Here is a 125078-nt window from a genome sequence, read left to right as displayed (position 1 = left end):
TCTCGATCTCCTGACCTCGTGATCCGCCCGCCTCAGCCTCCCAAAGTGCTGGGATTACAGGCATGAGCCACCGCACCCGGCCCTGAATAGCCATAATCTATTTAAGAAATCGAATTTGTAATTTAAAATCTTCCCCTAGAGAAAATCTCAGTGTCAATACCTGCTGTACATAATCCTCAAGTCTATTTACCCTGGTCGATGGTAACAGCACCCAAACCACCTCCATTTGACATTAAAAAACACTTGAACTCCTGAGATAACTTAAAAATGTATGTTGTTATAAGAAAAGCTAAAAATAACATGCTACAAATTAAGAAAGTGTGCGAGCTAATTATGTTGGCACTGGAGAATTTGCTAAAAGTGAACTCCAGGAATATTTTCAAAAGTGGGTCATCAGACTGACTGGACCCTTAACATGTGGAAACTGGATCTGAAGAGCTGACAAAGTTGCCTAGAAAAGAAAATACAGAATGATTGCATTTGTTGGGATGAAATAAAGAAATGTTAGCTGGACCTGGTAGCATTCAGCTATAGTCCTAGAGGTACTTGGGAGTCTGTGGTGGGAGGATTGCTTGAGCCCAGGAGTTGGAGGCAGCAGTGGGCTATGATTGTGTCACTGCACTCCAGCCAGGGTAACAAAGCAAGACCCTTTCTCTAAAAAAAAAGCAAAAAAAAAAAAAGGCAGAGGGGTGTTATGACACAGAGTTTCGCTCTTGTTGCCCAGGCTGGAGTGCAATGGCATGATCTTGGCTCACCGCAACTTCTGCGGTCCGGGTTCAAGCGATTCTCCTGCCTCGGCCTCCTGAGTAGCTGCGATTATAGGCATGTGCCACCACGCCCGGCTAATTTTGTATTTTTAGTAGAGATGGGGTTTCACCATGTTCGTCAGGCTGGTCTTGAACTCCCGACCTCAGGTGATCTACCTACCTCCGCCTCCCAAAGGGCTGTGATTACAGGCGTGAGCCACCGCGCCTGGCGTAAAAGTGGTGTTTTTTGGGGTGTTTTGTCTTGATTTGTTTTGCCACCCAGGCTGGAGCACAGTGGCACGATCTAGGCTAATTTTTGTATTTATAGTAGAGACGGGGTTTTATCATGTTGGCTAGGCTGGTCTCGAACTCCTGGCTTCAAGTGATCCACCCGTTTCGGCCTCCCAAAGTGCTGTGATTAGAGGCGTGAGCCACCTCGGGCTCCCAAAGTGCTACGATTACAGACGTGAGCCACCTCACCTGGTGGTTTATACAAACAAATCGTTTTCCTCTTTGGAATAAAATACATCTTTTGCTTAAGAAACAGACACTTGGCCGGGCGCGGTGGCTCAAGCCTGTAATCCCAGCACTTTGGGAGGCCGAGACGGGCGGATCACGAGGTCAGGAGATCGAGACCATCCTGGCTAATACGGTGAAACCCCGTCTCTACTAAAAAAATACAAAAAACTAGCCGGGCGCGTTGGCGGGTGCCTGTGGTCCCAGCTACTTGGGAGGCTGAGGCAGGAGAATGGCGGGAACCCGGGAGGCAGAGCTTGCAGTGAGCTGAGATCCGGCCACTGCACTCCAGCCTGGGCGACAGAGCGAGACTCTGTCTCAAAAAAAAAAAGAAAAGAAAAGAAACAGACACTTTTGTGACCTTGTCAAGAACCTTAGCTTTGTCCAGCCTCAGCTGCCTTACTTGTAAACTACGTGTTGAAAAGTTGCCTAAAGGCCAATATTATACCAGAGAAGTACTTGTGCCGGCCTGTCAACTCCACGGGCCATAATTCTATGAAACTTGTAATGCTAATGCTAAATCAGGGGTTGTGAAAACACTGCCATCTTTATACAAAACCCAACCTCCAGCCCGGTGCGGTGGCTCACACCTGAAATCCCAGCACTTCGGGAGGCTGAGGCAGGCGGGTCATCTGAGGTCGGGAGTTCGACACCAGCCTGACCAACATGGAGAAACTCTGTCTCTACTAAAAATACAAAATTAGCTGGGCGTGGTGGCACATGCCTGTAATCCCAGCTACTCAGGAAGGCTGAGGCAGGAGAATCACTTGAACCTGGGAGGCGGAGGTTGTGGTGAACCAAGGACACTGCACTCCAGCCTGGGCAACAACAGTGAAACTCGGTCTCAAAAAACAAACAAACAAACAAAAAACCCAACCTCCAAGTTCCTCCACTTGACATTTTAAAACTCTAGAAAGGAGGGTGGGTCAGCTGGGCACAGTGGCTCATGCCTGTAATCCTAGCATTTTGGGAGGCTGAGGCGGGCAGATCACGAGATCAGAACCATGCTGGCTAACACGGTGAAACCCCATCTCTACTAAAAATGCAAAAAAGTAGACGGGCATGGTGGCACGTGCCTGTAGTCCCAGCTACTTGGGAGGCTGAGGCAAGAGACTCGCTTGAACCCAGGAGGCGGAAGTTGTAGTGAGCCAAGATCGCGCCACTGCACTCCAGCCTGGGCGACAGAGCGAGACTCCTTAAAAAAAAGAAAAGAAAGGAGGGTGGATCAATCAGGCATCACAGCTCTGTGCCTCATATTCACACCTACTTTTAATTACACGTAGATTAAGGAGTGGTTTATGCAGAAATTTCTAGGGAATTGGTAGTAACTTTTGGGTCATCGGGTCATTACCATGGGAAAGGGTGGTAACTCCTAGGTGTTGTTGCCATGGCAGTGGTAAACTGACATGGCACACTTGGGGGTGTGTGTCTTATGGAAAGCGGCTTCTGCCCCATTCCTGTTTTAGCTAATCTTCAATTTGGTCCAGTGCCCAAGCCCTGCCTCTGGAATTGAGTCCCGCTTCCTACCTCAATGCTAAATCTAGGTGGGGAAAGCTGAACTGGGCAGGGTTATTTGCATGATCTCAAAGCGTCTCCCTACAGATTATTTACAAATTGTTACAAGTTTGCAAGTTACAAAATAGTAACTATATATCATGGAGAAACCAGACAACATCATTAGCAAGTTTGACCTTGATTAAATTAACATCACCAGTAAGGAGCAAGCAGACATTGTAGGATTTGGGTTGGGCTTCCCCTTAAAAGAACACAACACAATTTATGTCGTATTTCAGGTCAGATGCATAACTTAAACCCGGTCATGAGCAAACATCAGGAAAACACAAATTGATGAACATTCTATACAATAGCTGGCCCGTATTTTTTTTTTTAATGTCAGTGTCATTAATGACAAAGAAAGGCCAAGGAACTATTTTAGATCAAAGGAGACAAACAGCAATGACAACAAAATGCAATCCACGCTGGGGAACTGGGCCTTGTGCTGGAGGGGAAGTGCTACCAAGGGACAGTTGACAATGGTGGAATATGAACTTTATAATGTCAATGTTAAATTTCCTGTATTTGATCATTGTACCATAATATATATTTTGTTAATTTTAGAGACAGGGTCTTGCTCTGTCGCCCAGGATGGAGTGCAGTGGCTCAGTCATAGCTCACTGCAGCTTCAAACTCCTAGGCTCAAGCAATCCTCCCACCTCAGCCTCCCAAGTAGCTGGGACTATAGGAGCATGCCACCATGCTGGGCTAACTTATTTTTTATGTTTTTATGGAAATAGGGTCTTGCTGTGTTGTCCAGGCTGATTTTGAACTCCTGGAGTCAAGGGATACTCCTACCTCAGCCTCTCAAAGTGCTGGGATTCCAAGTGTGAGCCACCTTGCCTAGCCTGTACCACGATTTTTTTTTTTTTTTTTGAGACAGAGTCTCACTCTGTCACCCAGGCTGGAGTGCAGTGGCATGATCTCGGCTCACTGCAACCTCCACCTCCAGGGTTTAAGGGATTCTCCTCCCTCAGCCTCCCAAGTACCTGGGATTACAGGCATATGCCACCACATCCGGCTAAACCTGTACCATGATTATTTAAGAGAATATTCTTGCTATTGAGAAATAGGCATTATAGTATTAAGAGATAAAGGGTCATAATATACGCACTGACTCTCAAATGATTCAGAAAAAAATGAGTATAATGCATTTAGAGAGAGAATGACAACGCAAATTTGTCAAAATGTGAGAAATGGATAAATCTGGGTAAAGAGTATATGGGAGGTATCTGTAACTAAGAATAATTACAAGAATGCAACTTTTCTATAAGTTTGAAATTATTTAGCCGGGCGCGGTGGCTCAAGCCTGTAATCCCAGCACTTTGGGAGGCCGAGACAGGAGGATCACGAAGTCAGGAGATCGAGACCATCCTGGCCAACCCAGTGAAACCCCGTCTCTACTAAAAAATACAAAAAACTAGCCAGGCGAGGTGGCAGGCACCTGTAGTCCCAGCTACTCGGGAGGCTGAGGCAGGAGAATGGCGTAAACCCGGGAGGCAGAGCTTGCTGTGAGCTGAGATCCAGCCACTGCACTCCAGCCTGGGCGATAGAGCGAGACTCCGTCTCAAAAAAAAAAAAAAAAAAAAAATTATTTCAAAATAAAAAGATGTTGACTATAGTCCTCTGCTGTATCAGCTGAGCTATTGAAGGATGCTATAAAAAAGGTTTTTAAAAGGCACATAAACAGAAGAGAAACAGCCAAATGAGGACTAGGGTATATAAGGACAGTTCCAAGTGCCCAGTCAAATCATGACTTTAGCTTGCTCTCTTTTATCTACTTTTTTTTTTTTTTTTTTTTTTGACAGAGTTTCACACTTGTTACCCAGACTGGGTTGCAATGGTGCGATCTTGGTTCACCACAACCTCCACCTCCCGGGTTCAAGTGATTCTCCTACCTCAGCCTCCTGAGTAGCTGGGATTTATCTACTTTCTTAAAAGGGCTCTTACTCTCAACCTCAGAGAGCTGCTATGACATCATAGGTACCCTAACAAGCTTCTTACCTTCCCAGGTCCTGGCCTTCCACCCTGTGAAGGGCACCATCTTCCTTCCCCAGGCAAGGGGAGGCTGGTCCCTAGGTGCTAGAGACTAGGATACTTTGATTCCTTTGCTCTTACCGAAACCAAAATCAAAACCAAACGACAACAAAAAATCATTCTAACACTGCAACCCACTCAGCCCACTCAGGCATTTCCAATGCCTTTATTTTCCTATTTGAGGGAAACATCATTTCCCCAGGCCAAGGGCAAGATGGGTGACTAAACCTGGGAATGGCCTCGACCTTCCTGCAAGCAGTAGATCCACAGCACATGGTTAATAATTTATGCTATTAAGGTTAGGCTACTAAGGCTATTAAGGTGTACAGTCCTAACGGACACACCTATGAATTAGATACACCTGTCAACAGAAGCCGGTCAGATCCATAGTTAAGAACCAGAGTAAGATGGTCTGAGCTTAGTTTCTGATTCCACCACTTACAAGTTGTGTGAACGGTTGGGTGCAGCGGCTCTGCCAGGAATCCTGGCCCTTGGAAGGTTGAGGTTGGAGGGTTGCTTTGAGCCCAGGAGTTTGAGACCAGCCTGGGCAACATAGCCAGACCCTGTCTCTATTTTATTTTTTAAAAAGTTGTATGACTGAGAGCAAACCAGCTAGTTTCCAGAGCTCATGAACCATTCACTCAACAAAGTAACCACCTCGTAAGCACCAGGCACTATTTTGGGAGGTAGCAAAATGTAACCTCTCTGCTCTCAGAGCTTACATTCCAGTTAGATGAGACAGAAACTTCAAAAATAAATAATTAAAATATAGAGTATACCTTTATTGAATTCAGAGATTCTGAGGCTGAATTTTGGGAAAGGAGGAAAAGAAACATCAGTTTATAAAGTTGAAAGAAAAAAAAAAACTGGTGATTAACTGATTTTATGTTCTGTTCTTCTGGCCTTCTCTTTAAAATATTTCTCAAATGGAGATGATTCAAGGAATTTGAAGATTTTATTTTTGTTTTTGCTTTCTGGCCTTGCTTTGAGTCGAAAATAAGACTTTTTTTTCTATATTTGAGACATTTTGCAGATACACAGAATCCTTTAAGAGTAGAGTTTGGAGTTTACATTGAAGGTGTCAAAAATTCTATTATTAGAGGAAATTAAAATACCATTCATAATGAGAATAACAACTTTATAGGGGAATTACTAGCAATTTATGAAAGGCGTTTTTTTCTCCAAATGGTCAAAAGAATTGCGTCGGAGATTTGGATGTTCTTTTGCTAGGTTCGTACAGTCTGTATTTGCTCTTCAAATAACTTTGGATGACTTTTACATGGCCACATTACTGTTTCCATAAATGATATTTTTAGGAATTGGAAATAACAAAAAGTTCTGGTAGACTTGCCACTTGTCCTTAATAACTTGTGTAGCTAAATGTCTCTTTCCCAAAAAGTGATTGAGAAACAATACCAGCTAGGATTTTAAATGTTAAATGGATAGGCTGGGCGCAATGGCTCACGCCTGTAATCCCAGCACTTTGGGAGGCCGAGGCAGATGGATCACTTGAGGTCATGAGTTCGAGACTAGCCTGGCCAACATGGTGAAACCCCATTTCTACTAAAAATACAAAAAATTAGCCAGGCATGGTAGCATGCACCTGTAATCCCAGCTGCTCGGTAGACTGAGGCAGGAGAATCGCTTGAACCTGGGAGGCAGAGGTTGCAGTGAGCGGAGATCATGCCATTGCACTCCAGCTTGGGCAACAAGAGTGAAACTCCGTCTCAAAAAAAAAAAAAGTTGGCTGGGCGCAGTGGCTCACGCCTGTAATCCCAGCACTTTGGGAGGCCGAGGCGGGCGGATCATGAGGTCAGGAGATTGAGACCATCTGGCTAACACGGTGAAACCCCATCTCTACTAAAAACACAAAAAATTAGCCACACGTGGCAGGCACCTGTAGTCCCAGCTACTTGGGAGGCGGAGGCAGGAGAATGGCGTGAACCTGGGAGGTGGAGCTTGTAGTGAGCCGAGATTGCGCCACTGCACTCCAGCCTGGGTGACAGAGTGAGACTCTGTCCCCCACCCAAAAAAAAACGTTAAATGGATGTTTTTATGTAAGACAGTAACAAAACCACAGGACTTGCAGTGGTTTGGTTGCCGGTTAGTTGTCATTATCGTTTTCTGTTGTTTAAATTTCAGAAGAAAAATCTTTGTGTGCATGTTAAGATTTTTCAAGATTGATAATTACATAAGGCTCTGGTTTCAAGATCCAATCCGTGTCCATTTTGTTTCAATGTCACCAAAGTAAAACTGATTATAGGGTGATTCTGCTTTTTCTCTCCCATTAAAGGTTTTCGGGGGAAAAAAAAAATTGTTCCTCTCTTACACATCTTTTTATTTCACTTTTTTGAGACAAATTCTCACGCTGTTACTCAGGCTGGAGTGCTGATGCAATCACAGCTCACTGCAGCCTCAACCTCCTGGGCCCAAGCAATTTTATCACCTCCTCTGAAACAGCTGAGACCACAGGTGTGCAACATCATGTCTGGCTAATTTAAAAAAAAAAAATTTTTTTTTAGAGATGGGTCTTGCTATGTTGCCCAGGCTGGTCTTGAACTCCCGGGCTCAAGCGATTCTCCCACCTCAGCCTCACAAAGTGCTATGATTATAGGCCTGAGCCACCATACCCGGCCATATCTTGTTTAAAAAATAATAATAAAGTTCTCCATTATTTGATTGAATGTTTTGTTTTGCTTCGTTTTTTGAGACAGTCTTGCTCTGTCGCCCAGGCTATGGTGCAATGGCGTGATCTCAGCTCACTGTAACTTCCACTTCCTGGGTTCAAGCGATTCTCCCACCTCAGCCTTCCAAGTAGCTGGGATTACAGGCACCCGCCATCATGCCTGGCTAATTTCTGTATTTTTAGTAGAGACGGGGTTTCATGCCTCAGCTTCCCAAAGTGCTGGGATTACAGACGTGAGCCACCGTGCTTGGCTGGTTGAATGTTCATAAATTTCAAAAACATATCAAAAGAATGCACTTAAAATTTTAACTTTATTATTTTCCCATTACAAAAGTAATACATATTCATTACATAATAAAAGGGAGGGAGCTCAAAACATATAAAGGAGTCTATGCTTTTTTCTTTTGTTTTTTTAAAGGAATCTGTTTTAAAATTGCCTATTATCCTATTCCAGGGAAAACTATTAACATTTTGCCATATTTCATTTTATCAGTCTTTTCCTATGTATTTTTGAACATAGCTCAAATATTATTGTATATAAAGTCTTATATTCAGTTTTTTCAACATAAATTACATTAAAGTTATTTTTATGTCAATAAAAATTATCTTTGTAAACATAATTTTAATGGCAAAATGACATTCCATCATATAGACATACTATAATTTATTTAAACACTCTCCTAAAATTAAATATTTAGTTAGGAGAAAGAGTTAATAGGTCAAAGCATATAAACATTGTGCAGATCACTGTGGCCTAGAAAGGCTGTTCTTTTTTTTTTTTTCTTTTGAGACGGAGTCTCGTTCTGTTGCCCAGCCTGGAGTGCAGGGGTGCGATCTCGGCTCACTGCAACCTCTGCCTCCTGGGTTCAAGCAATTCTGCCTCAGCCTCCCGAGTAGCTGGGATGACAGGCGCGTACCACCATGCTCGGCTAATTTTTGTATATTTAGTAGAGACAGGGTTTCACCTTATTGGCCAGGCTGGTCTCGAACTCCTGACCTCAAGTGATCCACCCGCCTCGGCCTCCCAAAATGCTGGGATTACAGGCATGAGCCACCGTGCCCGGCCTCAAAGGCTTTTCTTGCGAGCACAGGGAGGAAATGCAGCGACTCTGCGGGTGAGGGGTGGTATCAAGGCTGGCAGCAAGGAGAAGGCTCACAGGTCCTGGCCTAGTCGCTCCAGCTCGTTGAGGAGGAAGTCCATATCAGCACAGGTCAGCGCAGGGTTGGCCACAACCACACGGAAGAAGTTACCCCGGGTCCCGTGGGGCTGGTAGCCAATCATCATGGAGCCCTCCTTCACCATGCGCTCCTTGAGCACGGGGGCCACCTGTGGGAGGGTGGAGAGAGATTCCAGTTGCAGCCTGGGGTCGGCTGACAGGTAGGCTGGCTTCTTGTCCTACCAGGCTTCCAGAGGTGCTTTTCCCTCCCACCCAGCCACCTTCTAGGGGTAGCATACATTGCTCAGAGCTTGACCTTGGCCTCAGTTTACCTTTTCTGTCATCTCTAACCTGCTTGGCCTTCTCTATCTTCTGCTTTTCTCCCCATTTCTCCCATCTCCAAGAAATCTGTCATGTGGGCCATTTTCTGCCAAATCTTGACTTTCTCTTGATTCCTAACACTGCTTTAGTCTAACTTCAAGCCTTGGTCATCTAAGGCTTAGTCAACACCTTCTTTTCCCCTCTCTTAATTCCTGTAATATTTTTGATAATATTAATCTGTGCCCTGTGATCTAGCAAGTAATTTACAAAATTGCCTTGAACACATTGCTTCCAAATAGTAACTCTTCTTTTATAATAACAACTCCAACAGGGCAAGAACACTTGTCCTTTCAGATCATCTGCAGCACCTAGTACCACTCTACCTTTTTTTTTTTTTTTTTTTGAGACGGAGTCTGGCTCTGTCACCCAGGCTGGAGCACAGTGGCGCAATCTCGGCTCATTGCAAGCTCCGCCTCCCGAGTTCACGCCATTCTCCTGCCTCAGCATCCCAAGTAGCTGGGACTACAGGCGCCCGCCACCATGCCCAGCTAATTTTTCTATTTTTAGTAGAGACGGGGTTTCACCGTGTTAGCCAGGATGATCTCGATCTCCTGACCTTGTGATCCGCCCGCCTCGGCCTCCCAAAGTGCTGGGATTACAGGCGTGAGTACCACTCTATCTTTAGTGACCAGGATATAACACAGCTCCTCGCCTCCAGGTGGCACTTCTAGACTGGCCTTCCCGGGTTGCTCTGTCCCCAGCACAGGTGATAAAGCTCTTCCATGATCTTTCTGCCTCGTATCTGTCCTGGGCCTGAGTTCCCAGCCCAACTGCCAGCACAGGGCTCTGTGTACTGCACACTGGTAACTTCTCTGACTTCTCCTGTAACACCCCTCGCTTCTTCTTACTTAGCAGAAACATACCTTCCTCCCCATCCCCACCCCTACCCCTACCCAAAAGACAGCGTCCGTGCCTCAGAGCAAGACACCAGCAAGGGGACCTGCCATGCCACTCCCAGCCAGCAGGGGGCAGAAGCGCATCAGTTCCCTAAGGGGAAAGCAGAGCGGCAGAGCACGCCTACCTTGGACAGCCTTTCGTGGTAATCTGGCCTCTCCTGCTTCCCTCGCAGGCTGGGAGGTACGAACCAGAAACACACATTGAGGAACTCAGGCTGAGAGGAATGAGAAAGAGGAAGGTGTGAGCTGAGGAAGGGGGACCGTTTTCCCTCTCCCTGCCCTTTTTCCTCCACTAGGGCTTTAGTGGGGGTTAGGGGGCTGCAAAAGAGCTGGGCGGGGGCAGATGCCACAAAAGAGAAGGGGGTCCTACCTCCATGACTAGCTCCAACCCTTCCCGCTTCTTTATTTCCTCCACCAGGTACCTGTGAACAGTGAGAAACCACAGGCGGGGAGGAAAAGCAGAGATCCAGAGACAAAAGAGGCCCACTTAGAATGAGCTACAGAGAACAAAAGAAAAGTAATCCCTGGGAGCAGGAAAGGGGGAGGGGCAGGGACCCAGGAGAGGAGAACAGGGATGACCCCCCACACACCCCCACTCCACCCGCCTACCGGGCAAGGGCAAAGGCCTGGTCGATGCGCCGTTCCAGCCCTTGATCGCCCTGTGCCTTCCACATGAGCCACAGCTTCAGACAGTCCACACGGCGGCCACACTGCACTACCTTGTCTCCCGTGTCCAGAGCCACATCGTAGAACTTGTCCTGCTGGAAAAGGTAGCTGGCCTGGGACCCATGGCAGCGCTTGAGCAGGTTCTATGTGGGGGTGAGGAGACTGTCAGACCCTACCCTCTCCACCGAGGCTTTCCTCCAGGGCTGCACTGTGGGGGTCTTAGCATAGGATACCCTTTTCTTTCCCTGGAACCAGGCGGCACTGCCGGGATGGCTGCCTGCTGGCTCCAACTTTCTTTGGGTTTCCTCTCAATACCCAAGGTTCTTCCTAAACTCTGTTGGCAACTTCAAGCTAGAAACTCCAGGATACCTCTGACTCCAATTCAAAACTGGAAACTTTTCCCTTTGAAAACAGGACCCTGGGGGGAGTGAAGGAGCCTAATACAGGATAGGGTGGTAGCAGAGATGCAGCTTCAGAAGGGATGGTAAGGAGAACAGAGAAAGGCCTGAACTTTATCTAAGGTGGGATAGAGAAGGCAGAGCTCCAGAGAGAGGTGGGGCTGGTGCAGGGGCAGGGGCAGACCCACCGAGGTATCCTGGAGAAGAAGTGCAGAGCATTGCAGGCCTGCCGCCAGGAGCTTGTGGGGATTCCAGGCCACAGAGTCAGCCCTGGATGGGGTGGAGCAAAGGCAGGTCAGTGGCTCCTCTTCCAGCTGCCCAACCAGAGCCCCTCCTCCTTTTCCAGGCCCCCAGTAAAGGTGCTTTGGTCTCACCCTCACCCCAGCATCAGGAAGAATTGCCATGTCTGACCTCCCAGCTCCAATCAATCCTCTCCAGTTCCCCTCCCCTCAGCCTCCTTCCCCAGCCATGTTAAACTCCCTAGGCCATGATGATTCTCTGAACCAATGGTTTGAAGGGTGGGATTTGGGAAGAAGGGGACTGTATGCACCTCTGGATCCCATCCAGGAGATGCCTGTGTGTCTGTGACAGCAGGACGCTCCCACCCCAGGCAGCCTGTGGAGCAGGAGGAACAACGTGGGCCTTGGCCTTGGCTCAGCCCACCCCACCGCACCCCCAAGCCCAAGTCCCACTCACATCCACATGCAGCCAGAGCCCATGACGCTGGCACACATCAGCAATTGCCTCCAGGGGGTCAAAGGCCCCTAGCACAGTGGTGCCAGAGGTGGCACTGACCAGGAACGGCACAGCACCCTGTTGCCAAAATGTAGAGGGAGAAAGATGTAAAGTCATCTCAAAAGCAACTCAGAGCCTGGTGCTGGGCCCAGCTCTAAGCTCTTTGCATGCCTAAAATGGCCCATTTCAACCTCACAACAATGTGTTACTGTCCTTTTTAATGTGCAGTCAGGAACACTGAGATTCAAAGATCCAAGCAGAAGCTCCAGAGATGGACTTTGAACCTAGATTTTTATTTCCAAAGCTCATACTCTCAAAAAACTTGAATGTTTTACTGGCAGATCCAATGCTACTGAAAAAGGCATAGTGGCTCAGACCTATAATCTCGACACTTTGGGAGGCCAAGGCAGGATTGCCTGAGGCCAGAAGTTCAAGACCAGCCTAGGCAACACAGCAAGACCCTACCTCTAAAAAAATTTTTTTTTAAAATTGGTCAAGTATAGTGGTGCATACCTGTAGTCCCAGCTACTCAGGAGGCTGAGACGGCAGGATTGCTTGAGCCCAGAAGTTTGAGGTTACAGTGAGCTATGATTGTGCCACTGCACTCCAGCCTGGGCAACAGAATGAAACTGTCTCAAAAAATATAAACAAACAGGCCAGGCACAGTAGCTCAGGCCTGTAATCCCAGCACTTTGGGAGGCCAAGGCAGGCAGACCACTTGAGGACAGGAGTTCAAGACCAGTCTGGCCAACATGGCAAAACCCCGTCTCTACTAAAAAATACAAAAATTAGCTGGGTGTGGTGGTGCACGCCTGTAATCTCGGCTACTTGGGAGGTGGAAGCCAAGGCAGAGGCATGAGAATCGCTTGAACCCAGGAGGCAGAGGTTGCACTGAGCCAAGATCGTGCCATTGTGCTCTAGCTTGGGCAAAAGATCACGATTCTGTCTCAAAAATAAATAAAAAGGCTGGGCACGGTGGCTCACACCTGTAATCCCAGCACTTTGGGAGGCTGAGGCAGGTGGATCATGAGGTCAGGAATTTAAGACCAGCCTGGCCAACATGGTGAAACCCCATCTCTACTAAAACTACAAAAATTAGCTAGGCGCAGTGGCAGGCACCTGTAATCCCAGCTACTCAGGAGGCTGAGGCAGAAGAATCACTTGAACCCGGGCAGCAGAGGTTGCAGTGAGCCGAGATTGTGCCATTGCACTCCAGCCTGGGTGACAAAGTGAGACTCTGTCTCTAAACAAATAAACAAACAAACAAATAAATAAATAAATAAATTTGAATAGTACAAAAGTTTATGCAGAAATTGAATTAGTAATTTTTAAGACTACCACAGCTGGATGTGGTAGCTCATGCCTACAATCCCAGCACTTTGGGAGGCCAAGGCAGGAGAATCGCTTGAGCCCAGGAATTCAAGACCAGCCTGGGCAACCTAGTGAGACCTCACCTCTACAAAAGAAAAAAAAAAAAAGTCTGGGCGTGGTGGCTCACGCCTGTAATCCCAGCACTTTGGGAGGCTGAGGCAGGCGGATCACCTGAGGTCCAGAGTTCAAGACCAGCCTGACCAACATGGAAAAACCCTGTCTCTACTAAAAATACAAAATTAGCTGGGCGTGGTGGCACATGCCTGTAATCCTAGCTACTTGGGAGGCTGAGGCAGGAGAATCACTTGAACCCAGGAGGCGGAGGTTGCTGTGAGCTGAGATTGTGCCACTCCAGCCTGAGCAACAAGAGCGAAACTCCATCTCAAAAAAAAAAAAAAGAAAAAAATAGGTGTATAGTGGTGCACTCCTATAGTCCCAGCTACCTGGGAGGCTGAGGTGGGAGGATCACTTAAGCCCAGGTGGTCAAGGCTGCAGTGAGCCCTGATCGTGCCACGGCACTCCAGTCTCAGCTACAGAGCAAGACCCTGTCTCAATTTTTTTTTAAGTTAAAAAGAAAAGAAACGCCCAGGTCCAGATGGCTTTGCTGATAAATTCTATCAAACATTTAACAAAAATTGGTAACAGATCACAAACTCTTCCAAAAGACAGAATATACAAAAATCAATTGTATCTCTATACACATTAGCAATGAACAATCTAAAAATGAAATTAAGAAAACGATTTCATTTACAAAAACACCAAAAAGAATAAAATACTTAAGAATCGATTTAACAATAGAAGTATAAAGCATATACTCTGAAAACTACAAAACACTGTGGAAAGAAATTAAAGACCTAAATAAATGGAAAGATGTTTCATGTTGATGAATGAACACAATTCCTATCAAAATCCCAGTTGCCCTCTTTGCAGAAATGGACAAGATGATCTTAAATTCATATGGAAATTCAAGAAACCCAGACTAGCCAAAAACAATCTTGAAAAAAAAGCAAAGTTGGAGGACTCACACTTCCTGATTTCAAAACATACTACAAAGCTACAGTTGAATCAAGACAATGTAGTCTACAGGATAGACATGTAGATCAGTGGAACAGAACTGAGAACCCAGAAATAAATCCTCACATTTACAGTCAACCGATTTACAACAAGGATGCCAAGACAACTTATTGAAGAAAGAATTGTCTTTTTAACAAATGATGCTGGAACAACTGGCTATGCACCGGCAAACAATGCAGTTTGAATGCCTTTCTCACATCACACCCTCAAATTAACTCATATTGGATCACAGGCCTAAATCTCAGGGCTCAAACTATAAAACTCTTAGAAGAAAATATAGGAGTAAATCTTTGTGAGCTTGGGTTAGGTTAGATATAACACCAAAAGCAGAAGCAACCAAAGAAAAATAGATAAATTGGACTTCAAAATTTAAAACTTTTGTACTTCAAAGGACACTATCAAAAAAGTGAAAAGTCCAATAGCAAAGACATGGAATCAACCTAGGTGCCCACCAACAGTGGATTAGATTTTTTAAAATGTGGCATATACAAACCATAAAGTATTATGGAGCCATAAAAAAAGAATGAAATCATCTCCATTGCAGCAACGTGGATGCAGCTGGAGGCCAGTATCCTAAGTGAGCTAACACAGAAACAGAAAACCAAATACCACATGTTCTCGTAAGTGGGAGCTAAATACTGAGTCCACATGGACAGAAAGATGGCAATAAAAGCCACTGGGGACTATAAGAAGCGGGAGAGAGGGGAGAAAAAGTTCAAAACATACCTGTTGGGTACTATGCTCACTACCTGGGTGATGGGTTCAATCGTGCCTCAAACCTCAGAATCACACAATATACCCTTAGAACAAACCTGCACATGTCCTTACTGAATCTAAAATAAAAGTTTCAGAAAAGTGAAAAGTCAACCTAGAGAGTGGGAAGAACATATCTGAATATCATATATCTGATAAGGAACTTACATCTAGAATATATGAAGAACTCAGCAACAAAAAGACAACGTAGCAACAAAAAGACAACGTAATTTTTTTAATGGGCAAAGGATCTGACTAGACATTTTTTCAATAAAGATATATAAATGGCTAATAAGCACATGAAAAGATGCTCAGCATCACTAATCATTAGGGAAATGCAAATCAAAACTACAATGAGTAACCACCTCATACCCATTTAGGATAACTACTATCAAAGTAACAGAAAACGGCAGGATGCAGTGGCTCATGCCTGTAATCCTAGTACTGTAAGAGGCTGAGGTGGGAGGATGGCTTGAGCCTAGGAGTTTGAGACCAGCCTGGGTGACACAGCGAAAAGGAATTCTGGTAGAGATGTGTCTCTACCAAAAATAATTTTTAAAATTGGCCAAATGTCGCAGCGTGCACCTGTGGTCCCAGCTCCTTGGGAGGCTGAGGTGGGAGAATAACTTGAGCCCAGGAGGTTGAGGCTGCAGTGAACCATGATCGCACCACTGCACTCCAGCCTGGGTGACAGAGCAAGATCCTGTCTCAAAAAAACAAAACAAAGCAGAAAATAGCAAGCATTGGCTGGGCGCGGTGGCTCACACCTGTAATCCCAGCACTCTGGGAGGCAGGCGGATCACGAGGTCGGGAGATAAAGACCATCCTGGCTAACACCCCGTCTCTACAAAAGACGTGACACCCCATCTCCACCAAAAATACAAAACAAAATTAGCCAGGCCTGGTGGCAGGCACCTGTAGTCCCACCTACTCGGGAGGCTGAGGCAGGAGAATGGTGTGAACCCAGGAGGCGGAGCTTGCAGTGAGCCGAGATCGCACCACTGCACTCCAGCCTGGGCGACAGAGCAAGACTTCATCTCAAAAAAAAAAAAAAAAGAAGAAGAAGAAAATAACAAGCGTTGACAAGGATGTGAAGAAATTAGAACCCTTGTGCATTGTGGGAATGTAAACTGGTTCAGCCACTATAGAAAACAGTATGGCAGTTCCTCAAAACAATTCAATAGAATTACCATATGCTCCAACAATTCCACTTCTGAGTATACACCCAAAATATTGAAAGCAGGGTCTTAAAGAGATTCCAAACAACAACTCAAAAAGATAAATGGATAAGCAAAATATGGCATATATGTACAATGAAATATTATTCAGCCTTAAAAAGGAAGAAAATTCTTCTCACATGCTACAACGTGGATGAACTTTGAGGACATTCTGCTAAGTGAAATAAGCCAATTGAAAAAGACAAATACCACCAGGCATGGTGGCTCATGCCTGTAATCTCAGCACTTTGGGAGGCCGAGGCAGGCAGATCACAAGGTCGGGAGTTCGAGGCCAAAACATGGTGAAATCCCATCTCTGCTAAAAATACAAAAAATTAGCTGGGCGTAGTGGTGCGCACCTGTAACCCCACCTACTTGGGAGGCTGAGGCAGGAGAACTGCTTGAACCCAAGAGGCGGAGGTTGCAGTGAGCCGAAATCATGCCATTGCACTCCAGCCTGAGCTACAAAAGCGAAACTCCGTCTCAAGAAAAAAGAAAAGCAAAGAAAAAGACAAACACCGTATGATTCCACTTATATAAGTACTTAGAGTAGTCAAAGTCATGGAGACAGAATGGTGGCTGCCAGGGGCTGGAAGAGGGGGTAATGAGTTGTTGTTTGATGAGTATGGAGTTTCAGTTTTACAAAATGAAGAGTTCTGCTGGGTGCGGTGGTTCATGACTGTAATCCCAGCACTTTGAGAGACCAAGGTGGGCGGATCACTTGAGGCCAGGAGTTCGAGACCAGTCTGGCCAACATGGCAAAATCCCGTCTCTACTAAAAATACAAAAACTAGCCAGGTTTGTTGGCAGGGGGCCTGTAATCCCAGCTACTCGGGAGGCTGAGGCACAAGAATCGCTTGAACCCAGGAGGCAGAGGCTGCAGTGAGCTGAGATTGTGCCACTGCACTCTAGCCTGGGGGACACAGTGATACTCTGTCTCAAACAAAACAAAACAAAACAAAAAAACAAGATGAAAAGAGTTCTGGAGACTGGTTGCACAACAATGTGAATGTATTTAACACTACTGAACTGTACATGTAAAAATGGTTAAGATGGTAAATTTTATGTTACACACACAAAACAACAAGTAGAACTGGCAGCAGATTCTCAACAGAGACCCTTCTGGCATGTTGGGTGAGTCAGTTCTTGTTCATATAGAGCTATCTCTGTACACTGCAAAAATGTTTAGGATCCCTGTTTCCCTCTCAATAAACACAGTAATGCCCTCTGACTAGTGTCACAACACAAAGCAAAATAAAACAGTTCTACACACTTCCAAATGCCCACTTGATGACTAGGAGAGTGGGGGTGGATGGCAGCACCAGCCCCAAGCAAGTACCTATGGATGAGGAAGGCTATAGGTGGGTTGGAAACAGTCCAGGCAAAAGGGGGAAGCTGCTCCAGCCCCATATCTTCAATTACAGAAATATCCCATGGCCTCTGCACACACACAGAATCTTCTTGTGTACCCAAAGGGGTACAAAAGGGGTACCACCTAGTTCATTTCCTTTCTCCCTTCCAGTCTCAGCTCAACCATCCCTTCTGAGGGAAGCCTTCCCTGACTCCTTAACCTCCTGATTAGGTCAATTCTCTGGTATTCTATGCTCAAAGAGCACAATGTACCTCACCTTCATAGCATATATATATATATATTTTTTTTTTTTTTTAACATATATTTATGAATGTCAGTCTTCCTTACTGGAATAAAAGTTCTATGAAAAACAAAATGGGTGAAGGATCTGAATAGACATTTTTCCAAAGAAGATATACAAATGGCCAATAAGTACATGACAAGATGCTCAATATCATTAGTCATCAGGGAAAATCAAATCAAAACACAATGAGATCCCACTTCACACCCACTAAATGGTATAATAAAAAAAGATATGACAAGTGCTGGTGAGTATATAGAGCAATTGGAACCCTCATATACTGCTAGTGGGATTGCAAACTGGTGCAGCCACTTTGGAAAACAGTCTGGCAGTTTCTCAAAAGGTTAGATACAGAGTTACCATATGACCCAGCAGTTTCACTCCTAGGTATATAACCAAGATAAATGAAAACATATTTTCACACAAAAATCTGTACACAAATGTTCATAACAGCATTATTCATAAGAGTCCCAAAGTGGAAACAACTCAAATGTCCATCAACTGATGAATGGATAAATAAATGTGGTATATCCATTTAATGGAATATGATTTGGCCATAAAAGAAGGGAAGTGCCGATACACGCTACAGCTTGAAGCGTATTGCTATGTAAAAAAAGCTCATCACAAAAGGCATGTATAATATGATTCCAGAATTCAGAACTGGCAAATATAGAGACACTAACTAGGTTACTGGTTGTCTAGAACTGGGAGTTCTGGGAGAATTAGAGACCGATGGCTAAAGGGTATGGGGTTTCTTTTGGGGGAGATAAATGTTCTAATACTGACTGTGATGATGTTTGCACAACTCTGCAAATATGCTAAACCACTAAATAGTACCCTTTAAGTGGGTGAATTACGTTAGGTGAATTATATGTTACGTGAATTATATATCAATAAAACTATTACCAAAAAAGTTTCTATAATAAAAAGAGAAACATCACTACTCTAATTGCGGCCTTTACTGCCACTCAGAGGTAACATCCACATATCAATAAATACATACTGTTCTAAATAACAAAAATGGGGTCATAATGTCCATTCTTTTTTTTTTTTTTTTTTTTTTTGAGACGGAGTCTCGCTCTGTCACCCAGGCTGGAGTGCAGTGGTGCGATCTCGGCTCACTGCAAGATCCACCTCCCAGGTTCACACCATTCTCCTGCCTCAGCCTCTGGAGTAGCTGGGACTACAGGTGCCTGCTACCACGCCTGGCTAATTTTTTGTATTTTTAGTAGAGACGGGGTTTCACCGTGTTAGCCAAGGTGGTCTCGATCTCCTGACCTTGTGATCTGCCTGCCTCAGCCTCCCAAAGTGCTGGGATTACAGACGTGAGCCACCGCGCCCGGCTCATAATGTCCATTCTATACTGCAATTTGCAATATATATTTACTATATACAGTGGAGATACTTTCATGTTAGTATATATAGTCTCATCTATTCTTTTAAATGGCTACCCAGTACTCTAATAATAGTAATAAATAATAATAACAATACCAGTAGCTTGTATTTATACAGTGCATCTATGTGCCAGGCAATATTCTAAGTGCTTTACATATACTAATTCATTCAATCCTTACAATAACCCTACGTGGCAAGTTCTATATTCTGTCCATTTTACAGGGGAAGGAACTAAGACACACAGATATACCATAATTTATTTTGTCTATTAATGGACATTTAAATGTTTTTTTTAAACATTTGTGGCCAGGCATGGTGGCTCACGCCTGTAATCCCAGCACTTTGGGAGGCTGAGGCAGGTGGATCGTTTGAGGTCAGGAGTTCAAGGCCAGCCTGGCATTGAACCCCGTCTCTACTAAAAATATAAAAATTAGCCAGACATATTGATGCACGCTTATAATCCCAGCTACTCGGGAGGCTAAGGCATGAGAATCACTCGAACCCAGGAGGTAAAAGTTGCAGTGAGCCGAGATTGTGCCATTGCACTCCAGCCAGGGTGACACAGTGAGACTCTATCTCAAAAAAGAAAAAAAAAATGGCCGGATACAGTGGCTCACACCTGTAATCCCAACACTTTGGTAGGCTGAGGCAGGCAGATCACCTGAGGTCAGGAGTTTGAGACCAGCCTGACCAACATGGAGAAACCCCATCTCTACTAAAAATACAAAATTAGTCAGGACTGGTAGCACATGCCTGTAATCCCAGCTACTTGGGAGGCTGAGGCAGGAGAATCGCTTGAACCCGGGAGGTGGAGGTTGTGGTGTGCTGAGATCGCACCATTGCACTCCTGCCTGGGCAACAGGAGTGAAACTCCATCTCAAAAAAAAAAAAATTTACATTTATATTTATTTATTTATTATTTTTGAAATCACACCACTGCACTCCAGCCTGGGTGACTGAGTGAGACTCTGTCTCAAAAACTATTAAAAAATAAAAATAAATAAAATTGTACAGATGGTGCCAAAATGCCCTCCAAGGTGGCTGTAGCAGTTACATACCCCTCAAAGTGGAGGAGTGTGCTAATGTCCCCTCATCCCCACTACTCACAGCCTTCACCAGTGCCTCTCCCCTCCTCAGCCTCTCCCTGCACAGACCCTTGCAGCCCACAGGAACCTTCCACACTACAGGGCAGGCCCCCAGCACCCTCCCTGTGGTGCTGCCCGGGACTCACTCTCACTCAGTCCTGCCTCTCAGAATCCAACCTGGCATAGGTGTCTGGGCAGAGCCCCAGAAAGCAACGTAGTATCCTCACCCCCAGGTTCTCCACAGTCACTTCAGCCCACAGGGGAGATGGGCATGGAGATGAGAGGGATGAAGGGTGCCTTGAGCAGGGAGAGCCCCAATAACCCTCCAAGAAGTTTGGAGGCTCCATCACCCCAGCGAGCCTCACTTACTCACCTCAGCCTCGGCCATACCAATCTGCCTCTCCAGATCCTCGGGGACCATTTTCCCTCTGAAAAAAAAAATGCAGAGGGTACAGCAGGGACAGGTTCTCTGTTGAAGGCAGGGTAAGGTGGGGTTAGCAATGCAGAGATGACAGTGCTAGTTTTTCCCTCAGGGGTTGAAACAGATCTCAGGGCAGAGGTGGGAGATGCTGGCAGGCTCTGGTAGACCGGAACAGCAATTCTACTGAATAGTGAGGGGAGAGAGGTCCACCAGCGGTAAAGGGCCTGATGCCAGAGCATTCTGGCAGCAGGAAGGTACTCTGTGCCAAGCTGGGTCACAGCCATGTGGGCAGAAGGACCTTCACCTCTCATCAGCCTTGACTACTCGGACACTGTCAGTGCCAAGTCCCAGAAACGCAGCTCCCTTCTGGATGGAGTAGTGACACTGCGGGAGAAGGCAGAGGGCAGGTTAGCACAACTTGATGGGGGAGGGGAGAGAATGTAAAAGTCAAGTGTGAGCTCCAACAGATGGGATCCTGTAGGGCAGGGCTTCTCAAATGTTAGCGTGCATACGAATCGCCTGGATGTCTGGTTAAAATGCAAGTTCAGGTCCACTAGGTCTGAGGTCTGGGGTGAGGCCCGAGATTCTGCATTTCTTTCTTTTTTTTTTTTCAGACAGAGTTTCCCTCTGTTGCCCAGGCTGGAGTGCAGTCGTGCCATCTCAGCTCACTGCAACCTCCACCTCCCAGGCTCAAGAAATTCCCATGCCTCAGCCTCCTAAGCAGCTGGGAATACAGGTGCCCACCACTATGCCTAGCTAATTTTTTATATTTTAGTAGAGAAGGGGTTTCACCATGTTTCCCAGGGTGGTATCAAACTCCTGAGCTCAGGCAATCCGCCCACCTCAGCCTCTCAAGTGCTGGGACTATAGGCGTGAGTCACCGCGCCCAGTCAGATTCTGCATTTCTAACAAGCCCCAGGTCATACCAATGCTGCTGGTCCACAGACCACACTCTTCAGCAGGAAGAGTATGGACTGTGTCCACTGTACTCACGGCCCCTCCTCTGCCCCTAAACAGAAGGCAATGTGAACAGGTGCAGTTACGGGCCTCCCTGACTGGAAGGAAGCGCATCTGGCTGGGGGCAGGCTGGCCTTGGAGGATGTGGGGAGGGCAGGGAGAAGACCTGGAAGGTCTCTACTTAGCTGGCTGGAGATCAGAATCAGGAGCCCAGGGTTGGGCCCGTGCCTCTTCCCCACCTCCTTCGATGTGAATAGCGCCAGGGACGGCAATGTGCGGAGGCCCCTCTGCTTGCAATCCGGGTAGCGCTGATAGCGGGCCAGATTTACAGCATACATGTTGGAGATGGAGCCACCTGTCACAGGGAGGGGGTGGTGACAAGAGGAAGGAGCACTGGGTCAAGACTGGAGCTTGCCTCCCCTTCCCTTTCCACCAGAAGAGCTCATCAAAGCAGCAGGTATGACTGGCTCCAAGGCCCACAATTCCCAGGATCATGCCATCCCAGAATGGATCCAGGATCAGATCCTCTTGACCACACACCTCCACACCTGCGGCTGCCCCCAAGAGACAGCCCCCATCCAGAGACAGCACGAACTAGAACAGTGATCCCAGGGAATGGTGACAAACATGAGCATGAAGGGACCAGACAGGCTCCTCCCTGGTCTGGCCTGGGTCCAGCTGGAGAGGAATCAAAGAGGAATCATCCCTCCCTGCCAGATGCTTAGGGCAAGAGAACGGTGCAGGAGGAGGAACCCATAAAAAGGGCAAAGAAAGGTCCCCCTCATTCTCACAAACCAGGGCAGAAGATTCCGTCCCCAGAGCTCCAGCCCACCAGGGCCCGGAGTTTCCTCAGCACCTCCTCTTCCATGAGCACAAACACGGGGGCGATTTCATATGTGTACCTGCCAGGAGAGAGAAGGACAAGAAAGGAGAGATGGGGAGGGACCGCCCAGACAGGCCCTTAAACTGCACAGGAGTCAGAAAAAGGAGGCAATGAACAGTGAGCGAAGGAAGAGTCCAAGGAGAAGAACAAGTTGGTAACAGAACCAGGGAAGCAAGAAAGAGAAAACAGAGGTCAGGAGGCCTGAGAAAGTTTGGAGAAAGGAGGTCCAAAGGATACAAGGAAAAACTCTCTGCCGATAGGGATTCCCAGAAGCAGTAGAGAGAGGGCAGAATCATTCTCCTCCGCTACCCCTCAGGCACCTCTCCAGCAAACCTAAATCCTTTGTGGGATGGTAGAGGGGCCGTGGGATGCTCACTGGCTGGTGTTGAGGCTCTCAGTGATAATGCGCCCGGCCAGAGCATGGGGATCCAACCCTGAGAAGAGCTGGTTGAAGAACCGAGGGTGACCTGGAGAAGGAGAGTACGCCAGGGAGCTCAGAGTAGAGCTCAGGGCAAACTCCCAAGACTCCTTCCCAAAGAAGCCAGGGCCCACCAGTCTTGACACTGTAGCGAATCACAGCCCGACACCGCTCCAGGATCTGCTCCTGCGACTCGCCCTGGCTCCGCAGCTCCAAATCCAGCAGCTGCTTCAGCTCCTCAGGCTCCTTCCACTCACAGACCTAGGAAGAGAGCCAGGGATGCTGGGGGCCTGGGATGCCTGTGGACTGACTGTCAAAACACACCTCCACAGACAGGAGACACGGCCAACCTGCACTAAAAACAACTTTGGGATATTTCCAAAGTAAAACTCTGAAAATGAGCAAGAGTAGTGAACACAGTAAGACTCAGAATGTAAATCCCTGAGGTACCCGGGGGGACAGGGATGAATTCTGGGGAGAAACCTTATCAAAGGAGGAAAGCTCTGAGCCAGATTTGGAAAGAGAAAGAGAAGGCTTGGGCCAGGCGTGGTGGCTTATGCCTGTAACCTCAGCACTTTGGGAGGCCGAGGCAGGCAGATTACCTGAGGTCAGGAGTTCAAGACCAGCCTGGCTAACATGGTGAAACCCCATCTCTACTAAAAATACAAAAATTAGCTGGGCGTGGTGGCACATGCCTGTAATCCCAGCTACTCGGGAGGCTGAGGCAGGAGAACTGCTTGAGCCCAGGAGACAGAGGTTGCAGCGACCCGAGATCGTGCCACTGCACTCCAGCCTGGCCGACAGAGTGAGACTCTGTCAAAAAAAAAAAAAAAAAAAAAAAAAAGACAGGACGGACGGACGGACAGACGGAAGGAAGAAGGAAGGAAGGAAGGAAGGAAGGAAGGAAGGAAGAAGGCTGGCTTGATGCGAAGGAGGAGGGGGAAAGGACTCACCTTCTGGGAGGCACTGGTTCCTTTCTGAATGGCCTCATCCACAACAACCCCAAACACGGCCTGGAGTAAGGCTGCCACAGCCACTGGGTCCCCAGCAAGGGAGGGGAGTGCTTCTGAGTCAGCCATCAGGATCTGTGGCAGAAGAGAGTCATTCCCTACTCAGCCTGTGAACCCTACCTGGACCTACCCAGCAGGAGCCTCATCTTCCAAACGGGCCTGAGGCCCAAGTCCTGCAGCTCAGTCTCAGCCCCCAGTGCACAGACAAGGGCAAGTGAGAGTGCCCAGGGAGAAAGCCAGTGGGAACAGGTGGGAAAGAAAAGGCAGACAGTGCTGAGCAGGTGGACTCTAGTGGCCATTTCCACCTAAGGCAGAGACAAGCTTACTTCTCTGCTCAGGAGAGCCAGAGGAAGGGTACAAAGGTAGCTCCTCAGAACAGTGGAACCAAGACGGCAGAGGGAGTGGGGTGAAAACAGCATTCACATGGCCATAATTCTCATGACCTTTGCCCTAAAGAGAACTTTGACAGATTTGGGATAGGGACAGCAGGGTGAGGCGAAGCTCCCTGAATAATCATTAGCTGACAGAAGGAGATGGGAAATGAGATGAAAGGCAAAACCCATGCTGCATTAACCCCAAGGTGGCGAGAACCAGAAGGCCAGCGCAGAAGAGGGGACCCGCACTGTGCATCCCAGGGCCCAGCATGGGGGGTGTCTTGAGGGCAGACAAGGACCTGAGAAACTGCCACAGGTGACCCTGGAGACAGGTGGAGGGCGCCTGAGAGGCAGGGACGTAAAATCCCCCCACCTTTTTATTTTTTTGAGATGGAGTCTTGCTCTGTTACCCAGGCTGGAGTGCAGTGGCACAGTCCTGGCGCACTGCAACCTCTGCCCCCTAGGTTCAAGAGATTCTCCTGCCTCAGCCTCCCAAGTACCTGGGACTACAGGCGTGCACTACCACACCCGACTAATTTTAGTATTTTTAGTAGAGACAAGGTTTAGCTATGTTGGTCAGGCTGGTCTCGAACTCCTGACCTCAGGTGATCCACCCGCCTCAGCCTCCCAAAGTGCTGGGATTACAGGCGTGAGCCACCATGCAGGCCGACATAAAATCCTTTAAGCAAGCCTCAGAGGCCAACCTCTTTTGCATCCCAACCCCCAGAGTCTTTTCAGAACTGCCCTGCTTTCTAAAGCCCTCTCCTAGAGCAGGAAGGAAAGGGGTTATATTGAGGAAGCATTTGCTAAACAAGTCCGATCCTGTGCCTTCCGGGCTGGGAGTCCTGTTTGTAGTGAGCACCAACTGTGTTCGCCACATGGTGCTGAGGACTGAGAATGCCTCCTCACCCCACTGGGAGGACACAGACACATGTGCAACAGTTACAGACCAGGGCATGGCTGGATGCCGACCCTAGGTCTCCTCAGAATTCAGGAAAGAAGGAGATGGATGGAGGCTGAAGGCTGAGAAAGACCTGCAGTGGGATTGCAGATGAATCCTAAGAGAGGGCAGGAGAAATGGGGTAGGTGACTGGAAGGAAGAGAGGCATTCAGGGGTAAGAGGAGGAAAGCCATGAGCTTACAGCAGAAATGAACAGGACTTGTCCTGAGGTCAGTGGCAACACAGGGCTGGTGGGAACATGGGAGTGAAGGCAGGGTGGGCAGAGTTTTGTGAGCACATGAGGAGTCATGAGTGCCAGCCAGGCCAAGGAATCGACATTTTATCCTACAGAAAATGGGAAGTCACTTAAAGATTGTGTGACAAGGAATAATGTAGTACAATGGATGCTCTCAGAAGACCAATTTATAGCAGTAGGATACAGAAGAATTAACAGGCTCTTGCAGTAAATAAGGCAAGAGGCGATCCACACTTGAATAAGAGTGATGCTGGTAGGAAATGACAGAGAGAACAATCTGCAGGCGTGCTCATTCTCTGGATTGTGCTGAATTCAACACTTAGGGGAGCTACGTTGCAGGAGAAGGAAGACTCAAAGATGACCCTGGGATTTCAAGCCTGGGAGACTGGAAAAATAATAGCACCCCTCAAAGAAACAGGGATGCAGAAAGGGGAAACTAGATCGAAATAAAGTGGTATTGCTTGGAAATACTCATCTGAGTGGAGGTCTTCTGGGACTACAGATGGCAAACTGTTTTCCATACATCCTATGGGAGGGGGTCAGGCCCACAGCTCTGATGAGATGCTAGAATGGAAAGCAGGTTTGAGAGTCAGGGTATAGCTGAAGCTTTGTGATGGGCTCCATTCCCTAAAGGAGAGAGAATTCAGAGAGATGGATGGGAGGAGGGAGCAAACACCAAGGCCTGGGGGACCCTCTAAATGACAGGGCAAGAAGATCAAGAAAATCTGGAAAGGGAGCAACCATCCTCAAAATGGGATGGTCTAATATAATCCACTACCCACAGTCACTAGACCTCACACATGATGTGTGGTGCACACATCATGCACCACGTAACGACGTTTCAGTCAACAAGGCTGCAGTGAGCTGAGATCCCACCACTGCACTCCAGCCTGGGTGACAGAGTGAGACTCTGTCTCAAAAATAAGTCAATATTAAAAAATAAAGTGGACAACTACGTGGTTTTTCATAAATTCACAAAGTTGTTGCAACCATCATCACTATCTAATGCCAGAACATTTTCATCACCCAAAAAAAACCCTCAGTAGCGGTCATTTCCCATTCTCCCCTTCCTCGACCCCCGGCAACTACTAATCTACTTTGTTTCTATAGATTTGTCTAGTCTGGCCATTTCATATAAAAGGGGTCATATAATATGTGGTCTTTTGTGACTAGCTTCTTGTGCTTAGCATAATGCCTTTAAGGTTCATCCAAGTTGCAGCAAGTACCAGTATTTCTTTGTATGGCCAAATAGTATCTCATTATATGGATACACCACATTTTATCTATTCATTTATCAGTTGATAGACATTTGAGTTGTTTCCACTTTTTGGCTATTATGAATAATGCTGCTGTGAACATCTGTGTATAAGTTTTTGTGTGAACATATGTTTTTAATTCTCTTGGGTGTACACCTGGTAGTGCTGGAATTGCTGTGTCACAGGGTAACTCTATATATAACCCTTTGAGGAAATGCCAAACTGTTTTCCAAGGTGACTGGACCATTTTACACTCCCATCAGCAGTGTATAAGGGTTCCAGTTTCTCCACAACCTTGACAACACTTATTATTGTCTTTGTTATCACAGACATCTGCGTTTTTAATTTTTATAGGGATTGCCTACATCCATAAAGGTTGTATCAATGTATGAAAGTCCCTGCATCTTCAGCCTTAGCAACAGAATATGCTATCAAACTTTTGAAACTGGGGACTAAAAAATGGTATCTCAGGGTTTTAATTTAGTTGAATGCCTGCATTAGTCAGTTTTGCCGTATCAACAAATGCCTTCAGAATCCCACAGAGGTTTATTTCTCTTTCATGGCTTACATTGGTAGTGGTGTTGGCTACAGTTCTGATTCATGTGCCTTTATTACAAGATCCAGTCTGAAGTAACTGCTCTCATTTGGGACACACTGTTTTAACATCAGGGCAAAAGAACAAAAGGCAGAGAAAACCACACACTCACTCTTAAAGCTGCTGCTCAGACCTGGCATATGGCATATCTGCTCATACTCACTTGACCAAGACCACACAGCCAAGTACTAGGGCAGGGGGTTGAGGACGTATATTCCTCCCACAGAGGGCACTGCAAAGGGCATGGGGGAAATGGGGGAAAATATAAACTTCTCTTACAAGATCACTGGGCACGAGCCCATAGTAGGATTTTTCGTTGTTGTTGAGACGGAGTCTCACTCTGTCACCTGGGCTGGAGTGCAATGGCACGATCTTGGCTCATTGCAACCTCCAACTCGTGGGTTCAAGCAATTCTTCTGCCTCAGCCTCCTGAGTAGATGGGATTACAGGCGCATGCCACCATGCCCAGCCAATTTTTGTAGTTTTAGTAGAGATGGGGTTTCACCGTGTTGGCCAGGCTGGTCTTGAACTCCTGAGCTCAGGTGATCTGCCCACCTCGGCCTCCCAAAGGGCTGGGATTACAGGTGTGAGTCACGGTGCCCAGCCCCATAGTAGGGTTTTGCATTGTCTCACCTCAGCCTGTACCACCCTCCTCCCTCATTTACAGATTTCTGAGTATGAACCACTGATACAAAAGCTTCCTCTCCTTCTCCCTCAGAGATGCCCTCTTGATTATCCCTTCTCATTTGTTCAAATCTGCATCCTACCTCTTTCTCACAGCATTTTACATTGTTCAAACCTCACAATATACCCGCCTCCAGCGACCTCCTCTTCACAGCCAATCTTCTTCAAAGGGTTATCTCCAAGTAGCTTCCACCTTCAAGGTCACCAAGAATTTCCCTGCCTCCAAACCCAATGGTCACATCTCATCTTTATCCTGTTTGACCCCTCTGGAGCCATCCAACATAGTTTGCCACTACATCTTGAAACATATTCTTTAACTGGCTTCCATATTACTACCCTAGTTTGTCCCCTCTCTCTGGCCATTCCTAGCTTCCCATGAATTTTCACCTTCCTCTGGCCCTCCTTTAAATGCTGGAGTTCCTCAAGGTTCTGTCCCAGGGCCTCTTTCCTCTGCATCTGTACCTATTCCTGGGCAATCTCATCCATGCCCAGGGCTATCTGCTGGTGACCCCCGCCCTCTCAGACCTCTCCTGAGCTCCAAATCCCTGATGCCACCTGCCTGACCTGCAATTCCCACAGGCACTTCACACTCCACAAATGAGCTCCTTATCAGCTCTCTGAAATCTGCTCTTCTTCTTGGGTTCCCCAGCTTGGTGAATCGCACAATCTTCTCTACTGGTTACTCAAACCAGGGACTTTAACTGATACTAAACTGATTTTCCCCTTTTTATTTAATTTAATTTAAAAAAAAAAAAAAAAAAAAAGAGACAAGATCTTTCTCACTCTGTCGTCCAGGCTGAAGTGTGGTGGCATGATCTTGGATCACTGCAACCTCAAACTCCTGGCCTCAAGCAATTCTCCTCAGCCTCCCTCCTGGGATTATAGGCATGAGCCACCATGCCGGGTCTTTTTATTTAACCTTTTTATTTAATCTTCAAAGGTTGTTACATTTTCTCTCTCTCTTCTCCAACACAACACCGAAACCTATCTATCAACACAACACCAACACCTGGATAGCTTCACTTTTTTCCTCTGGGGTATGTTCTAATTTTTTTCCTTAAAAATATAGTACTTTAGAGCTGGGTGCAGTGGCTTATGCCTGTAATCCCAAGACTTTCAGAGGCCAAAGCAGGCAGATCATGAGGGCAGGAGTTCGAGACCAGCCTGGCCAATATGGTGAAACCCCATCTCTACTAAAAATATAAAAAGTTAGCCAGGTGCAATGGCACGTGCCTGTTGTCCCAGTTACTCAGGAGGCTGAAGCAGGAGAATTGCTTGAACCCGGGAGGCAGAGGATGCAGTGAGCCAAGATCACGCCACTGCACTCCAACCTGGGGGACAGAGCAAGACTCCATCTCAAAAAAAAAAAAAAGAAAAGAAAAATACAAAAATTAGCTGAGCGTAGTGGTACTCACCTGTGGTTCCAGCTACTCCAGGGGCTGAGGCAGGAAGATCACTTCAGCCTCGAAAAACAGGAGGCAGAGGTTGCAGTGAGCTGAGATCTCACACCACTGCATTCAGCCTGGGTGACAGAGTCAGACCATGCCTCAAAACAAAACAAAACAAAACAAAACCAGCACTTTCCTTTAAAGGAAAAGTGGTAGCTTTACAGTGAGAAAACCTGGTGGACACCACCTTGCCCAAGTAATCATCACCAATAAGGCAACAGGCCGACATCATGAGCCTCCTGATATGAAATGCTCAACATCACTTATATAGTATTTCTGCCAAAAATGCAGGACCCAAATCTAATTGTGACACAAAATATATATCTAAATTGAGGGTCATTCTATAAAACATCTACTCTGCACTCTTCAAAAATTTCAATGTCATGAAAATTAAAGGGAATATGAGGAACTGCTCCAAACTGAAGGAGACTAGAGGTATTACGACCAAAAGGAATATGTAATCTTAGACTGGCTACTGGATAAGGAAGAAAAATTCCTGCTATAAAGAACATTACCAGGGCCAGGTGCAGCGGCTCACGCCTGTAATCCCAGCACTTTCAGAGGCTGAGACAGGCGGATCACATGAGGTCAGGAGTTCGAGACCAGCATGGCCAACATGGTGAAACCCCATCTCTACTAAAAATACAAAAATTACCTGGGCATGGTGGCATGCATCTGTAATCCCAGCTACTCGGGAGGCTGAGGCAGGAGAATCTCTTGAACCTGGGAAGCATAGGCTGCAGTGAGCCAAGATCACAACACTGCACTCTAGCCCGGGCGTCACAGCGAGACTCCGTCTCAAGAAAAAAAAAAAAAAAAAATTATTGGAACAACTGGTGGAATCTGACTATGGATGGTATTATAAATATTAGTATTCTACCAGTGTTAAATTTCTTGAATCTGATAACTGTATTGTGGTTATGTAAGAGAATGTTCTTATTCTTAGAAAACATGCTAAAAGAGCATAATGTCTGCAACTTTCAGATAGTTCAGAAAAAGACAATCTTATTTGTATACATGCATAGGCATTTATTTGTAATACGTTTATTGACATATGATTCACATACCATGAAGTTCACCCTTTAAAAGTAATTCAGTAGTTTTTAGTATAAAACTATGCACTGATCATGACTATTTCATTTCAGAACACTTTCATCACCCCAAAAAGAAACTCCATACCTATTAGCAGTCACTCTCCATGCATTTTTGAAAATACTGAAAAAGAAGGAAAAAGACTTCAAAATATTCATTTGTGGCTATTTCTGGGTGTTATTATTATGGATGATTTTTAAGTTTCTTATTTATACACATCTATATTTTTATAACTTTATACAATCATTTCACATTGCTTATGGAATTAAAATAAAGGTTATTTTTAAACAATATAAAAATTGGCCGGGTACGGTGGCTCATGCCTATAATTCCAGCACTTTGGGAGGCTGAGGTGGGTGGATCATCTGAGGTCAGGAGTTTGAGACCAGCCTGGCCAACATGGCAAAGCCCCATTTCTACTAAAAACACAAAAATTAGCTGGGAGTGGTGGCAGGTGCCTGTAATCCCAGCTACTCAGGAGGCTGAGATAGGATCCACTTGAACCTGTGAGGTGGGGGTTGCAGTGAGCCAAGATGGCACCACTGCACTCCAGCCTCGGCGACAGAGTGGGACTCCATTTCAAAAATATATATATATATGGAGGAATTAAGGGGGTACAAGAATTCTAAAATATACAAATCATCAGGCTCAAGGAATGTCCCTTGCACATTATGTGATTTCCCAACTCCTCAATCCACTGTTATCAAAGGTCTAATGGAAGGCAAAGGGAGCCACACACTGCTCATCTCTATTACACAACCCCTCAACCCATGCTGGCTCTCAGGGAAGGGAATGGGTTCAGTTTGTTCAGCAAACATTGACTGAGTATCCTCTACTTCTGAGTGCCTGGCTGGCATTACCCTAGGTGCTGCATCTGCCCTGTGGGCTCCAGCTAACAGGCTGGCAAGAGAGACCTGCATGTAAAATAAAGGGAAATTGCCATAAGAGGGAGTTGAGAGGTCACCATGGAAAGGCAGGAAAGTTCAACTGGCCCAGGGCAGGCTTCAAGGAGAAAACACTAAGGCTCTCCTTAAGGCAATAGAGAGCTAGTGCAGAAAAAGACTCAGCAGTAATCATTACAATGCTATTTGAATAAGTGATGGAGTGGGCCTGAGGGAAGAGGGAGTTAGGTAAGGTCACACAGCAGGAGGCCTGCCTGGGGACAAAGGGATCTAGGCAGTTGTCTCCTGAAGCGCTCTCAGCCAGGTTTATGGTTAGAAAGTTAAAGTACTCTGTGCTATCTCCCAATCAACAAACCCCACTGGCTCCACGCCCACATTAAGAGAGGTACAAACTCCAAACCCTCCTATGTATATAATCTTTTCTCTGCTTCTAGACTGTACTTTCCTGGGTGGAGAGAAGTAAGTCTTCTCCTTCATTAAGTAAACTAATAGAAAACAGGGACCCCTCAAATGTCAGTTTCCATCTTCTTGATTGTCCTCTCCCCTCCCCCAGAGACTTGCACATTACATAAACATTTGTTGAATCAATGATTTACAGGTCCTGGAAAAAATGCTGCATTCTACTTTTATTTGACTTGCATCAACCAAGAATCTGTAGTAACGATAACAGATTTGGAAAGGGGGCTTTTTCTTCTCATTTATTATCTCATTTGACCTTCACAGTAGTACTAGAAATTAGCCTAAAGAGGTATTTATTCATTCTTGTTTTCAAGATGAGGATTCAGGCCGGGCGCGGTGGCTCAAGCCTGTAATCCCAGCACTTTGGGAGGCCGAGACGGGTGGATCACGAGGTCAGGAGATTGAGACCATCCTGGCTAACACGGTGAAACCCCGTCTCTACTAAAAATACAAAAAACTAGCCGGGCGTGGTGGCGGGCGCCTGTAGTCCCAGCTACTTGGGAGGCTGAGCCGGGAGAATGGCAGGAACCCAGGAGGCGGAGCTTGCAGTGAGCTGAGATCCGGCCACTGCACTCCAGCCTGGGCAACAGAGCGAGATTCCGTCTCAAAAAAAAAAAAAAAAAAAAAAAAAAAGATGAGGATTCTTAGCTGAAAGAAGGTCAACTAATTTGTCCAAAATTACAAAGGTGATATGGGAACAAGCCTAAATCGCTGACTTTCTGACTTTAGGCTACCTCTTCCACTGCATCACTGGTCCGTGTGGCATTTCTCACTATTTCTCACCTCTGACAAAAATTAACTGCAACTAAGATAAAGACAGAAACTGAAAATATACAACCATAAGAATACCAGAAGGGGGTGGGGTGGGCACAGTGGCTCACACCTATAATCCCAGCACTTGGGAGGCTGAGGCGGGTGGATCACCTGACGTCACCTGAAGTCAGGAGTTCGAGACCAGCCTGACAAACATGGTGAAACCCCGTCTCTACTAAAAATACAAAAATTAGCCGGGTGTGGTGGCACATGCCTGTAATACCAGTTACTTGGGAGGCTGAGGCAGGAGAATCACTTGAACCCAGGAGGCGGAGGTTGCAGTGAGCCAAGATTGCACCATTGCATTCCAGCCTGGGCAGCAAGAGTGAAATTCCATCTCAAAAAAAAAAAAAAAAAGAATACCAGAAGCGGCTGGGCGCGGTGGCTCACGCCTATAATGCCAGTACTTTGGGAGGCGGACGGGTCAGGAGATAAGACCATCCTGGCCAACATGGTGAAACTAAAAGTAAAAAAATTAGCTGGGCGTGGTGGTGCGTGCCTGTAATCCCAGCTACTCCGGAGACTAAGGCAGAAGAATCTCTTGAACCAAAGAGTCGGAGGTTGCAGTGAGCTGAGATCATGCCACTGTACTCCAGCCTGGCGATAGAGCAAGACTCTGTCTCAGGAAAAAGAAAAAAAAGAAAAAAGAAAAAAAAGAAAAAGAAAAGAATACCAGAAGGAAGTACAGGGAAATATTTAATAATCTTGAGGTATCATGTCACAAAAACCCAAGAGCCACAGGTAGATTTGACAATGTAAAACTTTTTAAATTCTGCATAAAGACACCATTAAAGTGGTTAAGGATAATGCCTGGCTTTATTTTTCCCACTCATTATTTTATCTAATCAATATTTTTCAGAATGTTTTTTGCTGTCCTTGCAATTATTCTTTTCCATGTAAATGTTTAAATCAGCTCAAGTTCCATGTAAAATCTTGTTTTAATTACAGTTTGCTTTAACTTAATCTGTAGCAAAAACTGATGTCTCTACAATATTAAGTCTTGCTATTCATGAGCATGGTAAAACTCTCCATTTAATCAAACCCTTAAGCCCAGCACTTTGGGAGGCCGAGACGGGCGGATCACGAGGTCAGGAGATCGAGACCATCCTGGCTAACATGGTGAAACCCCGTCTCTACTAAAAATACAAAAAACTAGCCGGGCGTGGTGGCGGGCGCCTGTAGTCCCAGCTACTCGGGAGGCTGAGGCAGGAGAATGGCGTAAACCCGGGAGGCGGAGCTTGCAGTGAGCTGAGATCCAGCCACTGCACTCCAGCCTGGGCGACAGAGCGAGACTCCGTCTCAAAAAAAAAAAAAAAAAAATTTATTTATTAATGGCAGGGCACGGTGGCTCACATTTGTAATCCCAGCACTTTGGGAGGCTGAGACGGGTGGACCACGAGGTCAGGAGATCGAGACCATCCTGGCTAACACGGTGAAACCCCGTCTCTACTAAAAATACAAAAAAATCAGCTGGGCATGGGGGCGGGCGCCTGTCCCAGCTACTCGGGAGGCTGAGGTAGGAGAATGGCGTGAACCTGGGAGGTGGAGCTTGCAGTGAGCCAAGATCACGCCACTGCACTTCAGCCTAGGCGACAGAGCGAGACTCCGTCTCAAAAAAAAAAAAATTAAAAAATCATTATTTCAGAGATTAGGTTTTGCTGTATCACCCAGGCTGAAGTGCAGTAGCACAATCATGGCTTACTGCAGCCTCAAACTCTTGGGCTCAAACAATTCTCCCACCTCAGCCTCCTGAGTAGCTAGGACTACAGGCACGTGCCACCACGCCAGGTTAATTTTTTAATTTTTTGTAAACAGGGTCTCACTATGTTGCCCGGGCTGGTCTTAAACTCCTGGCTTCAAGCAATCCTCCCACCTCAGCCTCCCAAAGCACTGGGATTACAGGTGTGCGCTACCTCACCTGGCCAAAATACAATGTTTTTATTGTGAATTGGATTATTTATTCTATGGTATTTTAGTGTTGGTTATATTTTTATATTTTATTTATATAATTTTTGTTTTTTTTTTCTTTCTTTTCCAATTTCTTTTTTTTTTTTTTTTTTTTTTTGAGACGGAGTCTCGCTCTGCCGCCCAGGCTGGAGTGCAGTGGCCGGATCTCAGCTCACTGCAAGCTCCACCTCCCGGGTTTACACCATTCTCCTGCCTCAGCCTCCCGAGTAGCTGGGACTACAGGTGCGCACCACCTCGCCCGGCTAGTTTTTTGTATTTTTTTTAGTAGAGACGGGGTTTCACCATGTTAGCCAGGATGGTCTCGATCTCCTGACCTCGTGATCCGCCCGTCTCGGCCTCCCAAAGTGCTAGGATTACAGGCTTGAGCCACCGCGCCCGGCCAATTTTTGTTTGTTAATCTGACATCTGGTCATGTTGCTGAACTCCACAGTGTTGATACATTCTCAATCGTTTCTCTTTGTAAGATGAATATATAGGAAACCAAGTAGGCTTTAGGGTGACCAGGAGCTCTCCTAAAATACTAGTTTTAATAGTAAACATCCCTGACTTGTTCCTATCAAATATAGTAATGTTGCAAATATTTTCCATAAAGCATGACTTTTGTCTCAAAAGCTGAAAGATAAGTGAAAAACAAAGAGAAAATATTTTATATGCAGATGACAAAGAATAGCTATTAACCACAACACGGACGGGATTTCTACCATCAATAAGAAATATACAAATGATCTACCTTTTTTTAATGGGCAAAGGATATGAAGACAGTTTACAAAAACAATTAAAATGGTCAAAAAGCAATAAAATAGTCCCACCTATTTGGAAGGCTGAAGTGGGAGGATCACTTGAGCCCACAAGTTGGAAACCAGCCTAAGGCACTTGGAAACCAGCCTAAGGCAACAAAGCGTGGAGGCCCATCTCTTTCTTTCTTTATTTGTTGAGACAGAGTTTCACTCTTGTTGCCCAGGCTGGAGTGCAATGGCATGATATCGGCTCACCGCAACCTCTGCCTCCTGGGTTCAAGTGATTCTCCTGCCTCAGCCTCCTGGTAGCTGGGATTACAGGCACGCACCACCATGCCCGGCTAATCTTTTTTGTATTTTTAGTAGAGATGGAGTTACTCCATGTTGGCCAGGCTGGTCTCAAACTCCCAGCCTCAGGTGATCTGCCTACCTCGGCCTCCCAAAGTGCGGGATTACAGGCGTGAGCCACTGCGCCTGGCCTTGAGCTAATTTTTTTAAAAGATTTTTTAAAAACACATTCCTGGTGATGTTTATCTTTCTTTCTCCATTTTGTCTCTATTTTAGAATGATCCTAAAACACAAAAAAAGTACTTTCAATGGCCCAAATCATGGAGTGGCTCAGGGAAATGAAATCTGCCTAAAATAAATAAATAATAAATAAAAAGTTGAGAATCCTTGTCTTTTTTCCATCACAAAGAGTTTTTTTTTTTTTTTCCCTTCTTTTGGCATCACCATTACTTCTCCTAAAGTCATGACATAATATCACCTACAGCAAAAATGAGGACTTAAGTGGAATTGACATCTCCTTCCATCGAGCGCATTTGCAGTCCATCTTCAGCAGGACCTCTCTCTCTTTTTTTTTTTTTTTTGAGACGGAGTCTCGCTCTGTCGCCCAGACTGGAGTGCGGTGGCGCCATCTCCGCTCACTGCAAGCTCCACCTCCCGGGTTCACGCCATTCTCCTGCCTCAGCTCCCGAGTAGCTGGGACTACAGGCGCCTGCCACCGCGCCCGGCTAATTTTTTGTATTTTTTTTTATTAGAGACGGAGTTTCACCGTGTTAGCCAGGATGGTCTCGATCTCCTGACCTCGTGATCCGCCCGCCTCGGCCTCCCAAAGTGCTGGGATTGAGCCACCGCGCCCGGCTAGCAGGACCTCTCTCTAATGGCTAAGGCTAGGCAGAAGAATTTGAAGACAGTCTGGTTTCCATTTTCCTAATGCAGCCTGGCCCAGGAGCCAGGTCTCCCATAAGACTAGTCTACTGGGAAGTCAGGGTCTTTTCCACGTGTGGAGGCTAGTGTTCGATGCTGGACGGCCTGGAATAAAGGGGGAAGGTGAGAAGGTAACCAGGCTGGCCTCGGGATTCGCAGACCATGGCTGGGGCTTTGACTTCTGCAGGGGGGTGAGCAGTGTGGCCTGGGGCTACTCAAGGAACGCTTCTGCCAGAACACTGCTTGAGCGCACAAGGCAAGAGTGTGCAAAGAAAAGTTAACGCCTCTCCCAGCTGACCCCAAAATCTACTGATCTGGGCTTGATAGAAAAAGTTCGGAGAACCACCACCTCGTACGAGTTACGTGAAAAGGCTGGGTACGAACTACTTTGGCTCTACTTGGGGCGCCGGCTCAGAGAGATGAGGAAGAGATGTCTTCCTCGTCCACGAGGAAGACAGAGTGACGACGATTTTTCAAGGAGTCTGAACCAGCTCACCCAGCAAACCCTCTTCCCATCGAGCACCCAGCGCACAATTATTGCAGGGCCGAGGCTCCTACCCTCAGTCTCGATGGCGGCCGGGGCGCGCCCCGGCCACGGCGCACGCGCGGGCCTCAGCGCCCCCTCCTCCAGGCCATCCGCGCACGGCACCGCCCACTCACCAACTGCACCTCTCCGTGCGTCCCCAACCTCACCCGCTCTGAGGCTGCCCCCGCTCGTCTAGCTGCCGAGCCCGGAAGTGGATGCGGCAGCTCGGCGGAGAGGAAGAGGGGGAGGGGGAAGTGCTTCCGGGGAAACGGGCCGGGGTTGGTGTTTGTAAACTTGCCTCGGTCCCGGTGGGGGCAGCCGCGGCTGCGGCGTTGGCAGGGTGTGCTGGGGCCTGGGGGAGGCGCCGCGCGGCCGGGGAGCCAGCGGGAGGCCGCGCCTGGCAGGTAGGAGCACGCCCCAGAGAGCGCAGCGGCGTCCGTAAAGACGGCAGCGCTTCAGTAGCTTGCAAGCCGTGGGGCGCCGCGCGGGAAGGGGGAGGGGAGGGGAGGAGGGGCGCGTGGCGAAGGGAGGGGGCTCTCCGGGGAAGGGAGGGGAAAGGCCGTGCGCGCACACCGCCCCCTGCCCGCGCGTCCCGCCGCGTCCCCGGCCCGGGAGAGGGCTCGCTCGGAGGGAACGCGGGCGCGAGCACGCACCTCGCGCGCTTCTCGCCACTCTCCGGCTCTGCTCCCGGTTGGTGCAGCGGGTACAGGGGCTGGCTGGCCGGAGCGAGGTGGGCAACACGCCGCGCCGGCCTTCGCCTGCCTGCCCTTCACCTCCGCAGCAAGTTTCCTTACCTTTGGGCGGACGCAGAGAACGCGCACGTGTGGGCACTGCCAGTCCCGTTTCTGCCCGCCACCGAAGCACCCAGCGATGGCCCTTGAGCTTTCCTCCACCCTAGTCTGGCCACCTCTGTAAAGTGCGAGCTTTTCGGGCCGGCCCATTGGGCACAAAAGCCCCAAAGGATCTCCGCCCCCTTTTTCCATTCCTGAGATGGCAAATCCAAGCAATTGCCCTTTGGGCAGAGTTCCTCCATAGGAGGCCCCAATTACTTTTGCTCCTGTTGGCTTCCCCTCCTTGCCCAGGAGACCAGTTCCTCCTATTGACCTAGAAAGAAAACTCTTCTTGACTCATGTCCTCGTTCTGAGCTTCACAGAGAGCGCCCAGCAAAAAAAAAAGTTCACATCGCGCGTTGTAATGGCCTGAAGATGTTGCATTTAGCAGCCCCCTTCGTCCTTTCTGGTTTTAGGTTTCTGGAACAGATCGTGAGCTTCATCGAGAGAATTCAACTGGAAAACCAAGACTGGTAGACGCTCTTTTTCTTCAGACAATAGGCAGGAGCCAGGCAGAGTCCAGGGATTCTTGGAGCACCTATCTTTTCTTTGGAGGACACTAAGTTCTATTTGAAGACAAAGTTCAATATGGCAACAGGACTGATGGGACACGAAGGAGTCGTTACCGTGGTTTGGTGACAGTTGTTCAAAACGACAGTGTCTTAAAGAAAGGTGGACCAAGGAACTCCTGAACTTTTGGGTTGCATTAAGTGAAAAATCAGCATGGCTCAGGTAAAAAAGCTCTAGAGTCCTCCTCCAAGATCACTGGGAAGCCTGTTTGCAGTTTCACTCTTGAATGCTGCTCTAGTCAACATATTGACCAACCCCAGTGATCCAAGCTCTGTATTAAGCACCAGGGGGAGATCTAGAGGAAGGAAAGGAGACAGGCCACAGCCCCTGCCTTCAGGGAGCTTCCAGTCAAATGAAGGAGGTAGGCTATCCTGCATCACAGGCACTGATGGGACATTTGCAAAGCAACGTGTACTCAGTTTACTTTTGGTACATTAAGTGCTGAGGGGTGTAAGGGAGTGAATAGTATGGTGAATGCTTCATTTGTTTTTTTTCAACAGGAATTTATTGAGTTGCATGCAAGGCATTGTGCTGGGACTACAAAGATGAATAAGATTGTCCTTGTCCCCAGTGAGCTTCCAGGCTAGTTGGGGTCGGGAGAGGGATGGAAAGACATTTATTTTTATATTCACAATGCCTTGTATAGTGGCTAGCTAGTAGTAGAGACTCTGAATCTGTTGATTGAGGAATGTGCAATAATACGGGTATGTACATAGGAGAGAACAGTACTTCTGCTTGGATAGAAAAAGAAGATGAAGGTTGACAGAAGGGCGTTTGGACAAAAGGAATAGCGTGGGCAGGAGCTTAGAGTCATGGGAAAACGTGATGAGGTTCTGGGTACTGCAGGTAGTTTGGTAGTTACAGACTAAGGGATTTAAATGGGGATGGTTGTGGAGGTAGCGTTGACAGTGATAGGTGAGGAAGTTGTTCCCTGCAGTAAGCAGAGTGTAACCCAAAGGCCTTTTATGCCTTGCTAAGTTAAGCAGCAGAGTAGCATCAGAGCAGTGTATGTAGGAGGTCATTATCATTGTGGAGGTAGAGGATGGATTGGAGAGACAGAATGAGCAGATAGGCTGTTGTAGTCATCTGAGTAGAATAGCTGTGTGCGCACATGTCCAGAGCTTCTCCCAAGCTTTCTTCTAGGGAACCTTCCCTACCAGTCTCACCAGGATGGCAGTCTGATTGTAGTATAATTGGCTTTCCTCCAGCTGCTTCTGAATGCACAGCTTCCTCCTTTCCATACAAAATAGGAGCCCATCAGTTTCTTCTTCCTTTGTCTTTTGCAACCCACTTCTCAGCATTGTATTCACTCTTCTGAGAAGGTCGCCTTCCACTAAGGACTCAACTTTGTGCTGGACACTGCTAAGCATTTTACATCTTAGTTTACTTTTCATCAACCGTGTAAGGATAAGCATTATGACAGGCATTTTTCATGTAAGGAAACTAAGGCTTGCAAAGGTGAATAACTTGCCTGAGATTATACAGTGCAAACAGCTGAGCTAAGATTTTAACTCTGGATCTTTTACTCCAAAGTCCTAGAAGTTGGAGGGAGGGGTCCCAGAATATACTGATCATCCAAAAGGAATTTCTTCATAAATTTGGGCGTTTGCTGACCAACAATTTCTTAAAAGTTTTTTTTCAGTAAGAAAAGTATTTTCTTTCATGCTGGCTAACTGAAGTCAGCCTGAAGAATGTAGCAGTGGAATGAGGAAATGTACTTAAACATACCTTACTTAAGTAATTTTTTAAACTCTGTGTGGAGCAAGGAATGTGAAAAAATGTGATCATACATGCACACATATAAATGGCCTAAAAGGTCAAGAGAAATACTCAAAAAAACCTTCCAAGTGGTTTAATTTTTCTGTCAGTTGCACTTGGTAATACTTAAGGAGTTTAAAATCTAAAGGGAGAAATAGCCTGTAGTCCCAGGACTTTAGGAGGCTGAAGCTGGAGGATTGCTTAAGCTCAGGAGTTCCACACCAGCCTAGGCAACATGGTGAAACCCTGTCTCTGTAAATGCAAAAACAAATAGCCGGGCGTGGTGGTGTTCTGAAGTCCCAGTTATGAGATAGAGGTGGAAGGATCGCTTAAGCCAGGGAGGTCAAGACTGCAGTGAGCTGAGATCGTGCCACTGCAGTCCAGCGTGGGCGACAGAGTGGCACCCTGTCTCAACCAACAAACAAAAAAGTGAAACCAATAGAAAATACAGTTGGCACCAGTAAGGTCTGCCAATCAAAAGTGGGCTCTGAAGCTAATTTTTTTTTTTTTTTTTTTTTGAGACAGAGGGAGTCTCGCTCTGTCGCCCAGGCTGGAGTGCAGTGGCGTGATTTCAGCTCACTGCAGCCTCCACCTCCCGGGTCAAGCAATTCTTCTGCCTCAGCCTCCCAAATAGCTGGGACTGCAGGTGCGTGCCACCACATCTGGCTAATTCTTCTATTTTTAGTAGAGACGGGGTTTCACCTATTGTCCAGGCTTGTCTCGAACTCCTGACTTTGTGATCCGCCCGCCTTGTTCTCCCAAAGTGCTGGGGTTATAGGTGTGAGCCACCGTGCCTGGCCCAACTGAGGGCTGTTGAGAGAGGAAGGAGGAAGGTCCTGAAGGAATCTCCCATGTCAGTGGGTTAGCAAGATGGAACCTCATACCCACTCACAGTTAAGGCCTAGAAATACCTTCAAAGAAATATGTAGTCACACACACTGCCTAGTTCTGATGACAAAGGTGTCGGTAATACTTGATTATTTACTTGGTCTGAATTTAAATGCTGAGAGATGACAAGATAAGTCGTTCCTGGTGAGATGAGTTAGGGAGGACTCTTGAAGGAAGCAAGGCTTTGGCAGTGAGGAGGGACATTCCCTGGAGCGAAGCAGTTTGTAGCTGGGTGTAAAAGGTAGTTCTATAGAGGATGGCAGTCTTTTTGCCCTGCCCTGCCAGGTGACCTGACACCTCATCTCCTTTCAACTTAGGCAAGTCTCCTGGCTTGTGAAGGCCTAGCAGGTGTGAGTTTGGTTCCCACTGCAGCCAGCAAGAAGATGATGCTGAGCCAGATTGCCGGCAAGCAGGCCGAGAATGGCGAGCGGGCAGGTAGCCCTGATGTGCTGAGGTGCTCGAGTCAGGTACAGCGCTTGAGTCCATTGTGGCACCTGGGGATTGGGTGGCCCGAGCTCTCTGCCAGGAGATACCAAGCTCTGATTCCTTGATGCTTCCGCATAGGGAAGTGGGGCAAGGGGATCCAGCTGGGGAATGGATGAACATTGGTATTTCAGAAAGCTAAGGAAGGTCTTTTGTGTACCTTCAACTCTTTAAGACCAGGTGATTGGAGAAGAAATAGTTGTATACTTCCTCTAAGCTTTCGGAGCAGGTGGTTTACTCTCATTTATGAATTTTGTCTGAGAGCTGCATTGGGTCTCATCTCATCTTCTGATATGGGCTGTGAGTTTAGATTTGATTTGTCTTCAAAGGGTCACCGAAAAGACAGTGATAAGTCCCGGAGCCGCAAAGATGATGACAGCTTGTCTGAGCCCTCTCATTCAAAAAAGACTGTTAAAAAGGCAGGTAATGGGGTGGTCCCCCAAACTCATACAGTTTGGTAATGGGGTAATATTCGTCCTTCTTCCCTCTACCATGTGACCTGGAGCTTTCTCTAGATGCTTTGATCTCTGATAGCCAGTGAGTGAGTCGCCCAGATTTCATCTAGAGACTACCTTGGTAGTTGATCTCTAGCCTTGCAGGAACAGTAGTAGTACGGGTTGGGGAGCATGAGATCCCAGGTCCCGTGGCATGGGGGCAAGCAGGCTCCAGCTCACGTCATACTCAGACTGCTGGGTTTGACAGGATAGACAGCTTACCCACTCCACCTCCTTCCCCAAAGGGTCTCTTACCTCCATGGAGTACAGGAGATGGCAGCACCTTTAGACAGCATCAGAGAGGTTCCTTTCTTCAGCAGCTGGAAGTGGACCCAGAGTAGAACAGTCTCTCCAGGAAGAGGGCAGTGGTGGCCTCATGACATGCCTGATTATTGCCCCCAGGTGGTGGTAGTGGAACAAAATGGTTCTTTTCAAGTAAAGATTCCCAAAAATTTTGTTTGTGAACACTGCTTTGGAGCCTTTCGGAGCAGTTACCACCTAAAGAGGCACATCCTTATTCACACTGGTAAGTGTCTTGCTTATATTCAAAAGAGGGAGAATAGTCCTTCTTTTGCTTGTATTCCATGTCTGTTTGTGGCTCTAGTTGGGTTTATTTTAATGGGTATTAGAAATGAAGGAAGAAGATAAGTCAGTGAAGCAGAGAGATTGCATGGCTTTGTATCTGTTGTCACTGAGACCAGCAACGTTGGGGACCCCTCCCCATTTATGATCACTTAGATGTCTACATATTACTAATAGCTAAAGTTTCTGAGAAAATAACTGGAATGAGGTCCCTAGCATACATACCTCCCGACATTCACTTCTCTCTCCACTTGGGCCAGGTGAGAAGCCATTTGAGTGCGATATATGTGATATGCGTTTCATCCAGAAGTACCACCTGGAACGCCACAAGCGTGTGCACAGTGGTGAAAAGCCTTACCAGTGTGAACGGTGTCATCAGGTAAGGCTCATCCCTGCTGCAATCCCCCACACACTTTTCCTTCCCCAAGAATCAGGGCCACCCTCCCCTCCTGCCTGACAAAAGAGGCACCAGCATTCCTCATCATAATAGTTGGCACATCAGGGTGAGATGCCTTATGTCTGGCCTTACGCAGCTGATCATGGGAAGGAGCAGTTAGAACATTGTAATGATAATAATAATAGCATTTCATGATCACTTACTCTGTGCCAGGCACTGTGAGAGCATACTTTACATAGATGATTTTATTTAATCCTCACATTGACTCCCTAAGGTAGCGTATTGTCCTTATTTCACAAATGGGAAAATTGAGATTCAGAGAAGTTAAGTTTCCCAAGGACACAGCAGATCACGAACAGAGCTGGGATTCAGTCCAACTTCAGAGCTCATGCACTTTGGAGGAAGAGATACAATCTTTGCCCTGGGGGTCAGTATCTGATCTGATGAGAATGTAAGCGCTGGGGCCAAAACAAGACAAGAACAAGAGATGAGAAATGATAATAGCTAACACTTCCTAGATGCATTGCTAGGTCCCAGGCTTTGCTCCGCACTCTTACATTGAATCTTCAGACACTAGAATAAAAGCTCTATGAGGGCAGAGACTTCGTTCCTCTGGTTCTCTACTCTGTATCTGCCTTGAGATAGATACTCAATAAATCTTTGATGACTAAAGCAGCTGTGCTGTGAGTAGGTACTTTTAGCCTCGCTTTACAGTTTTGCAGATGAGTGTACAGATTCTGGGCTGTTAGGTAACTTGCCCAAGGTCACACAGCTGCATAGCAATAGAGCCAAGATTCGGCCCCAGGCGCTGTGGCCCGAGAGCTTGCATTCTCCACCACCGTGTGCTCTTGCTGTCTGTGCACATGCTGAGGGGATGGAGAATGTGGTATCTTCCTCCTGTGAGAGGAATGAGTTAGCCAACAGGTAGCTGAGTTTCCCCTCTCAGGCACTTAACCCTCCCTTTCTTCTCAGTGTTTTTCTCGGACAGATCGATTACTCAGACACAAACGGATGTGCCAAGGGTGCCAGTCCAAGACTTCCGACGGGCAGTTTTCTCTATAGGCGCAAGGGGCCCCCGGGTAGTGGGAGTGATCAGAAGAACCTGCCGAAGAGCACACCCCCTCTGGTCTGATGGTCCCACCAACGCCCCACGTGAACCTGTCCCACTCCTGGAGGAGTGGACCCAGGAGACCAGAAGAATGCATCAGGGGACAGTGGCCCCAGAACCTCAGCTCTGTAAATAATCTGAGACTATGAGTATCTCGGGGAAGTTCTTACAGCATTCCTGGGTAGGGGAGCTAGTCCCTGGACCCTTGGCTGAGGTCATAGGTGGGGACTCAAGGTACAGGACCAAGACTGAAGTGTGGCTCCCACAACCTTGGACTCCAGCTGGCAGCTGAAATGGAAAAGATTGGGGAAGGGGATTTGTTTGTTCTGTTCTTGTTTTTGTTTATCCAAAAGCAACTTCAGCAGGTACACTGTGGACACAGGTAATCCAGAGGTATAAGCGTCCTAGTCCAAAGTAGGGACTATAGCTGGTCCAACTCTCCCCAAAAATTGGGTTTTTAGTTGTAGCAGCTCCTCAGTGTTTCACAATCCTGCACTTCACCTCCTTTTTGAGGAAGAATAAGATCAGGAATGGCAGCTGAGCTTACTTTGGCTTCCTTATACACTGTAGGGATAAAAGGAAAAACGGGGTGGAGCAGACAAGGGCTGGATCCAAAAAGTGGATGGCACCTCTTCCTTCCTCAAGGGAAAAGGAAGAGTTGTGCCTGTGGGTGTTGTCATGGCCCATGTCACATTGGCACCTGATGGCATCAGCTCATGTGCCTTTAGGAGGAAACTTGGGTGAGAGTGGCCTGTGAAGCCCTTTTCTTCTTTTTTGGGGGAGTCGGTCTTGGAGATGGTTTGTGGCTACCTCGCTGCCATTGACTCCTAAAGTGAGACAGATGTGTTGAGCAAGGAGTCATGGATGTCAAAGTGGGTTCTCTCTCCTTGTGCCCTCTTAGGAACAACCCAAGACTGGTCCCAAGTTGGCTAACAGCTGCTCAAGAAGCAAAGGAATCGGGGGTCTTCTGACATGCCTGTTGAGCAGTAGGAGCTGTTCTCCCTCCCCAAGTCCTATCACTGTATTCAGGTAGAGGAGGTTGGGAGGGGTCTGTCCTTTGGTCCCAAAAAAACAAGATCTCAGCTTCCTTCCTAATGGCCATCCCTACCCAACAGAGTGTGGGGGATGGGGGTGGGGGTGCTGCAGAGAAAAGACTAAAGAAACCTAATGTAGATATCATTCTTAACCATATTCTTTGCTCCTCTTCTCTGCTCCAATACCACCACCTTGTCCACTCCCAAAAAAGTAATCAGGGGTGTGTGTGTGGATGTGTGTGTGTGAGATATGAGTGCATGTATTTGTATGCTTGCAAGAGATGGCATAGTAATGAGCCAAACCTTTCTCTGGCCCTCACCTTCGGGGAGGATGAGTGGAAAATAGCCTCCTCTTGCCCAAACATGAAGGGTGCTTGAGGTCTCAGCAGGAGCTGAAGAACACAATTTAGGGAACAGAAGGGCTTTTGTTTTGGAGGGTTTTTTGTTTTTTTTTGTTTTTTTTTTAGATGAATTCAACAGCCTGGTGGTTAGGGGTTTCTAACCCAAGCCAGGGCTTGTGAACATAAATTTTCTAAGGTGAAATCCACCTTTTCTTTCTGCTAAAGAAAGAAGCCTTATGGGAAGTTCTGGGGTTTGGTTGACCCCCACTGTAACCTGACCTGCCCTGTAGCGGGTAAGGGAACTGTCTTAGTAATCATGGAGACTGGGTGAACCTGAGTACCAAGCTGTCAGTAGGGTCTTTTTTTCCCAGAAAACGTAAAGAATGGGATAGCAGCAATGATTCCTGGCTGTTACCTATTCTGGAGAGGTGGGGTTGGGGAGGGGGTTGTCCATACCTCTGTGGTATGAGTATTTCAGGGAAAAAGAAAGCAGGCATGGCACCCATTCAGTTTTCCCTGACAGCATCTGAGATCCTTTTGGGGAGACGCTGAGGAGTGTGTGCTGCCGTGTACTCATTGCTTTTTGCTGACACTCCCATTTGATGTGGTCCAGAACTTAGACCTCAGTCCTTGGATCAGCCCTGTGGTCCCTGCAAGCAGGGGCATCTTTCTGCATGTGAGCCAGCCCCCTTCCTGTTCAAGGGTTCTGCTGGAGCTGGGGTTTTCGTCCTTCTCTTCTGGGATGATTCACCCCACATCTTCCAGCACCCTGTAAACCATTTTAAAATGTTTAGAAAACTATCCTCCCAAAAATGCTTTTGAAAATGAGAGGCCTTTCTCCCTGCCACTTACAGCTAATCTGTTTGGGATAGGGGTGTATGTGGAGAGACTCACATGAGTGACCTATGCCCCATGTGTACTAATGTGTGTACTGGGTCAGGAGGTGCCCTGGGTTCCCACAGACCTTGGTTTCCTGCCTGGATGGGTGGGAGCGAGGGAACTTCAGAGAGTATGTGCGAACAGCCGTAGCAGAGCCACCCCTGCCAAGGACCCAGTGAGGGAAACTCAGGAGCAGGTGGTTGGTTCAATTCCCGCGCCGATATCTGGGGCAATGGATGTGTGAGAAGAGAGAAGCAAAGCAGTGAAAGGAGTGATTCAGCATCCAGAGGGCCTGGGAGTCCCACAGATACCCCAGGGAAGCCACTGACTCAGACCGCTGTAGAGGCTCCTGGGCCCAATGCCCCACCCCTGCTGGCCAGCATGGGGCCTAGCACTGGAAGATGCCTCAGGTGTATTTGGAGTAGGGAAGACGGAAATAGGGCAGGCTCTCAGAGACCAGGACGGAGAGTCAGGGAACCTGGGAAAGAGTAGTGCCAGTTCCGGGTAGGCTGCTGCACCACGCCCTACCAGCCCAGGCTATAAAGAGTCTGCTTTGCCCCAAGTCTTTTCCGTCCACCCCCAACAGCCTCGTCATCACTTAGCTACTGATCGCGCCCATGGCTTGACATTGGAGGGTTATATTCGTGGAGTCTGCCACAGCTTCTAACCCTCTCCCCAGATGCCCTTTGCCTCTGCTGTGGCCCTGGGGTTTTATCAACTGTCCCCTTCCTATCCTCCTCTCCACCCTCTTTTTTTTTTTTTTTTTTTAAATAATATACTTATTTTGCTATGGGGGAGGGGAATATCAAATGGACAAGATCACTTTTAAATGGTAGTTTTTATAAGATGTTATAAACTTGTATCTTTTTACCATTAAAGTGCAGTGTATGTTCCTTCGTGATATATTTAGGATATTTAAATAAAAGGAAAATGGGGCTTTTCTACTATCTCCTCTTTGGGGAAGCTTTTTCATACTGGTTTTAGTTGTTTTCGTTCCTTTTTTCTCCCTGTATAATCACCCCACAACTTCCAGCACCCTATAAGCCATTTTAAAACCCCTTCTCCACAGAGGAGCAAACAAGTAGGAGCAAAAACAGGGCATCAGTTCTCTGAGCAAGAGGAAAAAAGCACACGCAGCAGAATGGAAGGGGGTTAGACACCAACAGATGCAGTGTCTCTTGTCTGGGACCCACCTGCATTCACAGAGGCCCTCTCCAGACCTGGCTTCCGGGGTCCCAGGGCGCACCTCGGGAGTCTCCTACACATTCGCGCTTGGGCACCTCTCCCTGCCCTCAGGTGGCAAGAGGAAGATAGACAAGAACTTTCCCGAGGCCCAGGCTATAAACAGCCTGCTTTGGCCTTGATGAGGTAAAGAAAAGTGACAGCTGTGGTCTGAGGTACGACTCTTTATTATATACTTGGGTGGGGTATCCCAGGTGGATGCAAGGTTGCAGGCATGGGAAGCAGCCCTCTTGGGTGTCACTCTGAAAATGAAGTAGGGTGGTGGCCGCTCCTTGCCAGTGAATTAGTCCCCTACCAAGGTCTTACAGACCCCACCCTTCCTCTCACCCTCCAGTTCCCACTGTCCTCCAAGGAGAGGAGCGTTGGGTGAGTGTCCCTCCCTCCTTCAGAGAGTGGGACTGTCTGCCTCTTGAAAGCGAGGATTGATGGTGGTCGTGATGGCACTTTTGTAGAGAGGATTACTGTCCTGAGGAAAGATGTTGCAGATTATGAGCAAAAATCCCAGGATTCTTTGTCCCCTTTCTAGACCTAAGAGGCCAGTCTTGAGCCGAATCCTAGGAGCTGATGGAAGTTAGCAGAGGGATTGGTTACATGTGCCAGGCACTGGGGGAACCCAGTGGGAGGAATCAGGGATGGGCTTGTGGTGGGGAGACAGCTAAAAGGGGGCCTAACCAGGAAGTCTCACCTGCTTCCAGTTGAGTTGTTGCCGCTCCTTCTCAAAGCGACTGTATTCCCGGCGGTCATAGATTTCCACCGAGAGCCGGTAAGCCAGGACCAGCCCCAGCCCCACTACCACGATGCCCCCTACGCAGCCCAGCACAATGGCCTGGGTGTGGTCTGCTCCCTCTGTGAACAAGAAACCAGACACACTTGTGGGAGCTGGAGCATAGGGACAGATCAACAGTTGTTCAGTGTGTCCAGCCTGTCCAACCCTGTCACTGAAAGCAAAGGGAACCCAGCAAGGTCCAAGGTTATTCTCACTGCCCAGGGCCTTAGCCTTGTCCACTTGCTCAGTTGCCTCTGCCTTTGTCCTGGATTCACAGTTCTGCCTCAGCCCTCAGCCTGTTGCCCATTATCTTCACTCTGCATCCCCAGAGTTGAGACCCTGCCCATCAGACTTCCAGGATTTGTGGCATCCCTGCCCACTTACTTTCTTGGGGTCTCACTCTGAGCACGACCCTGCCTCTGGCATCATCCTCCACCAAGAAGAAGAACAACTGGTTGTCCAGGGTCCTCTCTTTGCACCAGCCATCATCCAAGATAGGGGCCAAGACCAGGGTCACATTGGTATGGGCACAAGCTGTACTGCAGTTGGTGGCCAGGGGGCCAGTCCCAAAGGCCTCACACTCTGCACAGTCCCTATGCAGTAGATGCCAGTAAGTTACCAGCTGGGTAGTTGTCACCCAATGCCCTTTACCCAACTACAAGCAGGAAGGAGAGTAGGCAGATGGGAGTGGCTCAACAAGCCCCACTGTGCCCCTGCTCCCAAGATGCAAGACCTGAGGCCTCACCGGTATCTCTCGCATGGTGTCTTGCAGCCTGGGCATTGGTCGCATAGAGCACCGTAGTAGCCATCCGAGCACTGGCAGCGGTTGCATTTGCAGCGTCCATGCCCACTGCAGAGCCCTCCCTCGGGACTGATGCAACTGTCCATGTCCCCACTGCATTCGCATGCTCTGCCCGTGCGGTTGGCATGACAGTGACATACTCCACATTGGCAGCGACCAAAGCCTGGGGTAGAGCCATGCAGAGGGTGACAACCATACTCCACACACACAGTTGGCCACCACGTGGCACCACAAGCGCATGCATCCAGTCTTTTTCAAGTGTGCCAAACACACCCTCTAACCCATACACCAGAATCTTTGACATTTGCCTTCCATGCCAGGAGACTCCCAGAGCCTAAGTGCCTTGGGAAGGCCTCTCAGACCCTGCCCTTCTCCCCAAGGTACCTCCACAGAGGATGCCCTCATGTCGCTCACAGCTGGCATCGTCACACTCGCACAGATGCCCAGAGCTCTGTCCATTGCAGCTGCAGTGTCCACATTGGCACTGACCCTTTCCGCTGCATAGGGGCCCTGTGCCATTGGGAGCCCGGCACCCAGATTCCAGATCTAGGGAGGACAACTCAGCCTCAGAGCACTCACAGAGCCGGCCTAGGCGGCCAGGGGCACAGCTGGAAGGGGAAGGCGAAGGAGAGAAGTAGGTCAGAGGGTTTGATCACCCCTGACTTGTCTCTCCCAGGAACCTCTAAACCCAAGTTCTCAAGAGTTGGAGAAAGACAACTGAAGGGATGGTAAGTATAGTGGAACACCGACGAGGGGTGAGAGAGTGGAGGGAGCCCCAGTCAAGGGGAGGGCCTGAACGTATCTGGGAAGCTTCAAGGGATGAAATTGAGTGGGGAGTCTAGGGATGTCAAGGATACTCCTGTGGGGGGAATGGAAAGCAGCGGAGGAATACGGGCCAGGGTTGGTCGTTTGTTGGCAGCCAGCTGAGTGAAGGGAAGAGGAGGCCCTCACCTGCATACCCCACATTGTAGGTGTCCCTGGCCATCACTGCAGTGGGGAGCCTGGGCCTGGGTGTCACTGCAGTTACAGTCACACAGCGTGTGCAACTCCACAATCAGCTCCTCTGAGAAGCCAAGGGCCCGGAGCCTCAGGAGATGGGGCTCTGGGAGGCAGTGGGTGGCTTGGAGAGAAACCCAGAAAGTCACCTAAGAACAGGGTAGGCAGGAATCAGGCCATGGTTATACACACACACACACCCCCAAACTCACCCAGAACCTCACCCCTTAGATCATCCAGAACCTCGCCCCTTAGTAAATGAAGAGATGGGGTCATGGTAACACCCAACTCCTAGAAACTTTACCTGAGGAAGCCACTCAGACTACTTGAGGACGGATGGATGGAGGATTACCCCAGGCTCTCCCGTGTCTCCCCATTCCTGCCCCCCATCTTTCCCTACCTGCTTAATTTCCCACTCCCACCTCCCCCTGCCCGCCCGCCTTCTGCCTGTGCTTGCTGGCTCTCACCGTCTGGTTGATTCGGACATGGTTGCACTGTCCTCGATCCTCAGCCTTACCCTCCTTCTTCTCAGGACCCTCACACTGGGATTCATAAGAAATGTGGACCCCAGGAGGGAGTGAAGAGTGTTCAAGGGTCACAGTGGAAGACAGGCTCTATGGGAAGAGAGCAAGTGGATAACCACGTGAAGGCAGGAAAGGACCCCACCCCACCTTATGTCCTCTCCAGGTGTTCCCAATTCTGCCAGCACCCTGCCCTCTGCCACCTAGGGCTCCTTACATCCTGCCCAGTCGAGGCATTTCTGGAGGGAGGACCCGTGAGAACCTTGCATAGAATATACAGGATCCAGAGGCCTCTGATACAGCATTTCAGTGCAGAGACCATGTTTGTGAAGCCCCACATCAGGACACAACCTGGGTGCATGCCAGGTCTAAAGGGCAAATTCATTACAGAATTTGTCTTGGGAAATTTGATACCGTCTCAGATTTTTTTGCCATAGGTTTAGGAGATGCTCCGTTATCAGGAAGCCTACAGCCTAATTGCAGAGATAAGACCTAAACCACTAAGAGTTTTTATGGTTCCTTCTACCTGTAAAATTCTATGGTTCTTGTGAAGAATAGCTCTGAATTGTTTATAAACTTAATGAAAGCAGGCTCCAGATCTCACATTGTTTATGTACAGACTGGGGATAAATGCCAGCCCTTCTGCTTGTTATCTTTGTGACCTTGGACAAGTCACTTAGCCTTGTGTGGGTTTCCTCATCTGTAAAAGAGGGATGATAACAGTTACGAAGCAAGGCTTTTGGCGGGGTTAAATGAAGTAGAAACAGTATGTACACCTAGGATGGTGGGTGCGTGAAATAAAAGCTCAGTGACTGAAACTTTCCTGGCAGGCTGCACTCTGCAAGGTGAGGAGGTGGGGCAGGGATCTGAGCTCCATGCTCTCTGCATATCAGATGTTTAAGATTTATGAATGTAAGATTGAACAATTAATGACAGCCACATGCAGACTATAGGTAGGAGCTGTGGAATGTTAGACCAAAAAGTGACCATTTCCTCTGAGTTCTGCCACCCCACCCAAGGGCCCCTTTCCACCTTTCCCTAGTGCCCGCCCTCACCATCTCCCCCTCCTCTGGCCCCTCACGTTATAAGCATCCATGATGAGCTGTACCACGTTGCTGGAGTCCTCACTCAGCTCCCCAACTGCAGACTTAGGAATCAGCTTACTCAGCTCCTGAGTTACGGGGAGTTAAGAGAAATGGTAGGTCACAGCTCTAGGAAAACGGGCTCCTGGGGGTCTGGAAGGAGGGCATATGGGGGACAGAGAATGGATCTTTGGGGGAATTGAGAAAGGCTGGGGTGGGGCTGGGGATCTGACATGTAGACAGCTCTCACCTGGTAGACAGGCAGTGCAGCACTGGTGACAGCAAAGATGGGCTGGATGTTTGCTGCAGAGAGGGCCTGGGCTACCTGACCCACAGAGGGGTAGTCCTGGGGCAGGGAGCAGGGACAAGGTGAGCCCCACAGGTCTCCCCCACAACATGCAAGGTGCCCTCAGCCTGGGGAGTCCAGGAACCAAGGTTCCACCAGCTGGAGGAGCCCTGGAGGCTTGCTATGGAATAGGAAGGAGGTAGGGAATGGGGTGACAAAGGTGTCCTGTCTCCGCAGCTGAAAGGAGGAACTGCTGGGGAAGATGGCAGGTGTCTACAGGGTGGTTACTGGTGAGGACTGTAAGGCTGGGAGTGGGAGTCCTGGAAGGAAAGAGGTATGGCTCAAATGAGGAGAGGCAGGGTGACTATAGGGACTCACAAACTCGGTGCTGCGACTGTAGAGGCCATTGCTGTCCAAGTGGCAGTGCCCATCACTGGGCATGAAAATGCCACCCAACTTCCCGTCCCCAGCCATATGGAATGTGTCATCTGAAGTGAACACCAGCAGCCGGGACACATTTCTCCAGCCAATCTGCTCCTGAGGTACAGAGGGGGTGGTAGGCTATGCACCTGGGCATGGCCCTTGAGCCACCCCAGCCAGCTCTGTGAGCCAAGAATGTGGCAAGCCTCACTCTGAGTCAGTTTGTCCATCCCCTTGCCTCCAGTACCTTGCTTCCTCCTGCTCTCCCCAGTCCCCCAAATAAGGCTGCTGCTAGTGGAGGCTTACTTGTGAATTAGAAAAACATGCCTTCTCCTCAAGATATTCTCCTCAAGATATTTTACTCCAACCCACCAGGTAATTGTTAAGTATACAAACTACACCTACTATGGTATGAATGGCACCCCCTAGAATTGTGCACTATACAACCATAAGGGGCAGTCCCATTCCCAAACAGACCTCCAGGCTCAGATCCCCGCCCCATCTCCTCACCTGGCAGAGTGCAGCCTGCAGAATGGCATCGAAGCCACCTTCAGGTGAGTCCAGATTGCCGGACACGCTCTGGCGCCCCACCTCCCGCTCAAAGGCTTGCGCATCCCCCGTCAGGGACAGCACATGGTGAAAGCTGAAGGGTGACTGGCAGCGCTCCAGCCGTGTGGGGCAGGGGTGGCGCAGCTTGGAGGGCACTGTGCTCACAAAGGGCAGCACCGTTTTGTCCACAAAGGAACCAAAACCTGGGAGAGGAGAGGAATGAAGGCTGTGCCAGAAGTCGCAGGGCAGCAACAGAGGACCTATGAGAGCGCTCTATGGGAAGTGGGGTGGGGAGGACGGTCATAGAAGAGGTGATGGGAGAGGGTGCACCTGGGGGCAGGGAGCCAGTAACTGACAAGCAAAGCAGTGAGACCACTGGCTCAGGGAAGTGACAGGTAGAGGACATTAAGGAGGACACAACTCCCGGGGCAAATGGAAACTTCCAGAAGGTGGAAGAAGGCTCGGGTATAGGATATGGTAGCAGCATGAGGCAAAGGAAGGAAATTTGAATAGAGGAAAGTTGGCACAGAATGTGGTGCCAGGGACAGTGGCATCTAGGCCTTTCCCAAGGAGACTTGCATCAGGGCAGGTTCCAGGCTGGTAGGCTCAGGGCAGTTGTCCAGGCCCATAGAGTCTCCAGACGCTGGGTCTCAGCTCGACCTGTAAAACGGACTGTCTCTGGAGTCCTCTCCAGCTCTGACCTAGAAGATGGGTGTCTTTAGGGAAAGATGGAGGAATGAACCTGTGGCCTGGCTAGGCCTGTCAACAACTGGGAGGGCAAATTGGGGCCCTTGTGAGTCCAGGATGTTGGCAGAGGCTAAGGCAGTGGTTGAATAGGCAAGGGCTAACAGGGCGAGAGGCAGCCCTCGGCTCACCAATGCGCACAGAATGGGTGACTTCCTGCAGCCGGACCAGCAGAGCATGCCCAAGCTGGCGCACGCGTTCCAGGTCGTCCTTCATGGAGTAGCTCAGGTCCATAAGGTAGTACAGGTCCACCGGGTATCCCTCAGCACGAAGGAAGCGGACCTGGAGCTGCTGGGGCTCTCCTGGGGGTGGGTGATGGGCGGGTCAGCAGAGCGCATTGGAACGCCAGCCTAGACCTCTGGCCTGGCCCCGCCGCCCCTAACTCACCAGGCCGTAGCGTGACCCGGACCCGCTGCGGCGCCAGCTGAGTGGCACCCTCTCCGCGGGCGCCCTGGCTGAGCGGCTGGTCCTGCAGCACCTCCTGCTGGCCGCGGGGCTCCTCCAACTCCTCCAGCGGGCAGCCTCGAGCCAGCAGTTCCTCTCGTCGGGCGCAGCGCCGTGCCTCCGCCTCCCCCGACGCGGTGAAGTTCTGCTCAGCAAGAAAAGGCGCGTCGGGACCCGGTCCTGCACAGGCCCTAGGCCCCGCTACCAAAAACACCCTGCAAACTCGGCCCCTCTAATGCCCCCACCTCCGGTCCATTCCCTGAGTCCCTGATTCCCTCTCCTCCTCCTCGCCACAGCTGCCCTTGAATTCTGGTCTTTTTTGTTGTTTTGTTTTGTTTTTGAAACAGAGTCTCACTCTGTCACCCAGGGCTGGAGCGCAGCGGTGCTATCTCTGCTCACTACAATCTCCACCTCCCCGGTTCAAGTGATTCTCATACCTCAGCCTTCCGGTAGCTGGGACTACAGGCCTGTGCCACCACGCCCAGCTTTTTTGTATTTTTAGTAGAGATGAGGTTTCCCCATGTTGGCCAGGCTGGTCTCAAACTCTTGACCTCAAGTGATCCGCCCGCCTCGGCCAACCAAAGTGCTGGGATTACAGGCGTGAACCACCACGCCTTTTTCTTTCTTTCTTTCTTTCTTTCTTTCTTCTTTCTTCTTTCTTCTTTCTTTCTTCTTTCTTTCTTTCTTTCTTTCTTCCTTCCTTCCTTCCTTCTTTCTTTCCTTCTTTCTTTCTTTCTTTCCTTCCTTCCTTTTTTTTTTTTTTTTTTTTTACCAACTGTAAAGACAGGGTCTTGCTTTTTTGCCCAGGCTGGTTTCGAACTCCTGGGCTCAAGAAATCCTCCTGCCCCAGCCTCCCAAAGTGCTGGGATTACAGGCATGAACCTGTGGAACTCCGGTCCTTTCTTCCTTATCACAGCCCCACTTCCTATAGCAGTCCCCCACCCCTCCCCTTATCTCAACTCCCCCTTGCCCCAGTCACCTACCCCTCTCCTCCCCAATAGAGCCACAGACTTCCTGTTGAGATCTTAGAGACTTCACTACCACAAAAAAACGGGGGCCTTGCCTCCTAGGCCAGCCTTCCCAGCAAGCTCACACCAAAATGGAAAGGTGGTCAGACTAAGACCCACAGCTCCTGGGAAGGGAAAGGATAAGAACAGAAGAGGAGGCATCCTACCCCCGTAACATGTCTGGTACCCCTAAGACTGGTTGGGAAGCCACAGGGGAAGGAAATGGTTAGAGTGGCTTCTCAGCTTGCCCTGGGTGTCAGCTCCTGGTCTGGGGACTGGAGAAGCCAGACACAGACCTGACCACCTCAAGAGCTCCAGCTTCCCAGCTCCAGCCTGGCACCTCTGCCTCTCTGCCTTGTGCAGACTCAGTATCTACCCTTCTTGTCCTCTCAGAGTCACTGTGTGCCTTTCTCCTGGGTCCTCTAAGCATCTGTAGCTCTGCTTCCATGTGAATTTGCCCTCATCTCTTATCTGGGCTCCCACACTGATCTAACCCTCCATCTTCCCCTGAGAGAGGCAGATCTGCCCCCATCCCAGCTTGGGCGCCCCTCCTGCTCTGCTGCTCCATGAGCTCTGTCTCTTTCAAACATAAGCAAACAACAGCTTTGTTTGAAGAACCAGGGAGACGCCTGCTCCCTAGCATCCTTCTTGGCCACTTAGGTAGCTCAAGCCTTTCCAGTCCCCCTCAAGCCCATATACTTCCACCCCTCCCCTTTCTACCTGTCCAGTCATAGGCTACTACACACCTAGGAACAGAATGCCTCCACCCAAAACACAGACTTAGAAATCTAACTACACACTTTCTGCTATGGACTGAACTCTGCACCCCTACCCCACCCCACCCCCAACCCATTCTATATTGAAGCCCTAACCCTCCATGTGATGGCATTTGGAGATGGAGCCTTTGGGAGGTACCTGGGCTTAGATGAGGGCCTAAGGGTGGAACCCTCATGATGGAATTAGTGTGCTTACAAGAACAGAGACAGTTCCCACCCCCCATCCTCCAGCCCCCTCCCCATGATGAGAGGACATAGCGAGAAGGTAGCCAGTCTGCAAGCCAGGAAGAGAGCCCTAACTGGGGAACCAAATCAGTTAGCACTTTGATCTCGGACTTCCCAGCCTCCAACATTAGGAGAAATGAATTCCTGTTGCTTAAACCACCCAGTCTATGGTATTTTGTTATGGCAGCCCTCACTGGCTAGTACCTTTCTCACATGTTTACATACACAACAGCTCCCTCTACCTATACACAAGCATGAATTCCCACAAGCACATACTTTCTCCCAATTCATGGTCACAAATTCTCTCCATTTATACACAAGCAAATGGATACAGACATAATCCTAAGTGCACAGGAAACTTGCATGCATGTGTCTGCACATACATATATCCACACACAGGAGTCCTATGTGCACACACTCGGTCACACATGAGACTCTGGAGTGTTTCTAGAAAATCATACATGTGCCCACACAATCACACACATGTATCTAGGCTGCACATACACGTACACATGGTTCAAAGGCCATAGGCCCATCTTTACCAGTTGCTTGCACCATGCACAGCTGGGGTGTGAGACGATGCACTTCTGGCAGGAGGGGGCTGGCTGGCAGGACCCCAGCAGGGACAGGTGAGGTTTCCCCCATTCTGTGGCCTCCCCTGTGGATGGGATCTTGGCGTCCAACTCACTCTCACCTCTGCTCAGGGCCAGCAGCAAAACAAGGACCACTGGCAAAGCCACCATGCCCTGTAATAGGATATAAAGGGGGACATGTGGGTCCTCAGGGAGGACCCTCAGCTCTCAGTCCTCTAAACTTAGCTTGTGGTTATCACTCTCAAAACTCTACCCCAACACTTTATCTCCCCTCATAGTTTCACTTCCCCTGTGGATTCAGCAGTTTCTTCAAAATGATGGGAAGGAGCAGGTATCAGGCAAAGGTAGAGGCCTCCAGACATGGTGGCTCATGCCTGTCATCTCAGCACTTTAGGAGGCTGAGGTGGGTGGATCACTAGAGCTCAGGAGTTCGAGACCAACCTGGTCAACATGGCAAAATCCCATCTCTATGAAAAACACAAAAATTAGTCGGGCATGGTGGCGTGCACCTGTAATCTGAGTTACTCAGGAGGCTAAGGCAAGAGAATTGCTTGAACCCAGGAGGCAGAGGTTGCATTGAGTCAAGATCACACCACTGCACACCAGCTGGGTGACAGAGCAAGAATCTGTCTCAAAAAAAAAAAAAAAAAAAAAAAAAAATAGGGACCTCAGAGAAGATCTGTCCTTCCTGTGTGCAGACTTCATGTGACCAGGGTGGGCAAAATGGCCTACTAAAAGATCTGGGGACTGGCCTGGAAGCACTAAAGTCTGCACCCAGTTCTATTTACCGAGATCCCAAGCTGTAATGGTAGTAGAACCAAACAGGAAACAGACCGGATTCTGGTACTGCTGCAGTCACTCACTGGCTGTGTGGCAAGTCAGACTTTCTCTCTGGGCTTTAGTTTCCACATCTGCAAAGTGGAGGCATTGAATAAATAATCTGACATACTTTGCAGCTTTTACAATCTTGGATTCTAAATAAGAGAAGAGGGTCAGTGAGTGGGAATTAGAGGAAAGAAAGCTGAAACAGATGAGGGAGTGTGTGAAAGAGTCAAGGAAGAATAGTTCTACTTGGGTGACATGGTGGCAAGAGGAATGAAGATTAGACCACAAGAACTCTCTGCAGGTCTGGGATAAGGGGAGAAAGAAGGCCAGTGTTGGCAAAAAAAAAAAAAAAAGAAAAGAAATTCTATTTTCTGTACTTTGCACAAAGACAATCTAGATTGGAGAAAGAGCCTGGAGGCAGGGTGATTCTTCGAGTGACCTTTTGGAAAGCCAAGCAGATTCCTGATTTTAAAAAACATGTTAATGTTTTTAAATGAGCAGGTAATTCGTTTACCATGCTTCATAAGTCAAAAAGTTAAATCCCATTGGCCCTTTTTTTTGCAGAAATGGAAAAACTGATCCTAAAATTTATATGGAATTGCATGGAACCCTAAATAGCCAAAATAATCTTGTAAAAAACATACTGCAAAGCTACAGTGATCAAGACAGCGTTGGCTGGTCACAGTGGCTCATGCCTATAATCCCATGGTGGGAAAACAGCTTGAACCCAGTAGTTTCAGGCTGTAGTGAGCTATGATCGTGTCACTGTACTCTGCCCTGGTCAACAGAGTGAAACCCTGTCTCTTAAAAAAAAAAAAAAAAGGGAAGACAGTGTGGTACTGGCATAAGGATGACATAAGGATACACATATATTATACATCAATGGAGTAGAATTGAAAGAGTCCAGAAATAAACTATGCTTCTGTAGCCAATTGATTTCCAGTAAGGGTGCCAAACCATTCAATGAGAAAAACTGTCTTCAAAAAATGGGGCTGGGGCCGGGCACAGTGGCTCATGCCTGTAATCCCAGCACTTTGGGAGGCTGAGGCAGGTGGATCACTTGAGGTCAGGAGTTCAAGACCAGCCTGGGCAACATGGTGAAACCCTGTCTCTACTAAAAATACAAAAACTAGCTGGGTGTGGTGGTGGGCACCTGTAATCCCAGCTACTCAGGAGGCTGAGGCAGGAGAATCACATGATCCCAGGAGGCAGAGGCTGCAGTGAACTGCAATTGCGCCACTGCACTGCAGCCTGGGCAACAGAGTGAAACTCTGTCTTGTTTTGTTTTTTTGAGATGGAGTCTCACTCAGGCTGGAGTGCAGTGGTGCCATCTCAGCTCGCTGCAACCTCTGCCTCCGAGGTTCAAGCAATTCTCCAGCCTCAGGCTCCCAAGTGTCTGGGACTACAGGCATGCACCACCACACCTGGTTAGTTTTTGTATTTTTAGTAGAGAGAGGTTTTCACCACATTGGCAGGGCTGGTCTCAAACTCCTGACCTCAAGTGATCCACCCGCCTTAGGCTCCCAAAGTGCTGGGATTACAGGCATGAATCACCATGCCCAGACGAAACTCCATCTAAAAAAAAAAAAAAATAAGGCCAGGCACGGTGGCTCGTGGCTCTTGCCTGTAATCCCAACACTTTGGGAGGCCAAGATGGGCAGATCACAAGGTCAGGAGTTCAAGACCAGCCTGGCTAACGTGAAACCCATCTCTACTAAAAATACAAAAATTAGCCGGGTGTGATGGCACACACTACCACTTTTTCTAAAAAAAAAAAAAAAAAAAAAATGTGCTTTCAACATGCAAAAGAATGAAGTTGGACCCTCCTGCCTCACACCACATACGAAGGTTAACTGAAAAGGGATCAAAGGCCTAAATATAACTGCTAAAACTATAAACTCATAGAAGAAAATGTATGGGTAAATCTTCATAATCTTGTACTTGGTAATGGATTCTTACCTGTAATACCAAAAGCACAAACAACAAAAGGAAAAATAGATATATTGGACTTCATCAAAAGTTTAAACTTTTGTGCATCAAAGACAATGTCAAGAGAGTGAAGATGGCCGGGCGCGGTGGCTCAAGCCTGTAATCCCAGCACTTTGGGAGGCCAAGACGGGCGGATCACGAGGTCAGGAGATCGAGACCATCCTGGCTAACATGGTGAAACCCTGTCTCTACTAAAAATACAAAAAACTAGCCAGGCAACGTGGCGGGCGCCTGTAGTCCCAGCTACTCGGGAGGCTAAGGCAGGAGAATGGCGTGAACCCGGGAGGCAGAGCTTGCAGTGAGCTGAGATCCGGCCACTGCACTCCAGCCTGGGTGACAGAGCAAAACTCCGTCTCAAAAAAAAAAAAAAAAAAGAGATTGAAGACAACACACAGAATGGGAGAAAATATTTGCAGATTATATATCAGATGAGTATCCTTAATATATAACGAACTCTTACATTCAATGACGAAAAGACAACCCAACTTTTAAAATGAGCAAAAGACTTAAAAAGACATTTCTTCAAAGAAGATAGACAAACAGCCACCCAGCATATGAAAAGATGCTCAACACTATTAATCGTTAGGAAAATGCAAATGAAACCCACAATGATCTGGGTGTGGTGGCTCACACCTGTAATCCTAGCACTTTGGGAGACTGAGGTGGGTGGATCACTTGAGATCAGGAGTTCAAGACCAGCCTGGGCAACATGGTGAAACCCCCACCTTTACTAAAAATACAAAACTTAACCGGGCGTGGTGGTGCATATCTGTAGCCCCAGCTACTCGGGAAGCTGAGGCACAAGAAGCGCTTGAACCTGGGAAGCAGAGGCTGCAGTGAGCCAAGATCGGGCCACTGCACTCCAGTCTAGGCGACAGAGTGAGACCCTGTCTCAAAATGAAAGGAAGGAAGGGGCTGGACGCGGTGGCTCAAGCCTGTAATCCCAGCACTTTGGGAGGCCGAGACGGGCGGATCACGAGGTCAGGAGATCGAGACCATCCTGGCTAATATGGTGAAACCCCGTATCTACTAAAAAAAAATACAAAAAAAAAACTAGCCGGGCGACGAGGCGGGCGCCTGTAGTCCCAGCTACTCGGGAGGCTGAGACAGGAGAATGGCGTGAACCCGGGAGGCGGAGCTTGCAGTGAGCTGAGATCCGGCCACTGCACTCCAGCCTGGGTGGCAGAGCAAGACTCCGTCTCAAAAAAAAAAAAAAAAAAAAAAAGAAAGGAAGGAAGGAAGGAAGGAAGGAAGGAAGGCAGGCCACAATGAGATACCAGTTCATTTCTACTAGAATGACTATCATCAAAAAATGAAAAACAGCAAGTGTTGATGAGAACATGGAGAAATTGGGATCCTTATATATTACCATGTAAAGAATGTAAAATAGTACAATCTCTGTGGAAAACAGTTTGGTTCCTCAATAAATTGAGCATAGGATTACCCTATAACCTGGCAATTTCACTCTTAGGTATATACCCAGAAGAATTGAAAACAGGTGTTCAAACAAAAATTGGTGCAGAAATGTTCACAGCAGCACTACTCACAATAGCTAAAAGGTGGAAAGAACCCAAATGTCCATTAGCTGATGAATGGATAAAGAAAAGGTGGTATATCCATACAGCAGAAAGTTATTTGGCCATAAAAAGCAATGAAGTGGGGTGGGCACAGTGGCTCACGCCTGTAATCCCAGCACTTTGGGAGGCCGAGGCAGGTGGATCACCTGAGGTCAGGAGTTCAAGACCAGCCTGACCAATATGGTGAAACCTCATCTCTACTAAAAATACAAAAATTAGCCAGGCATGGTGGCGGGCTCCTGTAACCCTAGCTACTTGGGAGACTGAGGCAGGAGAATTGCTTGAAACGTGGAGGCAGAGGTTGCAGTGAGCCGAAATTGCACCATTGCACTCCAGCCTGGGTAACAAGAGCAAAACTCGGTCTCAATAATAATAATAATAAAAGCAATGAAGTACTGATACATACATGCTACAACGTGGATGAACCTTGAAAACATGCTCAGTGAACAAAACAATTCGTGAAAGATCACATATTGTATGATTCCACATATGGAACATATCCAAACTAGAAAAATCCACAGAGACAGAAGGTAGATTAGTGGTTACCAGAGCTTGGGGGAAGGGGAAATGGGGAATGACTGCTTAATGGGCAGTTTCATTTTTGGGGTGATGAATAAGTTCTGGAATTAGTGAATGTACTTAATGCCACTGAATTGTACACTTAAAAGTGGTAAAAATGATAAATGTTTGTGTATCTTACCATTTTAAAAATCAAAAAGTTAATCCTACCCCATATGCCCTACCCAGTTTCCACACCTACCCTAAATGAATATCATTTATTACTATTTTTTTCTTTTTTCTTTACTTTTTTTTTTTGAGGCAGAGTCTCACTCTGTGGCCCAGGCTGGAGTACAGTGGCATGATCTACAGCCTCCACCTTCTGGGTTCAAGCGAGTCTTGTGCCTCAGTTTCCTGAGTAGCTGGGATTACAGGTGTGAGCCACCGCGCCCAGCTGATTTTTGTGTTTTTAGCAGAGAGAATTTGCCATGTTGGCCAGGTTGGTCTCGAACTCCTGACCTCAAGTGATCTGCCCACCTCAACCTCCCAAAGCTCTGGGATTACAGGCGTGAGTCAGCCTATCTTTGTTTCTTATAATCTTTCTAGTGATTATTTTATGCATATACAAATTAACATGCATATGCTTTTTAAATGGTAGACTCAAATGGCACAATTCTTTAAATGGTAGAAAACACAATTTTTCACTTTTTTTCCCTGTAACTACTTTTCTTGAAGATCTTTCTAGAGAAAATTAAGAACGTCCTTGTTCAATTTTACAGCCATAAAGCTTTCCATTGCATGGATACCTCATATCACGGTTAATCAGTACCCTAAGGATGTGCATTTAAGTTGTTTCTTCTTTTTTTCTTTTGAGACAAGGTCTCACTCTGTTGCCCAGGCTGGAGTGCAGTGGTGCCGTGATGGCTTACTGCAGCCTCCACCTCCTGGGCTCAAGCAGTTCTCCCCACCTCAGCCTCCGTCGTAGCTGGCACAGGTGTACATCGTCACGCACAGCTATTTTTTTATTTTTTTGTAGAGACAGGGTGTTGCTATGTTGCCCAAGCCGGTCTGAAACTCCTAGGCTCAAGTGATCCTCCTGCCTCGGCTTCCCAAAGTGCTAGGATTACAGGCATGAGCCACTGTGCCTGGCCTTAAATTATTTCTAGTTCGCTATGACAAATAACGCTGAAATGAAAAGTAATGTATGTATGTATGTATGTATTCATTCGAGAGATAGGGTCTTGCTCTGTTACCCGGGCTGTAGTGTAATGGCGCAATCATGGCTCACTGCCGCCTTGACCTCGCCGGCTCAGCTGATCCTTCCACCTCAGTCTCCCGAGTAACTGGTACTACAGGCGCATGCTACCATGTCTGGCTAATTATTTTTGTATTATTTTGCAAAGATGGGGTTTCCCCATGTTGCCCAGGCTGGTCTAGAACTCCTGAGCTCAAGTGACCCACCCGCCTCGGCCTCCCAAATTGCCATGATTAAAGGAGTGAGCCACCTCCCTCAGCCAAATGTCATGTATTTACCATTTCACACCTGTGCAACTGAACCTGTAGGATAAATCCCTAGCAGAGGATGTGATAAATAGGTAGATATCATTCTCAATATTGGTGTGTATTTCATCTACATTCTCATGCTAAGAAAAGTATATATATGTTGGTGGGTATTGTCAACATAAACTCATTGGTTCTTGTACTGGTCCACATTCCCATCAGCAGTGTATGAGAAAGGCCAACTAACTCCTCGTCATAAACCATTTGCATCTTCTTCAGCCTGGGCCAGAGTCAGTTCCAGATACTCTGCACAGAGTGTGGGAAAGGGGTGGGGTGCTGAGTCCTTGAACATCCTGGTGCTGCTCCCCACCACCTGTGACCTCAGGTGCCATATATAACGGAGGCTCCACCCCTCAGGGAGAGGCCAGCCCCGGTTCAGTCTCAGTGTAACCTCAGCCCTGCTTGCTCTGCGTGCCTGTGGTCAGGGAGGCTGGAGATGCTGCAACCCAAAGCCCGGTTTTGACTCATTTCTCACAAGTGGAGCCCCAGCTGCCACATAGGTTTTTCAGAGATCTCAAGCCCACTCATCTCCCCTTAAAGGGGGCCCTGGGACTCCCTGGACAGCCCTTTTCTACCTTTCTTCCCAATTATCCTCTCTTCTCCCCTCCTTGGGAATACATGTTCTGCCACCTGTTTCTCTGCTTCTCTGTCTCTCTCTGGCTCCTTTCATTTCAAAACTTCCATTGCATCTCTCTGCTGCTTTTCTCTGCTCCACTTCTTCATAGGGCTGTTTTACTTCCTTTTCCCCTCTGTTCCTAACTATAGAATGGCTGAATCTTCTACTCCATCCCACTCTTTTTACAAATGGAAACCTAAATTCCATGAGGCCATGAAGGGGTGGCCTGCCCCTCCACAACTGTGGGCATTTCTCATTAGGTGGAACGAGAGACTTGAGAAAAGAAATGAGACACAGAGACAAAGTATAGAGAAAGAAAAAGTGGGCCCAGGGGACTGGCGCTCAGCATACAGAGGACCCGCGCCGGCACTGGTCTCTGAGTTCCCTCAGTATTTATTGATCATTATCTTTTTTTTTTTTTTTTTTTTTGGCTGGAGTGCAGTGGCTGGATCTCAGCTCACTGCAAGCTCCGCCTCCCGGGTTTACGCCATTCTCCTGCCTCAGCCTCCCAAGTAGCTGGGACTACAGGCGCCCGCCAACTCGCCCGGCTAGTTTTTTGTATTTTTTAGTAGAGACGGGGTTTTGCCGTGTTAGTTAGGTTGGTCTCTATCTCGTGACCTCGCGATCCACCGTCTCGGCCTCCCAAAGTGCTGGGATTACAGGCTTGAGCCACCGCGCCCGGCCTTGATCATTATCTTTACCATCTTAGAAAAAGGGAAGTCGCAGGATAATAGGATCATGGTAGGGAGAAGGTCAGCAGAAAGACATATAAATAAAGATCTCTGTGACATAAGTTTAAAGAAAAGTGCTGTGCCTTGATATGCGTATGCAAACATCTCCATAAACCTTTTTAGTGCATAAAGAGCAGCATTGCTCTAGCAAGTCCCACCTTTCGCCCTAAGGCGGTTTTCTCCCATCTTAGTAAATAGAATATATAATCGGGTTTCACACCGAGATGTTCCCTTGCCCAGGGACTGGCAGGAGACAGATGCTTTTCTCTATCTCAACTGTCAAGAGGCCTTCTTTCCTCTTATACTAGTCCTCCTCAGTACAGACCCTTCACAGGTGTCAGGCTGGGGGACGATCAGGTCTTTCCCTTCCCATGAGGCCATATTTCAGACTATCACATGGGGAGAAACCTTGGACAATACCTAGCTTTCCTAGGTAGAGGTCCCTGCGACCTTTGGCAGTGTACGTGTCCCTGGGTACTTGAGATTAAGAGAATGGTGATGACTTTTCACAAGCATACTGCCTTCAGGCACTTGTTTAACAAAGCACACCCTGCACAGCCCAAAATCCGTTAAACCTTGAGTCACCACAGCACATGTCTCTTGCAAGGACAAGGTTGGGGGTAGGGTCACAGATTAACAGCATCTCAAATACAGAACAAAATGGAGTCTCTTATGTCTACTTCTTTCCATACAGACACAGTAACAGTCTGATCTCTCTTTCTTTTCCCCACAAGGCCAGGGTCACCCAGTGAACTAGGGGCAGGGCAGGACAGGGCAGGGCCAGGCCTCTGCTGTGCTTACTCCTTTCCTCCCTCCAACCCAGGTACCATCTCCATCAAAAGTTGTGTTCTGTCTCCGCTAGCCCTGATGGGCTCTGCCTAATCCCATTTCTCTTTCCTTAGGGGTACTCTGCAGTCTTCCCTTCTCTCCCTGGGACCAAGTGGTTATTTCCATTTTTCTGGACTCCATTCTGACTCCAATACACACCGTGTGGCCCCCTCAGCAGCTGAGAAACAGAGCCTCTTCCTAACCCACTCATACCCCCCAAGTCAAGCAGAACCCTCTGCTGCCCACTGGGAGTCACAACAAGGGAACGGAACTGAGCTGCTGGGCCTCAGTGTCCCAGGAGAGTGAAGTCTGTGGCCAAGGTGCCGATTAAGAAGTTTGAGCTGAAGGCAGAGCATTAGGGATGGCAGCTGGGGGTAATGTTGGGAGAACCTTCCCTCAGTATAATGGGTATACCTACCCTACCTCAGTATAATCCTTGGCACATGGCAGGCACTCAAATGACAGCACTCGTATAAATCTCTGCCTCCAGACCCACTCTTGGGAAACTGATGCAAGAGAGATTGGGCTTTGGGAGAGGTGGGGGTGGGGGGCTGTGAAATTGGAGGAGGGAAGCAGGTCAGGGGATCTTAGGAATGCAGAAAGGAGTTCAGAGCCTTTCTCAAGTCTGGACAGGACCCTTGATATCCAGGTCAGAGCCCTCTTCCCAAGAGGTTGGGACCAGGTGGGCCTGGACTTGTAAGGAGAGGAGGCAGAAGGGCTGGTGCCCTGGTACTCACAGGTGCGTGCAGAGCAGCCCTTCCTCTGGCGGCAGCAGCAGCCTTTGTGTACTGGTCTGGGAGACTGCAGAGGAGGAAGTGACACTCCCTGGGGTGGGGAAGATTTGGGGTTGGTGGGGGTGACTGATCTAGAAGGTGGAGCAGATTGGGGTGGGGCTGAGCCAAGGGAGTGGATGATAGAGATCTGGAAGAAAGAAGCTCATTTACTGAACTCCTGTCATGCGTTGAACGTAACATATTATAATTAACCCTCACAACAACCTCATAAGATAGGGGTTAATATTCCCCTAAGTCCCAATTTTACAGATGCAGAGATGGAGGCTTAGAAGCAGGAAATAAAGAATTTTGCCCAAGGTCCCACAGCTAGTAAGTAGCTAGTCTAGGATAAAAAAAAAGAAGAAGGAGAAGGAGAAGGAGGAGGAGAAGGAGAAGGAGAAGGAGGAGGAGGAGGAGGAGGAGAAGGAGAAGGAGAAGAAAAAGGATTTTTATTTTAAATTTTTATTATTTTTTGAATTTTAATTTAATTTAATTTTTGAGACAGGGTCTTGCTCTGTTTCCCAAGCTGGAGTCCCATGGCACAATCTCAGATCACTCCAAACCCCGCCTCCCAGGTTCAAGCAGTTCTCCTGCCTCAGCCTCCCGAGTAGCTGGGATTACAGGGGTGCACCACCATGTCTGGCAACGTTCTATATTCTTAGTAGAAATGGGGTTTCACCGTGTTGACCAGGCTGGTCTCAAACTCCTGACCTCAATTGATCTGCCCACCTCGGCCTCCCAAAGTGCTGGGATTACAGGTGTGGGCCACCGTGTCCAGTCTATGTTTTTATTTTTGAGACAGAGTCTTGCTGTGTTGCCCAGGCTGGTCTGTAACTCCTGGATTCAAGCAATCCTCCCACTTTGGCCTCCTGCATAGCTGGATTACAGGCACACCCGGCTGGTCTGGGATTTAAATCCAGGTCTGCCTGCCTCCAAAATTCATGATCTCTCTATTTACTTATATAGGAAGGAACATGATAGGAGGGAATAGAGGCAATAAGTACTGTAGAGAGTCGGGAAGTTAGAGACTTGTTCATTTTGAAAACCCAGGATACATTGTATTAGTGTGCTTGACTACATAGGCTCTGGAGCCAAGTTACTACAGTTCAAATCCTGGCTCTACTACTTACTTGTAGTAAGGAACTTAGCTAAATTACTTAACCCCACCTGCAGCTGTTTTCTCATCTGTCAAGCAGGACTCACAGGATTGTCGGGAGAATTAAAAGAGATAATTCATATCAATTGCCTAGAAGACTACCTGGCACATACTAAATAAGGGCTTGATAAGAGAATTAGTAGGGATGAGAAGTGACAGAAGTGAGAAGTGAAGAGGCTTTGAGAAATTCAAGGTCCAGACAGCTGGAAACTTGGAAGAGAGAGGCACAGGGCCAGGCTCAGAGCATGTGATTGGGGAGCCAGGAGCCAAGACAGTAGTGGAGCCTGGGAAAGGGGTGGAGGATGTGAACTGGGAGAAGCAGAGTGCAGGAACAACAGCTGAAGCCAAAGCAAGGATGAAGCCTGTAGGGAGAGTAGGAAAATATTAATGGGATTTGCTCCTGGCCCATACAGGTCACTAAGAGCTTTGAGAGGGAACTAGACATGAGGTCTGTGTTCACAGGTCGATCTCCCCTACCAGAAGGAGCACTCCTTGTGGGCAGGGACTGGCTCTACCAGGCTTCCCTGCTGGAGCCACCGCACCTAGCCAAGTGCCCATCTTACAGTAGGTGCTCAACAAATGTCAGATGGATTGCAGAGGTGTAGCTGCTAGGAGGGGACAATTGGAGAGGAGGGGCTCTTTCTCTGGGTGGGCTTGGCTGGCCTCAGGCTATGGGATAGCCAGAACCCATACCCTTCCCCCACAATCAGGGTTCACCAGGGCAATGACCCTCCTTCCCCACAGGCCCTGTGGTTTCCTCTAGAGCTTCTTTCAGTTTCTTCTTCTGCTTTCCGCCCTCCACTCTTCTCTCCTCTACTCCTACATCCTCAACTTTTTTGTCATATCCACAGGTCACCAGTGAAGAGAGCCAGGAACAAGGTAGGCAAGGCACTGTCCCAGGGAAGGTAGGACACAGAGGCAGGGCTTGATGGGAGTCACAGAGGGCGAAGGGAAGAGTACAGGGTGCAACAGTAGAGGCCAAAGGCACTGCAAAGGCGTGCTGCAGAGGGAAGGTGTGTGGGAGCAAGGACAGATATTCGGAGAGAAGGTAACAGTGCAGGGGGCGGTGAGTGGAGGTCATGGGGTGGAGTGGGAACAGAGAGGGTGGGGGGAGTAAGCTATAAGGTGATAGCAGGGTAGGTGGGGACAGAAGGCCAGAGGGCTCCCTGGGTGAGGGGCTGGTGTAAAACAGAAACACTGTAGCTTAGATGCAGGTTGTGGTTCTTCCCTTCTGGGACCAGGAACCCTCATAACAACTAAATGCTCTTTTCGAGGAAGACGCGGTTGTAGGACTTGCGGATCTTTGGTTCGCACACTCCTGCTCCTGACTCACCGCTGTTCGCTCTCGCTGAGGAACAAGTCGGTCAGGAAGCCGCGCAGCAGCCATGGCTTTTAAGGATACCGGGAAAACACCCGTGGAGCCGGAGGTGTCAATTCACCGAATTCGAATCACCCTAACGAGCCGCAACGTTAAATCCCTGGAAAAGGTGTGTGCTGACTTGATCAGAGGCGCGAAGGAAAAGAACCTGAAAGTGAAAGGACCGGTTCGAATGCCTACCAAGACTTTGAGAATCACTACAAGAAAAACTCCTTGTGGTGAAGGTTCTAAGACATGGGATCATTTCCCGATGAGAATCCACAAGCGACTCATTGACTTGCACAGTCCTTCTGAGATTGTTAAGCAGATTACTTCCATCAGTATTGAGCCAGGAGTTGAGGTGGAAGTCACCATTGCAGATGCTTAAGTCAACTATTTTAATAAATTGATTACCAGTTGTTAAAAAAAAAAAAAAAAAAAAAGAACTAAATGAAACTTCAGGCCAGGCACGGTGGCCCACGCCTGTAATCCCAACACTTTGGGAGGCTGAGGTTGGCGGATCACTTGAGGTCAGGAGTTCGAGACCAGCCTAGCCAACATGGTGAAACCCTGTCTCTACTAAAAATACAAAAATTATCTGGGCATGGCGGTGCACTCCTGTAATCCCAGCTACGCGGGAGGCTGAGGCAGGAAAATCGCTTGAACCTGGGAGGCAGAGGTTGCAGTGAGCCAAGATCACGCCACTGCACTCCAGACTGGGCAACAAGTGTGAAATTCCGTCTCAAGAAAAAAAAGTAAATAAATAAAAAGATAAATGAAACTTCAATGGACTCCTTCCCCAAAGAAGAGCAGATATGCACATATGCATAATTGGGGGTGGGGACAGGCTTACAGACCTGTGAAGTCCATTCATGCCCTCCCAGAGATCCACAGGATCCAACATAAGAACCCACACCAGGCCAGATGCAGGGGCTCACACCTGTAATCCCAGTACTTTGGGAAGCCAAGGCAGGCGGATCACCTGAGGTCAGGAGTTTGAGACCAGCCTGGCCAACGTGGTGAAACTCTGTCTCTACTAAAAATTAAACAAATTAGCTGGGCATGGTGGTCACCCCTGTAATTCCAGCTACTCAGGAGGCTGAGGCAAGAGAATTGCTTGAACCTGGCAAGTGGAGGTTGCAGTGAGCTGAGATCACGCCACTGCACTCCAGCATGGGCGACAGAGTGAGATTCTGAACCCACACCTGGTGGTTGTGGGAAACCTGGTTACTCAGGGTGAGTCCCCATGGGCTCCCTTTCCCCCATCCTGTCCCCACCGCAATCCAGGCACATTTCATCCTGTTTTCTTCTACCAAGAAAGCTGCAAAGTCCAATCAATTACAAGCTTTCCCTACTCACTCAGCTTCCTCACCAGGTCAGCTGGTCATTTCCTTACCACCTCCTAAAGGGAGCCACATCCCATGAGTTTCCATCACTTTATTTTGCAAAAATAGAAAACTCAGCAATATGCAATACAGCGGGGTAGAGGGGAGATGTAAACAGAGGGGAGGGGACAGTACCCTGACCCCCCAAGAGAACACAGGGAGCCAATGGGAATCTTATTTGGCAGCTAAATACAAACTGGGGATTGGAGGAAGAAGGGAGGGGTCACAGGGGCCCTGGGCTCCCCCACCCAAGACCCCTGGAGGAAGGGGTCAATTCCAGGGTGTAAACAAAAGCTAATAAATAAATAGAGGCTTCCTCTGGGTCAGGGCAGGATCAGCTAAGCAGCATCCCCCCTCCCTGGGCCAAGCTGCTCTGGGGGGTAAAGGGTGGAAGGCACTAGGGAGAGAGGGATCCCCTGGCCCCTCTGTAGTGTAGGAGGGTCCCCGCCCCGATGGCTGAGATGGAGGGCAGGAGAAGCCCAAGGCACATGACAGGGCTGGGGGAGGGACTTGTAACGGAGGGCACAGGGTGAACTCTGCACCCAAGCCAAGAGGTGCAGAATGGACCTGCATCTATCTGTCCCTTTCACCCTCTGTTCCTGCCCCAGAAATGCAGGGCCCAGCCTGCCCCCACCTTGACCTGGCACAAGGACAGGGCACAGAGGCTAGCACATACCCTGCAGGTGCATCACACAGCATTAGGCACCAAGGGTGGGGGCAAGAAGGTGGGCTCAGCCCTTCTCCTTTGCCCCCTTTTTGGTCTCTAGTGTTCCTATTTGCTCCCAGAGAGCCAAGCACCTGGCAGAGGAAGGGGCTGTGGAATGGCAGGGTCTTCCTCTTGCCCTGGAGAGCCTAGGACCCTGGCACCTGAGGGGCAGTGCTGAGATTTTAGAGTCCAAACTCAGGCTCACCCCTCTGCCCTCTCTCCTGGTGGGAGCAGGGCAGGCCCCCAGGACTGGCGAGGGAGCCGGTTAGATTGGGAAGGGGATGAACACGGAGGCACCCCTGGAAACTTTGGCAAAAACAAGGAGCTCATTGGAAGGGGTGGGGAGAGGGCAGAGCAGGTCCTCCCCCAGTCACTGGCAGTCTGGGAGATGGTCAGTCTGCTGCCTGGAGCCCCAACCCCCACAGCGGAGAGGTCAGGGGCCCTGGTCAGGCTGGGGACTTCAGGCCCCCTTTGCCCTGGCCCCCGGGAACCTCATCCTCGCTAGAGGCATTGGGATGGGGACCAGGCTGCGAGGAGTCATCCTCAAACATTTCAGGGTTCTCCAGCATCTCTCGGATTAGGGGAGGCATCGGGCCTGGAATCTCCATCTTCAGGGTAATGGCCCTTTCAGCTCCTACAATGGAGAGGCAAAGAGAGAGGCTCAGGAGGACAGAGGCACATGGCCCTTAAGGCCATCTCCCTAACCTCTGTCAACTGCCTCTGACTCCCCTAGGGGGCGCCCAGCACAGGCCCACCACCTCTCTGTCCCCAGCTCATCCTCTTCTCACTAGGTTTCCTGGGTGCCACTCCTCTGCCTGGAACCTTTACCTGGCCTTCTCTACCAGGCCTGCTGCCTATTCATCCCATTCTTTCAGGCTGTCTCTTCAGAGAGCACAATGCACACAACTTCCAACCCCACTCCCCAAGTACCCCACTCTCGAATGTCCAGAGCTTGCCAGTTGTTCCTAGTCCTGTTCTCTTAATAACATTTATTACAACAGCTAATATTTACCAAACACAATGTTCCAGACATCCTTCTAAGCCTGGACTGTCCAATAGAACTTTGCAATGATGGGAATACAGTAGTCACTGGCCACATGTGGCAATCTGAAATGTGACTACTGCAACTGCAGAATGGAATTTTTAATTCAGCACAATTCTAAGTACACTGTATGTGTTATGGGTTTTTTTGTTGTTGTGTTGTTGTTGTTGTTGTTGTTTTAGAGGCAGAGTCTTGCTGGGTTACCCAGGCTGGACTGCAGTGGCTATTCACAGGTGCAATCATAGCTCACTGCAGCCTCCAACTTCTGGCCTCAACTGATCTTTCTGCCTCAGCCTCCTGAGTAGCTGGAACTACAGATGTGCACCATGGTGCCTAGCTTTACATTGTATATTAACTAATTTAGTCCTCAAGACAGCCTTACAAGGTGCGTGAAGAATAGCCCAGTTTATAAACAAGATAAAAAAAGTAAAGCAATTTGCCGAAGACTTGGTGTGTATATATATATAGATATATAGATATATGTATGTATATGTACTTGGAATTGTGCTGAATTAAAAGTTCAGTTCTGCAGTTGCAGTAGTCACATTTCAGATGCTTAAAAGCCACATGTGGCTAATGACTATTGTATCCCCATCATTGCAGAAAGTTATATTGGACAGTACTGGTTTAGAAGCAATTTGCCCAAAGTGTCCCACTACTATGTGGCAGAGCTAGGATTCCAGTGTAGATTGCCTAGTTCTCGACTACTCTGTTCTAGTCTCTGCGTGTCCACCTGTCTGCCCTGGGAGACCAACAGCCCTGGGAAGACAGAGAGGGGACACCCACTCATGACTCACCCTTAGTGCTGATGCCCCGGAGGTCAGTGATTTTCATGAGCATCCTTGGGAACATGTAGGGCTGGCTGGGCCGCCGGCGCCGGGCATATAGCCTCAGGGCTTCCAGCAGTGGCTCCTGCAGCTTGTCCACTTTTTCGGGCTCCTCCAGGTCCATGCGGTCTACGGGGACAAGTATAGTGGAGTGAGAGGGGAAGGAAGAGATGGGGAAGATACAGTGACAGATGGTTGATCCTCAACTGGCCTTTTGGGAAGCCTGTACAGGGTTTGGGAACTCTGCGGATGGGGCCTGGTGCAACAATTACCAGGGGAAGAGACCACTGGGTCCTCCACGCCCCCTCCCAGTCAAGAGATCCTGCATGGAGTGGTGGAAAAGGAGACTGAGCACTGAGCAGACGCCAGGGGGCGCCCCCGCACCTCCGCAGATGAGGCAGATGGCGCTGAGCAGGCCTGTCTCGGTGTCATCCATCTCCAGGGGCAGGAGCTGCCCAGCAAAGGCAAAGACAAGGTCTGTGAGGGGCCCGAAGCCGGCATTGTGCATCTGGGTCCGGTTCAGGGTCAGCCCGTCGGAGAAGGTCATAGTGTCCTGCTCTGGGGTGTACCTTGTGCAGATCCGCAGCATCTGGAGGTGGGAGGTGGAGGAGGGTTAGTGCTGTTTCTGGGGGATGGGGAAAAGAGGGAATGAGTGGAAAGTGAGGAGGTTAGGTCCCCAGTGAATGCAACCTGAAGCAGGCATGGAGAAGGCAGAGGTGGAGGATCTGAGGCTTGGCAGGGGTAATCCTGGGAAGTCAGGAGGAGACAGGGCATCCAAAAGTCTAGGATCAGGTCATAGAGGGAGGGGCTAAGACAAAAAGAGAGCTGAGAGGTCCCCCATGTGTGGCAGGGGGTGCGAGGTAAGGAAATCTTTGCATGGATCAAGGAATTGTTGAGGGTCCCATATGAGGGTCGGGCTGTGGCAGGACTGACAGGGCCTAACTTACCAGGATATCTAGGCAGGCAGCCTTGAGCAGAGTTATCTGGTCAGCAATGCTTAGCCCTGTAAAGCCAGGCAACCGCTTGGCAAACTCCACAATCTTGATGATGCACTTGGTGGCCAGCTCACTGAACTTGTCCCACAGCCCCAGATCTAGCTGCACGCGGTGGTCTGCACTGGAGTTCTATAGAGGGGAGGGGTAGGAGGTTGGAAGGCAAGCTAAGGCCCACCTCTGGGGACTGTCTTCTCCCTACCAATATCCCAAGCTCTCTCCTCTGCATTCTGATGCCCTCCTTGTCCTCAACACCAGTCGATGATAACCTCCAACATAACCCAGCCCCATTCCCCGAAGTGAAGAGTGCCCTGCCCTCACTGGGCTCTGCCCATTCCTCACCGTGGTATACTTGCCCAGCTGGCAGAGCGAGGGGAACGTCTCCTGATGGGCTTTGCTGACCTTGGTGATGAGCTCTTCTAATTGGGGGCTCAGCTCATAGCTGTCAGGTGACCCTTCTTCCTTCACCTCTTTCTTCTTCTTGTTCCGGTCATTTCGCACAGCTTGTGGGTGGAGGCACAAGGAGAGAGTCAGGACCCTCAGAGCCTCCCTTTGGGTGTCTTCTCTCACCCTAATTTAATGTGCTCAGTCCTTATCATGAATATCTATTCTCTGGCACTGTAATTAGTGCCTCAGTTTCCCTATTGCCTATACTAGCTCCTATTCCCAGGCTGGTTCTCCCCAGCCCCACCCAGGGCCTGCGGCCCCTGCTCCCTCCCCAGGCCATTCGGCTCCATCCTGCCCTTCCTGTCACCCTGCAGGAGCTGGGGGAGGGGGGGCAGGATATGCAGGCGGCAGGATATCCACTTATAGCCTTGGCAGCACAATGGTGGGGGGGGTGGAGAGGAGGAGCCACCCCATATCCATCTCTGGCTCAGTCCAGGGGAGGGGAAGGGACTGGCAAGCCCACCGGCTTCATTTCCCCCATGAAACGGGGAATGTGAGACCCTACTTATTCACCCATTCAGAGGAAGGGTCAAGCTCCCTGAGAGGGAGAATGGGAAACGGTGGGGCCTCCTGGGTGAATGGAGCTAATCAAACAAGACTGGCCTGGGAGAAGGCAGCACCCCAGGGCAGGCCAAGTCTCAGAGGTCAGGGAAGTGGGAGTGGCCAGAGGAAAGAGGGCCACAGCCATAGGGTAGGAACGGAGTGCTCCTGCCCAGGCCAAGGATGGGAGCCTACCTTCCTTGGACATGCCCACTTCGAAGCACTTCTGTAGCCGGCAGTACTGGCAGCGATTCCTGGTCACCTTGTTGATGATACAGTTTTTGTCGCGATGACACGTGTACACCATGTTCTTCTGGATGCTTCGGCGAAAGAAGCCCTGGAGTTGAGGGAAAAAGACAGGGCCTCTGAAGCACAATGCTGGGAGTACCATCCTCTCACTGACCTTGCAGGTTGCCCCAGGCCTGACCTAATCGATTAACCACCTATGTGCAAAGCCGTGCTGCTCACACACAGCATCTGTGTGCCTGGTCTCTCATTATTCGGGTAACTGGATCCCCCGTCTGCCCACCCCCACCACGTACACACCTTGCAGCCTTCACAAGAGCTGACCCCATAGTGGTAGCCAGAGGACTTGTCATTGCACACGAAGCATGGCTTGTAGACCCGAGGAGGCGGAGGGGGCGAGGGCGAGCTGGGCACCATCTCCTCCGAGCTGGTGCTCTGTGTCTCCACCGCTGGGAGGGAAGCAGTGATGTGAGGGTCAAGGGAGAAGGACCCCACAGATGTCCAGGCTTCCTCATCACACACACCCCATGTGCATTTGTTCCTTGGCCCACCAGTGAAAGCCATCACTACCACAGTGCACTAGTCCCAGCAGTAAGCACTGTCAGAATCCTCTAAACGACCACTATTATCACAGCTTGCTGTGACCCCTAGTCCGCCCTCCACAGTCTAACCAACTTGTTCACAAGAATGCCAGCCCTCACCCTGTATGGCATGTTTAATCCTCCAAATTCCAGACCAAGGCCATTCTGGAAATTGACTTCTCTGGGTCTGTTTCCCTAACTTTACAGGAGGTAGATAGAAGGGTTAAAGCCCTGCAGCTCTGAGCTCTCTAGTCACTCTCTGTCTCTTTGGTAGATCTTTGTCAGGTAGTCTACCTCCCACTGTCCTCCCTGTGGGGCAATAACTCTGGGGGCAGGTAGGCAATGACAGGCTTCCTGTAGCTGGCACTGGCCAAATGCCTGCTGGGATGCTTAGCAGGTAGACCAGGACCTCATTTCCTCTCCAGTAGTTCAGGGGGGATAACTCCTCAGGCTTCTCTCTCACACCACCCCTGAATAACTGACAGCAGAGCAAACGGGGCACAGGCCTCAGGGGAGTGAGTGAGAGGACGCACCACAGCCTTGGTTCACGCCTGAAGAAACTGAGGCCACAAGAGGGGAAGGGACCAGCTCAGTGCCACACCACCAGCAGATCCAAGTGGCTGTTGAGTCAGAGAAGCTGGGGAAGCGGAGACTGAGGTGTTTGCTCAGTTTCTCAGATCTGGAAGCCATTGGAGGTGTAGCAAACTGGAGAGTCAGGTGACAGTAGGTAAACGGGACTGATGGGGGAGGGGACCTGTTTTGGACCCTCTCTGAGCTTCTGTCTTCACTCTGAAAATACCCAATTGCAGCTCAAAAGGGGTCTCAGCCCCACAGTATGGAGAGGACATGCTCTGCTCTGTTCAAAGGCTGCTGGTTAAGTGTATGTGTGGGGGCGCATGTGTGGTTGGTCTTCAGAGATTCGGAAAATTTGTAAATTATTCACCTATACGACCTGTTGCCCAAACCTGGAGGACCCAAGTTAATGCAAAAAAATTCCTAAGACCCTCCCTAAGGTGTGTCCCATGAACCCACCTCATGAACACCTTCTCCCTCTAACCTTCTGCAGCCCACCTAGTCAGAAGTCCACCCCAATGCAGCCAGAAGGGCGGAAGGAATGCCTAGGAGGCCAGGGTTCCAGGCTAGCTCCACCCATCCCACAGGAGGGAAGCCCTCCCCACCCCCAACACACATACATTCAATTAGCATAAGAATCCTGCCAGAGTGAGATTCCCCAAAGGAAAAGGGGGGGGGAAAGAAGGGTGCCTGAAGTCTATTCAAGACTAGGGACGGGGGCTCCAGGAGGGGCTGGTGCTGAGAGATGTGGGGAGGGCTGGAATGTCTTTCCCAACCTCTCACTCCTCAGACCCACCACTGTGTCCTTCGAGGGCACACGTTCTGCCCAAGGCCTGTGCGTGGGGTGGTGCTCACTCTGGCGCTGACACCCTCCCTGCCCGCAGAGCGCTGCCTCATTTCCTCTCTTGCGCAAGGGCCTGGGTGCGGTCAGACTGGCATGGGGCAATGCCAGCCAATTATAAACTGGAGGCCTTAGGGAGACTGGGGGCCTTAGGGAGACAGGCCCGGGGGCAACTTTTTCCATCTAAGTGATACTGTCACATCCCCACCCCCTGAACCCTAAAGTGCAGCCTAGTGGCTCCGTGGTCAATCTGCGAGGTCAAGGCCCCAGAAAGCTAACTGGGTCTACTCCAATCAGATCCCCTCCCCAGCCTGGGGCTTGGACCCCACCATTGGGATGCTGCTCCTGGGTTAGGCAGGGGCCCCTGCTGGGGAGGATGGGGGTGGGCTCTGGGGTTTTCTCCTTTTAAAGCCCAAATTGCTGAAATTGAGGAAATTCCTGACCAGGCTGTGCGGAGCTTCAAACAAACCTTTATAACCGGCTGTAAACGCTCCCAGCTGCGAGGCCCAGAGCTGAGCAGCCCGGACTCACAATCTAGCACACACCTCCTTGGAGACACACACACTCACAGGTTAACAACATGCTGGGCACCAAAGCAGGCATATTACAACGAGCTTCTAGAACCCTCACTAGATTCTGGCACAGACACAGAGTCAGAATAGAGACACACTCACTCCAGCCACACCGTGGAGGTAGATGTACCAGTCACAAGGCTGACACACAACACCCAGCACTTGGCCACACAAGGGGACAGCTCTACTGCCAGACAAACACCCCAGCCTGCCCACGCAGCACCAGGACACCAAAGCCTCCAAACAGGCACACACACACACATCCAGCCCACCTCCACCCCCTCAAGCAGCCTTCCCTCTGAAAGTGTGTGGGGGCAGGCCTGAAGCTGGCTTTGTGTGTCCACCAGGATCCCAGAGGCCAAAATTACTGGTCCAAATTAAAACGCAAAAACCTACCGCCAGTCAAGCCCAAAGGGCTTCTTCTATAGGCCTGAGAAAAGACAGAGTCTCCGCCCAGCCCCCAGAAGCCCTACCTGGAAGATTCTTTCCATCTCAGCACCCCTACAACATACAACATACCCCAACTCCCCATTCTATTGGGCAATGAGAAGAAAGTTAAGAATTCACAGGGATTTGGTGCAAAGCAATAGTTCCATGTTTTCTCGGTTCTTTAAATGACACGCTTTTAATTCTTCCCCTACCCCACCCAAAAGTAAAGTAAAATAAAGTCCTGTCTCCCTGTTTGCCATCTCCCTCTTCCAGCTTCCCAGTTGTTAAATTTGAGCAGCTCTGCTCTGGAACCAAAAAAAAAAAAAAAAAAAAAAATCCGAACTTGTAAACAGCGCTGCCTGGTGCCAAGGAGCGAGGCGCGTTGGCGGGGGCTTGGTGACCTGGCGTGCGCACTCCCCCAGCGCCCGCCGCCCCGCCCGCTGCCCGCCCCTTCCCACCCTTCCCAGCGTGCCCCCAAACCCCTCGTCCCCGGCCGTCCGCACCCGGGCTGCGAGCACATCCCAGCCCAGGGTAAATTTGGGGGGTGTTCCAGGCTCCGCTCCTGGCCCCTCCCCACACCCCACCCCCGCCAGGCACTGTGGCCCAAGCTTCAAAGCCGCCTCTCATCTGGACTTCATTTTTACTGCCTCTCAGTCCCCAGCTTTTTATTACTGCTCTGGAAAGGGGTTCCAGGGCCCCAGGCCTGGCATCTCCCATTTCATGGAGGGGGAAGATAGATATTTGGGGACCCAGCAATGGTACTCGCCCTGCCGCTGTCAACTTCAGGCCACCCCCCACCACACACACAGACTTTGCTTTAAACTTTTCGCTTCCTGCTGAAGTTGTGTGTGTTGGAGCCATAGGAAAAAATCATCTCTCTGCATATAACCGCATACACGTTTCCAAACATTTCTTTTTTTATATGGAGGGTGGGGTACAGAACTCAGCCTTCTCTCTCTTGTGTGCACAACCTTTTCCACCCGGCATGAGAACACACAGGATGCACTCTCGAACACAGCACTTTCCAAAACCGCCCCCGCAGCCACGCAGGGGCACACGCCCTCCCGGCCTCACGCCACAAACATCCCCTCACAGGCCATGTGGACCTGGCAGCTGTCGCAGGAGACACTGGTGGAGAGACCCTTGCTCCCACACCCACAACACCTAGGCAAGGCGCTGCACACTCCAGGGATTCACACGCTCTGCAAACAATATTTTTAACACTGCCAGCTTCCCACATGGGCTTTACAAACGCCACCCACTGTCCTGAGTGTCATATCCTTCCAGGGCCATGGACCTGAAGGCGCAAACTACCCACACACCTCGGTCTCCCCCTATCCCCAGGAACTCTGGAGTGGCATCAACCACAGGTTCGAGCTAAACGCCCACCATAAAAACCACACACACTCCAAACACTACTGCACACACGCAAAGGAGACGCTGAGGCCCCCACGTTTAAAGGGCCAGTACCTTACATAGAAAGGGCCAGAAGCTCCTCCTTGCACCCCAGTTCCACTCTTTACACACGGAAAGAGTAAATCCCAGCCTCTCCTGCACCCTACACCCCAGCCCCGGACTCGAGTACCTACATTGCAGGCTGGCGGGTTGCGGCCAGGCAAAAGACTCAAGTCCGGCGAAACAGGAGCCGCCGGTGGCTCTGCGCAGCAAGCCGGTCCCGGGCCCGGCCGCCCCGTAGAGCCGTCGCGGACCCGGGGCAAACGTTTCCATACAGTCGTACATCGCGACCCGGCTTGGAGGGAAGCTGGGTGCTAGAAACACCAAGGACCCGCAGCCGATTCCCCCTCCTCCCCCGGCGGCGCCCCGCTCCAGCAGGGGGGGAGGGGGAGGGCTAGCATAGGGCGCTGGGCTGCATGCGGGGTAAGGAGTGGGCGGGGAAGAGGGGGATCCCCAGCAGGGGAAAGGGACTGGGCGGGGCGCGAAGCTGGGGCTGCCGCTTTAGCCTCTGTCCAGCTCTATCTGGGTGCCTCCGCAGCTAGCACTGGGGAGACCTTTTTAAAAAGCGAAGCCCGGAGGGGTAGGGGGTGGGGCTTGGAGAGCGAAGGGGGCCGGGCACCGAGATGAGCAGAGCTGAGAGTGGAGCGCACACATACACATACGTACACTCGCTCCGCGGCGCGCGCGCTTGCTTAGACACACATCCGTGCATGCATTTATCTTATCAGGCACCAAGAATTTGCAAATATGCAAGAGTGCACATACATGTGAGCACGCATATAAAATCATAGGTACACACACGTTTGTGCAGACACCTTGCTCGGGAGAATGCAAGCATGCTCTCCACAGCTTATAGACTTTGCACGCATTTGCACTGAGGCGCGTGCCCAGGTCGGGGTTGGAGGAAGGAGTGGAGGAACCAAGCATAAGCATTTCCTTTCAGAGTTTTTCCCCTCCTCAGACTCTCCCTTTTTCACACTAGTCAATACAAGGGTGTTAAGGATGACTGGGAAGACGGGAAAGTGGAGGTCCCCGGGCGCTGCTGCTCTCCTGAGGCACGGGACCTGCACTACCTCAACCCCTCTCATTCCCAGGCCTGGCTCCGCCCTCTCCCTCCGCGCGCCCGCTTCAGGGCCGAACAGTGCATTCCTGCGGCTCGGCGCGCGCTGCCTCCTCCTTCCTTCCCGTCTCCCCACCCCCGGTCCGAGGGCCGGAGCGCGCTCCCGCCGTGAACTCTCCGGGAACCCCCCTCGGGGCGGGTGGCCGAGCGCGCTCACCTCCTCCTGACCCGGCCCCGCCCCACCCCGCCCAGGCCGTCTCCACCGCGGCCGCGGAGTCCCCCGCCCCCTCCAGCGCAGCCAGAGTCTACCCCTCCTAGCCCGAGCGGTCCGCCCTCCACCGCGGCCCGGGCCGCCTCCCTCCGAGTCCCCGAAGCTCTATCCCGCAACTGCCGCTCCCTAAGCGCCTCGACCGTGTCTCTCGATGCCCCTTCCTCGAACGTAACTTCACTTTTAGAGCACAAAACGACCCCCTAAGCTGCGCCTGCCGTGCCAACTGCGCCTCGATGAATCTGTCCCTGATGGCCAACTCCCCTCCTCCAGTGTCTGAATGCCAAGGGCTCCCTCGGCAATAGGGGCGCTTCCAGTCACTGACTGTTCTCAGGGTCTTTAAATACCCCCCAGCCTAGGCATAAGTGCCCTCCCTTCGGTCCCACGCTAGTGCCCCTCAGCTCTCCAAGGGCCGCCACACTGTTCCCTGGGTTGCCCCTTCCGGCACTGAGCGCCCTCGCCCGGCGGAGAAGGGGGTGAGGTGGGCGGGGGTTTGGCCACGTCAGAAGTTTGCCCTGGCCCGGCAAGGCCGAATGGGGGACCCTGGCCCGGACAGCGCCAGCGGCGGCGACTCCCGGAAACCGCCCCCTCCCCCGCGCCCCGCCCTCAGCCGCCGGGTCGCCCGGCCTAACTGCCCAGCCGGCTCTGTCAGCGTCGCTCACACCGGCAGCGCCGCGGAGCGGGAGCGGCGCCCGGCCCGGCCCTTCCCCCGCCAGGCGGCTATGGCTGGGCCAGGGCGGGGCGCGCTTTTCTAAGAATATGTTGTACCGGGTGGGGGGCGCACTGGGGGTGCTGCAGGAGTGGGGCGCCTGTTGGAAGAATAAAGGGCAGGAAGGGGTGCCAGAGTACGCGAAGGATGGCGGGCGCGGGGGAGGGGCGGGGGCTCCCGGGGCTGGGAATAGGCCTGACTTGCGGATGGCGGGGAACCTCGGGGTGGCAAGACTGACTGGTGGGCTTGAAGCAGGGATGGGGAGGGAATGCACTGCTCTTTCCAACCTAGTGAAAGCTCCCTTCTGCTCCCCCAACCCGAAATACCCATTTCTGAGTCTAGTCACCCCCACTCCACAAAAAGAAGAAACAAAGAAAAGAAAGAAAGAGAGAAAGAAAGAAAGAAAAAGAAGACAGAAAGAAAGAAAGAAAGAGAAAACTTTCTGAATCAGAATCTGTCCAGCAACAAACAACAACAAAAACAATCAGTTAAGTGCAAAATAGGGAGTACCCCCGAAAACAAGAGAGAAAGAGCCTTGATTAGTCAACTTCAAGCTGTCAGTACCCCCCTTCCCCCTCAGAAATCTGAAAGGTCCCAATTAAGTCAGGCCTGCCTGGTTGGTAATTAGAACCAGAAGTGGCCAGGCCACAGGGAGGGGGTTGGGAGGAGGGCACAGGAGGAGTTGGGGGAGGGCTCCAGGAAGCCATGAGTCCTCAATAGCCCCCATTTCTCTTCACCAGATGCACCCCACTCCTCATCACCCCATCTGTGTGTGCATCCCAGGCATTGCATGGAGGGGGTCCTTAGGACCAGGCATTAGGGCATCAGGCCCACCCTCCCCATCAACCCTGACGCCCCCATTCTAGACAGACTTAGTACAGCCTTGGGGAGAAGGTAAGAGGATGGGGGATCTAGTGCCCCCTCTTTTCCCCAAAGTTTCTCCAGACCTTATTGCAGCAATTAGACCCATTAGCCTTCTAGCATTTCATGGGAACCAGATGTTCTCCGCCATCCTGGTGGAAGTATGAAGGGGGGGCTGCTGCCTGACTCACCCTCTTCCCTATGATCCCCACCACCATGGCACACCCCCCTCTCAGCTAGAGCCCCACAAAGGCATAGTCCTAGAGGCAAAGAGGAGTGTACCCCTCCCCAACTAATAAGGCCATTAGCACTCAGATTCTTTCGGGGTCACCCCTCAGAGCCCCCGCCACCCTGGCAAGGATGAGTTTGGCCAGGGAGAGGCAGAGCAGGGACAGCTAACTCCTTATGCACCCCGCCTGTCCCTTCTTGCCACCTTCTGGATGGGACTTGAGGATAACTGGCTCTGAATTCCTCACGCTAAATTCTCCCTTTTTTCTAAAACCCTCCCTCGAAAAGCTGAAAAGGGGGCATTTCAAAGTAAAGCAGGCCCTGCCAGAAGGGTGAGTCCTGAGGTAGGAGTCCCACCTGAAGGGAAATGGGAGGGGGTCTCTGGAGGAGGGGGTAGCCGAAGAGCAGAAGAATAGCGAGGTGTGAATGAGAGTGGGGCCCAAAGCAGGGATGTGAGGCGCGCTGGGCAGGATGGGGGCTGGGACCGGGTAGGGGGCCAGGAGAGGGGGGTGCAGCCTGGGCCCTGGCGGCGGCGGCTTGCCCGGCTCCCCCCGCCAAAGAGGTTTCCTGTTGCAATCAAAGCCCCGTTTGTGTCGGCCTGGAGCTGGAGCCTGTGCCGGAGGAGGAGAGACCGGGAGGGGAGGGGAAAGGAGGCAGTCGACTGGGCTTTTTTCCTGGAGGAGGCCTCACTGCTCACTGCCCTTACCCGCCTGCTTGTTCTCCTTGCTTCTCTCAGTGCCTGGCTTCTCTGTGTCTGCACCTTTGCGCCTGGGTAGCTGTCCCTTGTCTTGTCTGTGAGTCTCTCTTTTTCAGTTTCTTTTAAGCAAGACTCTCTCTCTGTGCCAGCCTGTCCTCAGTTTCCCCATGTGTGGTAACTTAGTGTGGTGAAGTCTGGACTTCTTGCCCCAGGGACAGTGGCCCCATGGCCAGGGCAACATCGCTAGGTTCAGAGGACAAACTGGGCTAGGTCGTCAGGACCACAGCTATCTCTCAGGAGTGGGAGGAGGGCAAGGCTTCTGTTCTCTCTCATCAGACTCTGTTCCCTGTAGAAAGCAAATCTAGAACACACTAGGATTCACAAACATAGAGATACACAGGGACACAGACACCAGGGTTTTCATGCACATGCATGAACACACACGCACGCACACACACATACACACACCCCTCTGCTTTCCATGAGCACAGGCCTGTGCTTGCCTCAGCAGCACGTGCTCCTCTGAGCCTCCCCTCCACCACCATGCAGTTCGGAGATGCCTGCCTCACCCCCTTCAGACCTCGAGACAGCCCCAGGAAGTAGAGCAAGACTTCAATTCTCAACAAGGATGTCCCAAGGTGCCAGGGACCCAGCAATAAGATCCAAGAGACAGCCCCAGGGAGAAATGCCAGACCTCTTCAAGGGCCACCTCTCTTAGTCTATGTGTGAGAGAGAGAGTGTGTATGTGTCATCCACAGAATAAGGGAGAGGGTGATGAGATGCACAAACTCAAGGTGAGTATGCCTTTGGCATCAGATTTAGGCCTCTAAACCCTCTCCACTAGATGCTCCCAGCCAAAAAGGGAGAGCAGGTCAGAGAAATGAGAGAGGACACTCTCTCACCCTTCTGCTACTCTCCCACTCTGGAAGGTTTCCCAGACTCCTGGATCTCTTCCTCTCCCCTATGTCTTCCTCTCCACTACCACTAGGTGCTGCATGCCCCACCCCCATTTAAGCCACGTAGGGACCCACCCCCAAGCCTTCCCCTCCTCCCTCCTCCTGCCACCTCCCTGCCCAGGCCTGTCCCTCCACGCTAGCCGCACCCTCCCCAGCTACCTGCCCTGGCTCTGGCTCCTCCCTTGGATTTCTCCTTTCAGCCCCCTCCTTCAGCATGGCCTTCGAAGATGGAGCCCAGCCTGACCACTTCCCTACCTTGACCTCACTTTGAACCCTGACCTTGATCTCAGTGTGTCCACAGCACAGGGGCACAAGGCGGACGTCACTGGGGACTGGCTACTAGCTCTAGCGTTGTCCCCACTACCATTCTCTCTCCTCTCCCTCTCCACTCCATCTCCTTTACTTGCCTCTCCCAGAACCTGGGAAAATCAAGTCCCAAGAGGCTGAGTTGTAGGATTCGCTGCCAGAAGTACATTCATGCGGGGAGGGTGGTTCCTTCCCACTTCCCCAGGTCCCTAGGACAGATTAGTGGGGTGAAAATGAAGTCTGGGGAAGCCCAGCCGAAGTTTCCAAAAAGGGCACTTTGTGCTCTCTTGTTCACCTACATGCCACTCAAATAACCCCTGCTGGACTACAGACATGCCACCAGCAGGCTTCACCAAACGCCAGCCACAGCGTCAGCAGCACTACGAAATCCCTCCTCACTCCTCACACTGACTCTTTGTTGCACACACTGGAATTCTTTACATGAGCAGAGGCTCAGGGAGATGCTGCGCACACACAACTGCATCAGGTCTGGAGGCACCACACACTCACCCCTTCTCCAGATGAACACGCTCTTTCCAGTGGAGCTGCCAGCCCAGCCTAGTCACCCCTTTCACATACAGACACACAACCCTCTGCGTGCCCCCTCCTGGAAGCAGGGCGCCTTCTCTTCTACCTCTCTCTGCACTTGTGGAGCCATGAAGGATGTGCCTTTATCTTTTTGTCTTTTTCTCTCCAACTCTGTCTCGGAAATTGCCCTTTTTCCCGCCCTTCAATCACCTTCTCTTGTTCCCAGTTGAAGCCTTCTCTTAACCAGCTTGGCACCCCCACCTGTAATGTAATGGCCTGGCCAGGAGGAATGACTACCAACTGGGAGGAGAGGGGTCCCAGAGGGAGGAGGAGAGGAGAGGCCCAAGCCTTGCTTGCTGTCAGCACTCAAAGGCTTAACCCAAAGAGGGCAGGCCTGAGGAACAAGTAGGGATCTGCACAGCATGCAGGCTCTATGCCAGACCTGCAGGGAGGGGAGGAGCCCAGACCCACACCGCTGGAGGAGACGATGCTTCTGGAACACCCCTCTCTGCCTCTCTGGATTACTTATGGTACAAAAGCTACCTTCTTTGCAGACATTTCTATCCTCCCCAGAACCAAGAAGCACAGTCTCCTGACCCCACACATCTTTGGGGACCTGCCACAGGATTTCTTTCCCCTTTCTGCAGCCTCCACGTAATTCAAAGCAATTTCACTTTTATTTTTTTTCCTCTTTGAAACAGAGTCTTGCTCTGTTGCTCAGGCTAGAGTGCAGTGGCACAATCTTGGCTCACTACAACCTTTGCCTCTGGGTTCAAGTGATTCCCTCAGCCTCCTGAGTAGCTGGGATTACAGGTGTGCACCACCACACCCACTAATTTTTGTATTTTTAGTAGAGACAGGGTTTCTTTTTTGTCTTTTTTATTTTTTTGAGATGGAGTCTCGCTCTGTCGCCCAGGCTGGAGTGCAGTAGCATGATCTCAGCTCACCGCAACCTCTGCCTCCCAAGTTCAAGCGATTCTCCTGCCTCAGCCTCCCAAGTAGCTGGGATTACAGGCACATATCACCACACCCGGCTAATTTTTGTATTTTTAGTAGAGATGGGTTTCACCATGTTGGCCAGGCTGGTCTTGAACTCCTGGCCTCAAGTGACCCACCCACCTCGGCCCCCCAAAGTGCTGGGATTGCAGGCGTGAGCCACTGCGCCCGGCCCAGTTTCACCTCTTGATCACAGAGCCAGGTGACTCTCCTCCCAGACTCTTCTGCTTTCCAGTCTGGCTCCCCACAACTCCCAACTGCACGCAGGCAGCAGCTTCACCCTGCACCAGACCCACCCCCAGCTTGCCCACACAAAGATGTGCCCCTCTACTAGTTGACTGACCCAGGAGGCAGTTTTAGATACCCGCCCTCCAAGTTTTAGGCCTGCTACCTCCCTATCCTATTTGAATAGGAGAACTCTCATTTGCAAACACTTCCATTGAGTCCACATCCAAACTCCTTCCTCACCACCACTGCCACCCTCTGTTAGTCACTACTACTCCATTAGGCCAAACCCCTGTCCCCTGCCTGTCTTCCTAACTGGGGTGCCAACTCTTTTACCATCCACCCTCCAGATGCCCTCCTGTTTCCATTTGCCCTCATTCCCCAAGATCCCTGAGACTCACACAGAGAGGCCATCTCCTTGGGGAGGTCAGGCTGGCCCAGGCCCCGGAAGCTAGGGCTCAGCATCTCGAAAGGCGGAGACCCCCTGAGTGCCCCTGGGAAGGCGAAGGGGAAGCCTGCCCCTGGGTAGCCAGATCCAGGCCCCAGGGCACCAGCCGCAAAGAGTCGCTCCTTATTGGTGGCCATGGCAGCTGCAGTGTGGGAGTCCCCTGGGGTCTGCAGTGGGCGGGGGAGGTCTTCAGCCACAGCCCCTGCCCATGCCCACTGCCCCAGCCTGGGAGGCTCCGTGCCCGCCCTGCCTGGCCTGCCCACTGGGCCTCCAAAAGTCCTAGGGAGAAAGAGAGGGAAAGGAGAGATGAGAGAATGACCACTCTGAGGTTCCAAGCCCCATGACCCTCTCTCAGTTGCAGTCTTCTCCCTCTGTGCTGCTACAGTTTATCCTGCCCTGGCTCAGGGCCCTTGCAGTGTGGTAGAGAGGGCAGGGCAGGGGGTTATGCAGGCTCTGATAAACTCCAGAGGAGCTCCAGGAAAGGGTAAACGGAGGTCCCAAGGTGAATGATGGTCTGAGGACTTCTGGTGGAGAGAACTCCTAGATTGGGAAGTGATCATGAATCACCACAACTGGGCTAAGCATTTGACCTACCCCTCACATCAGTCCTGTGAACTGGGAGTTATGATTCCCATTTCACATATGAGGAAACTGAGATGAAGTGACTGGCTTAAGGTTACATGGCTGCAAGTGGGGGAGCCCAGATTCAAACTCTTTACCATCCTGGAGAAAACAAACATAATTCTGTTATAACCTGGGAGCCCTACAGCTCTCTGGAGAGGAGTACAAGGCAAAAGTTGGGGGACAGACTACCTGGACTGTACCTTACCACTTGCTAGCTGTAGGACTTCAGGCATGTTAATCTCGCTGTGCCTCAGTTTCCTCATGCATCACTTGGGACTAATAATAGGGCCTACCTCATATGGTTGTTGTGAGGACTAAATAAATTAACCAATGTCAAGTGTTTGGCGTAATGTAGGGCACATAGGGAATGCTATGTAAATGTCTCGTATTAGTTCTCTTTGTACCTGATTTTCCTCCATAGCTCTGCTTTAGTAAGCACTTCCCTCTCTATTTAACACTCCCTCTTCCAGTTTCCCCTCCCAATTCTTCCTGTCTCTAATTTTTCCTCACCCTCTAAGCCCTCTTGTACCCACTGCTTCAAATCTAAGGATGATGATGGAACCCCCACTTGTGCCAAGTGTATGATGCCAAGGACCTGCTTCTTGGTCAGCTGACTTTACTTCTCTGCCTCCTTTTCTCTCTCTCTCTCTTTTTTTTGAGACGGAGTCTCGCTCTGTGGCCCAGGCTGGAGTGCAGTGGCCGGATCTCAGCTCACTGCAAGCTCCGCCTCCCAGGTTCACGCCATTCTCCTGCCTCAGCCTCCCGAGTAGCTGGAACTACAGGCGCCCGCCACCTCGCACGGCTAGTTTTTTGTATTTTTTAGTAGAGACAGGGTTTCACCGTGTTAGCCAGGATGGTCTCGATCTCCTGACCTCGTGATCCACCCGTCTCAGCCTCCCAAAGTGCTGGGATTACAGGCTTGAGCCACCGCCCCCGGCCTCTCTCTCTCTCTTTTGAGATGGCTAATGTTTGTATTTTTAGTAGAGATGGGGTTTCTTCATGTTGGTCAGGCTGGTCTCGAACTCAGGTGATCAGCCTGACTTGACCTCTCAAAGTGCTGGGATTACAGGCGTGCGCCACATGCCCAGGCATTCTGCCTCCTTTTCTTTCTTATCCTTGGGCTCCCTATTTCTGGGACGTTCTCCCTGCATCCTCTCCTCCCCCAAAGTAGGCTTCCCTCTAAGAGTTTAAACCTGAGCCCAGGGGAAGGGGAGGAGAAGGAGGTAGAGAGGAGATGGGAATCCTAGTGCTAAGTAGGTGGTTCCTATCCTGATCCTCTGACAAAGGAAAAGGTTGGCTTTCCCAGGAGCCCCAGAACTTCTCGCCTCTCTAGGCAGTTAGTGGGCTAGGGAGGAAGAGTCACCCCACCCTGGGTATCTCCACCAGCCAGAACCATAACAGACTGCTGTGAAGGGCAGAGAAGGGCCAAGAGACTAAAACGCAGAGAGACCATGGGGCGGGCAGGCCCAGAGGTAGGGGATGGGTATATCTGCCTTTCTTTCCATCAGTATTTGCTTCTAGGATCTATAGCTCTCAGTCTTTATACCTCTGGTTTTTATTTTTGTTTTTGCTTGTTTTTCTTTCTCTCCTCTACCTTGGCCTTCAAGCCCTTGAGGGTAAACTGTCATGGAGGTCACAAGAACCCAGACCCCAATGGCATCACACTTCACTCAGCCCTTATGTATGAAGCATCCCCTGCCCCTCACCATGGCAGCACCCATACACCCAGCACCCTCAAACTCTTTAGCCCAGTGTTTTCACAGGCCCTAAAAGTCTGAGCTCCAAGCTTCCAGGGTCCCTCTCCTTTTCCTTCTCCTATTCCCCTCCAAAGTTCTCATCCCTAGTTAAGCACAGATGGAGCCAGGAGTTCGGGGCCCCTGAGGCCCCTGGGCCACAGCTCAACTGGCCAGGCCACATTCCAAGTGGATTAACCCCTCCAATGACAAGGGTGAGAAGCTACTAGAGGACTCCCCCATCCCCATGTTCCCCAGACTTGGCTTAGGCTGGGAACAAGGCTCTCTGCCTTAGCCCTCCTTGTCTTTGCTTCTCACCTACCAATGGGAAACACAGGCCTGCGGGGAGGGCAGCGGGGGGTCCCCATAGAGGGATGCTCAGCTCCTGATCCTCACCAAGGAATGATGCTGCATGTGAGCCAAGGAGAGTTGTCCCTGGCCTTCCTCTTATTTTGCCTCAGAGAAGGGACTTGGGAGTTGAGTGAAGAGAAGAAGGGGGCAGAGATTCCTCCCATTTCTGAGCCTTGATTCTGTCTTGGCTGGGAAGAGAAGGGGAGGGTCTTAAATCTAGGGTAGAGGAATGGACTAAGGAATTGAAGGCAGTGCAGAGTAAAAGGAAATCCTAAACTGAGGCCCCAGATGCCTTGGTTCTTTGGGGGACTCATGGAAAGTAGAGAACATTCTTCCTCTACTAAGATGCCATCTCAGATGGTGGAGCAGAGGGGATGACGGACTAGGGGAGAGGGGCTTTTACAAAGCTGCTTCTCTTAGAGCTGAGGTGGAGTTGAGGGGAGGGCATGGATGAAGGGGGCTGCCGGATGGAGGGGGGTGCGTTTCCCTGCCGCCCTGCCCGCCCCAGAGCCTGGAACAAAGCTGCTCTTGTCGGCCACTCTCCACCCGCTGCCCCCCTCCCCTCTGTATAAACACGACCACCTTTTTCCATGACCCCATCTCCAGCCTGGGCAGAGAACCCAGGCATCCTCTGCTCTAGCCTGGGCCCCCAGCCTGCTCCCCAGGAGGCAGCAGTGGGCCAGGCTTCCTTGGCCTCGTGCCATCCCTGGGGGAGTCCAGACCCTTGAGTCTCCACCTCTCATCCCCAGGTGCCCTCCCTCCACCCTACTAGCCCCAGGGAGGGGCAGTGCCCAGGAGGCAGGCAGGCAATGCCAGTGGAATGTGTGTGGGCATCAGAGGGCATGGGCAGGGTGGGGCAGAGGGGGGAACTGGAGGTGCCAGTTAGGTGGCTTTCTGAGCCAGGGGTGGGGGTGTGCCGGGATGTGGGGGGGCGTGCCCCATGCTGCCTACTAGGCTGTAGGCCACAGTGCGCGTGTGTGTATGTGTGTGTTTGTGTGTCTGTCTATATGGGATACCCAAGCTCCAGGCACCCTGCACACACTATCCCCGCTCCCCTGTCTTCTCTCTACTTGCCTCAAGGATATGAGACGCTGGCTGTGGTCCTTGACCCCAACTCAGCATCTGACACTAAGGGCAGAAGCCTCAGACTTGAGGACTGGGATTCCAGCTGCCCAGGACCAGAGCCCTAAAGCAGAACAGTCATCTCAGTTTCTTGCCCTGAAGACCTCCTACTCAGGCTCCCCTGCCCCCACCCCCTTCCACCACCACTAACAACCAAGCATCTTCTTACCGGCTGGCCGCCTGCGGAGACTGGCTCCTACATACTGGGTCAGGTTGAGGGAACTGGGCCGTAGCTGCTAAAGACAGAGAGGCAGCGTCAGTGGAACTCTGGGACCAGCACTCCTGGGTCCCTGTCCCGGTCTTCCGGCTCTTTCTTTGTTCCATTTGGGCTTCCCTCAAGAATACTCCAGAGGTGCCCCCCCGCACCTTGGCTGGAGGGAGCCAAGGCTCGCACCTGGGCTGGGAACGTGTCGGAGGGAATCCAGAGCTTCAAGGAAAGTTCACCGATCCCTATCCTATGCACTAGTCCCTCGGAACTGCTGGACGCGGAGGGCCAGGCTCACTTGCCTCTGAACGTTTTCCTTGCTTTCTGATGTCCAAGGTGTGCCATTCTACTGGGGAGGGAGGAACTTGGACCAGCATGGAACATCAAATCTACCCATCAGAGCCCGGGGGTAAGGGGGTGGTAGTCTTTCCCCGCGAGAGAATCCCTGTCTTCTCTCACATTCCCAGCACAAAAATATAAGGAGGAATGTCCCCTGGCTGAAGACTTCCCCAAATGCTCTCCTCTGCTATGCACCAAAATGCAGGGCAGATGACCCAGCCCATCCTCAGCCTGTTAAAATCTTCCCCATTCCCTTCCCACAGCAGGGCTGGCCCAGGTCGGGGCAAGAAACCCCCCTCAAGCCCGGCGGCCAGCCTGGCCAGCCTCGGGAGGACATTCGCCCGTGCGGCTCCTCCGCGCCCCCTCCCCCAGCCGCCTCGTCGGAGGACCCAGGCGACGGAGCGGGCGAGCCTCCTTCCCCGCCTGACTCACCTGGAGTGGGAGGGGGAAGGGAGGCGGCGGAGCCCCGAGGTCCCGGCGTCGGGCGGTCTCTGGGATGGAGCGTCGCAATGTCCGGGGCTCGTGGTACTGGGGGGCTCCTGGGGGGGCACGGCTTTAGGCTGGGACTGTCCCGGGGCCTCTCGGAGCCCGCCCGCCCACGTGACCGCCCCAAAATATCCGACACATTTTCTCCCAAACCGCACACTGACTCTGCAGGCGGGGACACGGAAAATATTTTCTTTCTTTTTCTCCCTCCCCACCCCCCCCACCTCCCTCCCTGCCCAGCTCCCTCCTCCCCCTCCCGCCCTCGCTCCTCCCTCCCCTGCCTGCCCCTGCCCGGCTCCCTCCTCTGTGCCCTGGGGCTGGGGGGCGGAGGGATGGGTGGGCGGGAGGGGGACTGGGCGGGGCGGCCTGGGACGCCTGGGTCTCTGTCCCTCCCATTTGCTAGGCTTCCGTGACTCCATCCCCTGGGAGGCCGGGCACGGCTGGCAGAGGAGGTCAGTGTCCTGGCCCCGTGATGCCAGCCCTTTCTCTCTGGCACTTTTCTCCTTTCTGCGTTTTGGGGGCACTAGTTGTCTATGGCCAGGCTGTGACTCTTCCGAAGCCAGTCTCTGGTGCCTCCCCAGGGTAGGCAACGGGGCGCTGGAGTGGCCGGGCAGAAGTATGCCAGATCTAGAATAGATGCTCCTGCCCTCATTCTTTGCTCAGCCTTCACCTGCAGGTCCAAGTAGCCTCTCCCTTCCCCTAGCCCACCTCAGTCCCTTGGTCCCAGGAGCAAACTGGTTGACTAGTGGCTGTTGTTGGGGGTGCTGAGGCCAGGGTTCACGAACATCTTCCCTGTCATCTTGCCTGGAGTAAGCTCCAGGAGTTAGGGCGCCTGGCTGCCAATGTTGTCCCCACCTTTAGGCCTGGATTTGGAGGGGGAGAGGCTGGAGAGGAGGGCAGGAGGAACTGTGACTGGGAGTGGGAGGAGCCTTGGGCTGGGTGTGAGAGAGAAAGCACAGGCAGAGGGTGTGTGTCTGCCCTAACCAGCACCGGCCTGCCTGCCTGGTAGATGTGCCATGAATGCTTTTGACTCTGGGTGTGTGTGCGCGTGCGTGTGTGTGCACGCGCGTGCGCGTGCCAGTGCCGAGAGTCAGTGTCTGCGTCTGATGGGGGCATTCTCTGCTTCAACATAGACAGACTCTCAACCCTAGAGTGCGAACCCAGTGGTTTCACTCTCTATTCCACTGAGGACAGAGGTAGAGAAAAGAAGGGGTCTGTAGTCCAAGCTGGGTGCATGGATCCCAAACACTCCCATGGGGACTGGAGTTGGGAGGGAGAAAGAGGAGGAGGGGAGGATCTGAGCTAGGCTGGTAGGCTGGGCAGACATAGCCAAAGTACTTTCCCCAGCAACGCTCACAGGGTGGACAGGACCTGAGACACAGACTCCTGGGTCACGTCACATTTTCCGTACTGGAATTACTTGGCTCTCTCCTAGCTCCCCCCTGGGGGCCAGGTGTCCTCCCACCTGGGAAAGGCTGCTTTTGGTAGCCAAAGTCAGGTGAAGGAGAGGGGGAAAGAAGAGGCATGCTGTGGCTATCTCAGGAGAATGCGAGACGGCAATGGGGGTGCAGACAAGCCCTCCCTTTCACTCCAGGGATAGGAAGAGCTGGGAATAGGTACTCCAGGGTCCCGTCCCCAGGTGGCCTAGCAGCTGTTGACTTTGCTTGGTTACCCTGGGAGCAGCTCTCAGCAGTGTGGGAGGGGCGGGTGTCAGGGAGTTGGACCCAGGCGTCCAGGCTGTGGTGGGATGGCGCCCCGCCTGTGTGGCAGGGATCCTGCCAAGAGGCTGCAAAGTTAACCCCTCCTGCCCTGCCCTAGTGGTGGCTGGCGGGAGGAGGGCGGGCCCAGTTGTGGTTTGGGAATGTGGCCCTAATTTTCCCCTCCCCCTTCCAGCACATCTGTACTTGGTTTACAGTGAATGAGCCTCCTGTCCTCATGAACCAGGCGAGGGCACCACTCCCTCCCTGGCCGGGCATTCTGACACAGAACCAGGCACCACCCGTGACACTCTCCTCTCCCTGCTGAGTTATCATCTCTCTGAACTCTTCCCTTCTCCTTCTGTAGAGGGGCTTCGGGTTGGTCCCAAAGATCAACAGCTGGAGCTCTGACACAGTGCGTCTAGGTAGCAAATGGGGCCAGGGAAGCCTAAATCGGGGCACAAAACACTTGGGGTAGCCTCTGAAGACAGAGGAAGTCAGAATTCCAACTGTCTCTGCCCTCCCTTTGTCTTGGTTTGTCTGTCTGTCTGCCTAGGTCTTTGTCTCTGGTGGGCGTTTGTCTATCCATCCGTCTTGGTAACTGTAGCTCCTCCCTTCTGGCGGCCTCCTCGTCCCCAGCCGACGGCAGCAGCCAAGCAGCGATGCCCAGGAAGACCCGCCCTATGCCGGCCCCTCCCCTTGGGATTGCCACTGCCTCCACCCCCGGCCCCTCTACCGCCCCTCCCCAGGACCCAGTGACTGGGGTCTGTTCACTGCAGCAGTTTGGAAGTCAAACCAAACAGCAGCAGCAGATTGGGGGACAGGGAAGAGGGGCATTGTGAAGGCTTCAGATTCTTCTCCCCACCCTCCACTCCCCAGCTTGCAATAGAGCCAGCTTTCTGTCCAGAGATTCCAGGAGGAGGCTTGGGAAGAGGGCTTCCCACTCTGGAAACTGGTGGAGGGGGCTCCCCTCATTCCTCTTTCCCTTGGGTCATCCCTATTTCTAGGCTTTGCTCGGTTTGTGGCTGCTCCACTCTGTCACCTTGGCAACTTGGAGAAATGATATCTTGGGGGCCCTAAGACCAGGCTTTGCTTGCTCCCCTCATCCCAGAGCAAAGACCAAAAGGAGAGATTATGAGGAGAGGAAAAGGATGCAGATATCTGTCCCACCTGTCCTGAAAGTCATGGGGAAATGACCTATTCAGTGTCCTGATGCTGGAGGGGGTGGACAGTGGTGAGGATGAAAATTGCCCCACCCTAATTTTCACCCTCACCCCCTCCCAACCGTCCAGCATCAGGACACTGAATAGGTCATTTCCCCATGCCCAAATCTGGTGGTGTGGGGGATGTCCTATGCCATGCTCAGAGGTGTCTGGCAGATGTCTACTGGGGGTCGGGGGGAGCTGTGTTGCAACCCCCAAGGACATCACTAAGGCATGGAAGTGCTGTCAGGGCTTGGAGACCAGGGCACCCAGGGAGAGCGTGATGAAAACATGTTTTGTACATGTGTCCTCTCTTTTCCCTTCTTCCTCTCCTCTCCCACCTCCTCCCCCTAGGCAGGCTCTGTGCCAGTGCTGATGCCAGCCCTGCCTCTGATGCTTGCTCCACTCCATCCCTTGTACCAGGCCTATTCTGCTGCTTGGCAACTCGTTGACTGTCCTGGTGAGTGAGTCTGTGTGTGGAAGGTCCTTACCAGCCCCAGTGCTGCCCAGAACCCCACATAGTTAAGGACTTAATTTTGAAGCTCAGGATTTTAGGATTAGCCTAAACAGCTCTGGGAATTTCTTCCCTGAACAGGCACCATGCATTAATTCAACAAATCTTTATTAGGCATCCACTACGTGGTAAGCACTGTGCTAGGTTCTAGGAATACCCAGGTATGGTCCCTGGCAGGTTCACAGTCTGATGGAGTCAGATAATAATTCACAAAACTGCAACTGGAATAATCAGTGTGGAGAGGCATGAGGTACCATGAGAATGGAGCAGAGGAGTATTCCCCCCATGCCAAGATCAGGAAAGTCTTCGGAGAAAAAATGAGGAGAGGTTAGAGAGAAGGAAGGGCAGCGAAATATATGTGCTGCTCAAGAGTATGTACAAAGGCCCTGGAATTGAGGTCCTGGCCCTCAGCCAGTCTGCTCCCCCAAAAAGAAGAGGGTCCTTCCATTTCTGCGACCTGCTTGGATTTCAATATGCCATAAGGGAGGGATGGTAAGCACCTCCTCGTGGTCATAGCAGGACACTGAGATACCAGAATGCATTCATTTCCTCCAGAAAGGGAAACAGACACAGAGAGGGAAGACGACTCACAGGCTGAGATTTGAGATTATACTACGGAAAACAAGGCCCCACGCTGGCAAATCCTCCAGGGTGAGGGATTCCTGCATTTGCCCAGCTGGAGCCTCACCAGACAGAAAGCCTTCTCCTCTGAGCCTGCTTTACCATGCCCCCACTCCCCCCGGATCCAGCCCTGACCTGTCCCACTCCCTGGAGCTAGCATGTCTGCCTCCACAGTTGCCTGGAGTATGTGTGAGGTGAGTGCTACAGGTGCCAGCCAATGTGTGGGTGGATGTAGCTGTCTGTTTTGCACAGAATCTCCATCCAGGGGATACGGGGTTCTCTCTCCTCTGTCCACTGGAGAGCTTCCAATTCCTCCTATCCAGACACCAAAGTTTCAAGTTTCTTCCTTTCTGAAAAGGAATTGGGGGCCCTTTGAGCAGGCTTCTTTTTGGTTGTGCCTCCTCCAGAGCCAGCAAAGAGGTCATGGAACCAATGGGGTTAAATCCCAGCCCTGCTCTGACCCACTTTACTCCCTGTGCCCACATCCCCTGGGGCCAGGGTGTTGGGTGGGGCCAGCCTGGCACCCCCACACCCACACCTGGGACTTCCCCTGGATGGAAACTCCCAGAACCTAGGCATCCTGCTTCCCCTGCCAACTCCCACCAACTGCCTGGGTTCTATTCAGCTTCAGTTAGATCTCCCTGTCTGCCAGCCTTTGACCAAACTACATCTCTGCACCAGCCCACCCTTTGATGTCTGGCTGCCCCTTCTGGTGGACTCCTTTGAAGAAAAGATGTGGAGCTGGGGGAGGGGGTTGCGGAGAAGCCATCTTTTATTGAGCACCTACTATGTGCCAGGTATTGTGCTAGACATGTACATTATCTCATTTAATCCACAAGTCAGGGAAGTCCAGAGAGCCAGCAATTATCATCCCCACTTAACAGAGCAGGGAGTAAGAACTGGAGAGGTTAAGTGACTTGCTCAATATCACACAGCTAGGAACTGGCAGAGCTAAGATGGGAACCCAAATCTTGGTGGTCCTGAGCTCTCTTCACTATAGCAGCATTCCTCCACTTCTCCTGCAGCTGCCCACCTCTCTGTAGGATGAGAGACTTAAGAAATTCAATTTAATCCAATTCAGCAAACATTGAGTATCTATTATGTGCCAGGTACTGACAGGTACCAGAAATAAAGAGATCACTGTCCTCGAGGTCTGGTGGGAAAGACGAGCATTTGGAAGTGCTCTAATGTCAGCATAATGACCTGAACAATGTGGCATGGAGCTGAGAAACAAGGGGTACTTTTATTTCCTCCTTCTGTACAGAGCATATCAATACATTATAAACAGTATACAGAATAAATGGAATAAAGTCAATACCTACTTCATTGCCACCCAGGTAAAAAAATTGAGTATTTCCTATACTTTTAGAAGTTCCCCATGCATCCTTTTCACAATTCCCTCAGTCCCCTAAAAAGGAACCACCATCCTGACGTTTGTAATAATCGTAAACACAGAAATTACTTGTTTTTCTGTATAGTTTTAGCATCTGTGTATGCCTTCATGAACAATACTGCTCAACTTTGCCTGTTTTTGAACTTTCTATAAATGGAATGATACTCTATTACTTTTTGCTTCCTACTTATTTTGTTCAACTTGTGAGATATATACAATTTGTTACACATAGCTGTTTTCCTACTATTGCATAGTACTCATTGCATGGATATACCACAAGTTATTTTTTTCATTCTACTGTTGGTGAATGTTTGAGTTGTTTTCAGTTTGGACTGTTATAAACAATGTAGCCATGAACATTATTATTATTATTATTTTGAGAGGGAGTCTCCCTCTGTCGCTCAGGTTGAAGTGCAGCGGCGCCATCTCAGCTCACCACAAGCTCTGCCTCCTGGGTTCACGCCATTCTCCTGTCTCAGCTTCCCGAGTAGCTGGAACTACAGGGGCCTGCCACCATGCCCGGCTAGTTTTTTGTATTTTTAGTAGAGACGGGGTTTCACCACGTTAGCCAGGATGGTCTCGATCTCCTGACCTCGTGATCCGCCCACCTCAGCCTCCCAAAGTGCTGGGATTACAGGCGTGAGCCACTGCGCCCAGCTGCCATGAACATTCTTGTACATGTTTCCCAGTCACAGATGCAGGAGTTTTTCTAGGATATAGAATTAAGAGTCAAACTGTATATACAGGTTCAATTTTATTAGATAGCACCAAATTGATTTCCAAAGTGGCTGTATCAATTATACAAGAAATATTCCTTTTTTTCTTTTTTCTTTTTTTTCTTTTTTTTTTTTTTTTTGAGACGGAGTCTTACTCTGTCACCAGGGCTGGAGTACAGTGGTGCGATCTCAGCTCACTGCAACCACCGCCTCCCGGGTTCAAGCGATTCTCCTGCCTCAGCCTCCCAAGCAGCTGGGATTACAGGTGCCCACCACCTACACCCAGCTAATTTTTTGTATTTTTAGTAGAGATGGGGTTTCACCATGTTGGCCAGACTGGTCTCGAACTCCTGACCTCGTGATTTGCCCACCCTGGCCTCCCAAAGTGCTGGGATTACAGGCATGAACCACCGTGCCCAGCCTTTTTTCTTTTTCTTTTTTGTGAGACAGAGTCTCGCTCTTGTTGCCCAGGCTGGAGTGTAGTGATGCCATCTCGGCTCACAGCAACCTCTGCCTCCTGGTTTCAAGTGATTCGGCCTCAGCCTCCTGAGTAGCTAGGATTACAGGTGCCCACCACCACACCCAGCTAATTTTTGTATTTTTAGTAGAGACGGGGGGTTTCACCATGTTGGCCAGGCTAGTCTTGAATTCCTGACCTCGGGTGATCTAACCATAACCACCTTGGCCTCCCAAAGTGCTGGGATTACAGGCATGAGCCACCACACCCGGCCAGGAAGCAGAACTAACTAACTAACTAACTTCCTTCCTTCCTTCCTTCCTTCCTTCCTTCCTTCCTTCCTTCCTTCCTTTCTGACAGAGTCTCACTCTTGTGGCCCAGGCTAGAGTGCAGTGGTATAATCTCAGCTCACTGCAACCTCCGCCTCCCGAATTCAGGCAATTCTCCTGCCTCAGCCTTCTGAGTAACTGGGATTACAGGCACCCACCACCACACCTGGCAAATTTGTTTTTGTACTTTTAGTAGAGATGGGGTTTTGCCATGTTGGCCAGGCTGGTCTCGAACTCCTGACCTCAGGTGATCTGCCCACCTCAGCCTACCAAAGCACTGGGATTACAGGCATGAGCCACCACGCCCAGCCGAAGCAGAACATTCAAACCAGGAGCAGGCATAGGGCCAAGAAGACCCACACAATTTCTTGCCTAAAATCTTCAGAGGTTTTCTATTTATCTTATTTATTTTTATTTTTTATTTATTTATTTTCGAGACAGAGTCTCACTTTCTCACCCAGGCAGGAGTGCAGAGGTCCAAACACAGCTCACTGCAACCTTGACCTCCCAGACTCAAGTGATCCTTCTGCTTCAGTCTCCAAGTAGCTGGGACTACAAGTGTGCACCCTGACGCCCAACTAATTTTTTGTATTTTTTTTGTAGAGACGGGGATTTTGCCATGTTGTCCAGGCTGGTTTTGAACTTCTGAGCTCAACCTATCTGTTCACCTTAGCCTCCCAAAGCACTAGGATTACAGGCGTGAGCCACCATGCCGGCCTTTATTTTTATTTTTAGTTTTATTATTTTTTGAGACAGGGTCTTGCTCTGTGCTCCCGGCTGGAGCGCAGTGATGTGATCTTGGCTCACTGCAGCCTCTGCCTCTTGCCTCAGCCTGCCAAGTAGCTGGGATTACAGGCTCATGCCACCAAGTTGGATAATTTTTTAAATTTTTTGTAAACAATGTGGTCTCACTATATTGCCCACGCTAGTCTTGAGCTTCTGGGCTCAGGCGATCTTCCCCTAGGCCTCCCAAAGTGCTGAGATTACAGGCAGGAGCCACCTTGCCCAGCTGTTTTTCCCTTTTTACTTGGAATAAGATCCAAGTCCCTGCCATGGCTCACAAGACCCTGCGTGGTAGGACCTCTGCCTTACTCTCTGACTTGTGCCACTATGATTATCTTTGCTCCTGGCACTTGCTGTCCCCACTCTCTGGAATGTTCTCCCACTAGATATTTCCATGGCTTGCTCTCTCACTTCTTTCAGGTCTTTGCCTCAGTGATGCCTTCCCTAACCACCGAATTTTAGATTGCCACCTCCAGCCTTCCTTATTCCTTTCTCAGCTTTATTTTTCTCCATAACCCAGCCACTCAGGTTCCATTCAGCCTTGGTCCAGGTCTGCTCTGCCTCCTCTGCCAGGTTTTGACAGACTGCATCTCCCCCAAAGCCCTTAAGGGTGGTCATACCTGATTGGGGGCTGGTCTAACTGTCACTTCTGATAGAGTCACTTTTTATCACATCACCCTGGGATAAGAATAGCCTTTCTCATGCTCTGAAATAAGCTTAGTTATATGTTTACCTGTTTGCTTTTTGTCCCCACCCCACTCCACCCCTCACTTTTATGGGAACTCCGTAAGAGAAGAAACTTAGCTATCTTGTCCATTACCAAGGCCAGTGCCTGATGCATACTAGGTCTCAAATAATAGTTGACCAGGCTGGTTGTCAGTCTCCCAGAGAAAGCTGGGCACCCCCTACACTCACACCTGGGACTTGGTCTCCCTGGAAGTTCCTAGAACCCAGGCATCCCACCTCCTCTGCCAGCTCCCAACTACATCCCAGACTCCGTCTCTTAGAGCCCTCCTGTGGCCACTGCTATTGCCTGCTGCTGCTTCCCTGAGTTCCTTATGGGAGCTGTTTGGGGGCCCTGAAGCAGCAGCTCTGGAGGTTGGTGTTGGAGACTCAGGCATCAGGGGCCTAGAGCTCAATAATTTTTTTTTTGTTTTTTTGTTTTTTTGGGGTTTTTTAAGACCAAGTTTCGCTCTTGTTGCCTAGGCTGGAGTGCAATGGCATGATCTCAGCTCACCGCAACCTCCACCTCCTGGGTTCAAGTGATTCTCCTGCCTCAGCCTCCTGAGTAGCTGGGATTACAGGCATGTGCCACCATGCCCGGCCAATTCTGTATTTTTAGTAGAGACGGGGTTTCTCCATGTTGGTCAGGCTGATCTCGATCTCCTGACCTCGGGTGATCTGCCCACTTTAGCCTCCCAAAGTGCTGGGATTACAAACATGAACCACCATGCCTGGCCAAGAAATGCTTTTTGATTGAGTAAAAGAGAAGACTTCAGAGATGACAGGGCCTCGCCAGGTGAAGAAGGGAGCAGGGGTACTCAGAGCAGAAGGACCAGTGTGAACAAAGGACTGGAGGCCTGGGAGTACACATCATATTTGAAGAACGTGTTCTGATCTGGTGCTGTTGGAGGATTTTCAGGGGCGGGGGGTTGTAGGAGAACTTTGCCGGCCTGGAAGGGGAGGGTTGGAAGAGGAGGGCTGGATGTGGAGGGCTGAGCTCCCTGCAGGATCAGCAAGGCTCAGCATGTCTTAGGTTTAATCCTGTCCCCCACCGTCCGCCCCTCCTACTCCAACCCTGTCCTCCCCTTCACCCAGCCCCCAGCCTGACCACAACTGCAGCTGAATGGACTTCTCTCTGGGCCTACGCTTGGGGCCTCGGAATAAGAAGCCTGCCCACCAAGAGCCTCCTGCCCGCTCCAGGCATGGTCCACCTGCTGCCTCTCCTTGTCTGTCCTGTCCCCCCTCTGCCTGTGCCTTCCCCTGCCCTGGCTGTCCCCCACCCCCCTGTTTCTGCACTGCCTGTCCCTCTAGTGCAACTCCCTGCCCCACTTGTCCTAGCTTCCCGGGCCCATCCTGTACCTGCTCTTGCCCCCGCTGCCCTGCCTGCCCTCCCTTGACTTGTCCCCATAACTCCTGTGTCTCATGCTCCGGTCCACCCTTGACCTGCTGCCACCCTTCACCCTGCCCGGTTTATCCTTGCTCCGTGAGCCGAGCTGCCTGTTTGAGCTCCCGTTTAGGCTGCAGTGACAGCTGTAGCTGTGGCCGAGGGGCTGCCTGGGGGCCTCCAGGCTCCCTTGGCTGCTGTAGCTGCTGCTTCAGGGGACAACAACGCACTTCTCAGGGGCGCTGTCTGATAATTTAGGTGGACTGTTGCCCACCAGGAGACTGCCAGTCTCCTGGAGCACTTCCGCACTGCTGCCCTGGCAAGGAGGCAGGAGCTGGGTGGAGTGGGAGAGGGATCAGCTGGACCCCTCCCTCAAGCAGGTAGAGGCAGCTGGCTTCCCCCAGTCCTGGGCAGGTGGCAGTGGGAATCTGCTTTGAAGTTAGTTTTCTGGGTGTGCTCCTGCTGGTTCCAGAACCTCTTCCTCTGCAACCTCTGGAATGGAAAGTGTTCTTCCCAGGGCCTCCCTCACGGCCCCTGAAGGTGAGCAAGTTTGTCATTTCTTCCCCTCCACTGAGCCTCCATTGGAGTCTCCTCTGCAGTTCACATGAATAAATGGACTCTTCCTCTAGAGAAGCTGGAGGATCCTGTCCAGAGGCCACTTCTTCTCCCTCTGACCTACACCCAAGATTGACCCAAGAGTCTCTGAATCCCTGACCTCTCACCTTGAGTCAGGCAGAAAGGGTCAGTGGCTTTTGGACCAGAAGAAGAGGCTGAGTGGAAGATATTTGGTTCCTCCCTCCACTTGGAAATCCTTGGCATCCTTTGTGGTCTTTTGTTTCTAGCCAGGAACCCTCTGCCTGTATGTCTTGTCTTTCAAATCTCTGAGAGTTCACTCAGCCTCATGACCTCAGTCTTGCAGCAGTGATCCCATCTGTGACATACAGGCTCATCTGGCATGGGGATGAGGGAAGCTGGGAACCCTTGACTCAGGCTCCTAAGGATGGCATCCACACATAGCTAGCTGTAAGTCTCCTGTCCCCAGGGGTGGGACTGGGAGATGAGACAAGCCACCCAGAGATAGCTGACAGCCAGGCTCGGTGGGTCATGCCTGTAATCCCAGCACTTTGGGAGGCTGAGGCGAGTGGATTGCCTGAGGTCAGGAATTCGAGACCAGCCTGGCCAACATAGTGAAACCCCATCTCTACTAAAAATACAAAACAATTAGCTGGGCATGGTGGCGTGCACCTGTAATTCCAGCTACTAGGGAGGCTGAGGCAGGAAAATCGCTTGAGCCCGGGAGGCGGAGTGGTTGCAGTGAGCCAAGACCACGCCATTGCACTCCAGCTTGGGCAACAAGAGTGAAACTCTGTCTCAAAAAAAAAAAAAAAAAAAAAAAAAAAGAGAGAGATAGCTGGAAGTGGGAGACTCTGGTATCTGCCTGGGACGAGCTCCTAGGCTGAGAGCCCTTCAGCACCGCTCCATGTCTCTCCAGTTTTCTGGCTCCTGCACTAATCTGTTTCAAGCTTCTTTTTCTTAGTTGCCTTCTCTAGGACTCCTTTCGTTCTTGTCTTTCTAGCTGTTTATTTTTCCTTCTGTCTTTCTACTTCACTGTCTCCATTTCTGTTTCCTCCTCACTCTCTGTCACTGGGACATTTTGCCTTCACCTAATTGTATCACTACATCTGTTTTCCCCACTCTCTATCCCTCTATTACTCTATCTAATTTGAAATCAATTTAACATATGTCTTCAGCACCCTAGGAAAGGTTAAAAAAATTAGCATATGTGTTTTTCTTCCCCCTTCTCTGTCTCAATCCTTGTCTTCATGCCTATTTTCTTCCTTGGTCTTTCCTTTTCCCTCATATCTCTCTGCTTTTCTGTCCTGTTCTGCTTCTGGGTGCATTTCATTCTTTTTGTTTTTTGTTGTTAGTTTTTTGTTGTTGTTTGTTTGTTTTTTGAGACAGGGCTGGCTCTATCGCCTAGGCTGGAATGCAGTGGTGCAATTACAACTCACTGCAGTTTCTAACTCCCGGGCTCAAGTGATCCATCTCAGCCTCCTAAGTAGCTGGGACTACAGGCATGCACCACCACTCCTGGACAATAATGGAGACAGGTTCTCACTATGTTGCCCAGGCTGGTCTCAAACCCCTGGCCTCAAGCAAACCACCCACCTCAGCCTCCCAAAGTGCTAGGACCACAGGTGTGAGCCACTGCACCTGGCCACATTTCATTCTTGATCCCTTCTATTTCTATCTCCCTTTCTTTGTCTCTCTTTATGTCTTCTTTATCTAGCTGCTTTTTCACTCCTATCTCTCTTTCTGTCTCCCCATATCTGGTTTGCTCTTGTACTGCCCCATCCCCCCATCTCCCTATCTCCCTGGGTCCTACACAACAGAGCACACCATGCCTGTCTCATGTCTTTGTCATTGCTGCCCAAGGGCCAGAGCACTGAGCTCTCCACCAGTGTCTGTCATGGACACACAGTCCATGCCCTGGAGTGAGCCAGGGGTAGACATGTCTACCAGAATAGCCCTTCCTTTCCCCACTCACTATCCAGGCCATTCATTCCTGCTCAGCTTTAAGCCCAAGCCTCTTTTCTTTCTTTTTTGTCTTTCTTTTTTAATGATACTTCTCCCAAATTCTTATTCTGGAAGTTGGCAATTAAAAAATAAAAAGAGGCCGGTCGTGGTGGCTCAAGCCTGTAATCCCAGCACTTTGGGAGGCCGAGACGAGTGGATCACAAGGTCAGGAGATCGAGACCATCCTGGCTAACATGGTGAAACCCCGTCTCTACTAAAAAATACAACAACAACAACAACAAAAATAGCCAGGCGAGGTGGCGGGCGCCTGTAGTCCCAGCTATTCGGGAGGCTGAGGCAGGAGAATGGCGTGAACCCGGGAGGCGGAGCTTGCAGTGAGCTGAGATCCAGCCACTGCTCTCCAGCCTGGGCGACAGAGCAAGACTCCGTCTCAAAATAAATAAATAAATAAATAAAATAAAATAAAAAAATAAAAAATAAAAAGAAATGGCTAGGTTCATTTCTTTTATGGGCTCATGCCCATAATCCCAGGACTCTGGGAAACTGAGGTGGGTGGATCACTTGAGGTCAGGAGTTCAAGACCAGCCTGGCCAACATGGTGAAACCCCATCTCTAATAAAAATACACAAATTAGCAGGGTGTTGTGGTGTGTGGCTGTAATTCCAGCTACTTGGGAGGCTGAGGCAGGAGAATCACTTGAACCCAGGAGGCAGAGGCTGCAGTGAGCTGAGATCACACCACTGCACTCCAGCCTGAGCAACAGAGTGAGACTCCGTATAAAGAAAAAAAAAAAAAAAAGAATTAAGCAAAAGAATTAAGCATTTATTAGCCGGGCGTGGTGGCAGGCGCCTGTGGTCCCAGCTACTCGGGAGGCTGAGGCAGGAGAATGGCGTGAACCCAGGAGGTGGAGTTTGCAGTAAGCTGAGATCATGCCACTGCACTCCAGCCTGGGTGAGAGAGACACTCTGTTTCAAAAAAAAAAAAGAATTAGGCCGGGCGCGGTGGCTCAAGCCTGTAATCCTAGCACTTTGGGAGGCCGAGACGGGCGGATCACGAGGTCAGGAGATCGAGACCATCCTGACTAACACGGTGAAACCCCGTCTCTACTAAAAACTACAAAAAACTAGCCGGGCGAGGTGGCGGCGCCTGTAGTCCCAGCTACTCGGGAGGCTGAGGCAGGAGAATGGCGTGAACCCGGGAGGCGGAGCTTGCAGTGAGCTGAGATCCGGCCACAGCACTCCAGCCTGGGTGACAGCGCGAGACTCCGTCTCAAAAAAAAAAAAAAAAAAAAAAAAAAGAATTAAGCACTTATGCTGCCTGCATGCATGTGTAAACTATATTTCAGGATAGCCAAATAGCTCTAATTGGTGAAGACAACTTCTTATTTACAGAATAATTCCAGCTAATGTGGAAGGAATATGGAATTAGAAAAATCACCATTTTGTAACTCCTAATGAAGTAATGATCAAAGCAAGACTCACCTAATGGATGAAACCAAAGATGATGGGTGATGGAGAATTTTACAATGGAAATTGAGCTGCCACAACCTAACCCCACGGATGAATCTTAGCGTCACTAAAAGTGACACAACCAGGCACTGTGTACCTCCTGATGTGACATAATCTGAAGCACTCATCACCACCAATGAAGGAATCTTGCCAAAGAAACAAACAAACAAACAAAATTGAACATAAACCTAATCAAACCTCTAGTGCTGACTTCCATTTAACAGGAAATACAGAGAATGAAGGAACAAATAAAATGACACAATAAGGAAGTAGGTAAACGCCCCCAGAATGTGTGACATTCTAAAGGAAATCTGACCCCATTTCTTCAACTAGTGAATGGCTGGGGGGAAAAAATGAGAAGGGACTTAAGAAGACAACCATTACATGGAACACAAGGACCCTGTTTGGTTCCTAATTTGGACAACTCAACTGTAAAGACAGTTGGGGACATGTAATTATGGACTGGGTATTTATGATAACAAGGAAGCAGTGCTAATTTTGTTAGATATAAAAATGGCTCTTGGGTTATAGAAGAGAAGGTTGTTATTTCCTAGAGATGTATGCTGAAGTATGGAGTGAAGTGACCTATTTAATTTTAAATATTTCAGCAGAGAAAAAAAGGACAGAAAGGGGCTGGGCGTGGTGGCTCACAACTGTAATCCCAGCACTTTGAGAGGCCGACGCAGGAGGATCACGAGGTCAGGAGATCGAGACTAGCCTGGCCAACATGGTGAAATCCCGTCTCTACTAAAAATACAAAAATTAGCTGGGCGTGGAGGCACACGCCTGTCATCTCAGCTACTCAGGAGGCTGAGGCAAGAGAATCGCTTGAACCCGGGAGGCGGAGGTTGCAGTGAGCCGAGATCACACCATTGCACTCCAGCCTGGACAACAGGGCAAGACTGTCTCAAAAAAAAAAAAAAAAAAAAGATATGTAAGTTCTGGCCCGGTGTGGTGGCTCACGCCTGTAATCCCAACACTTTGGGAGGCCGAGGTGGGTGGATCACCTGAAATCAGGAGATTGAGACCAGCCTGGCCAACATGGTGAAACCCCGTCTCTACAAAAATTACAAAAAATTAGCCAGGTGTGGTGGCATGCGCCTGTAATCCCAGCTACTCGGGAGGCTGAGGCAGGAGAATCGCTTGAACCTGGGAGGTGGAGGTTGTAGTGAGCTGAGAACGCACCATTGCACTCCAGCCTGGGTGACACAGCAAGACTCTGTCTCAAAAAAAAAAAAAAAGAATATGGAAGTTCATAGAACTATGCTCTCTACCTTTGTGTATGTTTGAACATTTCCATAATAAAAGAGTTTTAAATGATGTTCCTCTGGTAAGCATGGTTTCCAGTAACTCCCAGAGCATCCTTCCCACTTGCCCTGAAAGCCAGGACTTCCCCTTTGGCTCCCCACGCACAGATCCCAGCCCTTTCTCCCCTCCACCCAGGCCACCCTGTATCCCCTGTAGTTCTCTGCCGGCACAGTCCCCACATTTAGGGCCTTTCCCAGTTGTGCTTCACAGCTCTGAGGGGCCAGAGAGACTTTAAGGAGTATACATATTTTGAATAGGTCCTACAATAAACAAAAATAAACCAAAATAATATAATATTGCTTTTGGTCCCTATTAGGTGCTTCTGAGCAAAATGCAATGCAATACTGGTAGAAAACTGGCCTCCATCCTGTGAAATAGAAGGCAAGGGATGTAAGGTCATCCTGTCTCATCCACTGCCTTCATCCAGGATGACCTCCACCCCAAAGGAAATACCACTAAGAATTCAGAGACTCAGGCCGGGTGCAATGGCTCACACCTGTAATCCCGGCAATTTGGGACACCAAGGCAGGAGGATCACAAGGTCAGGAGATCAAGACCATCCTGGCTAACACAGTGAAACCCATCTCTACGAAAATACAAAAATTAGCCAGGCGTGGTGGCATGCGCCTGTAGTCTCAGCTGCTGGGGAGGCTGAAGCAGGAGAATCGCTTGAACCTGGGAGGCGGAGGTTGCAATGAGTTGAGATCGCATCATTGCACTCCAGCCTGGGCAACAGAGCAAGACTTCGTCTCAAAAAAAAGAATTCAGAGACTCACTGTCATGAGTTCAAGGGGCTGAATGAAGCCCAGGACTGGGATGGAGGGCACTTACTGAGTAACCCTGGGAAAATCATGATTTTTTTTTCTTTTTCTTTTTCTTTTTTTTCTTTTTTTTTTTCTTTTTGTTGTTGTTTTTGAGACAGAGTTTCGCTTTTGTTGCCCAGGCTGGAGTGCAATGGCGCGATCTCAGCTCACCACAACCTCTGCCTCCCAGGTTCAAGCGATTCTCCTGCCTCAGTCTTCCGAGTAGCTGGGACCACAGTCATGTGACATCATGCCCAGCTAATTTTGTATTTTTAGTAGAGATGGGGTTTCTCCGTGTTAGTCAGGCTGATCTTGAACTCCCAGCCTCAGGTGATCCACCCACATGGGCCTGCCAAAGTGCTGGGATTACAGGCGTAAGCCACCGCACACGGCTTTTTCCTTTTTTAAAGACAGGGCTTGTTCTGTCACCCAGGCTGGAGTGCAGCGATACCATCAGAGCTCACTGCAGCCTCCAACTCCTGGGCTCAAGCAATCCTCCTGCCTAAGCCTCAGGAATAGCTGGGATTACAGGCACCCACCACCATGCCCAGACAGGGGTTTCCCTAGTTGCCCAGGCTGGCCTCAAACTCCTGGCCTCAAGAGATCCTCCCATCTCAACTTCTTTTTTTTTTTTTTTTTTTTTTGAGGCGGAGTCTTGCTCTGCGCCCAGGCTGGAGTGCAGTGGCCGGATCTCAGCTCACTGCAAGCTCCGCCTCCCGGGTTCACGCCATTCTCCTGCCTCAGCCTCCCAAGTAGCTGGGACTACAGGCCCCCACCACCTCGCCCGGCTAGTTTTTTGTATTTTTTAGTAGAGACGGGGTTTCACTGTGTTCGCCAGGATGGTCTCGATCTCCTGACCTTGTGATCCGCCCGTCTCGGCCTCCCAAAGTGCTGGGATTACAGGCTTGAGCCACCGCGCCCGGCCTCAACTTCTTAAAGTGCTAGGATTACAGGTATGAGCCACCAAGCCTGGCAGAAAGCATGATTTTTTAAATTTTTGTTTATTTATTTATTTATTTTTGAGACAGAGTCTCACTCTGTTGCCCAAGTTGGAGTGCAGTTGTGCAATCTTGGCTCACTGCAACCTCCACCTCCAGAGTTCAAATGATTCTCCTGCTTCAGCCACCTGAGTAGCTGTGATTATAGGCGTGCACCACCAGAACCCGGCTATTTTTTTTGTATTTTTCGTAGGATGGGGTTTCGCCATGTTGGCCAGGCTGGTCTTGAACTCCTGGCTTCAAGAGATCTGCCCACCTTGGCCTCCCAAAGTGCTGGGATTACAGGCGCAAGCCACCATGCCCAGTCGGAAATCATGATTTTCTGTCTTAAGTGTTTCTAGATGAAAGCATGGGAACCATCACCCCTTTCTACTCTTCACTAGTTTGCCAGCTAGGGATGAAAGCGCTTTGGAACTTGTAGGATATAAACCAGCTGTTTTATCATAAGAAAGTATTTCTACAGGTTGGACGCGGTGGCTCACACCTGTAATCCCAGCATTTTGGGAGGCCAAGGCGGGTGGATCCCTTGAGGCCAGAAGTTCAAGACTGTTTTGGAACAGGGTCTTATTCTGTTGCCCAGGCTGTTGTGCAGTGGCGTGATCTCGGCTCACCACAACCTCTACCTCCCGAGTTCAAGCCATTCTCCTGCCTCAGCCTCCCAAGTAGCTGGGATTACAGGTGTGTGCCACTACCACCCAGCTAATTTTTGTATTTTTAGTAGAGATGGGTTCTACCACGTTGGCCAGGGTGGTCTGGAACTCCTGACTTCAAATAATCCACCCACCTTGGTCTCCCAAAGTGCTGGGACTACAGGCGTGAGCCACCATGCCTGGCCAAAAGAAAATATTTCTCCAGATGTAATCCCAAACCCTCCTGCCCTATCTCTAAACTTTAGTATTAAAAAAAAAACCAACAGGCTAGGCGCGGATCATCCGAGGTCGTGAGTTCAAGACTAACCTGACCAACATGGAGAAATCCTGTCTCTACAAAAATTCAATATTAGCCAGGGGTGATGAGCATGCCTGTAATCCCAGCTACTTGGAAGACTGAGGCAGGAGAATTGCTTGAACCCAGGAGCCAGAGGTTGCAGTGAACTGAGATCATGCCATTGCACTCCAGCCTGGGCAACAAGAAGAGCGAAACTCCGTCTCAAAAAAAAAAAAAAAAAAAAAAAACATGTACTGATCTGCTGTGCAGGTAGGTGAACTACTGTAATTGCAGAAACTATGTGAGCTTGGAACTGGAAAGATTGGGGTCCCAGTTCTGACTCTGTCTTTTACTATGTAACTCTAAACATGTTACCTAACCTTTCCAACTCTGGTTAGTACCTACTGTATGGATTGTTGTGACAATAAGATGAGATAAGTCATCTACGGCAGTTGGACTAAACCTTCTTTTTTTTGTTGTTAATTTTTTTTTTTGAGATGGAGTCTCACTGTGTCGCCCAGGCTGGAGTGCAGTGGTGTGATCTTGGCTCACTACAAGCTCTGCCTCCCGGGTTCACGCCATTCTCCTGCCTCAGCCTCCCGAGTAGCTGGGACTACAGGCACCCGTCACCACGCCCAGCTAATTTTTTGTATTTTTTTAGTAAAGACAGCGTTTCACCGTGTTAGCCAGGATGGTCTCGATCTCCTGACCTCGTGATCCACCCGCCTCGGCCTCCCAAAGTGCTGGGATTACAGGCATGAGCCACCGCGCCCGGCCTGGACTAAACCTTCTTAAAACTCCTTAGGTACGTAATAACTGATATGTGTTAACAGTTAATATGGGCCAGTACTTTTGATATTAATTTACATAAGTTACTCATTTATTCATAGAATATTTATGAAATATTTATGATCAATACATATCAATGACTGTTTTAAGTATTGGGAATATAGGTGAACAAAACAGATAAAAATCTGTAGGGAGAAGAGATAGTAAATATTTACTTATTTATTTACTTAGAGACAAAGTCTTGCTCTGTCACCCAGGCTGGAGTGCAGTGGTGCAATCTTGGCTCACTGCATCCTCCGCCTCCTCTTGTCCCTCAGCCTTCTGAGTAGGTGGGATTACAAGCACGCACCACCAGGCCCATCTAATTTTTTTGTTTGTTTGAGACAGAGTCTTGCCCTGTTGCCCAGGCTGGAGTGCAGTGGTGCAATCTCCGCTTACCGAAACCTCTGCCTCCCAGGTTCAAGCGATTCTCCTTCTTCAGCCTCCCAAGTTGCTGGGATTACACGTGCACGCCACCACACCCAGCAAATTTTTTTGTATTTTTAGTAGAGATGGGGTTTCACCATGTTGGCCAGGCTGGTCTTGAACTCCTGACCTCATGATCCGCACCCCCCTCGGCCTCTCAAAGTGCTGGAATTACAAGTGTGAGCCACTGCACCCAGCAATTTTTTGTATTTTTAGTAGAGATGGGGTTTCGCCATATTGGCCAGGCTGGTCTTAAATTCTTGGCCTCAAGTGATTCACCCATCTTGGCCTCTCAAAGTGCTGAGATTACAGGTGTGAGCCACCACACCTGGCCGAGATAGTAAATAAATAAACAAGGAAAATACATAGTGCACTGTAGAGTAAAAGCAGCAGAGAGAATAGAGAATTGGAAGGAAAGTAGGTAGATTACTGTGCTGGAGGTGGTGTTGTTGCTATTTTAAACAGGAGGGCCACGGAAGGCCTGTCTGATCAGGTGACATTTTTTAGAAATTTGTTTTATTTTATATTTTTTTGTGAAACAGAGTCTCGCTCTGTCACCCAGGCTGGAGTACAGTGGCGTGATCTTGGCTCACTGCAACCTTTGCCTCCTGGGTTCAAGCGATTCTCCTGCTTCAGCCTCCTGAGTAGGTGGGATTACAGGTGTCCACCACCATGCCTGGCTAATTTTTCTATTTTTTTTAGTAGAGACAGGGTTTCACCATATTGGCCAGGCTGATCTTGAACTCCTGACCTCAAGTGATCGACCTGCCTCAGCCTCCTAAACTGCTGGGATTACAGGTATGAGCCACCAGGCCCAGCCAAGATCAGGTGACATTTGAACAGAGAACTGGAGGAGGTGATGGGGGAACCACGTGGACATCTTGGAGAAGAACTGTACAGGAAACAGTGTGCAAAGACCCTGGTGGTAGCCAATATAGATGGAGTAGGAGGGAGAGTAGCAGGGGATGAAGTCAGAGGAGTGGCAGAAGGTCAGAGGACAGAGGGTCTTGTAGACCATTATAAAGATTTCGGCTTTTACCCTTAGTGAGATGGGAAGTCATTGGAGGCTCTTGAGGAGATAATACGGAAGCTGTAGAGAAGTTAAATAGCTTTTCCAAGGTAAAACAGCTTGAGTGGCAGAAGGTAGGGAGTTAAGCGCCAAGGCTGAAGTTCTTAACCCTATGCTGCCACTGAACTTTAGCCTTCTTTATTTGGGCATTGCTCTCCTGTGACTTCAAAGAAACTGGGACACTGGGAAGTTATGCGGCTTGCCTAAGGCCACACAGCTGGTAAGTGACAGGGGCAGAATTGCGCCTTAGTCTATCTGCAGCCCGACTCCAAGTTCTTTACACCACACCGCCTCCCTCAGGTGTCTGGACCATACTGGCTTCTCTTGCATGGAGGTCACTGAAGTGGGAGAGGAGGCAAACCGAGGAGACCGTCTCGGCTTTGGGCAGCGGTGCTGTTCCTTAGGAAGCTCCAGCCCTTGGCTCTACCGGACTGCAGACATCTTTCCCGAGCAAGGCACAGAAGAAAAGAAAACTGGCCTTTATTTCGGGGTGGCCACGCAGGCATCCAAGAGCCAGAGGAGCAGGTGTCACCGGAGAGCGGCGAGCAAGGCCAGGCCAGGAGGAGCAACCGCAGCCGCCTACGGTCGCCCCTTCCTGACCCACCCCAGGTGTCCGGAGTTCCGCGCCCGGGTAGGGGAAAGAGGGCGGACGGGGCGGGGTTCTGGCGCCGCGCCCCCGTCACGTGACGAAGCCATCATGGCGGCGGCCAGAGGCCTGCCCGGCTCCCGGAAGCGAGCTGTGAGGGGCGGGAGCGCTGCTGGAACCCGAGCTGGAGCCGGAGCCACAGCGGGGAGGGTGGCCGGGCGGCCTGGAGCCGGACGTGTCCGGGGTGTCCCCGCAGACCGGGACAGCAGGTGAGACGGAGTCTGGGCGAGGTGCAAGCGGATGTGGCATCGCTGGGCAGGGGCTAGGGGGCGCAGTGGGGCGCCAGTGACCTGGAGGAATGGGCATCTGAGATGCACACGCATGACCCTGAAGCAACTCGAGAGGCCTGCGCGGGTGGGAGGGATGCCCGGGACAGAGGATGAGACACTGAGGGCAAAAAGAGGCTCCCCAGCGAGGATGGGAGGTAATAGAAGGAGGTGTGCGGGAGGTGCTGTGGGAAAGGGCAGTAGAATTTGGGGGAGCGGGATTATTGGAAGGGACTCCCTCTTTACAGGCAAGGATGGGGTGAGTGCTCAGTCCTCTCCCCTGTCCTCTTACCCCTCCCTGCCCCACAGTGTCCTAGGAGACAGCTCTGGCGGGGCCACTCCTCCCACCCACCCAACTGGTCCCTCCGGTCTGAGATCTTGGGGAGTGGAGTTGACGGGGTTGGGTGGAGCTGCCTTCTGCTTAAGACAGTCGGCCCCTTGACCCTGCTGCCCGAAGGATGGATATGACTCTGACCCCCACCTCTCTTCCCAGGTCGTCGGGGGCCCACCATGCTGGTGACTGCCTACCTTGCTTTTGTAGGCCTCCTGGCCTCCTGCCTAGGGCTGGAACTGTCAAGATGCCGGGCTAAGCCCCCTGGAAGGGCCTGCAGCAATCCCTCCTTCCTTCGGTTTCAACTGGACTTCTATCAGGTCTACTTCCTGGCCCTGGCAGCTGACTGGCTCCAGGCCCCCTACCTCTATAAACTCTACCAGCATTACTACTTCCTGGAAGGTCAAATTGCCATCCTCTATGTCTGTGGCCTTGCCTCTACAGTCCTCTTTGGCCTGGTGGCCTCCTCCCTTGTGGATTGGCTGGGTCGCAAGAATTCTTGTGTGCTCTTCTCCCTCACTTACTCACTATGCTGCTTAACCAAACTCTCTCAAGACTACTTTGTGCTGCTAGTGGGCCGAGCACTTGGTGGGCTGTCTACAGCCCTGCTCTTCTCAGCCTTCGAGGCCTGGTACATCCATGAGCACGTGGAACGGCATGACTTCCCTGCCGAGTGGATCCCAGCTACCTTTGCTCGAGCTGCCTTCTGGAACCATGTGCTGGCTGTAGTGGCAGGTGTGACAGCTGAGGCTGTAGCAAGCTGGATAGGGCTGGGGCCTGTAGCGCCCTTTGTGGCTGCCATCCCTCTCCTGGCTCTGGCAGGGGCCTTGGCCCTTCGAAACTGGGGAGAGAACTATGACCGGCAGCGTGCCTTCTCAAGGACCTGTGCTGGAGGCCTGCGCTGCCTCCTTTCGGACCGCCGCGTGCTGCTGTTGGGCACCATACAAGCTCTATTTGAGAGTGTCATCTTCATCTTTGTCTTCCTCTGGACACCTGTGCTGGACCCACATGGCGCCCCTCTGGGCATTGTCTTCTCCAGCTTCATGGCAGCCAGCCTGCTTGGCTCTTCCCTGTACCGTATTGCCACCTCCAAGAGGTACCACCTTCAGCCCATGCACCTGCTCTCCCTTGCTGTGCTCATCGTCGTCTTCTCTCTCTTCATGTTAACTTTCTCTACCAGTCCAGGCCAGGAGAGTCCAGTGGAGTCCTTCATAGCCTTTCTACTTATTGAGTTGGCTTGTGGACTATACTTTCCCAGCATGAGCTTCCTACGGAGAAAGGTGATCCCTGAGACAGAGCAGGCTGGTGTACTCAACTGGTTCCGGGTACCTCTGCACTTACTGGCTTGCCTAGGGCTCCTTGTCCTCCATGACAGTGATCGAAAAACAGGTACTCGGAACATGTTCAGCATTTGCTCTGCTGTCATGGTGATGGCTCTGCTGGCGGTGGTGGGACTCTTCACCGTGGTAAGGCATGATGCTGAGCTGCGGGTACCCTCACCTACTGAGGAGCCCTATGCCCCTGAGCTGTAACCCCATGCCAGGACAAAATAGCTGGGACAGACTCTTGAATTCCAGCTATCCAGGATTGTACAGATCTCTCTGTGACTGACTTTGTGACTCTGTCCTGTGGTTTCTCCTGCCACTGCTTTGTGTTTGGGAGGACATAATGGGGGTGATGGACGAGAAAGAAGGTGCCAAAATTTCCCTCTGTGTTACTCCCATTTAGAAAATAAACACTTTTAAATGATCATTGATTTGATTTACTCATCCTTACCTGTAGCCTTCTCAGTAGTTTCTGGTGAGTGGGCAGCTAGAGGTTTTTTGTTTTTTGTTTTTTCATTTTTTTATTTTTTGAGACGGAGTCTTGCTCTGTCGCCCAGGCTGGAGTGCAATGGCGCGATCTCGGCTCACTGCAACCTCTGCCTCCCAGGTTCAAGTGATTCTCCTGCTTCAGCCTCCCAAGTAGCTGGGATTACATGTGCCTGCTACCATGCCCAGCTAATTTTTTTTTTTTTAGTAGAGATGGGGTTTCACCGTGTTGACCAGGCTGATCTTGAACTCTGACTTCAGGTGATCCACCCACCTTGGCCTCCCAAAGTGTTGGGATTACAGGCGTGAACCACCACGCCAGGCCCAGCTAGAGGTTTTAAGGTGGGATTATCAGCAAAAGTTAATCTATTTCTAACTTCTCCAAGGCTGTCTCCAGTTCAGACTGAGAACTATGGAATTGTTCTCAGCAGAGCTGTGTGGGAAGGATCTGAGGCTCCTAGGTCCTCCACATTCCTTTGTTGTTGGACAGGCACTGCCCCCAGTTGTCAAGCAGAACCCTTGCTTACATCCAGGGTAAGATGATCTCCGTAGCACATGAAGTAGATACCCAGTATGCCAGGCCACTGAGCAAAGATTCCAGGGGCTTGGGCTGCTGCTGTGACCACCTCTTCGGCAAAGCCAGGGCCCTTCCTAACAAAGTAAGCTTGCAGCTCAGCACAGGCCTGCTGCTTGCCTTTTGCCTCTGTGGCTATGAATGCCCCATTTGTCCAGCATCATCAGGGTCTACCAGATCCTTTATCCCTGCATGAAACTGAAGTGAAAGGCTGCCAAGGGGAGAGTGGTGCATTGCTGAGGGACTAGGATATCTTGTCTATACCTGACTCTCCCCCACCCAGCCTGAATGAGGGTGAGGGAGCCATCAGCGCAGGAAACAGTACTAGTGAGCCAGTTCTGTGGGTCCCTCCCTGCCTTACCTCTGATTGTATCTGCCTTTCCTCCTCCCACCAAAACCTGGGCTTCTCAGGGGAAGCACAGCCAGCTTTAAGAAGGGTAGGAAGGGAAGGAGGGTAGGCTCAAGGATGTGTCCTGGAATGTGCTTGGGATGGGCATGGGGGACACCTATCCCTTCTGGAAAGGGGTTGATCACCTTTCCTTGGGTCCCAGACTACTTCTCAGACAGAAAGATTCAGGATGTTCCAAGAACTGCAGGTCCCAACCTGTGTGGAAAGATAGCATCAGCAGGTGCTGGTGGAATGCAGGGTGGAAGGGCTTCTGCAGGGTGAGGCCAAGGGGAGGAATGGGTGGTGGTCTCAGTTCCCTTCTCAGACCAGAAAAAAACATGTTGCCCCACCCAAGCTTCAGGGAATAGAGGTTGAGATTAAGTAAGAAAAAACGTATCAGCCAGGTGTGGTGATTTACACCTGTAATCCCAGCACTTTGGGAGTCCAAGGCAGGTAGGAGTTTGAGCCCAGGAGTTTGAGACCAGCCTGGGCAATGTGGCAAAACCCCGTCTCTACAAAAAATAGAAAAATTAGTTGTGCATAGTGGCATGTGCCCATAGTCTGAGCTACTTGGGAGGCTGAGGTGGGAGGATCAATTGAACCTGGGAGATAGAGGCTGCAGTGAGTGATGACTGAGCCATGCCACTGCACTCCAGCCTGGGCAACAGAGTGAGACTCTGTCTCAACAAACAAAAAAAAGAAAAGGTATCTTTTCTGCTACACCCCTACTCCTGCCACTCATCATCTCAAGACTAAAGACAGAGTCTTGCAATAACTCCACTTCCTCTTTCTGCCCTGTTGGGCTAGACCTAGATATACTTTATAGTTAGTTATTTGTAGACAATGCATCTCTTTCTATCATGCTGTGATCTTGAGGGGACGAGGAAACAGTCTTACTACCTTTATCTCCTGCATATATACGCACAAGTGGATGCTTTCCCCATGGCTGTGCTCAGTACATACCCGGAGAGGAGACAAGCTAGCTCATGCCTGGCTTTTCAGGAGACACTTGATAATTTGTTGTTTTGGATGACAATAATTATCATTATTTTTTTTTTGTTTTATTTTGTTTTTGAGATAGGGTCTTGCTCTGTCGCCTAGGCCAGAGTATAGTGGCAGGATCACGGCTTACTACAGCCTCGACCTCCTGGGCTCAAGCGATCTTCCCACCTTAGCCTCCTGAGTAGTAGGGACTACAGGCAGCACCACCCATACCTAGCTAATTTTTAAAACTTTTGTGTAGAGACAAGGGTCTCACTGTGTTGCCCAGGCTCATCTGAAACTTCTGGGTTCAAGCCATCCTCCCTTCTCAGCCTCCCAAAGTGCTGGGATTACAGGTGTCAGCCACCACACCTGGCCTGACGGTAATTATTTAGGGACCCTCACCTTCCTAAGTGATATGGAAACAGAGGGCTAGGGGAGATTAATGAGATTCCTTTAGCTTTGTCCCTGCTGAGCTTGCTTCAAAGGGGCTGGTGGCAAAAATAGAGTGGAGAGGGTTCTTTCCTGTCAGACTCACAGCGTGTTAAGAGCTGGAAGTCATCTTAGAGATTATCCATTTGGCCTTAAACATTTTTTTTTGAGCACTTACTATGCCATGTGTTTTACTGCTAGGTACCGGTGATATATTTATTTATTTATTTATTTATTTATTTTGAGATGGAATCTCGCTCTGTTGCCAGGCTGGAGTGCAGTGGCATGATCTTGGCTCCCATGTTCAAGTGATTCTCCTGCCTCAGCCTCCCTAGTAGCTAGGACTACAGGCATGCCCCACCACACCCAGCTAATTTTTGTATTTTTAGTAGAAACCAGATTTCACCATGTTGGCCAGAATGGTCTCAATCTCTTGACTTCATGATCCACCCACCTCAGCCTCCCAAGGTGCTGGGATTACAGGGATTACCTGCGTGAGCCACCGCGCCTGGACTTATTTATTTATTTACCCAAGAGGAAAATCCACTTAAAGAAAGCAAATAACTTGCCTAAGGGCATGTAGTGAGTGATAAAACTAAGACTGGCTGGGCGCGGTGGCTCAAGCCTGTAATCCCAGCACTTTGGGAGGCCGAGACGGGCAGATCACGAGGTCAGGAGATCGAGACCATCCTGGCTAACAAGGTGAAACCCCGTCTCCACTAAAAAATACAAAAAAACTAGCCGGGCGAAGTGGCGGGCGCCTGTAGTCCTAGCTACTTGGGAGGCTGAGGCAGGAGAATGGCGTAAACCCGGGAGGCGGAGCTTGCAGTGAGCGGAGATCCGGCCACTGCACTCCAGGCTGGGCGACAGAGAGAGACTCCGTCTGAAAAAAAAAAAAAAAAAAGTGGATCTGAGGTTGGGCGTGGCAGCTCACGCCTGTAATCCCAGAACTTTGGGAGGCCGAGGCAGGCGGATCACAAGGTCAGGAGATCAAGACCATCCTGGCTAAGATGGTGAAACTCTGTCTCTATTAAAAATACAAAAAATTGGGCCGGGCGCGGTGGCTCAAGCCTGTAATCCCAGCACTTTGGGAGGCCGAGACGGGCGGATCACGAGGTCAGGAGATCGACACCATCCTGGGTAGCACAGTGAAACCCCGTCTCTACTAAAAAATACAAAAACTAGCCGGGCGAGGTGGCGGGCGTCTGTAGTCCCAGCTACTCGGGAGGCTGAGGCAGGAGAATGGCGTAAAAACCCGGGAGGCGGAGCTTGCAGTGAGCTGAGATCCGGCCACTGCACTCCAGTCCGGGCAACAGAGCGAGACTCCGCCTCAAAAAAAAAAAAAAAAAAAATACAAAAAATTGGCCGGGTGTGGTGGCAGGCGCCTGTAGTCCTAGCTACTTGGGAGGCTGAGGCAGAAGAATGGCATGAGCCCAGGAGGTGGAGCCCTGCCTTGGCAACAGTGGGAGACTCCGTCTGAAAAAACAGAAAACAATGTGGATCTGGCCCGGCACGGTGGCTCACTCCTGTAATCCCAGCACTTTGGGAGGCCGAGGCAGGTGGATCACCAGAGGTCAGGAGTCGAGACCAGCCTGGCCAACATGGTGCAACCCCATCTCTATGATAATACAAAAATTAGCCAGGCATAGTGGTGGGTGCCTGTAATCCCAGCTACTCAGGAGGCTGAGGCAGGAGAATCACTTGAACCTGGGAGGCAGAGGTTGCAGTGAGCTGAAATCATGCCATCATGACATTGCACTCCAGCCTGGGCAACAAGCAACAAGAGTGAAACTCCATCTCAAAAAAAAAAAAAAAAAAAAAAGAGCCCAACTGCCTGATTTGAATCTGGCTCAACAACTCTGTGCCTCAGTTTCCTTGTCTGTGAAATGGGGAGGATAGTATAGTTTCAACCCCTAAGGGTTCCTGTAAGGATTAAATGCATCATTGTACTTAAGTGCTTAGAACAGTATTTGGCCCACAGTATAAGCACTGTATAAGTGTTTGCTTTTATATTTTATTTCTTAACTTCTCCAATCCAACTGAGCCTATCTGGATTTGAGTGTGGGAATGAGTGGACAGGACTGTAATGGGGTGCAGAACTTTCTAATGCATCTCAGTGATTGGGGGATTCCCAGCAGCGTTTATCCTCAGTACTGGTCCAGATGGAATTATCAAGCTATTTGAAAAGGCTTCTAATCTGGGGTATGTGAGCATCTGAGCTGGGTGTCAGTGTGTTCCACTTGAACCCATTTCCTCTTCCTCTAGTGGGAAGGTCAGCTTGGGGTTAGACTGGATACAACCACCATCTTTCACTAAGAGGCTCCTGATTTTCTGAATTTCCATCCAGCTGGAAACATGATTATTTGATCTGGAGCTTTTAAGCGATCCTGAGGAGAGAAGAGAAACATCCCGAGGACCCAGGAGCCAATGGATGAGGAGGCAGGAGGACTGGGGCAGGAAGACAGTACAGGATTCTGAGGCCTGGAGGATGATCTCTTCCTGGAAATTCAGTCCCTGCCCTGGGAGGGGAGGGGCTGTTCCCAGCTAATGGTCAGCTGAGTCTAGGTACTCTCCTCATTGCTATTTCCCTAACCCCGATCCTGTGGTTTTCCCTGTCCTTTTTATTATTTTCTGCCACCACCTCCCCATAGAACCACAGATTGGAAATGTAACACAAACGAATGTCATGCTTGGGATCAGATCTGAAGTTATAAAAATACCTCACATTTACTTTAACTGTTTTTTCCATAAAGTTATAGGGTCTCATTGTAAAATGGTCAAATGCAAAAACAAATGCATATTTAATATACACATGTGAATATCAGTATGTGCTAATTATGTTATAGTAGTATATTAAAATACATATATTTGTATTGCTATATAAATATACAGTTAACACTTGAACAACAGCAAGCCACTGACCCATGGCGCAGTTCAAAATCTGCGTATGGCTTTTTCTTTCTTTCTTTCTTTCTTTTTGAGATAGGGCCTCCCTCTTTCACCCAGGCTGGAGTGCAGTGGCACGATTTTGGCTCACTGCAGCCTTAGCCTCCTGGATTCAAGCAATTCTCCTACCTCTGCCTCCCCAGTAGCTGGGACTGCAAGGTGTGTGCCGCCATGCCTGACTAATTTTTGTATTTTTAGTAGAGACGGGGTTTCACCATGCTGGCCAGGCTGGTCTCGAACTCCTGACCTCAAGTGATCCACCCACCTTGGCCTCCCAAGGTGCTACGGTTACAGGAGTGAGCCACCATGCCCGGCTTTTTCTTGAGACTGAATCTTGCTGTGTCACCCAGGCTGGTCTCCAACTCCTGAGCTCAAGCGATCCTCCCACCTCCACCTCAGCCTCCAGACTAGCTGGGACTACTCGAACTACTCAAACACCACCATGCTTGGCTTTTTTTTTAAATTTTGCCTTCTGTTGCTGCCTCTGAAAATAATTAATTTTTTTTCTTTTTCTTTTTAAGACAAGGTCTTATGTCGCCCAAGCTAGAGTGCAGTGGCGTGATAACAGTTCACTGGAGCCTCGACCTCCTGGGCTCAAGCAGTCCTCCCACCTCTGAGTAGTTGGGACTACAGGTGCACACCACCACACCTAGCTAATTTTGTTTAATTTTTTGTAGAGAAGACGGTCTCACTATGTGGCCCAGGTTAGTCTCAAACCCTTGAGCTCAAGCAATCCTCCCACCTCAGCCTCCCAAAGTGTTGGGATTACAGGTGTGAGCCACTGTGACTGGCCTGAAGATAATTCTTTAAAGTTACTTTAATTTTTACTTTTTTTTTTTTTTTTTTTGAGACAGAGTTTCGCTCTGTCACCCAGGCTGCAGTGCAGTGGCATGATCTCGGCTGACTGCAATCTCCGCCTCCCGGGTTCATGCCATTCTCCTGCCTCAGCCTCCTGAGTAGAGTAGCTGCGACTACATGCGCCTGCCACCACGCCCGGCCAATTTTTTATATTTTTAGTAGAGACAGGGTTTCATCGTGTTAGCCAGGATGGTCTTGATCTCCTGACCTTGTGATTCGCCTGCCTCACCCTCCCAAAGTGCTGGGATTACAGGCTAATTTTTACATTAAAAATTTTTTTGTGTGTATTTATTTTTTGAGACAGAGTCTCACCCTGTCACCCTGGCTGGAGTGCAATGGCATGATCTCCGCTCACTGCAACCTTCGCCTCCTGGGGTTCAGCAATTCTTCTGTCTCATCCTCCCGAGTAGCTGGGATTACAGGCATGTGCCACCACGCCCAGCAAAATTTTTGTATTTTTAGTAGAGATGGGGTTTCACCATGTTGGTCAGGCTGGTCTTGAGCTCCTGACCTCAGGTGATGTACCTGCCTTGGCCTCTCAAAGTGCTGGGATTACAGGTGTGAGCCACCGTGCCTGGCCACTTTAATTTTTTTAGACATGGAATCTCATTTTGTTGCCCAGACTGGAGTGCAGTGGCAAGATCATAGCTCATGGGAGTCTTAAACTCCTGGGCTCAAGCAATCCTCCCACCTCAGCCTCTTGAGTAGCTATGACTACAGGCATTGGAGCAACCATGCCTGGCTAATTTTTCAATTTTTTATAGAGATGGAGTCTTGCTATGATGCCTAGGTTGGTCTCAAACTCCTGGCCTCAAGTGATCCTCCTGCCTCTGCCTCCCAAGTAGCTGGGATTATAGATGTGAGCTGCCATGCCCAGTGATTGTGTACAACTTTTTTTTTTTTTCTGAGACAGAGTCTCTCTCTGTTGCCCAGGCTGAAGTGCAACGATGGTGATCCTGACTCAATGCAGCCTCTGCCTCCCAGGTTCAAGCAATTCTCCTGCCTCAGCCTCCCAAGTAGCTGGGATTACAGGTGTGCACCACCATGCCCAGCTAATTTTTGTATTTTTAGTAGAGATGGGGTTTTGGCAAGTTGGCCAAGTGATACACCTGCCTCAGTCTCCCAAAGAGCTGGGATTACAGGTGTGAGGCACCATGCCTGACCTTTTTTTTTTGATTGGGAATTTCGCTCTGTCATCCAGGCTGTAGCACAGTGGCACAATCTTGGCTCACCACAACCTCTGTCTCTTGGGTTCAAGTGATTCTCCTGCCTCAGCCTACCGAGTAGCTAGGATTACAGGCATGCGCCACCACACCTGGCTATTTTTGTATTTTTAGTAGAGACAGGGTTTCAGCATGTTGGCCAGGCTAGTCACGAACTCCTGACTTCAGGTGATCTGCCCACCTTGGCCTCCAAAGTGCTGGGATTACAGGCGTGAGCCACCATGCGCCTGACCACGTATAACTTTTGACTCCGCAAAAACCTAGCTACTAATAGCCTACTGTTGACCTGAAGTCTTACCAATGAATAATATAAACAGCCAATTAATACATATTCCATAATATGTATGATATTCTAAGCCAGGCGCGGTGGCTCAAGCCTGTAATCCCAGCACTTTGGGAGGCTGAGACGGGCGGTTCACGAGGTCAGGAGATCGAGACCATCCTGGCTAAAACGGTGAAACCCCGTCTCTACTTAAAAAAAAAAAAATACAAAAAACTAGCCAGGCGTGGTGGCGGGCACCTGTAGTCCCAGCTACTCCGGAGGCTGAGGCAGAAGAATGGCGTGAACCCGGGAGGCAGAGCTTGCAGTGAGCCGAGATCGCGCCACTGTACTCCAGCCTGGGTGACAGAGGGAGACTCCATCTCAAAAAAAAAAATATGTATGATATTCTATATCCTTACAATAAAGTAAACTAGAGAAAAGAACATATATACACATATATATTTTTTTTCGAGATGGAGTCTTGCTCTGTCACCCAGACTGGAGTGTGGTAGCATGATCCAGCTCACTGTAACCTTCACCTCCCAGGTTCAAGCAATTCTCCTGCCTCAGCCTCCTGAGTAGCTGGGATTACAGGCGCCCACCACCACACCCAGCTAACTTCTGTATTTTTTGTTTTTGTTTTTTTTTTTTGAGGCGGAGTCTCGCTCTGTCTCCCGGACTGGAGTGCAGTGGCCGGATCTCAGCTCACTGCAAGCTCCGCCTCCCGGGTTTACGCCATTCTCCTGCCTCAGCCTCCCGAGTAGCTGGGACTACAGGCGCCCGCCACCTCGCCCAGCTAGTTTTTGTATTTTTAGTAGAGATGGGGTTTCACCGTGTTAGCCAGGATGGTCTCGATCTCCTGACCTCGTGATCCACCCGTCTCGGCCTCCCAAAGTGCTGGGATTACAGGCTTGAGCCACCGCGCCCGGCCTAACTTCTGTATTTTTAATAGAGATGGGTTTCACCATGTTGACTAGGCTGGTCTTGAACTCCTGACCTTGTGATCCATCCACCTCAGCCTCCCAAAGTGCTGGGATTACAGGCGTGAGCCACTGTGCCTGGTCAAGAACATGTTATTAAGAAAATCATGGCCAGGCGCAGTGGCACATGCCTGTAATCCCAGCACTTTGGGAGGCCAAGGCAGGCGGATCACAAGGTCAGGAGATTGAGATCATCCTAGCTAACACGGTGAAACCCCGTCTCTACTAAAAATACAAAAAAATTAGCCGGGCATGGTGGCGGGCGCCTGTAGTCCCAGCTACTCGGGAGGCTGAGGCAGGAGAATGGTGTGAACCTGGAAGGCGAGATTCCCGTGAGCCAAGATCCCGCCACTGCACTCTAGCCTGGGCAACAGAGTGAGACTCCATCTCAAAAGAAAAAAAAAGAAAATCATATGCCAGGCAAGGTGGCTCACGCCTGTAATCCCAGCTCTTTGGGAGGCCAAGGTGAGTGGATCACTCAAGGCCAGGAGTTCGTGACTGGCCAACATGACAAAACTCCGTCTCTACAAAAAATACCAAAAAAATTAGCTGGGCATGGTGGCTGATGCCTGTAATCCCAACTACTTGGGAGGCTGAGGCAGGCGAATTGCTTGATCCCAGGAGGCAGAGGTTATAGTGTGCCACTGCCCTCGAGCCTGGAAAAAGAGCGAGACTCTGTCTCAAAAAAGAAAAAAGAAAATCATAAGGACTCTTATCATAAGGAAAATATATTTATTACTCATTAAGTGGAAGCAGATTATCTTCATTGTCTTCATATTGAGTAGAATGAGTAGAAGGAAGAGGAAGGGTTGGTCTTAATATCTCAGCAGTGGCAGAACTGGAAGAAAATCCTCATGTAAATTCACCTGTGCAGTTCAAGCCCATATTGTTCAAGAGTCAACTGTACTATAAATATACATATATGCATGTAGAAATATAAAAGGTAAAAAATGACAGGCTCCCTTAATCCTGCTCATCAGAGATTACTACTGTTAAATGTTTTGGGTCTAGACCAGCAGCAGATTTAATATCAAATCTTTTTTTTAGAGAGTCTCACTCTGCTCACTCTGTCACTCAGGCTGGAGCGTAGTGGTGTGTTCTTAGCTCACTGCACCCTCTGCCTCGCGGATTGAAGCAATTCTTGTGCCTCGGCCTTCCAAGTAGCTGGGATTACAGGCATAAGCCACCATACCCAGTTCATTTTTGTATTTTTAGTAGAGACAGGGTTTTGCCATGATGAGCAGGCTGGTCTTGAACTCCTGTCTTCAAGTGATCCCCCTGCCTTGGCCTCCCAAAGTCCTGAGATTACAGGCGCGAGCCACTACGCCTGGCCAGTCTTTTTTCTTTTTTTTTTTTTAAACAAAAATTGGATCATACCATTCAT

At 50.0% G+C, this 125078-nt stretch overlaps 6 protein-coding genes and 1 long non-coding RNA gene across 35 annotated transcripts; 4 read left to right on the top strand and 3 right to left on the bottom strand.

The window, feature by feature from the left end:
- Positions 1-7831: 7831 nt before the first annotated feature.
- CSAD (cysteine sulfinic acid decarboxylase) lies at positions 7832-38163 on the bottom strand. Of its 13 annotated transcripts, none has more exons than XM_033221944.1 (17): positions 37402-37482; positions 30741-30776; positions 26054-26142; positions 23952-24083; positions 23133-23259; positions 22957-23047; positions 22493-22599; positions 21937-22052; positions 21045-21124; positions 20693-20747; positions 11734-11850; positions 11588-11652; positions 11226-11307; positions 10583-10782; positions 10344-10395; positions 10099-10188; positions 7832-8866 (listed from the first exon to the last, which is right to left on the bottom strand). In XM_033221944.1, the coding sequence occupies exons 4-17, from the start codon at positions 24075-24077 to the stop codon at positions 8693-8695; spliced, it is 1482 nt and encodes a 493-aa protein (XP_033077835.1). In that variant the 5' UTR covers positions 24078-24083; positions 26054-26142; positions 30741-30776; positions 37402-37482; the 3' UTR covers positions 7832-8692. The 13 variants fall into 13 exon arrangements, 12 of the variants coding, with proteins under 12 accessions (XP_033077835.1, XP_033077831.1, XP_033077834.1 ...); XM_033221940.1 differs by having other exon boundaries at positions 37300-37431; XM_033221943.1 differs by lacking the exons at positions 30741-30776; positions 37402-37482 and adding an exon at positions 38062-38158.
- ZNF740 (zinc finger protein 740) lies at positions 37534-47576 on the top strand. 4 transcript variants are annotated; one of them, XR_004439885.1, is made up of 8 exons: positions 37534-37671; positions 38514-38829; positions 41631-41780; positions 42126-42215; positions 42693-42816; positions 43133-43251; positions 44242-44505; positions 45279-47576. XR_004439885.1 is itself a non-coding variant. In XM_033221952.1 (8 exons), the coding sequence occupies exons 4-8, from the start codon at positions 41697-41699 to the stop codon at positions 44329-44331; spliced, it is 507 nt and encodes a 168-aa protein (XP_033077843.1). In that variant the 5' UTR covers positions 37535-37671; positions 38514-38829; positions 39168-39249; positions 41631-41696; the 3' UTR covers positions 44332-47576. The 4 variants fall into 4 exon arrangements, 3 of the variants coding, with proteins under 3 accessions (XP_033077841.1, XP_033077843.1, XP_033077842.1); XM_033221952.1 differs by adding an exon at positions 39168-39249 and having other exon boundaries at positions 37535-37671; positions 44242-47576; XM_033221950.1 differs by having other exon boundaries at positions 44242-47576.
- A 446-nt stretch (positions 47577-48022) lies between these two features.
- On the bottom strand, positions 48023-66551 carry ITGB7 (integrin subunit beta 7). 7 transcript variants are annotated; one of them, XM_033221934.1, is made up of 16 exons: positions 66446-66551; positions 57873-57995; positions 57034-57237; positions 54427-54628; positions 54171-54341; positions 53257-53498; positions 52705-52863; positions 52291-52386; positions 52040-52129; positions 50905-51051; positions 50393-50586; positions 49826-50049; positions 49385-49604; positions 49024-49232; positions 48559-48719; positions 48023-48339 (listed from the first exon to the last, which is right to left on the bottom strand). In XM_033221934.1, exons 3-16 carry the CDS (start codon positions 57232-57234, stop codon positions 48259-48261), a joined length of 2397 nt encoding a protein of 798 aa, XP_033077825.1. In that variant the 5' UTR covers positions 57235-57237; positions 57873-57995; positions 66446-66551; the 3' UTR covers positions 48023-48258. The 7 variants fall into 7 exon arrangements, with proteins under 7 accessions (XP_033077825.1, XP_033077826.1, XP_033077827.1 ...); XM_033221935.1 differs by having other exon boundaries at positions 57919-57995; XM_033221936.1 differs by having other exon boundaries at positions 57948-57995; positions 66446-66525.
- A 2471-nt stretch (positions 66552-69022) lies between these two features.
- LOC117090047 (40S ribosomal protein S20-like) lies at positions 69023-69440 on the top strand. Its single transcript, XM_033221930.1, has one exon. The coding sequence runs from the start codon at positions 69023-69025 to the stop codon at positions 69380-69382; it is 360 nt and encodes a 119-aa protein (XP_033077821.1). The 3' UTR covers positions 69383-69440.
- A 976-nt stretch (positions 69441-70416) lies between these two features.
- RARG (retinoic acid receptor gamma) lies at positions 70417-92003 on the bottom strand. Of its 6 annotated transcripts, XM_033221924.1 has the most exons (11): positions 91719-92003; positions 90912-90978; positions 89666-89808; positions 86866-87191; positions 75480-75628; positions 75129-75270; positions 74289-74449; positions 73902-74078; positions 73339-73543; positions 72925-73083; positions 70417-71719 (listed from the first exon to the last, which is right to left on the bottom strand). In XM_033221924.1, the coding sequence occupies exons 3-11, from the start codon at positions 89782-89784 to the stop codon at positions 71532-71534; spliced, it is 1626 nt and encodes a 541-aa protein (XP_033077815.1). In that variant the 5' UTR covers positions 89785-89808; positions 90912-90978; positions 91719-92003; the 3' UTR covers positions 70417-71531. The 6 variants fall into 6 exon arrangements, with proteins under 6 accessions (XP_033077815.1, XP_033077816.1, XP_033077817.1 ...); XM_033221925.1 differs by lacking the exon at positions 89666-89808; XM_033221926.1 differs by lacking the exon at positions 89666-89808 and having other exon boundaries at positions 90912-90975.
- A 2811-nt stretch (positions 92004-94814) lies between these two features.
- LOC117090045 lies at positions 94815-106335 on the top strand. Its single transcript, XR_004439882.1, has 3 exons — positions 94815-96000; positions 96432-96603; positions 105521-106335. It is a non-coding gene; the product is annotated as an uncharacterized LOC117090045 (long non-coding RNA).
- A 5478-nt stretch (positions 106336-111813) lies between these two features.
- On the top strand, positions 111814-114991 carry MFSD5 (major facilitator superfamily domain containing 5). Of its 3 annotated transcripts, none has more exons than XM_033221923.1 (2): positions 111814-112655; positions 113402-114991. In XM_033221923.1, exons 1-2 carry the CDS (start codon positions 112325-112327, stop codon positions 114769-114771), a joined length of 1701 nt encoding a protein of 566 aa, XP_033077814.1. In that variant the 5' UTR covers positions 111814-112324; the 3' UTR covers positions 114772-114991. The 3 variants fall into 3 exon arrangements, with proteins under 3 accessions (XP_033077814.1, XP_033077813.1, XP_033077812.1); XM_033221922.1 differs by lacking the exon at positions 111814-112655 and adding an exon at positions 112656-112851; XM_033221921.1 differs by lacking the exon at positions 111814-112655 and adding an exon at positions 112911-113066.
- The last annotated feature ends 10087 nt before the right edge of the window (positions 114992-125078 follow it).

Source organism: Trachypithecus francoisi, unplaced genomic scaffold, assembly GCF_009764315.1.
Source record: "Trachypithecus francoisi isolate TF-2019V2 unplaced genomic scaffold, Tfra_2.0 Lachesis_group11, whole genome shotgun sequence".
Lineage (NCBI taxonomy): Eukaryota > Metazoa > Chordata > Mammalia > Primates > Cercopithecidae > Trachypithecus > Trachypithecus francoisi.
Note: the sequence above shows the minus strand (reverse complement) of the source record. Positions and strands in the feature narration are given on the sequence as shown.

What these genes read in the sequence shown, in the direction of transcription:
- RARG (XM_033221924.1), bottom strand. Translation starts at nt 89,784, where the DNA reads ATGGGAGGAATCTCTGCCCCCTTCTTCTCTTCACTCAACTCCCAAGTC. An exon ending in ACATGCAGCATCATTCCTTG is followed by an intron (nt 87,192 to 89,665) that starts GTGAGGATCAGG and finishes CTTTCTCCCTAG; the next exon opens with GACTTTTGGAGGCCCAGTGG. An exon ending in GCTCTTGTGAAGGCTGCAAG is followed by an intron (nt 75,271 to 75,479) that starts GTGTGTACGTGG and finishes CCTCAACTCCAG; the next exon opens with GGCTTCTTTCGCCGAAGCAT.
- ITGB7 (XM_033221934.1), bottom strand. Translation starts at nt 57,234, where the DNA reads ATGGTGGCTTTGCCAGTGGTCCTTGTTTTGCTGCTGGCCCTGAGCAGA. An exon ending in CCGGGTCACGCTACGGCCTG is followed by an intron (nt 54,342 to 54,426) that starts GTGAGTTAGGGG and finishes ACCCACCCCCAG; the next exon opens with GAGAGCCCCAGCAGCTCCAG. An exon ending in ACACCATGCGAGAGATACCG is followed by an intron (nt 49,233 to 49,384) that starts GTGAGGCCTCAG and finishes TCTACTGCATAG; the next exon opens with GGACTGTGCAGAGTGTGAGG.
- CSAD (XM_033221945.1), bottom strand. Translation starts at nt 24,077, where the DNA reads ATGGCTGACTCAGAAGCACTCCCCTCCCTTGCTGGGGACCCAGTGGCT. An exon ending in TCGCTACAGTGTCAAGACTG is followed by an intron (nt 23,048 to 23,132) that starts GTGGGCCCTGGC and finishes CTCCTTCTCCAG; the next exon opens with GTCACCCTCGGTTCTTCAAC. An exon ending in GAGAGCCTCAACACCAGCCA is followed by an intron (nt 22,600 to 22,956) that starts GTGAGCATCCCA and finishes CTCTCCTGGCAG; the next exon opens with GTACACATATGAAATCGCCC.
- LOC117090047 (XM_033221930.1), top strand. Translation starts at nt 69,023, where the DNA reads ATGGCTTTTAAGGATACCGGGAAAACACCCGTGGAGCCGGAGGTGTCA.
- MFSD5 (XM_033221923.1), top strand. Translation starts at nt 112,325, where the DNA reads ATGGAGGTCACTGAAGTGGGAGAGGAGGCAAACCGAGGAGACCGTCTC. An exon ending in AAGAGGGCGGACGGGGCGGG is followed by an intron (nt 112,656 to 113,401) that starts GTTCTGGCGCCG and finishes CTCTCTTCCCAG; the next exon opens with GTCGTCGGGGGCCCACCATG.
- ZNF740 (XM_033221950.1), top strand. An exon ending in TGCTGAGGTGCTCGAGTCAG is followed by an intron (nt 41,781 to 42,125) that starts GTACAGCGCTTG and finishes TTGTCTTCAAAG; the next exon opens with GGTCACCGAAAAGACAGTGA. An exon ending in GCACATCCTTATTCACACTG is followed by an intron (nt 42,817 to 43,132) that starts GTAAGTGTCTTG and finishes CACTTGGGCCAG; the next exon opens with GTGAGAAGCCATTTGAGTGC.